Source organism: Taudactylus pleione, unplaced genomic scaffold, assembly GCF_031769625.1.
Source record: "Taudactylus pleione unplaced genomic scaffold, aTauple2 ptg000366l, whole genome shotgun sequence".
Classification (NCBI taxonomy): Eukaryota; Metazoa; Chordata; class Amphibia; order Anura; family Myobatrachidae; genus Taudactylus; species Taudactylus pleione.
This window is the reverse complement of record NW_028284767.1, coordinates 5,019,827-5,157,065: the sequence shown is the minus strand read 5'-3', so window position 1 is coordinate 5,157,065 and position 137,239 is coordinate 5,019,827. Positions and strand designations below refer to the sequence as shown.

The window sequence follows — 137,239 nt, the reverse complement described above, 5'->3', positions numbered from 1 at the left end:
GAAAAATCAAAAATGGGGAGCGACAAGAGAGCGCTGCCAACTCCGAGACTCTGCGAGCAGAAGAAATAGCAAGAACAAAAACAACACCATTGACCAAAAGAATGCCAAACTCTGTAATAGATATGAGCAGAAGCAGGCTTCTGTGCTGTAAGCATCATTTGAATTACAGAACTGGAAAATCCCTTCACTTTTAGGATGGAAGATTCAAGAGCTACGCCGTCAAAGCCAAGACAGGGCAAGTCCAGATATCGGCAGGGACCCTGCTTTAGCAGATCTTGTCACCAAGGAAGAGGATATGGACTGTCTACTGACAGATTCTGTATGTCGGTGAACCAATGACATCTGGGCCAAGCCGGAGCCACCAGAATTACTGTTCCGCCTTCCTGCTTGAATTTCTTGAGAACTCTTGGGAGCAGGGAAATTGGAGGAAAGAGATACGCCAACTTGAAGTCCCATCTTACAGATAGTGCGTCCACGAAGGCTGCTGATGGGTCTCTGGACCTGGCCCTGTACCTCGGGACCTTGTGGTTGTGGCGTGACATCATGAGATCTATCTCTGGTAGACCCCATTTGTTTACCAGGAGCTGAAACACTCCTGGATGGAGAGACCACTCTCAGACATGTATGTCCACTTAGGAACTCTTCCAAATTGAGTACCTCCGGAATGAATATTGCCGAGATGGCCAGAAGATGACATTCTGCCCAAATGAGAACCTTTGTCACTTCCTTCATGGCCACATAACTTCTTGTGCTACCCTGATGATTGAGGTAGGCCACTGTAGTGGCGTTGTCGGACTGGATCTGGACAAGCCTGCCCTGGAGCAGGTCCTGTGTCCTAACAAGTGCTTTGTATACTGCTCACAGTACCAGAATGTTTATTGGCAGATGACTTCCTTGATTTGTCCATTTCCCTTGGAAGATGTGATGACCTGTCACTGCCCTCCATCCACGAAGACTGGCGTCCGTGGTGAGAAGCACCCAATTTGGAACCCAGAACGGTCGCCCTTTGTTGAGATGCTCCTTTTTTAGCCATCACAGATGGGGGTGACAAACCTCTGGAGTGAGAAAGATCATCTGGGACCGTATTAAATTATGCTATCTGTTTCACATGGAGAGAATCAACCTTTGCATACCCCACCATGTCGAAGGTCGATACCATTGATACCAGCACCTGTATTGCTGACAGAATGGTTACTCTTCGATTGCTTAGAAGCATGTGTATCCTCTTTGATAAGGTCCCAATCTTGTCCTCTGGCAGAAATACCCTTTGTGCCTGAGAATTTAGAAATGCTCCCAGATGTACAATCTGCAGTGTTTGAGAAAGTGATGATTTCTTCCAATTGATGATCCAGTCTGTGCCTTACCTCTTCCCTGAGGACGGAAGGACTGAAAAGAATCCTGCCTAGCTATACTATTTGACTTAGATGGCAGGCCTGCTGACTTTGAAGCTACCAGAGTAGAAATTATGTTATCCAACTCTGCTCCAAAAAGTACTTTTCCATGAAAGTAGATGGATGATCCTCCTCCCCAGAATTAGATCCTGGAGAAGAATCCTGTGCATCATCAGACTCCTCTGATGATGCGTCTGAATCCATATGTTGGGCAGACTGAGATAAAGACAACTAGCATTTAGTCACTACTGGTCTGTTATCAACATTAGATGGTACCACACTCTGACTAGAATGGCCATCAACATCCCTTATTGCGGAATGCATATGAGGTGAAAACATATATGGACACCCCATCCAAGAGACATTGATGGAGTAGCCAAACGATCCACTACCTGCATCATAAGCTGGAACAAAGAGGTAACCCAAGATGGCTCTTGTCCAACAACAGGTAAACCGGACTGGTAAGGTGGTACTTTCTAACAGTCAACACACAAACCCTCCTTTATGTCCTGTGGGGACACACAAGCCTTACATGATTTACATGAATTCAACCAGCACAGGTGGCTCCACCTCCTATTTCCCTTTATTTTATGACATGTTTAAAGTGAAGGCACAATCGCAAAGTTATGTGACAGCCTTCACAATTAATGTGAAGTACTTCAGAAAAAAAATAAGTGTTAGTTATAATTGACAGATAGAAATAAGAACAGTAACAGTCAGCAGCTAGCAAACAGTCACATACAATGCACATGTAATATAATTACAATTGTCTCTAAATCAGCTGCAACAACGCAAAGGAATGGTAAAACATAGAGCACCATATACCTTAACCATGGGAGAGGGGAGTGACCCAGACCCTCCTGAGACCAAATTTAATTCTCCTTCTTAGAGGCCCAGTTGTCTGATTATGAAAAAACTGCAAACTCTGTAGGATCTGGTCCTTTTTATACAGCTTCCAGTTGCTGTCCCCACTTGCAGGCTTCCAAAGTGCCGGGTGGTAGGCTGTTTCTTGCCGGGTGGTGCACCCGCAAAAAACAGCCTGGGGAGAACACTGGTGTGGAGTTTGAATTGGGTTCTGAAGGGGAAGGGAAGATGCATTGAGGACAGATTGGAGTGGTGGATGTCAGGGAGGCCAAATAAGAGGAGGTTACAGTGTTCAAGTAGGGAGATGACCAGTGAGTGGATGAGGGTCTTAGTTGCATCCAGCATGAGAAAGGGTCTGATCCTGGAAATATATCTGATGGAAACGGCACTGAATGTGTTGGGAGGAGTCCAGAACAATGGCAATACAGCACACTTGTGGTCTGGAGAAGATGGTGGTGTTATCAACAGATAATTAAATTGTGGAAGGTGAGGTAATTCGGGAGGGTGGGAAGATTATCGGCTCAGTCTTAGAAGTGTAAGTGGTGGTGCATCTAAGTGGAAATAGCAGAGACTGTTGGAGATATGAGTGAGAATAGAAGGGGAAAAGTCAGGGGCAGAGAGGTAGATCTGAGTGTCATCAGCATAGAGATTATATTGGAAGCCAAAAGAGTTGACGATTTCAGAGAGGATGTATAAAGGGAGAATTGGAGAGGACAAAGAACTGGAGTGAGGGATAAGTTAAATGAGAGAAAATGGTCAGAGAGAGGGAATGTGGAATTGGTGAAATCGGAGACATTACAACTGTGAGTGAAGACCAGATCGAGTGACCACACATATGGGAGGAGGTCCTTTGAAAGACACCCAAGTGATGAAGTGAGGTTAAGGAGTTTAGAGGCAGAGGGGGCATCAATAAGGATATTGATGTCACCTAAGAGATGGGAGGGTAGCCAGTAAAGTTGTTGTGGAATTTGGAGCTAGGGCCAGGGGGACGATAGATGACAGCTACACCAAGGTGAACAGGTTGGAAGAGGCGAATAGCATGAACCTCAAATGTAGAGAATGACTGGGATGGTTCTGAGGGTATGAGTTCATAGGAGCAACTAGAGGATAGTATGTCTCCAACTCCACCATTATGGTGTTCCCCTGGGTGGGGAGTAAGAGAGAACTTGAAGCCTCCAGAGGAGAGTGAAGTGGAAGCAGTAGTGTCTGAGGGGGAATTCAGAGAGGTTGGATCACTAGACAACTCCAAAACGTAGGTGAAGTGTCTCCCACTTATCCACAGTTGCACCAGCAGAGCATTTTAAAACATGTAAGGAGAATGTGATTCCAGACCTCAGAGTCCAAACTCAGGTCTGATTCCCTATTTAAGTGGGCGGTGACTTTTGAAGGAGTAAGTTTGAGAGCAGAATATCGTACCAGTAAACTATGGGCCTGATTCTAAATTCTACGATTTGTCGATGTTGGATGCAGTTGAGCGATTTTGTTTTCTTTTTGCTACTGCGCATGTGCACAGAGTCGCAGTTGCGATTGAGACTCACGGTTTCAGAAATGCCTTGAAAATGTATTAGAGGTGATGGGGAGTTGGCCAAGCAGATGCAAGGAAATGGGTTTTCTTATATGAGAGTTGCTGAAGTGAAAACAAAATATAAAGAACAAAAAGACTGTGCTTTCTGGTTCAGTGTCTTGCAGTAAACTTAATTAGAATTAAACAATTATCTCATATAATATTAGAGAAAATCTACACACAATATTATTGCTGCTGTTCAGGGGTCAGAGGATACCTTAGGACAGAAACTGAGCACATGAATAATGGTAGGAAACAGCGCAATAAAATATTGTATGTATATTAAACCACTGCACATAGTATTAATAAGAATACGAATTTATTCACATTGTATAAACCAAAGCATCAAATATAGCATTCATTAAAATTCTATATGAATAAAAATCTGGTAAAAGAAACAAGAAAAAGAAAAATGTGGGTATACGATGGAATCCTGGCACCAACAACAAGGGAAATAATGAAAGTCACTGGTTGAGAAATCTGACCTGACCTGCAGGTAGGTGTTTGGAGGTGAATTACCTTGTCCAAAGGCGTGTGTCCATACCATTCGACAGAGGACCCAGTACCATCGAGCCCTACCTTCTATAGACACAGTAATACAGGAAGTACCCCAATTGGGACTGCACAGGCTGCAGGAATTTACCACCACGGGAATCCCCCAGTGCACGGGTATTACAGCCTTAGCTGCACTATTAAGGTACATCAATAGTGATTTTTTTTGTACACAGATAATCATGAGTTATGTAAGTTTAAGAGCCAGAATTTTGTTCCATCCGTTACGTCTGAACCCAGTATCTTACGTGCCACCGAAACCACCTCATCTCAAAACACCTTCAGAACAGGGCAGGACCACCATATGTGGAGGGGGTCCGCCCCACATCTCCAGCAACAAACTGGCACACCAGCGTACATTTTGGGCGAGATGAATGGGCATCTGTACCATCTGGAAACCACCTTAAGATGAGTCTCAAGGATAAGGATATTGGTGGAACTACTCCAAGATTTCTCAAATATAGACTTCCATTGGCGGAGGCTGATATCCGTGCCAAGATCCCTCTCCCAGTTTTTAGTAAACTTTGGTAATGAAGTAAAAATATTCTCAATGAAAATTTTTTATATTATTGATAGTATATGGGAGGAAGAGGTCTGAGACACCACCAATGACTCAAAAGGTGTCAAGTCCCGGATCCCTGTTGAACAGAAATCTTTTGTCATAAGAAAATGTTTAATCTGGAGATAGCGCCAAATCTCATTGTTTGAGAGAGACCACTTAGCCCGGATGTCAGAAAACGGCAATACACCAGAGGAGTCGTATTTTGGCGTTGCTGTCCATTACTGGTCGAATAGCCGACGGAGACGTTCGGGTGATATTCAGGCTTCTTCATTTTTATTGCTTGCGGTGGTATCTGACCGCTGATTGTGGTACGCATATTCATTGAACCAGTTTTATGTCCGCTGTCTGCAATAAAATCTGTTTTACAATTTCATGCACTATGTGGCGCCCCTTCTTTCTTGCTCTCAATTCCAGATAAACCAATACCCGCTTGGACCGGGTTTTAACGTGGGGAAGACGCCGGCCTGTGTGGTGCCTGTGGCCTGTGCTATATCTGTCGGCTGTGACACAGATTTACTTTGTTTCCAAAAGTCCATTTATTTATTGGATTCTAAACAACTTTTCACAGTATTATATGTGTTTATGCATTGATTGATTGATTTGCGCACTGAATTTACTGTATTTGTTTAATAAATATATATATATATATATATATATATATATATATATATATATAACAGGATGTAGATTGGCACTCCAAATAACCAGGGTGCCTTCACAGGAATAAAGTAGAAAAATGCAAATGGTGCGGCACTCGTAGCATTGTATAATGATAGACAGGACGCAGAGATGATAGATCTATCGAGGTAAATTTACTAAAATGGGAGTTCTGTTTAAGAAGTGATGTTGCCCATAACAACCAATCAGATTACAGGTATTATCTTCTAGAAGGTGCTAGATAAATGAGAAGTAGAATCTGATTGGTTGCTATGTGCAACATCACTTCTTAAATAGAACTCCCTTCTTAGTAAATTTACCCCATCATCTCCGCGTCCTCTCTATCATTATACATGCTACGAGTGCCGCACCATTTGCATTTTTATATATATTACTGTGTAATTGAATGCTCAGTGTGGGCTGGAAATAGTGCACCATAGTAAAGACTCTACTTCTCTTTTGTTTCTTTGATTAATGTAAATATTTGAGTATGTGGTAGCGCCTCAGTTTCAGGACTTATTGGAATATAATAACTCCTGTGAAATATTTCAGATACTGTAGTATTATCTATAATAAGAATTTCTGCTATTGACTGAGTCAGCATCACACATAAATATTATGAGCCGATAAATATTGATGCTACTGCATTCATATCACTGGTGCGGGATCATACGTAACTCTTGCATGACTTCGTGTGACACATTCCCCAGAAAAAGTGGCCTAAGCAGCCATAGGCCTTAACAACATCAGAACAGAGGAGCTGACCTTATCGTGGTGATGACTGAGGGGGAGATCCCAACTGCTCAGGACATAAAAGCAGCCGGTAATAGATATAAACAAATATGAGATAAATATAAGGCCTATATGATAAAATAAAAGAAAACTGAAATTATGAAATTCGGCCACAAGAGGGAGCTGTAACCTCAGAAATAAGTGATCAGGGCAGGTGAAGCTGAGTCCCAGGCAAACAGGCAGCACAATGGGGATCTAGTTAAAGTCCTGATGGGACCTTGGTCAAAGTTAACTATGACCTGCACATTAAAAATAATATGATATATAAGGATCAGTAGGTGTAGGGAAGGCTTATGATGAGTCCGCCCAAAATAGAATTAAATATAAAGGGGAGTGGGGGGCAGGGAGAGGAATATAGATGGCGCTGGTAAGGGCTTCACAAAAGGGTGCTGTCTGACCCCAGTGATTCACCACACCCTTGGCTGCAAGGATCGTCTCCCGGTCCCAGGAAAATAGAACAGGGGATCTGTGTGGAAGATCAGCTGGTGTCAGCCAGCCAGCCAGCCTCGGTATTCATCAGCAGGAGAAGGAGCCAGCAGGCCTGTAACCGGGTCAGCCCCACTGCCCGTTCATATTTCTCTCCTCCTAATGTGTTCCAAGAAAACTCCCACACCTTTACACCACCACTAGCATGAACCCTTATGAACCCTTAACACAAGGCAGGATGGTTAGCACAGATATATATTGTTTGTGCAAAAAATCTAACCCCATTGTCTACATGTGACTGCACAATTTGAGATTTGTAAAACCAGGAAACTTTTTTCCAATCTTCAACTGTCCTATTTTGCTGAGCCTAAAAATTGTGGTCTTCAGCTACTGTGGACCATCCTCTTCAACTTACTATGCATTCAGAGATATTCTTCTGCACACCCCTGTTATAAAGCATGGTTATCTGAGTTACTTTCTGTCAGCTTGAACGAGTCTAGTCATTTACCTCTGACCACTATAATTAAAATGCATTTTTTGGCAACAGAACTGATGCTTACTGGATATTTTTTTCCAGCATTATATGTGAACTGTAGACACGGTCAAAGACTTCCCATATCCAAAATGTAAGATATGCAGTTTTAAGGACAACTCACTTTAGAATAATGATAGAAAATAAATACAAATAGTCAAATAATGCAAATCTACAAGTGTTTTGTAGATATGATTGATATGATCCAATATGATTGTAATTTAATATATGTGATGAACACATGCGTGGGATCAAAAATGGAAATATTACTCACAGTCTTCCTGCCAGACATAGAGTATACATCCACCTCTAGTATGAAGGGTCGAGAGGTGTCCGGCTGTTTGAGGATGGTAGCCAAAGTGAAGGCTTTTTTTGAAGGCCTGAACAGCTTCTGGCAGCCATTGTCTGTGATTAATACCTTTCCTGGTGAGGTGCTTTTTTGGGGTTTTCACCATGTAGCAGCTCTTAATGAACTTCCAGAAGTAGCTTGAAAACCCCAGGAATCGTTGCGTGGCTCAGAGGTCAGTAGGCAGTGGCCACTGCTTGATAAAGAGAATAATAAAAAGCGCTGCTGATTGGAGACCCTTTAGCTTAATAATAATAAATACAATTTAATGTCACATACAAATGGCCATATATAAGCACACAAAAATACAAGACAAGTTACATAAACGACAGTATATAAAATTGTTTTCTAAAATATCAGGTTAATATGTGAGCATATAATTATAGAGCAACCACAAGATATAGCAGGCCACCAACACCTCCACATATGTTGCTGTATTGTGGAAGTGAATAATATACATATAAATAATACACATAAAACAGCTCCACAGACCACTGGGCATTCCTCTGGCTTATGTCCCAGAAAAATAACACTTCAAGGTTCCAAGTGTATTTTAATCTATACCCTTTTATTGGGTCAAGGACCAATTGTATATCAGTACTTTTTGTCCTTGATGGTTGAGAGAGACTTGATCATAGATATGTGTAAATACACGGTCTCATATAGTTGAAAAATTTCTCTTGGAGAGATAGGGATCTTCCCATCACCTTTAATGGGATATAGGGCCTGATTCAGACCCGGACGCTATGCTGCACTCGCTCGCATGCGTATGCATCACAATGCGTGTGCGCGAACCGTCATTGCGATGGGAAAGTGCTCGCCCGTAGCCCGCAGTCGGGCCGCTATTTTGAGTGACAGATAGTGCCGTTTGTGGGTTTTAACAGGGAAAGGTGCTTGTAAATGGGGGAGTGGATGTGCGAATGCAGGCGTGCCCGACCATCAGAACGGCGTTTAATGGGCGTCCATAATTAGCAAAGTAGCGTCATTACACAAGTGACTGGGTTGTATTTTAGCCTGAACTGCTCGCAATGTTGTGGTGGGAAAAGACTACCACGAGCACTGCGAGCAGCTCCGATGGCTCTCGATGTTCCCGATTAATCCTATAACTGCCGGAGATGACGTGTGTTGTGAGTGGCAAAGGGTGCGAGCAAACAGGTGCGAGCGCATAGTGCGGCCGCTCGCTATTGCTTAGTGGGTGGCTTTACGAGACGCAGTCCGAGCACATGATTTAAATAACCATCCCCTTTTAGCCAGCGAGCGGACGCAAATAGCGTCCGGGTCTGAATCAGGCTCATAGTGTCCAGCCAGGTAAGCGTAATATCAGCTATCATTCGTCTGCTTTGTATGCAGAAATAATTGGCAAAAGTCTTATTATTGCCCAGATAACGATATTCACTGAGAGTTGTTTTTAGTTGTTTTAAGATTACTAACAGTAAAGCTGATCCAACAGAACGCCCTGTATTGATAGCCTGTAGTTTTGTAGGATCCATCTCCAGACCCGTGCCCAAAACAATGTACCCAAGGATATGTAATGATGCCTGCTTGAACCGACACTTATAAATGGTTGGCCTATAGTCGTTTCAGCACCTGTTTTACTTGTAGACCGTGAGACAAAAAGAGAAGATTAAAATGTAGTCAAGGTAAACTATGACCCATGAGTACAGGAGATCTTGTAATATCTCATTCATCACTGGAAGACTGCCAGGCCATTGCAGAGCTCTAAGTGCATCAGCAAGTATTCAAAGTGCCAGTTCCTTGTGTTAAAAGCGGTCTTCCACTCATCTCCCTGTCGAATCCTTAGTAGTTTGTAGGCCCCCCTTAGGTCCTGCTTGATGAAGACAGTGGTCCCTTTCAGGGAATAACTCAGAAAGGAATGGGATGGGGTACACATTTTTAATGTTTATGACATTGAGACCCCTATAGGCAATGCAAGGACAGAATGCTCCATCCTTTTTGGCTACGAAGAAGAACCCAGCTTTGGTGATTTGGACTTTCAAATAAAACCTTTCACCAGGTTCTTCTGAATGTAGTCTGACATCACCTGAGTCTCTGGCAATGAGACTGGGAAAACCCAGTAGCATCATTGGGGTTGGTGACACCCTGCGCCCTGTCACCTCTCCTGTTGTCCTCTGCCAGCAAAGCCATGCACCTTAAGTGGCCCGCACACCCCCAGTGAAAGTACTTGGAAAAACCGCCCTCGGCTGAGAATCAGGTCAATCCCACAATTGCCCACCCAGTGCTATCGGCTCTGCTCTCTGATTATCAAAGACGTCCAAAAATTCTGAGTAGAGTGAGGTAGGGTCATGGTGACCTCAGATTGGCATAGTGTCATGGGGTTTCTCTTGACCACCTTGGTAAGGCATCATAGTTAATACTTTGTCCCCATGCTTTGATCTCCGATGAGAACCAGTCCAGCGTGGGTGAGTGCAGACGTAGCCTAAGTAGCCCTAAAATGAAAGGGTGGTTGGCTTGTGGGAGGACCAAAAAGGAGATTGGAGTAAGTGGCTCCTGTTTGCATGTGAGTAGTAACAGTACCCTGTGTGATCGAGATATGTGGGATCTTATCCACATTCATGGAGATCAGAAAGAATGGGTGGGGTAGTTTGTAAAGTTGGAGACCCCTATCTTTGGCAAATTCCACAGAAATTAAGTTGCAGGCTGCTGTCCTGACTAGGCATGGCCTTTTCCCAACTTCTTGGGGCATTATCCCAGCAGGTGATCTGGGGCGACGGCACAGAACAAACATAGTTTGTGCTTAAGGCGGCACTCTTGCTCCTGTTGGGTAAGACGTGCTCTACCCAGCTGGGTTTCTCGTATTGGTCACAATGTGGTTGGTACCGGGGTGTCCGTATGAGTGACAGGTACTGGTTGCCCTTTTGGTCAGTAAGATGTCACACTTGATTCAAGTGACAATTATGTGATCTAGTGACCGTGGAAGGTCTCTGGATGCTAGGGCATCATTGATATTGTCTGCCAATCCCTTCCAGAAGATGGCTAGAAGGACTTCATTGTTCCATTTAAGCTCAGAGGACAGAGTTTGGAATTGGATGATGTACTCTCCCAAAGTGGAGATACCTTGGGAGAGCCAAAGGATCAGGTCAGGACCAGGCCACTGAAATTGGGAGTTGGAGAAATCCCCAGTGGGCCTCACAGATTTGTAGCTATGCCCTCTAATGCGGGAGGGTGGGGCCTATGGAAATGGCCGCTATAGTATGGCGGGGCTGCAGTGCAACTGGTTACCGGATAGTCATCAAGGCTGCTTTGACTGACGCGGCAGCAGCTGCCAGTGACAGGTTGGTTAATGGGGTCAGCAACTACTGGGGCACTGCATTTCTGAGTAATAAATCCCATGACACTCAGAGGGGTCAGAGGAGCATGTGCTGAGCTCTGATTTGAGGAGCCCATCACATGCTCCTCTGACCCATAGAGATCAGCAGCAGTGCAGCTTCATAGGAGTGACTCATTGTGAGGCTGTGTCTTCTCTTCTGCCAGCTGACTAAGGTGAGGTGGCTGTGACTTCTTGTGAGTACACTGTGGTTTAGTGTAGGGGGCACTAAAATTTTACGTAATGTCAGGTTTCTGCAGTGTGGTATAATGTAGGGGTACTGCAGTGTGTCAGGAAAATTACATCTGGGGGAGGTTGTCAGGAGAATGCCATCTGGGGGAGGTAGGAGGGAGGGACATGATAATATACCAGGGGTGGGCAATAAGTGGCCCCCCAGCTGTTGTAGAACTAAACATCCCAGCATGCACTGCCACAGTTTTGCTATTTGGCCATACTAAAACTGATGTAAGTCATTCTGGGATTTGTAGTTCAACAACAGCTGGAGTACCGCTAATTGCCCACCCCTGTAATAGACCCAACCAATCATGAAACCGTGCAACTTCCCTGAGTGGTCACTAACATAGCGGGAAATGATTAGGTTTTAAAAAGAACAAGCACTGTACTTCTGGGGGAGCTTGAGAACTGGACTCTGACTAGGCATTATGGTGCCATCTGTGGAAAGGACTCGTGGCATGGGGCGCTGTGTGTGATGGAATGAGGAATCACATACACAGGGACACTGAACTGCCATCTGCAGGATGATGTCAGTCACCGACTTTGGCTAAGGGGTGATACTATGCCCATGTACTTTGTGGAATACATCACCAGTCCAATGTGGACTTATACATTGGAAACTCATGTGTGGAAGTATTTGTGCTCCTGTATGGACTAATTCGCTGTCACTGCTGTGTGGAATCAGTGACAGTTTCTCCTTTGTGGACTAATTCACTATCACCGCTGAGTAGAACTTCTATTGTGTCCAGCATGAACTTATACATCGGGAACTCTTGTGTTAAAGTATTCATGCTCCTGTGTGGACTAATCTGCAATCACTCCTGTGATAAAGTGGCCATACACGGTGAGATTCAAAAGTTGGTCAGATCAGTTGTACGATTTCCCTTGAAAATTCTTCCCTTCAGATACAGGACAATTTGTATTTAAAATGCAACTATTTCATATAAGACCATACGATTTGATCAATCACATCACATAATGTGTGGCAATTCCTACACGATCAGTTGAGATCTCTCTGCAAAACAATCTGACCTGTGACCCAACTAGACGACGACGGGGACGCGCATCGGGGTCGCAGAAGACTCAAAATACAACTATTTTCAAATGATTGGTCTGTCCAACCTGTAGAAACTGCCCAAATCGTGTGATCAATCGTCCTGTCTATGGCCAGCAATAGCTTTCCTGTGTGGAACTATTAGTCTATTTGGAATTGTTGCAGAACTATGGGCCTGATTCATTAAGGCTCACAACTGCAAGAGTGTACTCAGTTGACCGATTGTTGCATAACGCGCATGTGTATGCATCGCAGTACACATGCGCAAAGGCACCGATGCAATGTCACTGTGATCACACAGACCACGTAGAACCATTGCAGAGTGATTGACAGGCAGTGAGTGTTTGCAACAGTTTTAGCATGGTCAAAAAGCAAATCTGCGGCAGGGCCTGTTGGGATGTGTAGTTCTACAACACCTGGGGGTTGCTTACTGCCCACCCCTACTCTGCAGGGACTGACTCTGTCTGCAGATTGTTACTTCACTACATTTACATCCTGTTCCTATGTATTACTGATTTTTCTGTGCTGTGAAAAATAAACCATTACTTCAGTTTAATTGGCTCTGTGACTGGATGATTAAAAGAACCCTGAATCTTCACATAGGGGCACTACAGTGTAGCATATTGTAGGGGCAGTACACTGTGGCATAATGTAGGGGCAACCAAGCTTACTCAGCACTTACTGTGTGGCATAATGTAGGGACATTACAGTGTGGCATAAGGTAGTACAGTGTAGCATAATGTAGGGGCACTACAGTGTGGTATGTGTGGGCACTACAGTGTAGTATAATGTAGGGGCAGTACAGTGTGGCATAATGTGAGAAAGAAGTGATGAGGGTGATATCGGTGGGGGTGGGAGTGTCAGCTGTTCTTCATTTATTATGTGTGCAGGTTTCATTCTCAGTGCCGATTTATACTACTTATCCTGTAACTTACCTGCCATAGAATTATGAACAAACCACTAGCCGAGGAATATAAAAACGTTTTCTGTGACCTTTAAGGAGTGTGCTCACGCAGGGCATACACAGTGCAATTACAATGGCTGTGACTAGCAGTTGAACATTGAGCTCCCTTTGAATGCTAAAGCAATTTTATGTAATGGAAACATTTCCAAATATATATAATAAAAAGTGAGGTGGGGTAGGGAATATATATATGTAGAATGGGTGGAGGAGAGAAATATCACACAAAAGCAATAGAAAAATATACAGTATGGGTTTGTGGAGCAGAGAATATGGCACATTAAAACAGTTGAGAGGGGATACCGGTTATCTCTCCTGCCCAGGTCATTAAAATATATAGTTGTGGCTCTGCTGGTCCGGCCGGCGTGGACATCAGGCAGACGGGAGGAGGCAGAACCAGAAGAATAAGCCTGAGGCAAAATAAGAGGTGTAAGGAAGGAAAAAGCTGCATCAAGGTTAGATCTGACCAATATGTTAGTACCTGTGTAGTGGTCTCATTTACCCCCAACTGGCCATCATTTCAAGGCTTACTGGTTGGTTCATCACTACCTCCCTGATCCCTCCATACTCACCACTACATATCTGTACCACCCTCCTTACCAAACACAGACGCCTCCATACTCACCACTACCCTGGCCGCTCCTTACCAAACACTATCTCTGCACTACCTCCCTGACCCCTACATACTCCCCTCTACCCATCTGACCCTTCCATATCAAACACAACCTCTCTACAGTCTGTCCTTTCCCCCTGGCCCCGTCATACCAAGCCATGCACTGCCTCCATGACCTCTCTATGCACTCCACATCCTCCCTTGACAACATAACTGACTGCCATGCACAGTAGTAGATTATTGACTTCTCCAACTATATATCTCCAACTATATATTTTGCCATACCACAACCAGGCTTACTCAGCACTCACCATTATATTCCAAACTGTACTTTAATTCCAGGGAATGTTAGTTCCAAAGTACTTCAATGATTTGTCAAGCTGACCAACCACGTCACTGTCTTCCCATTCTGGTCAGCCCCTCCACTGACTCTCAAAAATATGAGCATTTGGCTCCAGGTATCACATACATTTTAAATACACATTATGCTCTTTCAATCGATTTATATATATATATATATATATACACACAAGCTGCAGTACCCGGCTTTACTTGTGTGGAAGGTGGAAGTCGTGATCTGTCTTTTCTTTGGCAGCTGGCTCCCTCCCTCAGTGGGCTGCACTCTGGAGATCTCTGCCACTTGGACACCAGCTCCCTTGTACTGAGCCACTCCTCCTGCATAGGAACCACCTTTAGGGAGTTGTACTGAGCCGGGCCCTTTTCAATGACTGCCATCCAGTATTTTCGTCACTGAGGACAGTGCTGCAGCCTCCCCAGATGATAGGGAGCTCCACTGATCCACACATAATGGGTCCCTGAAGAGCAGGTACACTAGCACTTTTGTAATGGTTCTCCTTAGGTGGCAGTTGCCCTCTTTACTGCAGGCTCTGGACTGCTCACAGCAAAAGCTCCTCTTCGGCGCATAGTGCTGAAAATAATTTAGACTTGCCCAGAACAGTGCAGGGGATCCCTCCTCATGAAGCCCCGCCCATAGCCAACTGACTGGTGAAATCCGCATCACAATCAATTCAGTGGTTGTTCAGTTTAAATATATTTATTAGTTTACAGCATCTGAACTTGAGATTTATAGTATTCTATTTTTAGTATATATAAGGGTCATAGATTATAATAATACTTTTTACCAGTCTATTTGACCACATCCCCTCCAGTAACTGGCTACACCCCTTTGTGGGCCTCTATTATTGCATTGTGGGCCCTTCATGCGCCAATCCACCACTGTGAAGTATGGGGGATGCCGCAGATGCCACTCTTCTCAGTTCGTCAAAGATCCTCTGGAAGGCATTGACAAATGCTGAGAAGAGAAATGTCTTGCTCTCAGTTATGAGAAGTCCACACTAGGGCCTGGCCAGATAGTAGCGAGATGATAAATGCTGCCCTGGTCCTCTCAGAAAAAAAATAATGGGGGAATACTCTGAAGTGAATCAATATCTGATTAAAGAATCGGAATACCCTTCATATACCTTAGGGTTGGAGATCCGTAGGTGTCCTGGGCAATGGAGGTGTACAGCTGACAGATGGAACTGTTACATTTACAAAGGGTATAAGAAGGAGTTGGTGGGATTCACGTCCTGCAGACACAGTATTATCTGCGTTTGGTTGTTCACTTGGTTGTCCACCCTTCCAGTGAGATCTTGCAGGAGATCCATTGCAGATTGGCACAAGTAAATACACTGGCACAGAGTCTAAAGGGTAAATTTACTAAGATTCAAGATGGTCCCGATCTTCAAAGTGATTTATCTCGCTGGTACTCGGCAAAATTTGGGTGATTTAATCTCTTTTTCTTTTTACCAAATTTACCAACAGGCGAATTGAGGCTAAACGAGTTTGCCGATGGTGAAGCAGAACGAGATATCTCTCCCGAGTAACTCGTTTTGCAGGTGATTACTCACCCGAGATTGCAGTGTTTTCTCTCTGCAAATCTCTCCCGAGCTAGCAGCCAGCACATATCACTGAGATATGTGCTTGCTGCTTGTGTGTTAAGACTTGTAAAAAATAGATAAATGTTTTTTTTTTAAAATGATGTGAGGTCCCCCCTTCAAAACACTAACCAGCCTCGGGCTTGCCAGCCTGTCCTGGTTCTTAGTTTACAGGGAAAAAAATGTGTTGGGTTCCACTGTAAATTACGAACCAGCAACAGGCAGCAGGGACAGAGCTGATTTTAAATATACAGAGAAAAAAAATTATGTGAGGTTCCCCCGTATATTTAAAACCAGCCCTGGACCCTTTCTAACGGGGGTTTGATGCCACAGCCAGGGGTGCCCTTTCACCGGGCCCCCCAGCCGCAGCATCAGCCCTGGCCGGTAGTCAGCCCAGGGATCCCTCGGGAGTTGGGGCCCCCCAATAAAGGGGTCACCCTTTCCAGGGCACCCCTGGCTTAGGCTGATAGCCCAGGGCTATCCCCACCACCCCTGGGTGGTGGGTGGTGGGTTGATAGTGTTAGGTGTAGTGTAAAATTTAGATTTTTCAGCATTGTCTTTACAGTGGAACTACAGGTCCCAGCAAGCCTCCCCTGCATGCTGGTACTTGGAGAACCACAAGTACCAGCATGCGGGGCATTAAGGGCCCACTGGTACCTGTAAAGAAATGGTTAATAAAACACACAACACACCGTGAAAATAAAGCTTTATTGCAGACATTAGCGCAGTGTAACAATATGCAGAAGCATGTTGTTTCACTGTATCCGGGCCACGTATTGGATTTCTGTGGAGAACATCGAGGGACATAAAGGTGAGTATTGGATCTTTTTTTACGGGTAATTCGATGGGATACTTTACGATGACAAGGGGACATGAACATCTGGAAACAGGTGAGTATGTGTAAGTGTGTTTATGGATGCAATAAAGCTTTATTTTCACGGTGTGTTGTGTTTATTAACCATTTCTTTACAGGGGAACTACAGGTACCAGTGGGCCCTTAATGCCCCGCATGCTGGTACTTGTGGTTCTCCAAGTACCAGCATGTGGGGGAGGCTTGCTGGGACCTGTAGTTCCACTGTAAAGACAATGATGAAAAATCAAATTTTTACACTACACCTATCAGCCTAGGCCAGGGGTGCCCTGGAGAGGGTGAACCCTTTATTGGGGGGTCCCCAACTCCCCAGGGATCTCTGGCCTGGGCTGACTAACGGTCAGGGCTGATGCTGCGGCTGGGGGGCCTGGTGAAAGGGCACCCCTGGCTGTGGCATCAGTCCCCCGTTAGAATGGGTCCAGGGCTGGTTTTAAATATACGGGGGACCTCACGTTAATTTTTTTCTCCTTATATTGAAAACCAGCTCTGCCCTGCTGCCTGTTGCTGGTTTGTAATTTACAGTGGAACCCTACACATTTTTTCTCTGTAAATTAAGAACTAGGACAGGCTGGCAAGCCCGAGGCTGGTTAGTCTTTTGGAGGGGGGGGACCTCACGTAATTATTTTTTTAAATTAACCCTATTTTAACCATTTACAGAAAAAACATACACAAATCATAATGATTTGTGTATGTTTCTGACCATCTTGCAGCTCAGGGGGTTAAGCATTTGAAAAGTGATTTTGACAGAGATTTTGCTCCTATCTCACCCGAGCTTGTCATCCCGACTTTTGGTAAATTTGAGAGATGTATGTTTTAGGTGAAAAGTACTTCTGATTTGGCCTGATGGTGATTTGATTTGAGATTGCTATCTCACCCGAGTTTTAAGAGGGAGATGAGAGAAATCTCTCTCTAACTCACCCGACTTTATCTTTGTTAAATTGCAAGCAGGAAAAAAAACAATAAATCACCCGAGATGGTCATCTCGACCTATCTCGATTCTTAGTAAATTTACCCCTAAGACCTCTACCAGACTTCAACAGGGATCCCTGCAAGAGGTTATGGGCTTTACTCAGTGAGGTCCCTGGTTACGGCCCAGTGTAGTTGGATCCCACTGTGAAAACAACAGAGTACTTAGCTGGAATGAGGACCCTGCCTGGAAACACAGCCAATGGAAATTTGGGTATGGATGTGCTGTTGTTGAGGAGACCAAACACTGGAGTTGAAACAACACTGGTAGCACACTATTCTGGAAAGTATAGTTCTGAAGCAGGAACATCTGTGAAGACTCAACTTATACTCAGACACTGTAGAAATGCACTGAGCAGGTGTTACAAGTCGCAGACACGACTTGTCTTCCGCTAGCATTTCACCTCCTGACGCTGTTGTTCCAGCGCCGTCGGTTGCTATGTGATCTAGATGTCACAGGATGTTACATGTTCCCCACAACACGGTGTGATTGGTCCCTTCGCCTATTTGAGCATGCTGCACTTTTGCCGCCTCACCGACTATAGCATTCCTGTAGGTTCTCTCGGCTCTGCTGCATGGTCAGCATTCTTTATCTCCTTGTGGCATTGTGTGTCTGGTTCTTCAGCTGAATTGCCTTGCCATTGGCTCCCAAGCCTCTCCATCGGCTTCCCAGCCGCACCAGCAGCCTCTGTACTGCCATCCGCTCCCAAGCCTCTTCATCGGCTTCCCAGTTGCCTCCGTGCTGCCACCAGCTCTCAAGCCTCTCCATTGGCTTCGCAGCCACACCAGCAACTTCCGTGTTGCCTCCGGCTCTCCAGTCTATGCATCGGCTCTCAAAGCCACACCATTGCAACACCAACTGTTACCAGCTCTTGACGCATCTTCGACTCCTAAGACGTATCATTGGCTTTCAAAGCCACACCATCACAACAACTGTTACCGGCTTCTGCCACACCATCGGCTCCTAGGCCGCATCATCATCTCTCAAAGCCGCACCATTGCAATACCAATTACTGCCAGTGGCTCTTGCCGCACCTTTGACTCCTAAGCCACATCATCGACTCCCAAAGCCGCACCATCACAACACTAGCTTCTGTACTGGCTCCTGCCGGACCATCAGCTCCTAAGCCGCATCATCGGCTTTTAAGTCGCACCATTGCTATACCAACATCTGCCACTGGCTTCTGCCGAACCATCGGTTACTAAGCCACATCATCGGCTCTCAAAACCGCACCACTTGTACACAATTTCTGCTGCCGGCTCTTGTCGCATCATCGGCTCCTAAGCCGCATCATCGTACACAGACTTTTGCTCCCGGCTCTTGCCGCACCATTGGCTCTCCAAGCTGCACCACTTACACACAAACTTCTGCTCCCAGCTCTCAGCTGCACCACCGACTCCCAAGTCGCTTCATCGGCTCCCAAGCTGAAACACTGACTGTACCTAATCCTGCTGTTCCTCTCACCATCGGATCCCATAGTACATTCGTGTGAACCACTACTACCCTGAGTATTAAGACCAGGCAGCCAACTAAGTATCAGTGATCGTTTATAGATCTAAGGGAACAACAGGCAGCTGTTAGTGGCAGAAGACCTTGCTAGCCTGGGATCTAGAGGGTTCATACTGAGCGGGCTTTGGGATTCATAACACTATAGTCGGTCCAAAAATATTGGAGAGCAGTCATGGAACAGGCGTAGAATCCTGCCCAGGTGCTTGATGCACAAATCCAAGTCCTCACTCAGAAGATGCAAGAACTCTCCCTGCGCATTGAAAAGGGCCAGTCTCCTGCTGTTTTGGTTCCTCCCAGGTAGCCAAAAATGTACTTGCAGGATCGATTTTCTGGGGATCGCCGACAGTTCCTTAACTTCCGTGAAAGCAAGCCATACTATCCTGCATCCTCAGGGACAGAATCGCAATGAGTGGGACTGGTAATTTCCCTTCTTTAAGGGATCTACAAACTTGGGCGTTTGGGTTGTCCTCAACCCATGCCGCGCTGCAGTCCGTTAATGCCTTTTTTATGACCATGGGCTCATTGTATGTTGACCTTGATAGATCTGCCTTGACCGAGTCAAAATTGCGTTCCCTTAAGAGGGGGCAGAATGCAGTGGAAGACTACTCTGACGAATTCCACAGATGGGCTACTGACTCTGGTTGGAATGATCTGACCTTATGCTTGGACTCTCTGAGGCCATCAAGGACATTCTCGTTCAACATCCCCCTGCTGAGTCCTTGGACGACCTCATGCAGAAGGCCATCAGGATTGACCGACGTCTCCGGGAACGTAGATGGTAACAAAATCTTCCCACAAGGTAGCCCCGCTCTCCCACTTGGGCTCCAGCCTCTGATCCGGAGGAGCAAAAGCAAATTGGTGCATCTCAGTTATCACCCGAAGAGAGACGCAGGAGACGTATCCTAGGCCTTTGTATGTATTTGGAGACAAGGGACATACAGTGAGTAATTGTCTGATCTGGCCAGTAAAAGGCATGGTCTAAATGTGCAGGGGGAATTGCATTTAGGCCTGGCTCTTATTTCCTCCAAGATTTCGGTATCAGTCCTTGTGGCCATCCAACTCACTAACTTCACTCTGACCACTTCGGCATTCCTGGATAACGGGACGGCAGGCAATTTTAAGAATCTTCTTTTCTTCCACTCGTTGGGAGTTCTCACCATTCCTTTAGATCAGGAAGTCCCTATTTGTGGATTAAATGGAGGATTGATTTCTGGTGGGCACATTAAATTCAAAACACCTCCTCTCCCTATGACAGTTGGAGTTCTACATTCGGAAGCTATTTCTTTTTATCTTCTTCAGTGTCCTTTAACCCCAGTTGTTCTCGGTCTCCCTTGGCTCAGGGATCATAATCCCATTATTGATTGGTCTTCCGTGAAAAAAATGGATGGAGTCCTACCTGTCAAACTCATTGTTGGGCTATTCCTTTTCGGTCAGTTCAACCTATGGTTGCCGAAGCTCCTCCGGCCATCCCAGTCCAATACTGAGATTTTGCCGATGTCTTCTCCAAGCAGCTGGCATATGTTCTTCCTCCGCATCAGTCATACGACTGTGCTATTAACTTAGTGCCAGGAGCCAAACTACCTAAAGGCCAATTGTATTCTCTTTCCGTTCCAGAGGACAAGGTGATGAGAGATTGCATCAAGGATGCATTGACAAAGGGTTTTATCTATCCCTCTATGTCAGCGGTGGGGGCTGGCTTCTTCTTTGTGGAAAAGAAGGACGGGTCCCTCTGTCTGTGTATTGATTATAGAGGTCTGAACAACATCACCATCAAGAACTCCTATGCGCTACCTCTCATCTCGGTACTCTTTGACCAGCTGTGCCAGGCCAACATCTTTTCAAAGATTGACCTACGAGGAGCATACAACATCATCTGAATTAGGCCTATCCAATGCTCTGACGGTCTTCCAGGATCTCATCAGCGACGTCCTTTGGGAATTCCTGGGAAAATTTGTTGTCCTATATCTGGGCAACATACTCATCTTTTCCCAGTTGCTGGACCAACATCATCAGCATGTACTCCTAGTTCTACAGAAATTACGAGAGAATCACCTCTACACTAAGCTTGAGAAATGTGATTTTGATGTCACCCAGATTTATTTCCTAGGCTATCTCATCTCTTCCCAGGCATTCTTCATGGATCCGAGTAAAGTTGAAGCTATACTGCAGTGGGTACCAGCTGACTTCCCGCAAAGCAGTCCAGCACTTCCTCTGCTTTTCTAACTATTACCGCAGGTTTATTAGATCTTTCTCCACCATCATTGCATCCATTGTTGAATTGACCAAAAAAGGAGCAGACACCTCTAATTGGTCAGATAAGCCTTCTGGTCTTCTATTTGTTCCAGAAAAATTCAGGAGATCAGTCTTACTGTATTTTCACGCTCGCCAAGCTTTTGGTCATCCGGACATCAGTAAGGTCTTAGAGTTTCTCTCCCGCTCAGTCTGATGGCCTTTCTTGACCAAAGATTTGCGCAAGTTTGTCCTGGCCTGTGAGATCTGTGCCCAAAATAAGACACCTCAGACAGCTCCTTCAGGTCTGTTACTTCCTCTCTCCATACCTAGGAAACCCTGGACTCACATCGCCATGGATTTTTCTCATTGATCTTCCAGTATCTGCTCAATGTTCTGAGATCTGGACTGTGGTGGACCATTTTAGCGAAATGGCACACTTCATATCTTTTCCTAAGCTACCCTCTGCCAAAGAACTCTCCAGCCTGTTCCTCCAACATATCTTTTGCCTGCATGGCTTACCGATGGATATTGTGTCGGATCAAGTATCGCAATTTGTGGAACAGTTCTGGAGAGCCTGCTGTGCTTCCTTCGGCATTGACCTCAGCCTTTCTTCAGGGTACCGTCCACAATCTTATTGGCAAACTGAGCATGTCAACCAGTGTCTGGAGCAATATTTACACTGTTACGTCTCCAAGTATCATAACGTCTGGGTGTCCCATCTGCCTCTTGCTGAGTTTGCTTTTAACAACTCATGCATCTTCAGTGCATGGGCCAACACCCCAGAGCAAATTCTTTTGACTCCAGTTCACCAGTTTCGCCTTCTGTCTCTCGGCTCCGTCATATTTGGAGCAAGGTTCATAAAAGCCTTCGGAAGGTCTCTCTCCACTGCAAAAAGTCTGCTGACAAACATCGGAGGTCGTGTATGTTTAAGAAGGGCGATTTGGTTTGGCTCTCCACAAACAACATTAAGCTTTGCCAGCCTACTCAGAAGTTGGGTCCAAGGTTCATTGGCCCATTTTGCATAATTTCTCATGTGAATCCTATAGCTTTCAAGCTTCAATTACCCAAGTCTTTCCATATCAACAACACCTTCCACTGTTCCTTGATCAAACTGGTCTTCAGTTCAGTCAAGTTGTCCACGGTCAATGCGAATTTGTGGTTGAAAAGATCGTGGACTCTAACATTTCCAGGGGTCGTTTGCATTTCTTGGTCCACTGGAAGGGCTATGGTCTGGAGAAGCGCTCCTGGGTTCCTGAAGGTGCTCTAGATGCTCCCAGACTGAGACTTTTATTCTGGGATTTTGCTGATAAACTGGGTTCTGGGAGTTCTTCAACCCTGCGTCAAGAGGAGGGTACTGTTACAAGTCATGCTCACGACTTGTCTCCCGCTAGAATTGTACCTCCTACTGATGCTGTTGTTCCAGCGCTGTCGGTTGCTAGGTGATCTAGATGCCATAGGATGTCACATGTTCCCCACAACACGGTGTGATTGGTCCCTTCGCCTATTTGTGCATGCTGGCCTTTTGCCACCTCGCCACCTACAGCGTTCCTGTAGGTTCTCTCGGCTCTGCTGCATGGTCAGCATACTGTATATCTTCTTGGTATCGTATGCTGGTTCTCCAACTGAATTGCCTTGCCACCAGCTTCCAAGCCTCTCCGTCGGCTTCCCAGCTGCGCCAGCAGCCTCCATGCTGCCATCAGCTCCCAAGCCTCTTTGTTGGCTTCCCAGCTGCAACAGCAGCCTCCGTGCTGCCATCAGCTCCCAAGCCTCTTTATCAGCTTCCCAGCTGCACCAGCAGCCTCCATGCTGCCACCAGCTCTCAAGCCTCACCATTGGCTTTCCAGCCGCACCAGCAACTTCCATGTTGCCTCTGGCTCTCCAGAATCTGCATAGGCTCTCAAAGCCGCACCATTGCAACAACAACTGTTACTGGTTTCTGCCGCATCATCAGCTCCTAGGCCACATAATCAGCTCTCAAAGCCGCACCATCGCAACACCAATTACTGCCACTGGCTCTTGCCGCACCTTTGGCTCCTAAGCTGCATCATCAGCTCCCAAAGCCGACCATCACAACACCAACTTCTGTACTTGCTTCTGTTGTACCATTGGCTCCTAAGCCACATCATCGGCTGCCAAAGCCGCACCATCACAACACCAACTTCTGTACTGGCTTCTGTCATACCATCGGCTCCTAAGCTGTGTCATCAGCTTTTAGCCGCATCATTGTTACACCAACTTCTACCACCGGCTTCTGATGCACTATTGGCTCCTAGGCCACAGCATCGGCTCTCAAAGCCACACCATCGCAACACCAACTACTGCCACTGGCTCTTGCCACACCTTCAGCTCCTAAGCTGCATCATCGAATCCCAAAGCTGCACCATCACAACACCAACTTCTGTATTGGCTCCTGCCACACCATCGGCTCCAAAGCCGCATCATCGGCTCTTAAGCTGCACCATTGCTACACCCAACTTCTGCCACCAGCTTCTGCTGCACCATCAGTTCCTAAGCCGCATCATCGGCAATCATAGCCACACCAGTTGTACACAATTTATGCTATCGGCTCTTGACACATCATCGGCTCCTAAGCAGCATTATTGGTTCTCAAAGCCGCACCACTTGTACACAAACTTCTGTTCCCAGGTCTTGCCGCACCATCGGCTCCTAAGCCACATCATTGTCTCTCCGAGCCACACCACTTGCACACAAACTTCTGCTCCCGGCTCTCAGGCACATCACTGACTCCCAAGTCGCTTCATCGGCTCACAAGCCACATCATCGGCTCCCAAGCCGAAACACCAATTGTACCTATTTTTGATGTTCCTCTCACCATTGAATCCCATAGTACATTCATGTGAACCACTACTAACCCGAGTATTAAGGCCAGACGGCCACCTAAGTACCGGTGATAGTTTATAGATCTAAGGGAACGGGTGTCTGTTAGTGGCGGAAGACTTCACTAGCCTGGGTTCTAAGGGGTTCACATGGAGCGGGCTTTAGGATTTATAACAGCAGGTTTATATAGTGGCTGGCTGATGGGAAATTCCCTGCTTGAGTCATCAGGAGGTGATGACTGGCAGTTATTGATGACACTTGAGAGAGGTGTTATGTCATATGAAGCTGTACCCAGCCTGGTTCTGTTAATGTTGGAGACAGGCCAGTGATGTCTAAGATTACTGGTACAGACACAAAATATCATCATAAGACTTTAATGTAGGTTTTTGTTGACATGTAGTTAAATGATTAAATGCTATGTGCTGTCTCTTTAACTATGTGTTATCGACTGTGCATGATTCATCACCTACAATGACATCACATGTCACATGTTTGAGTCACCAGACTTAAAGATCAGGCTAATTAAGACTGCAGATGCAAGACTTGTTTATTTGGCTCTATAAAAGGGTCTGCATGTGTCCAAGCCTGGCACTGTGTTATTGGAGGCGACTCAGCAGTGTGCAGCAGCTGGCGACTTGCAAGCTGCAAGGAATTTTGGGACTTGTAGTTTCACCCAAGCACGTGGAGCGGCGAAACCCCTCTCAGACCCAGGCGGTATGCTTACTGGTGGCTGGCTATACTATCACGGGATTGCCGCAATCCTTAGCATCGCGGCTCATCCTAGTCAGTCTTCCCTTCCCCTCTGTGTGGACCTTCCACTGGCATTTGTGGAAATAGCTTTGTATAACATTTGTTTTTCAATTTTTTGCCATGTTGCTTCATGTTGGTATTCTATAATGTATTATTATTATTATTACTGGTAATAGCATTCTGAACAGTGAAGGGCAGCACACACAAGTGTTGCAGTGCCTGCTCTGACAGTGAGGGCGTCATCTTCAGGATCCCAAAGAGATTTCTACTGGGAGAAGCAGAGGTTACCAGAGGTATAAACCATAATACATATCTGATCGGGAAAATAATCTTCTGATACGCTATTTACTAATATCCATCCGATACACATATTATCAGCTTTATTATATCCCAAGGTAACAATAATTACTACACTATTAGGCACTTGCTCTCCCCCCACTTGTTACAGATTTCTTCGACGTTCTACCAGTCGGCATATTGATTAGCTGAGCTGCCACCCACGGATGGAAGTGTGGAGCGTGACTGAATTGACGTGTATATATGAATTGACTGTTTTTCCAGGTTACCTGTGAGTGACTACAGCCACCAATTTATCATTTGGGAGTGGCGCCCATACTCATACAAGTACTTTTTGTTTTACATCAGCATAACAGTGTGGGCTACTTTAAGAATACACACAAAATTATACAATACATTTACATTACCAACAGATAAGCACAATAACAATAATACTCTAACCGCCAACTAATGCATCATTCTCCAACTACCCTATAGCCCTCACAATAGCTTGCTATTGCCTTTGTATGCATCATTTCCTTCATAAAATGTGTAATGTTTTTCATCAGGACATCTCCTGTGCCCCACAGTACTCTGTAAATGAGCTATAAGCATGTCTATGGTCATTGGTTACAAAGGGGACCTTTCTCATTATATTGCATTTAACTAGACATTCACAGTTGATGAAATCTAAATGTGACATATTGTATTAGTAAATAGGTCTATTGTATAAATGACCTCTAAGTTTGTGGCTCAATGTAGAGCAAAAAAATAACCACAGCCCTAATTACCATAGATATTCTTTGAAAAAGCTTCTGTAAACCCAAGATTTACAGATTTAAATACATAGAATATGCATACTAGCATTGTATTATCATATTATGTAGGCATAAACAAAGCCTGTTAAGATCCATTTATCTTCGGACTAAGGGCCTGATTCAGAGCTGAACGCTCTGACTAGAGCGCTCGCTCTGAATCAGGGCCCTCCTACCTTTTTTTGGAGCGTCCTCATGGATGCTCACATAGCTGTGGGTTACCACCCACAGCTATAGCGAGCGTCCATGATGATGGTCGCGATGGTCTTGACCATCGCGACAATCGGGCTTGCGACGGAGACCCTGCGGTAGGGTCTTGCTGCCGCAAGCCCTGGAGTGATTTTGGCTCTATCAGAGACAAAATCACTCCCACTGACATCACTAGTGATGTCAGTGGGGCCGGCTTGAGATGGTAGGCGTTCCCATGGGAACGCCTCCATCTGGCAGGCACGCCCCCGGCACGCCAACCAAAGGGGGCGTGCTGTCAATCAACATCGACAGCACGCCCCCTTTGATGCGAGACCCGGAGTGATGGTGAGCCCGTCGCTCACTGGGTCTCGCGCATGCGCACAACGGAGCTCCCTCCATCGTGCGCATGCGCAGTGGGGAACATCGACCCGCTTGCGAGCGTCCTGCCGCTCGCGAGCGGGTCTGAATGACCCCTAACTGGTTTTAAACTGATTCACAATAAATCGTAATAAAAAATACACAGCTACAGTAAATTACTTACTTGATTAGCTCACATGTTTGAACCTAATTAATCTCCATATTTTAATTAGAAAATTACCTATGGCTACAATAGCCATTAAACATTAATCGATTCCTACTACTGTAAATCTCCTTATCAGAAGATGTGAATTATTATTATATAGTTGTAAGAATGATTAAAATGTAAGCTTCCATAAATCATTACAAGCAATCAAGGGAGAGTTTAATTATTTGTGTGTTGCTAATAATTACACTTATCTGCCTTTGCTTCCTTGTCTCCTGTAACTGTGACTAATTGTTTCATTATTTATTTATTATTATTTATTTATTAACAGTTTCTTATATAGCGCAGCAAATTCCGTTGCGCTTTACAATTTGAATCAAGATTAACATTATACTGGGTTGTAAAAGACATACATACATACATACATGACATACATAAGGGTAAGAGGGCCCTGCTCACAAGCTTACAATCTATAGGGAAATAGGTGTTGATACACAAGGAGAGGTGCTATTGCAAATTGGTCCCACCTAACCTTTTATAGCTCCCTATCTAACTCTCTTCTTATAGTAAACACCTATCACATCTTCTCTTTCTTCAGTTGAACATCCTCCTAACCCTAGGCCAACTTTCCAGTGTGATTGGATTATACAGCACACCAAGAATATCTGCAATTGGGCTGGACCAATTTGCAATAGCACCTCTCCTTGTGTATCAACACCTATTTCCCTATAGATTGTAAGCTTGTGAGCAGGGCCCTCTTACCCTTATGTATGTCATGTATGTATGTATGTCTTTTACAACCCAGTATAATGTTAATCTTGATTCAAATTGTAAAGCGCAACGGAATTTGATAAATAAATAATAATAAATAAATAATGAAACAATTAGTCACAGTTACAGGAGACAAGGAAGCAAAGGCAGATAAGTGTAATTATTAGCAACACACAAATAATTAAACTCTCCCTTGATTGCTTGTAATGATTTATGGAAGCTTACATTTTAATCATTCTTACAACTATATAATAATAATTCACATCTTCTGATAACTGTAAACATTTATTCACCCCGGGCTTCCCGTAGCTCCATCCCCAACACTGCAAAAGCTTGTAAGTCTGCCCAGCGGAACCTGCTGTCAAGGTCTCAGCTGGGTCCTTCTGCCTCCCACATTCTTCCCTGCGGCACCGGGCGGTGTCCGCAGGGTCCTAAAGCCTGGTAGTAGCCTTAGCTGCCGGGTATCATACATATCTTAATCATATATTAAGTTTAATTCTAAAGCTAGCTACACACGTTTGCGATCATTCTTTCGATGCAATGATTCAATCGACTTCACTGTAGGGATGTGCAGGCTCGGATAGGTTCGAGTTTGCACGTGGAGTTCGGATTTTTCCCTCCAAAAAAACGGAACTCAGAACGAGGCAAAACGTCATCTTACATGGACGAACATCATCATTCCTGGTCTTTTGTCCAGGAATGATGATGTTCGTCCATGTAAGATGACGTTTTGCCTCGTTCTGAGTTCCGTTTTTTTGGAGGGAAAAATCCGAACTCCACGTGCAAACTCGAACCTATCCGAGCCTGCACATCCCTACTTCACTGCCAATTGGAGGTGCCGGTACGTGCGTACACACTTTTACAATCATACTTGCGACCTTCGATCCCCGACTGCCAAAATACTGCAAGAAAATTAGAGTACCACCCACAGAGGCGGCGCTGCTGCTGGTGTAGAACTGCAAAGACAGTCAGAAGAACGGTTGAAGGTATGTCTGACCAGTATTCTTCCAACAAAACATGATTGAAGGTGTGTACACACTCTTGCAATATAGCATGAATGGGTCAAAATAGAAAAAAAGGCCAGACTATTGTATAGTTGTGTATCTAGCTTTATGTGATAGCTGTTGCCATGTTTATAATTCTGAATGATTAAGGACTTGCATAAAATTGGGGTCCCTTGACTGCGGGCTCAAATAACTACTTTTGCATAATTTGGGCCTGTGACTTAGCAGTAAAGAGGGTTGCGTCAGTGGAAATGCCATGCCCCCATTTTCATAATGTTCGGGGCTTGCCCAGTGCTTCGGAAGCTGCTTGACAGCACCCAGCCTCTTCCAGAGCTACACATTGTGAGTGAATGCGCGCATCAGAGCAGTGGTGTCAGAGTGTCCCCCCAACCCCTCCCCCGCCTGCGGGACACTGTGGACCGCCGATGGGACAATGTGTTCAAAAAGTAGGACTGTTAAGAGGTGTGAAAATATATAATATATATATATATATATAATACTGAAATAGGACGGCACTCGGAGGCTTTTATACAAACTGCCAAACTTCAGTGATTTATTGTCGTCATCATCAACGTTTTTGGGGTACGGATCCCCTTCATCAGGATATAAACAAGTGCAACACACAAAGCAAAACAACTTAACTACAGTCAGCTTACCTCCAGCTTCCGGTGTATGCACTTCGGATCCGGTCCCACCGTAAATGACACCACACCACCTCAGCGAGTAGTCATGGCAGTAGTCATGGTTTCTAAAGATTTATGATGTATTATTTAAGTTTGTTTATTATTATCGGCTGTTAAGGTCATGGTTATGATGGATTATATTGTCACTATGACAATAAGTATCGCTGTTTGTTTATTCACAGCATTGCCATGACTACTCGCTGAGGTGGTGTGGTGTCATTTCTGGAGGGTCCGGAGCTTTCGGTCCCGGAAGTGCATACACAGGAAGCCAGTTCGACGTGGTCATGGTGCACGCATGGGGAATGTTGGAGGTAAGCCTATTTAAGTTGCTTTGCTTTGTGTGTTGCACTTGTATATATCCTGATGAAAGGGATCCGTACCCCGAAACGTTGATGATGACTACAATAAATCACTGAAGTTTGCCAGCTTGGGTAAAAGTCTCTGAGTGCCGCCCTATTTTAGTATTCTGTATGTGGAGGTGATCATTTATTCCAAAGGAAGGCTCTGAAGCAAGATAGTCCCCTGAGTGCCGGGTTCATTGGTCTCTCTCTCTATCTCTATACAGTAATGTGCAAAAGTTTCAGGCAGGTGTGGAAAAAATGCTGTAAAGTAAGAATGCTTTCAAAAATAGAAGTGTTAATAGTTTATTTTTATCAATTAACAAAATTCAAAGTGAATGAATGGAAGAGAAATCTAAATCAAATCAATATTTGGTGTGACCACCCTTTGCCTTCAAAATAGCATAAATTCTTCTAGGTACACTTGCACACAGATTTTGAAGGAAATCAGCAGGGAGGTTGTTCCAAACATCTTGGAAAACTGACCACAGATCATCTGTGGATGTGCGCTTGCTCACATCCTTCTGTCTCTTCAAGTAATCCTAGACAGACTCGATGTTGGGATCAGGGCTTTGTGGGGGCCATATCTCACTGCCAGGCAGGGCCGGTTCTGCCATTACGCATGGTACGCAGCTGAGTAGGGCGCCACATAGTGGAGGGCGCCTCAGCTGCGACCATGCAGGCCGCGGGCAGACTGTGTCTCTGTGACACAGCTGCACCGCGCGTGTAGCGCTGACCAGACGGAGTTCGGTCAGCGCTACACAGTGACAAACACACAGCCGCCGGCGCCAGCAGCTGTGTGTTTGTTTTGATTAGCAACCAATGAGAGTCAGTCAGACTCTCATTGGCTACTGCGCCCACTGCCGGAGCCGGGCTGGAGCTTTCCGGCTCCCGCAGTGGGTAATGGGAGAGACGTCATGACGTCTCCCCCATAATGCAGAGCGGCCTGGCCCGGGAGGACGGACTGAGGAGCGGATGGTGGCGGCCGGAGCGGGGATTCACGTAAGTGTTCTTATTTTTATTACATGTGTGTCTACTCATGAGGGGGGTTTACTACTGGGGCACTGCATGGGGGGGAACCTCCACTGGGGGCACAACAAGGGGGGGACTACTACTAGGGGGTGGCTACTACTTGGGCACTGCATAGGTGGGGAACCTCCACTGGGGGCACAACAAGGGGGGGATTACTACTGGGGCACTACAAGGGTGGGGACTACCACTGGGGGCACTGCATCGAGTGACCAGTACTGGGGGGACTATATAAAGGGCAATACTGGGGCACTGCATATGGGGGGGAACCTCCACTGGGGGCACAACAAGGGGGTGGCTACTACTGGGGCACTGCATAGGGGGGGAGCCTCCACTGGGGGCACAAAAAGGGGGGGTGAACTACTAGGGGCACTACAAGGGGGGACTACCACTGTGGGCACTGCATCGAGGGACCACTACTGGGGGCACTATATAAAGGGCAATACTGGGGGTACTGCATAGGAGGGGAACTACAACTGGAGCCACTGTTTATACGGCACTGCATGAGGAGTACCACTATTGGGGGCACTATATAAGAGGCACTGCATAGGGGTACCACTACTGGGGGCACTGCATAGGGGGGAGTACTACAGGGGGCACTGCATAGGGGTACCACTACTGGGGGCACTGCATAGGGGGACTACTACTGGGGGCACTATATAAGGGGCTTACTACTGGGGGCACAAGGGGGACCACTACTGGGGGCACTGTAAAAGGGGCACTGCATAGGGGGGCGTCAAAAAATATACTCGATTACCAAAAAATTTGGGCTAGGGCTGGCCCGGCTGCCAGGACTCCTTGTTCTTCTTTACACTGAAGATAGTTCTTCATGACATTAGCTGTACGTTTGGGGTTGTTGTCCTGCTGCAGAATACATTTGTAGCCAATCAGACACCTCCCTGATGGTAATGCATGATGGATAAGTACCTGCCTGTATTTCTCAGCATTGAGGACACAATTAATCCTGACCAAATCCTTAACTCCAAATCGCGAACATGACATAGTTGTCACTTACTCATTTATTCAAGACTTAAAGCCGCTGGGAGGTAGTGAGGAGGCGGAGGAGGGATCTGCTCGGATCCCTCTTCGTATCACCGGAACTCCTTTCCATAGAAAGGAGCGTGGCTACGAAAGCAAGCGCCGTCTGAAGATGGCGCTTGTTCTCGGCAGCAAACTTTCAGTTTTTGGAGTTTGCTGAATAGCAAGGGGGTCCTATCGGACCCCTGACGGTGAATGGCCCGGTAACTTAAATATGTGGAAACTAGCGTTTCCGCATGGTTAACGGGGCATTTATCGTTTGATGAATAGGCCCCTTATTCTCATCTATCTATCTATCTATCTATCTATCTATCTATCTATCTATCTATCTATCTATCTATCTGTCTGTCTGTCTGTCTGTCTGTCTGTCTGTCTGTTTAACACAGTAAAGCTTTTTTTTTCAATTGTATAAAACAATTTTTTTTTTAAATGTCCTCAAAATTGTAGATTTTTTTCTAGCAGCTTGTGTAAACAATAGCTATTTACATTTGAGTCAGTATAATTTTATTAACAAATTTGCATATTTAAATAGCAGTTGTTTACATAATTTGCTGATAATTGAAAAAAAAAAAATCACAATTTTGGAAAAAATTATTTGTCAGTTAATTGGTTAAACATAACCGCTGCCCTAATTAATATTAATATGATGTACTGCAACAACACACTCTGCCCAATGTTGTGCAAATACACAAATTTGCACAATGCCCAGTTCTTTCTTCATCAAAGCTTGCAGCAATTATTAGCTGTGATTTGTGTTATCTGCCTGTTTTTTGTAACAACACTTTTCTTTTGTACATTACATGATGCACAGCTGTGCAGTTTTTGCTTAATAGAGCCCTAAGGAGTTTTGCATAGGTGTGCCCACGATAACAGGAACAGGTTAAACAAAGAACATGAAAACTGATCCCTTTCACCTCCTCCTATTGCCTTCCTAAACCAGTCAGACTTGTTCCTTACTTTTCACAATTCATTTGGCTTGTAGTCTTGCATGCGCATTCTTACAGCTGTGGATATAGTATGACAGCAGCAATGGCTTCTAATGCCTTAGAACGCTGCAGACTTGCCCTCATTTTCGCTGTTTTGATGGACCTGATTGGAGTGGTTTCTCTGCTGGTTGGGATCTTTGCAGAACTGCAGCTTAATGGCCAGGATTTTGGTGATCTGCTGATCTACACTGGAGCGATCCTGGTCTTTCTGAGTTTGATTGGATGGATTTTCTGGTACACAGGTAACATTGAAATATCGTTGGAGGAGTTACAGCAGGACTACATGGCTAAGGATGGGACCCTTGCTCGGTTAGCACGTAAGATCTCCCGTCACCTCTCCCACCATGAGGTGAGCCATGGAAACAGGAGATGGAAGGGCGAGTCGCAATCAGGATCAGGCAAGCCGGACACACTGCAGCTGTCAAGAACAAAAGTGCCCAAAAAAGACTTATTAACAGGAGCAGCTCATCCATAACCTGTAAGTTGAGCTTCTTATTAAGATGTAAAAACTAAGGGCCTGATTCAGCATGGATCGCAATTGCAAAGCTGCACATTTGCTTTGCAACTGCGATCCTTGCTATTATGCAAATGCAGCAGGAGGTGTATGACACCCCCTGCTGCATTTGCGATCCCAGCACTGTGACGGAGGTCGCAGGCAGAAATCACCATCGCAACCATCGATGGTGGACGGCCCCAGGCCTCTGTCCAGCTGAGTAAGCCTCAGCTTACTCAGGCTGGCTGGCTTGCGAGCCTAGGACACTGCAATGCACATCCTGGGCTGGCCACTCCCGGAGAACTGGGCGGACACGCCCTTGCTTCCGGGAACGCCGGCCGACCACGCTCCCAAGCCGCCCCTTAAATTCTTCTGCCTGTAAATCAGGCAGAGGAATTCAAGGGTCTGTGTGCGACTACGCAGGACCCATCCTGCGCACGCGCAGATTCCTGACAGATTCCGACACTGCTGAATCAGGCCCTAAGTCTTTGAAGATAAAAAAAAATAAAAACATAACAATGTAAATGGACGGAGATTTCCATCCATTATCGTTAATGCATACTTGCTTAATTTTGAAAAAGCATTTCAGTGAGATTTTGAAAGCAACACCTATGAGAGCGGAGGTAAAGTGGGCGTGTACTGCTACATCTGAGAGGCGTGCCTTAAAATGGACTTTCATCCAAATGTAAAAGCAGTTAGTTAGATCTACTTGTTGATGAAAACACACTAGGGGCTCTATTTACTACAATCCGCATATTGAATGCAGATTGTAGTGTGATATTAACTACTGAATTCGCATTGCGAATTCAGGCAATTTCACAGGGATTTACTACAAATCCCTTACAGGGACAGAGCCTGCAAAAAAGCTCTGTCCCTGCGAATCCCCTCTGCACAATAGTCACGGTATTTTTGGAAAAAATACCGTTACAAAGTGCCGTCTCTGCTACCCTCTCGGTGCTAAACCCCGCCCCCGCGATCGCGGACCCCCCCGCGACCCCCCCCTCCCTTAAGTACACTAACCTGCATGATCCGGGCCTCCGGTGATGTCCTCCATGTCCTCCGTTCAGGTGATATCCCATACTGCACTGGGACCCGATCACCTGATGACCGGGCCGCAGTGCACTATGGGAGACCAGCTGACCGGAGGGAGGACATCACCCGGAGCCCCGATCACCGGTCCCTGGAGTCAGTTAATATTTTTTTTACTATTTTTTTTTTTTACAATAACCAGCTTGCGGTCTGTTTAGACCACACAGCTGATTACTGGGACCGACTCCCGGCTCTGCTCTCCCCGTTAGAGCTGAGCAGGAGTCCGGTAACCGGGGGAGACCCTGGATAACGCCACCTCCAGGTGGCTTTATTATCACAGGGCTTTCCCCGGTATTTTTTTACAATTTATTTGTTGTAACTTTGGTCGGATCACATTTCCCATTACAATTATGGGAAATGCGATCTGCTTACTAAAAATAAGTGATACTTAGGGCATACATGCCTACCCTCCCGGTTTTCACGGGAGGCTCCCGATTTTTCGGGTAATCCCCCGCACCCCCGGAAGGGTAGGCATTTCTCCCGCATTCTGCCCACTTCCTAGTGAAGTGGGCAGAATGAGGAGAATACCCGCGGCGATCGCGGGTCTCCGTGAAGGGGGCGGGGCTTAAGATGTGATTCTGCATGAATCACAGCATTTGGCCCTGCCCCCTGTGTAAATTTTACCCAATTGCGGCAGTTTTGCCGCGGGGGGCGGGGCTTATTGACATAAATCATTAGGCCCCGCCCCCATCGGCCCCCTGCTGCTTCTCTAACCCGGGCTTCTCCCGAGAAGAGATTTTTAAAAGTAGGTAAGTATGACTTAGGGGTTGGAGTAGAATTTTACCAATTCTACTCCAATTGCCTTTAATAACTATAGGTGATACTAAAATAATGTGAAAAGGATGTGAAAATACCCTTTTTCACTTTATTTTAGTCAAAATATTGTTAATAAATAGAGCCCCAATACTTTTTACTTCATGGAGATTGCTAGAGTCTTCAGGGAGACAGGGAGATTGCTACTATTTCAGGGAGTCTCCCTGACAATCAGGGAGAGTTGGCAAGTATGCGTTAATGTCAGCAGCGTAATTATTTCACTGGTATACTCTGCTGTGATGGTGGCATCCTAACGCTGCCGGCGATGGGTTACTGACAAATGCGCGACTTCCATCTGCAGATGTGCATAGTGCTTCGACCCATTGGGGACTTAGCAATCCTAGAAAGCTTGGATGAAGCTGGGAAGGCTTTGCAGGGTCACCATTGCAGGTTCTGTGGCTGGTTGAGTTCAAACCTGCATTTCACCTAGTTTTAACCAGCCGCGGAACCTGCATAACTCAAATGTGTTCCTGAACAAAGGGATATTACAACAACCTTATCTATAGATGGTGTAAGGGTTTATTCAGAAACATTGGTAAGCTAACTTTATTTCTGTTTGCTAAATATAGGGTTGCAGTCATAACCCCTTTGGCACTTGTTTCTGATGCAAAAAAGGGTTATCACTAGGGGAGAGCGGGTTCGGATTTCTGAAATCCGACCCCCCCCCCCCCGATCCGAGTCAGGCTCGACTTTTCCCGCCTGACTCTGATCTGAAATCGAGGCACAACGTCATCATCCCGCCTTCCGGGTCTCGCAGGATTTGGATTCTATATAAGGTACCCGCGTCGGCGCCATTTTCTCACTCGGCTGTGGACAGTGAAGAGAGAGGGTGGGAGTTAGGGCTGGCTGGGCTGTGTAGTGTAGTATAGTGTAGTGCAGTGTAGTGTTGTGCTGCGCTGTGCTGCTGTTGTCCATAGGGGCTGTGTCCACTCCTCCAAAGTCCATAGGGGCTGGCTATGTTGTGCTGTGCTGCTGTTGTCCATAGGGGCTGTGTCCACTCCTCCAAAGTCCATAGGGGCTGGCTGTGTTGTGCTGTGCTGCTATTGTCCATAGGGGCTGTGTCCACTCCTCCAAAGTCCATAGGGGCTGGCTGGACTGTGTTGTGCAGTCAGTTGTCCATAGGGGCTGTGTCCACTCCAAAGTCCTGTGCAGTGTCCCAGTCTTAAAGGGGTGCTGTAGTGTTGTCCAGGGGGTGCTCTGTCCATCAGGGGTGCTCCCCCCAAGTGCAAAAAAAATATATATTTTTTCTGTGTTTGTGAATCGTGTGCGCAGTAGCCGCACGTGCATCAACAAAGTAGCGCCAAGCGTGCGCCTGTGTCATAAGTAAAGAGCAGGCTGGCTTGACCATTAAAGGGTGCTGTAACCCCCAAAGAGCACTCCAAACCAAATAAAAAAATATTCCCTGTGTTTGTGAATTGTGTGCACTGTGGCTGCACGTGCATCAACAAAGGAGCAGCGCCAAGCGTGCGCCTGTGTCCCATAAGTAAAGGGCCGGCTGGCTTGTCCATTAAAGGGTGCTGTAACCCACAAATTGCACTCCAAAAATTTTTTATATTTTTGTGTTTGTGAATTGTGTGCGCAGTAGCCGCACGTGCATCAACAAAGTAGCGCCAAGCGTGCGCCTGTGTCATAAATAAAGGGCCGGCTGGCTTGACCGTTAAAGGGTTCTGTAACCCCCAAAGAGCACTCCAAACCAAATAAAAAAATATTTTCTGTGTTTGTGAATTGTGTGCACTGTGGCTGCACGTGCATCAACAAAGGAGCAGCGCCAAGTGTGCGCCTGTGTCCCATAAGTAAAGGGCCAGCTGGCTCATTTCTTAAAGGGTGGTGTAACCCACAAAGTGCACTAGTCTCCAACAAAAATAAAAAAATATTTTCTGTGTTTGTGTGCGCCTTAGCCGCACGTATATATCAATATAACATAAATGGAGGACCAAACTTTCTCCGATAAAAATAAAATAGGGAAAGATCAAGAACCACTTCCTCCTAGTGCTGTTGCTGCTGCTGGGAGTTGTTCATCATCCCAGAGAGGAAGTAGGAACACCAATACTTTTACTAAACAATTGACCCTCCAACAGTCCTTAGCGAGGAGGATGAAGTACGACAGCAGTCATCCTGACTGCTATGTTGGTGTTAGACGTGTGTCCGGTATCCACCATTAGTGCAGTGGGATTTAGACAATTGATGGAGGTAGTGTGTCCAAATCCCGTCTAGATTCCACTTCACTAGGCAGGTGATACCGAGACTGTACAGAAACGTCAGAAAAAGTGTCCTCAGTGTCCTGAAAAATGCGGTTGTACCCAATGTCCACTTAACCACGGACATGTGGACAAGTGGAACAGGGCAGACTAAGGACTATATGACTGTGACAGCCAACTGAGTTAATGAATCACCTTACGCAGCAACAACAGCAGCGTCACCAGTAGCAGCATCTGAGAAACGCCAGCTCATTCCAAGGCAGGCTACGCTGTGTATCACCAGTATCAGTAAGAGGCACACCGCCGACAACTTCTTAGAGAAACTGAGGGAAATCATCGCCCAGTGGCTTACCCCACTTAGACTCTCCTGGGGATTTGTGATATCTGACAACGCCACCAATATTGTGCGGGCATTACATCTGGGCAAATTCCAGCACGTCCCATGTTTTGCTCACACAATAAACTTGGTGGTGCAGAATTTTCTGAAAATCGACAGGGGCGTGCAGGAGATGCTTTGGGTGGCCCGAAAAATTTCTGGCCACTTTTGCCATTCAGCGACTGCGTGCGCCTGTGTCATAAGTAAAGGGCCGGCTGGCTTGTCCGTTAAAGGGGGCTGTAACCCCCAAAGTGCACTCCAAACAAAATAATTTTTTTTTTTCTGTCTTTGTGAAATGTGTGGGCTGTAGCCGCACCTGCATCCTCAAAGCAGCAGCGACAAGCGTGCATCTGTCTGTTAAAGGGTGGTGTAACCCTCAAAGTGCGCTCCACAAACAATAAAAAAATCTTTTTCTTCTGTATTTGTGAATTGTGTGCACTGTAGCTGCACGTGCCTCAACAAAGGAGCAGCGCCAAGCGTGCGCCTGTGTCCCATAAGTCTGTTAAAGGGTGGTGTAACCCCCAAAGTGCTCCAAAAAATAAAAAACAATTTTTTTCTGTGTTTGTGACTTGTGTGTGATGTAGCCGCACGTGCATCAACACAGTAGCAGCGCCAAGCGTGCCCCTGTGTCATAAGTCAAGGGCCGGTTTGGACATCTGGTCCGGACTGAAGGACGTGCCAACAATTTCTGACAAGTCTACTGTCACTGCATATGATACTGTCCTCAAAGCAGCAGCGACAAGCGTGCGTCTGTCTGTTAAAGGGTGGTGTTACCCCCAAAGTGCGCTCCAACAAAATAAAATAATCTTCTTTTTTTCTGTCTTTGTGTGTGAAATGTATGCGCAGTAGCCACACCTGCATCCTCAAAGCAGCAAAGGAGGATTACATCGGTGACAGCATCCAAGTAGGCATGTCAGACAGTCCGTACCTGTACTGGCAGGAAAAAGAGGCAATTTGGAGGCCCCTGTACAAACTGGCTCTATTTTACCTGAGTTGCCCCCCCTCCAGTGTGTACTCCGAAAGAGTGTTTAGTGCAGCCGGGAACCTTGTCAGCGAAAAGCGTAGGAGGTTGCTTCCACAAAATGTGGAGAAGATGATGTTCATAAAAATGATTTATCAACTCTTCCAGGGAGACCAGCCTCCAGAGCGTACAGAGGGACCTGTGGTTGTGGATTCCAGCGGGGATGAATTAATACTCTGTGAGGATGAGGATGTACACAACACTGAAGAGGGTGAGGAATCGGTGGATGAGGACGACATCTTGCCTCCGTAGAGCCAGTTTGTGCAGGGACAGATTAATTGCCAGCTTGTTTTGTGGAGGCCCAAACGAACCAATCATTTCAGCCAAAGTCGTGTGGCAGACCCTGGCGCTGAAATGATTGGTTTGTTAAAGTGTGCATGTCCTGTTTATACAACATTATGGTGGGTGGGAGGTCCAAAGGACAATTCCATCTTGCACCTCTTTTTTTCTTTGCATTATGTACTGTTTGGGGCCTAGTTTTTCAAACTGCCATCCTCTGCCACTGCAGTGTCACTCCTAGATGGACCACGTGTTTGTGCTGCCCACTCGTGTCGCTTAGCATAGTCATCCAGCTACCTCGGTGCAACCTTTTGGACATAAAAACACTATTGTGAGGTGTGAGGTGTTCAGAATAGACTGGAAATGAGTGGAAATTAATGTTATTGAGGTTAATAATAGCATAGGAGCAGAAAAACCCACAAATTCTGTGATTTTAGCTGTTTTTATTCTTTTAAAAAAAAAAATACAGATCCAAAACACAAAACCCAGAACCCAAAACACGTAAGGGTGGTTTTGGCAAAACCAATTCAGATCCAAAACATGAAGAAAGATCCAGATCCAAAACCAAAACACGAAAAGTGGCCGGTGCACACCCTTAGTTATCACTTGTTCCAATATAAGGCTCATAATCAGTATATACAGCATCAGCACAGTATAGTGCATTAAATGGGCCCACACTTCTTTCTAAGTGAACATTGCCAATGTATGAACGCCTCACATATGATTTATACCCTAACTTATCATACTTGTTAAAGTATTATATAACTGTGTATATGCATGTACAGTATATATATATATATATATATATATACACAGTGCTTAAAGTGGTCCTAGAGAGGTGGTGGAACTCACCGCCCCCTCTGCATTTTTTTTAAAGGTAAAGGACAGCGCGCGCCGGCAGTGTGCTCTGACAAAGGGGCATGGTATTTAAAAGGGGCGGTCACACAATAATATTCCCAATTCAAATTACGCCATACAGTAGCACAATCTTGATTTATCTGATTCACATTACACCACATAGTAGTGTCCCTTATTCATGTATGATACACAGGAGTGCCCCTTTTACACAATGCCCACATTTGTGCCCCTTATACACAATGCCCACAGTAGTAGTGCCCCTAATACACATAATGCCCACAGTAGCAGTGCCCCTTACACATAATGCCCACAGCAGTAGTGCCCCTTACACATAATGTCCACAGCAGTAGTGCCCCTTATGCAATGCCCTTTGTAGCAGTTTCCATTATTCAGTGCCCACAGTAGTGGTATTGCCCCTTATGCAGTTCCCCCAGTAATGGTAGTGCCCCCAGTAGTGGTGCCCTTTATGCTGTTCCCCCAGTAGTGGTAATGCCCCTTATGCAGTGCCCACAGTGGTAATGACTCTTATGCAGTGCCCCCAGTAGTGGTTGTGCCCCTTATCCAGTGCCCCCAGTAGTGGTAGTGCCCTTAATGCAGTGCCCCCAGTAGTGGTGCCCCTTATGCAGTGCCCACAGTGATAATGCCCCTTATGCAGTGCCCCCTGTAGTGGTAGTGCCCCTTATTCAGTTCCCCCAGTAGTGGTGCTCCTTATGCAGTGCCCCCAGGAGTGGTTCCCCCAGAAGTAATGCCCCTTGTAGTAGTGCCAATAGTAATGCCCCCTGTAGTAATGCCCCAAATAGTAATACCCCCAAGTAAATGCCCCTAAGTAAATGCCTCCAGTAGTAGTGCCCCAGAGTAAATGTCCCCAGCAGTAGTGGCCCAGAAGTTATGCCCCCAATATAGAAGCCGCTTAAACACAAAAAAAACAATACTTACCTTAAGCCACGTTCCTGCGTCCGTCCATCCGCTACTTGAAACTATGAGTGGGACATCATGACGTCTCTCCCATAGTGCACTGCGGGAGCCCGAAGCCGGAGCTCAGGTGTGACAGACTCTCATTTGCTGCTGCGTCGTCCGCGGAGGGAGCCGGCTGGAGGTCACTAATGAGCTCTGTGTGCCGGCTCCCTCCCGCAGCATGTGATGGGAGAGACGTCATACGTCATGACGTCTCTCCCATCCAGGAGAAGAGCGGGCGGGACTCAGAGCGGACAGTGGCAGTCGCGTCAGGAGCGGGGATCAGGTAAGTTGAATTTTTGTTCTTTGTGTGTGTGTTTGTGTGTGTAAGCCTGGCACTACAGGGGGGGGCACTGAAATAGGGGGTGGCCGCTACTGGGGGCACCTTATGGGTGGGTGCCCACTACTGGGGGGCACTGTATAGGAGTGGCCACTACTGGGGGCAATTTATGGGGGTGGCCACTACTGGGGGCAATTTATGGGGGTGGCCACTACTGGGAGCACTGTATAGGGGTGGCCACTACTGGGGGCAATTTAGGGGGTGGGTGGCCACTACTGAGGGCACTGTATAGGGGTGGCCAATACTGGGGGCAATTTAGGGGGGTAGCCATTACTGGGGGTACTGTATAGGGGGGACTACTACTGGGGGCACTGTATAGGGGGGGACTACTACTTGGGTCTATTACTGGGGGGCACTGTTTAGAGGGGGCTACTGTTGAGGGCACTGTATAGGGAGGGCTACTACTGGGGGCAATGCAGCATAGGGGGGATTACTACTGGGGGATTACTATTGGGGGCACTGCATAGGGGGGGTGGTGTCAGTCCATTACATTGCCAGGGGCGCTTGGATCACTAGATACACCCCTGGTGGCAGACACCAATGCACTGGAGGAGAAAAGCAGCGGCCTTGCAAGCCTTACTTTCGTCGCTACTAGTTACACTGCTGGGCACAGCAAGGGCCGGAGGAGGTGGAGAGATCAGAAAGGATTTCTCTTCACACTCTGGACTACTTCCAATAGAAAGGAATGTTGCTCAGTGGGCAAATGCCATCTGAAGATGGATTCAGTTCCCGCAGTCAAGCTACTTGAGGAATTGACAGCGACCACATGGACTGCAATGGTTAATGGGTCTGTTATGTAAAACATGCGGGGAAAAAACCTTTCCGCTTATATAATGGCCCCATTTACCTTGATGAATAAGCCCCCAGGAAAGATGTTATGCTCAAAAGTGATGGCTTAGAAATGACAGAATAAACTTTGCCACTTCATGATTATCTGCCATTAGAAATAACAGTTATGTATAGATGAAATTGCATTGATGTCAACAGATTCAGATGCCAATTTGTCATTTTTTATTTGTGGGATATCCCCCTGAAAACACCAGTATTCAAGGGATACCCGCAAATCAATAAGTATCCCCTGCATATATGTGCAGAGGACCACAGCGGATATCAGAAATATCTGCTGTAGTCTCCCGTTTGTGCTCACAAAAGCTGCCCCGATGGGCAGTAGTGTGCATGGCGCCTGAGGGATCGGCTCCTTGTCCCTGCAGGTGTATTTTAATACATTCATTCAGGCAAAACCTAATTGCTTATATTAATAAATATGCCCCTCTGTGTTCCAGTTGATATGGTAGCTTCCGCACAGATTGATGCATGCAAACACATATTACAATTAATCAAATCTATGGATTTATAAAGCATCTTTATGTGCACACATGCATCTATTGTCTGAATAGTTTATTCCATTAAGCATGTCCACTTCACAGTTTTTGAAAACAATCATGTAAAATAAATTTGCACCTAGTTTTGCAGCTGCTATTTATCACTGTATTTGTTTAAAGCACTATGTAGTAGAGATGTCCGCGGACCCTCGTGTTTTGGTTTTGGTTCTAAATGAACCATCATGTTTTGGTTTTAATTTTGCTTCTGGCAAAACCACCCTCAAGCTCGGATTCTGGGCCTGATTCAGAGCCGGATGCTCTGACCAGAGCGCTCGCTCTGAATCAGTGCCCTCCTCCCTAAAAATGGAGCGGCCTCTTGGACGCTCGCATAGCTATAGCTATACAGCTATAGCGAGCGTCCATGATGATGATGACCATCGCGACCATCGGGCTTGCGACGGAGACCCTGCGGTAGGGTCTCGCTGCCGCAAGCCCTGGAGTGATTTTGGCTCTACCAGAGCCAAAATCACTCCCACTGACATCACTAGTGATGTCAGTGGGGCCGGACCCAGACGGTAGACGTTCCCATGGGAACGCCTCTGTCTGGCAGCCACGCCCCCGGCATGCCCACCACATACTTGCCTACCCTCGCGATTTGGTCGGGAGCCTCCCGAAAATCGGGTGCCGCTCCCGACCTCCCGGGAAGGCAGGCAATTCTCCCGGCTGCCGCTAACCCCTCCTATCCCCCCCTCTATAACCCCTGTAACCCCCGCAGCGGGGGGCGACCGGTGACGCGATTCACGTCATTTTGGCCCCGCCCCCTGCTGCACAATGCCTATTTTATCGGCATTGCGTAGCGGGGCCAAAATGACGCGAGCACGTGACTCCGCCCCCGCCACGCCCACAAGTGACATCACCCACCCGGCCACTCGCCCTTGTCTCGGCCACGCCCACCCCGTCCTGCCGATCTGGCTGCTCCCTCCCGGAAGGAGCAGCCAGAATGTCGGCAGGTATGGCCCACCAAAGGGGGCGTGCTGTCACTCACCATCGACAGCACGCCCCCTTTGGTGCGAGACCCCGAGCGACGTACTCCTCGTCGCTCGCTGGGTTTCGCACATGCGCACGACGGAGCTCCCTCCGTCGTGTGCATGCGCATTTGCCCAACATCGAGCCGCTTGCGAGCGTCCTTCGCTCGCGAGCGGGTCTGAATGACCCCCTCTGTTTTGGATTCCTTAATAATCAATGGAAATTTATTAAAAATCAATAAAAATTTGATAAAGCAGCTAACATCATGTCATTTTGGACATGCTTAGATGCAATCCAAAGCCCGAGCTCGGTTTTTAAAATCCGCGTTCCGAACAGACTGCGGAACTGTTCCGAGATTCGGTTCGTCTCGAACCCCGAAGTGATTCCTAACTAGGAGCGTTCATGTGTGTTTATATTTCAGGAATATGGAAGCACACATCTCTACTACGTAGTACGCTGGCACAAGTGAATGGTGAAAAAGAAGTGAACCTACCGCTGTTAATTTCCACAGGAAAGTAACTGGAAATGTGCTAAATATATCCGCACATCCTATATTAATTATAAAGATGAGGGCCTGATTCAGAGCCAGACGCTATTTGCGGACGGTCGTTCCAAAAAAGAAGCCGGCTATTTAAATTGAGCACTCGCTCTTTGCGGTTTGTTGATGCCTCTATGTCTGAGCGAGCGCAACGAAAAATGCGCTCGCTATTTTGTAAAGACGCCCCTTTGCCGTTCGCATCACATGTCATCTCTGGTATTTATTAGATTAATCGGGTACATCGAAAGGCATCTGAACTGCTCGCAGTGCTTGTGGTAGGTTTTTCTTACCGCTATCACTGCGAGCAGTTCAGGGTAAAAGACAACCAAGTGACGTGGTCGATGACGCTCCTTTACTAATTATGCACTCCCATTAAATGCCCTTTTGACCGTTAGGCACGCCTGCGTTCGGATCTCCACTCCTCCGTTTTCAAGCACCTTCCCCTGTTACCACCCACAAACGGTACATTCTGTCACTCAAATTAGCAGCCCCTCGCTGTTTTGCGAGCGCACGATTTCCGACCGCAATGACTGGTTTGCGCATGCGCATTACGACCCATACGCATGCGCAGTTGTGCGAACATCGCTCAGAGCGAACGAGTGGCCGCTTACGAGCGGCTCTGAATCAGGCCCACGATATGCAGGACCTCTGAGGTCCTGGCTATTTTAAGACTTTTTGATGTGTTGGAAAAAAGTTTGTGTGTGCTCCCACAAAGATAGGAATGTCCTTGTAAATGTTACTTCTTTATCTCAGAGAGAAATAATCCTATCCCACAGGATAAAGGGGTAAATTTACTAAAGGTCGATTTGGCATTTTGAGTGATTTGAGGTGCGATTTTCATTCGATTTGTATTCGATTTTGCTTTTGGGTATGTACTAAAGGCCATATCGAATGTAAAATCAAACTTCAAATCAAATTTTTAGTCAAATCGACCTCAAATCGACCATCGGAAAAACATTGGTACTTTTACATAGCCCAACACACAAAACCCTTATTTACTATCATTCGATTTGAAATCGACCTCAAAATCGGACTTCAAATCGAAGTTCAAATCACCAATAGAATAGATTATGCTTTCGATTTGAGCATGAGCAGGTCGGATTGACACAGATACAATGCAGACATCAGTTAAAAAAAGTAATTAAACAGTTAAAAGTTTAAATAAATTGACGTGAGGTCTCCCCCCAAATCAGAACCAGCCCCAGACTGTTCAAACCCAGGTCTGGTTGACTAAGTACAGGGAAAAAATTACGTAGGGTCTCCCTGTACTCAGTACAACCAGCACTGGGCTGGTTCTGGATTTACAGGGAAAAATTTGCGTAGGGTCTCCCTGTAAATCACAGAACCAGCCCTGGACCCTTTCTAATGGGGGACTGATGCCACAGCCAGGGGGGCCCTATCACCGGGCCCCCCAGCTGCAGCATCAGCCCTGACTGCTAGTCAGCCCAGGCCAGGGATCGGGTCTCCCTCTCCAGGGCACCCCTAGCCTAAGCTGATAGCCTGGGTCTATCTCCGTCACCCCTGGGCTGTGGGTGGCGGATTGATTGTGTGAGTGTTGTGTAAAAATAAAAGTATAAAAACATTGTCTTTTCAGTAGAACTGCAGGTCCCAGCAAGCCATACATGCCTACCCTCCCGGTTTTCGCGGGAGGCTCCCGATTTTTCGGGTAACCCCCCGCACCCCCGGAAGGGTAGGCATTTCTCCTGCATTCTGCCCACTTCCTAGTGAAGTGGGCAGAATGAGAATACCCGCGGCGATCGCGGGTCTCCGTGAAGGGAGCGGGGCTTAAGAGGTGATTCTGCATGAATCACAGCCCCCTATGTAAATTTTACCCAATTGCGGCAGTTTTGTCACGAGGGGGCGGGGCTTAATGAAGCAAAAGGTTAGGCCCCGCCCCCATCGGCCCCCTGCTGCTTCTCTTACCCGGGCTTCTCCCGGGAAGAGATTATAAAAGGTAGGTAAGTATGCAGCAAGCCTCCCCCGCATGCTGGTACTTGGAGAACCACAAGTACCAGTATGCGGGGCATTAAGAGCCCACTGTGACCTGTAGTTCACCTGTAAAAGAAATGTTTAAAGAAAAACACACACACCTTACACAGTATAAGTTTAATACATACATACTAGGGGTGTGCACCGGCCACTTTTCGTGTTTTGTGTTTTGGTTTTGGATCTGGATCTTTCTTCGTGTTTTGGATCTGGATTGGTTTTGCCAAAACCACCCTTCCGTGTTTTGGGTTCTGGGTTTTGTGTTTTGGATCTGTATTTTTTTGAAAAAAAGCATAAAAACAGCTAAAATCACAGAATTTGTAGGTTTTTCTGCTCCTATGCTATTATTAACCTCAATAACCTTAATTTCCACTCATTTCCAGTCTATTCTGAACACCTCACACCTCACAATAGTGTTTTTATGTCCAAAAGGTTGCACCGAGGTAGCTGGATGACTATGCTAAGCGACACGAGTGGGCGGCACAAACACGTGACCCATCTAGGAGTGACACTGCAGTGGCAGGCAGGATGGCAGTTAGAAAAACTAGGCCCCAAACTGTACATAATGCAAAGAAAAAAAGAGGTGCAAGATGGAATTGTCCTTGGGCCCTCCCACCCACCCTTATGTTGTATAAACAGGACATGCACACTTTAACAAATCAATCATTTCAGCGCCAGGGTCTGCCACACAACTGTGGCTGAAATGATTGGTTCGTTTGGGCCCCCACAAAACAAGCTGGCAATTAATGTGTCCCTGCACAAACTGGCTCTACGGAGGCAAGATGTCATCCTCATCCTCCTCATCCACCGATTCCTCACCCTCTTCAGTGTGTACATCCTCATCCTCACAAAGTATTAACTCGTCCCCACTTGAATCCACCACCACAGGTCCCTCTGTACCTTCTGGAGGCTGGTCTCCCTGGAAGAGCTGATAATTCATTTTGATGAACATCATCTTCTCCACATTCTGTGGAAGCAACCTCCTACGCCTTTCGCTGACAAGGTTCCCGGCTGCACTAAACACTCTTTCGGAGTACACACTGGAGGGGGGGCAACTCAGGTAAAATAGAGCCAGTTTGTACAGGGGCCTCCAAATTGCCTCTTTTTCCTGCCAGTACAGGTATGGACTGTCTGACATGCCTACTTGGATGCTGTCACCGATGTAATCCTCCACCATTCTGTCAATGGTGACAGTATCATATGCAGTGACAGTAGACATGTCAGAAATTGTTGCCAGGTCCTTCAGTCCGGACCAGATGTCCAAACTTGGTCCTGCCTGCCCTGCATCACCGCCAGCGGGTTGCTTAGGATACCTAAGTTTTTTCCTGGCAGCCCCAGTTGCGGGAGAAAATGAAGAAGGAGCCGTTGACGTGTCACGTTCCGCTTCAGCTGACAGTGTGTTCACCAGCAGGTCTTTGCACCTCTGCAGGCTTGTGTCGGCCGGAAAGAGAGACACCACATAGGCTTTAAACCTAGGATCGAGCACGGTGGCCAAAATGTAGTGGTCTGATTTCAACAGATTGACCACCCTGGAATCCTGGCAAAGCGAATGAAGGGCTTCATCCACAAGTCCCACATGCCGAGCGGAATCGCTCCGTCTTAGCTCCTCCTTCACTTTCTCCAGCTGCTTCTGCAAAAGCCTGATGAGGGGAATGACCTGACTCAAGCTGGCAGTGTCTGAACTGACTTCACGTGTGGCAAGTTCGAATGGCTGAAGAACCTTGCACAACACGGAAATCATTCTCCACTGCGCTTGAGTCAGGTGCATACCCCCTCCTTTGCCTATGTCATAGGTGGATGTATAGGCTTGTATGGCCTTTTGCTGCTCCTCCATCCTCTGAAGCATATAGAGGGTTGAGTTCCACCGCGTCACAACCTCTTGCTTCAGGTGATGGCGGGGCAGGTTCAAGAGTGTTTGCTGGCGCTCCAGTCTTCGGCACGCAGTCGCTGAATGGCGAAAGTGGCCAGAAATTTTTCGGGCCACCCAAAGCGTCTCCTGCACGCCCCTGTCGCTTTTCAGAAAATTCTGCACCACCAAGTTTATTGTGTGAGCAAAACATGGGACGTGCTGGAATTTGCCCAGATGTAATGCCCGCACAATATTGGTGGCGTTGTCAGATATCACAAATCCCCAGGAGAGTCTAAGTGGGGTAAGCCACTGGGCGATGATTTCCCTCAGTTTCTCTAAGAGGTTGTCGGCGGTGTGCCTCTTACTGAAACCGGTGATACACAGCGTAGCCTGCCTTGTAACGAGCTGGCGTTTCTGAGATGCTGCTACTGGTGACGCTGCTGCTGTTGCTGCGTAAGGTGATACATCTACCCAGTGGGCTGTCACAGTCATATAGTCCTTAGTCTGCCCTGTTCCACTTGTCCACATGTCCGTGGTTAAGTGGACATTGTGTACAACGGCATTTTTCAGGACACTGAGGACACTTTTTCTGACGTTTCTGTACAGTCTCGGTATCGCCTGCCTAGTGAAGTGGAATCTAGACGGGATTTGGAACCGGGGACACACTACCTCCATCAATTGTCTAAATCCCACTGCACTAATGGCGGATACCGGACGCACGTCTAACACCAACATAGCAGTCAAGGCCTCAGTTATACGTTTTGCTTCAGGATGACTGCTGTCGTACTTCATCCTCCTCGCTAAGGACTGTTGGAGGGTCAATTGTTTAGTAAAAGTAGTGGTGTTCCTACTTCCTCTCTGGGATGATGAACGACTCCCAGCAGCAGCAGCAACAGCAGCAGCGGCAGCAGTAGGCGTAGCAATGCAGGATCCTCCGGAGGAATCCCGGATAGGAGAGTCAGTCATGCCAGTGATATGGCCTGCAGGACTACTTCCGATCCTGACTAAGGAGGAAATTGACGAGGAGGGAGTTGACGGTGTGGTTTGCAGGCGCTTGGATACAACAGGACAACGGGATTTAGGTGTCCCTGGACTGCTTACGGTCTGAGCCAAAGTTTCTGAACTTGACAGTAACTTTTTATGAACGCGCTGCAGGTGCCGTATAAGGGAGGATGTTCCTAGGTGGTTGACGTCCCTACCCCTACTTATTTCACCTTTACATATGGTACATATGGCAAGACAGTTGTTGTCCGGATTTGGATAGAAATATTGCCAGACCAAAGAGGTGGAATGTTTGGTCTTCTGCCCAGGCATGACCGTGATGGGCTTTTTCATCCCACGGACAACAACTGTCTCCCCCGGAGCCTGATTTAAACAAACCACATCACCATCAGAATCCTCCTCGCCAACTTCCTCCTCAGCGCCAGCTACACCAGTATCCTCATCCTGTTGTACTTCAACAGTGACATCTTCAATTTGCATATCAGCAAGTGGACTGTGGGTGCTCCTTTCAGCACTTGCAGGGGGCGTGCAAATGGTGGAAAGAGCCACCTCTTCCCGTCCAGTGCTGGGAAGGTCAGGCATCGCAACCACCACCACACTTGGACTCTCTTTGGGGATTTGTGATATCTTCTTAGAAAGCACAGTTCTTCGCTGTGCTTTTGCCAGCTTAACTCTTTTGATTTTTTTAGTGGGAGGAGTGCTTCCATCGTCATGTGAAGCTGAACCACTAGTCATGAACATACTAGGGATCGACCTTAGCCGTTCCTTGCCACTCCGTGTCGTAAATGGCATATTGGCAAGTTTACGTTTCTCTTCAGCTGATTTAAATGTCTTTTTCAAGGTCATTTTCCTGAACTTTGCCATTTGGGATTGTATGTGCCCTCTACTATGACATTGGGCATCGGCCTTGGCAGACGACGTTGATGGCATGTTATCGTCTATGTCATGACTAGTGGCAGCAGCTTCAGCACTAGGAGGAAGTGGTTCTTGATCTTTCTCTATTTTATTTTTATCGGAGAAAGTTTGGTCCTCCATTTATGTTATATCGATTTGATATATACGTGCGGCTAAACACAGAAAATAAATTTTTTTTTGGTTCGGACTGGAGTGTACTTTGTGGGTTACAGCACCCTTTAACGGTCAAGCCAGCCGGCCCTTTACTTATGACACAGGCGCACTCTTGGCACTACTTTGTTGATGCACGTGCGGCTACTGCGCACACAATTCACAAACACAGAAAATAATTTTTTTTTGGTTTGGACTGGAGTGTACTTTGGGGGTTACAGCACCCTTTAACGGTCAAGCCAGCCGGCCCTTTACTTATGACACAGGCGCACGCTTGGCACTACTTTGTTGATGCACGTGCGGCTACTGCGCACACAATTCACAAACACAGAAAATAATTTTTTTTTGGTTTGGACTGGAGTGTACTTTCGGGGGTTACAGCACCCTTTAACGGTCAAGCCAGCCGGCCCTTTACTTATGACACAGGCGCACGCTTGGCACTACTTTGTTGATGCACGTGCGGCTACTGCGCACACAATTCACAAACACAGAAAATAATTTTTTTTTAGGTTTGGACTGGAGTGTACTTTCGGGGGTTACAGCACCCTTAACGGTCAAGCCAGCCGGCCCTTTACTTATGACACAGGCGCACGCTTGGCACTACTTTGTTGATGCACGTGCGGCTACTGCGCACACAATTCACAAACACAGAAAATAATTTTTTTTTTGGTTTGGACTGGAGTGTACTTTCAGGGGTTACAGCACCCTTAACGGTCAAGCCAGCCGGCCCTTTACTTATGACACAGGCGCACGCTTGGCACTACTTTGTTGATGCACGTGCGGCTACTGCGCACACAATTCACAAACACAGAAAATAATTTTTTTTTGGTTTGGACTGGAGTGTACTTTCAGGGGTTACAGCACCCTTTAACGGTCAAGCCAGCCGGCCCTTTACTTATGACACAGGCGCACGCTTGGCACTACTTTGTTGATGCACGTGCGGCTACTGCGCACACAATTCACAAACACAGAAAATAATTTTTTTTTGGTTTGGACTGGAGTGTACTTTCGGGGGTTACAGCACCCTTTAACGGTCAAGCCAGCCGGCCCTTTACTTATGACACAGGGGCACTCTTGGCACTACTTTGTTGATGCACGTGCGGCTACTGCGCACACAATTCACAAACACAGAAAATAATTTTTTTTTAGGTTTGGACTGGAGTGTACTTTCGGGGGTTACAGCACCCTTAACGGTCAAGCCAGCCGGCCCTTTACTTATGACACAGGCGCACGCTTGGCACTACTTTGTTGATGCACGTGCGGCTACTGCGCACACAATTCACAAACACAGAAAATAATTTTTTTTTTGGTTTGGACTGGAGTGTACTTTCGGGGGTTACAGCACCCTTAACGGTCAAGCCAGCCGGCCCTTTACTTATGACACAGGCGCACGCTTGGCACTACTTTGTTGATGCACGTGCGGCTACTGCGCACACAATTCACAAACACAGAAAATATATTATTTTTTTAGCACTTGGGGGGAGCACCCCTGATGGACAGAGCACCCCCTGGACAACACTACAGCACCCCTTTAGGACTGGGACACTGCACAGGACTTTGGAACTGACTGCACAACACAGTCCAGCCAGCCCCTATGGACTTTGAAGTAGTGGACACAGCCCCTATTAACAACAGCAGCACAGCACAACACAGCCAGCCCCTATGGACTTTGAAGTAGTGGACAACAGCAGCACTACACTACACTACACTACACAGCACTAACTCCCACCCTCCCTCTTCACTGTCCACAGCCGAGTGAGAAAATGGCGCCGACGCGGGTACCTTATATAGGATCCAAAACCCGCGAGACTCGGAAGGCGGGATGATGACGTTTTGCCTCGATGTCAGATCCGAGTCAGGCGGGAAAAGTCGAGCCTGACTCGGATCGGACTCGGATCGGGGGGGCTCGGGGGGGTTCGGATTTCAGAAATCCGAACCCGCTCACCCCTAATACATACACACTCACACATACTCACCTATATTACCTCGAGTGGTCCCCTTGTCCAGTAGGCATCCATGGGTTAAAATAACAAAACGAGAGCACGACCATCGCACTAAGGAATAATCATTCTAACTAGAATGATTATTTCTTCCCAAATGAAGCGTACAGACTCAGCTTCCTCCTTTGAAGCCGCGTCTGTGTGTTCATGGGCTGAGAGAGGTCAGTCCCCGCCTCTCAGCCAATGAACGGCTCGTCCATTGAACTAAAGTTTATCCTGCGGCTCCCACCATTGAGTTCAATGGAGGAGCCGTTCATTGGCTGAGAGGCGGGGCCTGACCTCTCTCAGCCCATGAACACACAGACGCGGCTTCAAAGGAGGAAGCCGCGCCTGTGCGCTTCATTCGGGAAGGAATAATCACTCTGGTTAGAATGATTATTCCTTAGTACGATGGTCGGGTTTCTCGTTTTGTTATTTTAACCCATGGATGCCTACTGGACAAGGGGACCACTCAAGGTAATATAGGTGAGTATTGTGTGAGTGTGTATGCATGTATGTATTAAACTTATACTGTGTAAGGTGTGTGTGTTTCATTAAACATTTCTTTACAGGTGAACTACAGGTCCCAGTGGGCCCTTAATGCCCTGCATGCTGGTACTTGTGGGAGACTTGCTGGGACCTGCAGTTCTACTTGAAAGACAATGTTTTTATACTTCTATTTTTACACAACACTAACACAATCAACCCGCCACCCACCGCCCAGGGGCGGCGGGGATAGTCCTGGGCTATCAGCTTAGGCTAGGGGTGCCCTGGAGAGGGAGACCCCTTTTTTTGGAGGGGTCTCCAACTCCCCAGGGATCCCTGGCCTGAACTGACTAGCGGTCAGGGCTGATGCTGCGGCTGGGGGGCCCGGTGATAGGGCTCCCCTGGCTGTGGCATCAGTCCCTCATTAGAAAGGGTCCATGGCTGGTTCTGTGATTTACAGGGAGACCCTACGCAAATTTTTTCCTGTAAATCCAGAACCAGCTCTGCTTCCCATAGCCCAGTGTTGGTTGTACTGAGTACAGGGAGACCCTACGTAATTTTTTCCCTGTACTTAGTCAACCAGACCTGGGTTTGAACTGTCCGGGGCTGGTTCTGTTTTGGGGGGGGGCCCTCACTTTTTTTTTTTTGTAATTTTAACTCTTTAGTCACTTTTTCCAGTCAGATACATGCAGGCATCTCACTGATGTCTGCATGTATCTGTGTGAGAACGAACTGCTCATGCTGAAAGTGAAATCATGAAGCAGTTCTATGGTGTCGGGGATTTGCAGTTCGTTTTGAAGTGTGATTTGCCATTCGTTTTGTACATGAACAGCAAATCACTGTTCAAAACCGACTCAAATCGAATTTGTTTTGCAAAACGCAAAAAACTAATCGAATAATAGTAAATGCAGTGAAAAAACGATTTTCATTGCATTCGATTTGAGAAGAGCTAAATCACTTCTCAAATCGACCTGCAAATCGACCTTTAGTAAATTTATCCCCAAATCTCCTTTATTCAGGGCAGTACAAAAACATGATGCAACTAATCAGCACTTATCCATTTTCTTCATCAGCAACTGTGCAGTTTTACACTATTGCTGTTCAAACATGAGGACCCTCAAGTTGGGTACACACTTGGCCAACCCGCCGACCTATCTAACGATTGGTAAGTGTATACACATTACACACTTACAAATCATTCTGGTGATGTGTCTGTGCAGTTAGCTCTGACATCACAAATGGGCGGGCATTTTTCATTTACTCGCCCAGTTGAGCTGTCACTCACCGCCGGGTCCCTGCAGCATGTGTACAGGTGAGCAGCTGGTCACCCATATACACCAGCAGATGAAACGATATATCTGCAAGATATATATCTTCATCTGCTGTGCTGCACAGCAGATTGGATATGTCTGTGACCTATGTCATTCGCAGACATATCCCCTGTACACACCAGCAGATGCACCATAGATATATCGCCCCTTCTCTGGAACGGGCAATATATCTATCAGTGTGTACCCTACTATATTGTTTGTAGCTAGTGATATTTTATAGTAAACTGTACATACTGCAATTAAACAACCATGTTACTTATGATTTAAATCATAAAAAGATTTGTGGCCTTAAGCTGGGTACACACTGTGCCGACAGATCTGCTGATGGGTGGATCCGCCGACACAGCAGCCGATCAAGTAAGCTATACAGACTTACTGATCGGCCACTTCACTGTGTTTCCTGACATCACAATCACAACGTCGTTCACAGACATATCGGGTTACCCGTACCATCGCGCCCGCAATATATCGGTCGTCCATTTGAACGGCCGATATATCGTCCAGTGTGTACTCAGCTTTACATACTTAGCAAATTTGCAGACCTGGCATCCAGGAGATCTGAGGAGGTCCAAGTGGGAGGGGTGCAAGCATGGCACCAGCAACTACTCCTGCCTCTATTTCCTGAGGGGTCTCCCGGTCTGAAATGTGTGCATGCGCACAAATCAACAAGCAGGCCTCTAAGGATTGCATCCGCTGCAAACCCTGGAAGCCAGATAGAGCTAGCTGCCATTATAGCAACGGAGTGGTTCCCTTTGGAAGTGCTCTTTCTGCTATCGCAGTCCGGACTGGTAGTCCCAGGGAGAGAAAACACCTCCCCTGGGACAGCCTGTCCATTATGTGGTCATCCGGGATTGCCTCTAGTGGGAAGCCACTGCCACTGCCAAGCTGTCACTGGGATGGCGGATTTTACTGGGGCGGCACCATTAAATAAATGTATCATCACTACACGCCCCCTCATTATATAATGCTGCAAGTCGCTGGAATTTGTGTGTGTGGGGGAGGGGAAGGGCAGTGTAGTGGTGGCACCTTTTATAGTGAATTGCATTATCGCAACCCCCAACCTTCTCTCCAGAGAAGTGGCTGGAAGTGAGAGGGAAGAAGGACTTAGGTGGCTTTGTGCTCCCTAAACTGTTTATTTTTTTTCTTAATACTATATAAACTCTCTGTAAATCAGGTACAGTTAAAGCTTTCAGCATTAAAGTTTACATCATATTTACCTACTTTTTAAACGTACTCCCCTGAGAAGATGACCAGGTGCGTGGGGTACAATTTTGCAGTGGAGGACAGGACCCAGGGCCGAAGCAAGGTTTCTTGGCACCCTAGACATAGCTTCAGCCTAACGCCCCCCACCTCTTCACTCGGAAAACTACACAAGCCCTTATACAGTGCCACCAGTAGTGCCCCTTATACAGTGCCCCCAGTAGTGGTCCCCCCTATACAGTGCCCCCAGTAGTGGTCACCCTATGCCGTGCCCCCAGTAGTGGTCCTTCTATGCTGGGCCCCAGTAATGGTCCCCCTTTGCAGTGCCCCTTATACAGTGCTCCCAGTAGTGCCCCGAATACAGTGCCGTCAGTAGTGACCCTTATTCAGTGCCCCCTGTAGTGGTCTCCCTATGCTGTGCTCCCAGTAGTTGTCCCCCTATGCAGTGCCCCCAATAGTGCCCCTTATACAGTGCCCTCAGTAGTGCCCCTTATACAGTACCCTCAGTAGTGCCCCTTATTCAGTGCCCCCAGTAGTGATGCCACTATGCTGTGCCCCCAGTAGTGGTCCCTCTATGCAGTGCCTCTTATACAGTGCCCCCAGTAGTGGTCCCCCCTATGCAGTGCCCCCAGTAGTGGTCACCCTATGATATGCCCCTTATACAATGCCCCCAGTAGTGGTCCCCCTATGCAGTGCCCCCAGTAGTGGTCCCCCTATTGCAGTGCCCCCAGTAGTGGTCCCCCTATGCAGTGCCCACAGTAGTGGTCCCCCTATGCAGTGCCCACAGTAGTGGTCCCCATATGCAGTGCCCCCAGTAGTGGTCCCCCTATTGCAGTGCCCTCAGTAGTGGTCCCCCTATTGCAGTGCCCCCAGTAGTGGTCCCCCTATTGCAGTGCCCCCAGTAGTGGTCGCCCTATGCAGTGCCCCCAGTAGTGGTCCCCGTATGCAGTGCCCCTTATACAGTGCCCTCAGTCGTGCCCCTTATACAGTGCCCTCAGTAGTGCCCCTTATTCAGGGCCCCCAGTAGTGGTCCCCCCCATGCTGTGCCCCCAGTAGTGGTCCCTCTATGCAGTGCCCCTTATACAGTGCTCCCAGTAGTGCCCCTTATACAGTGCCCCCAGTAGTGGTCCCCCCTATGCAGTGCACCCAGCAGTGGTCACCCTATGCTGTGCCCCTTATACAGTGCCCAAAGTGGTAATTTAGAGGTGGGGATATGGAGATTGAATCTCCCCCCGCCCCTATGGGCCCCTGCTTCCATATCACCCCATTGTACTTCTGACCCCCCTCACACTTCTCCCTGCCTGCTGCCCTCTCTCACACCCTGCCCTTACTGATTCCCTCTCTCTTTCACCCCCTACAATAGCTAGCCTAACTCTGTCAGCCCCTCTCTCTATTCCCTCTCTCACACCCTCTAATTCTCTCTTACCTGCGCTGCTGGAGTGGAGCCACCGGGATCCTCGGGTCTTCACTGCAGTTTATCTGGCGCCGCTGCGAACCAATGAGAAGCTGCCATTTGGCAGCTTCTCATTGGCGCTGCTGCGAGCCAATGAGAAGCTGCCATTTGGCAGCTTCTCATTGGCTGGCGGCTGCGAGCCCTGCGATTGGCTGGCGGCCGCGAGTCCCGCGATTGGCTGGCGGCTGCGAGCCTCGTGATTGGCTGGCAGCCGCGGCCGCCCAGTACATGGTGCTTACAGTGCAGCCGGGACCAAGTACTTCATCCCGGCTACATGTCAGCACCTCCACTGCCCCGATTGAGATGTGTCCCCTGCGGGACACATCTTAACACATTGCCGCCGCTGTTCCAGCGCTGGGATCCCATACTGGATCCCAGCGCTGGTGCATTCTCTTCTACATCTAAAATGAAGTGGGGCCGGGAAGTGGCGGTATGTCATACCGCCGTATACCGCCCCACTTCGACCACTGGTACCCACAGTAGTGATCCTCCTATGCAGTGCCCCCAGTAGTGGTCCCCCTATGCAGTGCCCCTAGTAGTATCCCTTATCCAGTGCCCTCAGTCGTACCCCTTATACAGTGCCCTCAGTAGTCCCCCTTATTCAGTGCCCCCAGTAGTGGTCCCCTATGAAGTGCCCCCAGTAGTGCCCCTTATACAGTGCCCTCAGTAGTGCCCACCTATGCAGAGTCCATTATACAGTGCCCCCCAGTGGTGGTCACACCTATGCAGTGCCCCATACACATAAAACAGACACACAGATAGACATTATACTTAACTGAATCCCCGCTCCTGCGCCCGCCGCCGAACGCTCCTCTGTCCTCCTGCTCTGCACTATGGGAGAGATGTCATGACGTCTCTCCCTTCACCCACTGCGGGAGCCAGAAGGCGGAGCTCATGAGTGAGCTCCAGCCCAGCTCCAGCAGTGGGCGCAGCAGCCAATGATAGTCTGTCTGACTTTCATCGGCTGCTAAAACAAACACACAGGGCTCTATTTACTACAATCCGCATATTGAATGCGGATTGTAGTGTGATATTACCGAGTGAATTCGCATTGCGAATTCAAGCAATATCACAGGGATTTACTATAAATCCCTGGCAGGGACAGAGCTTGCGATAAAGCTCTGTCCCTGCGGATCCCATCCGCACTCTAGTCGCGGTATTTTCGGAAAAAATACAGCGACTAAGAGCCCGCGCATGCGCCAACCCACCGTCGCTGCTACCCCCCACCAACGCTAAGCCCCGCCCCCGGTGCTAAGCCCCGCCCCCCACGATCACGGACCCCGGTGACCCCCCCTCCCCCCCCCCTCCCTTCATTACACTTACCTGCATCCTCCTGGCCTCCGGTGATCTTCTCCGGGCTTCCCGATCAGGTGATCTCCCATATTGCACTGGGGCCCGATCACCTGATGACCGGGCCCCAGTGCACTGTGGGAGACCAGCTGACCGGAGAGGAGCCATCACCGGAGGCCCGATCACCGGTCCCTGGATTCAGGTAAGTAAAAAAAAAATGTTTCATTTTTTTTTTTCTTTTTTTTACAGCAATCAGCTTGCGGTCTATTTAGACCACACAGCTGATTACTGGTACCGGCTCCCGCCTCTGCTCTCCCCGTTAGAGCAGAGTGGGAGCCCGGTAACCGGGGGAGACCCTGGATAACGCCACCTCCAGGTGGCGTTATTATCACAGGGCTTCCCCCTGTATTTTTTTACAATTTATTTTTAGTAACTATGGTCGGATCACATTTCCCATTACAATTATGGGAAATGCGATCTGCTTTACTAAAAATAAGTGATAATTAGGGGTTGGAGTAGAATTTTACTAATTCTACTCCAATTGCCCTATAGTAACTACAGGTGAAACTAAAATAATGTGAAAAGGGTGCGAAAACACCCTTTTTCACTTTACTTTAGTAAAAATAATGTTAATAAATAGAGCCCAGTGTGTGTTTGTTACTGTGTAGCGCGGACCACTCTACACTTAATAAAACAAGCGGCGGCCACTGGAGGGCAGCTGCCTAAGGTAGTGCCGGCCCTGACGGGGCCTCAATTACATAATTTAACACAAATGATGTCATGAAGCCATTGGACTCCAGGATAGTTCGGGATAGCTCTTCAAAATTCAGGAGGCAAGTATGGTTTACCTGTCACCTACATAAACAGATGTTAAGGGGGCCTTGAGACACGCCCCATTTTCAGAGATGCAGGGCTGCTCCCAAGCTCTCCCCGCAGTGTGAATAGATGCCAGGCGAATGCTCACGGCACCTATTCACTTGTTGGTGATTGCTTCAGGGAGCTGCCATACCTTTCCCTGGGGCCGCTGCTGGCCTGTCTGACATTGATTACTTCAAACTGACTGGTCCCTCCGGAGGGACCAGTCAACCTATCACTGGGCTCAGAGTGGGCTGCATCAGCCCTCCTCTTCCTGCTCATCGGATGACTCATTGCCTGAGGCTGTGCGTGCCTCCTCTGCATCCCCTCCTCATCACACTGACTGGCCTAGGCAGCTCCCTGCTCTTTACACAGGAGGACAAGGTAGGAGGAAGAAACAATTTACTTGTACAGCCACATGAAGGATGGTGTAATTGCTGGAGCTCATGGGGCTGAAACACTGAAAACACCCATGTGTTAAGATCATACATGCCTACTCTCCCGGGAATCGCGGGAGGCTCCCGATTTTTCGGGTAACCCCCCGCGATCCCGGTAGAGTAGGCATATCTCCCGCATCCCACCCACTTCCTAGTGAAGTGGGCAGGATGGGGAGATTTTACCTGAAATTATCGGGTCCGTCGGGAAGGGTCAGGGCTAAATTAGGCAAATCATGTCATTTAGCCCCGCCCCCTCCTCACGGACCCGCAAATCACGGGGGTTTTCTGTAAAGGGGGCGAGGCCTAATGCCGTCTATCGTCTGGCCCCGCCCCCCGAAGAGGAGAGCAGCAGGTCCCCTCCTGCTGCTCCCGGAAAGCTGCCCAGCAATGTAGGTAAGTATTGTTAAGATGCATACACACGTAAAGATTTTCTGTCCAACCATCCAACTAGTTGATTGGTTGGAATGAAAACCTGGTAAGGTATGAAAGCAAATGACAATCAGCAATTTGCTCCAAACGCCGGAAAATGGACAAAAACTGTTGTTTGAACAAATTGTTTAGATCAAACATTTAACAAACTTGTCTGACGACCATTTTCATCTGTTTTCTGGCATTTAGGAGCAAATTGCTGATCCTCAGTTACTCCCATATGTTACCAGACTTTCATTCCAACTAGGGGTGTGCACCGGCCACTTTTCGTGTTTTGTTTTGGTTTTGGATCTGGGTCTTTCTTCGTGTTTTGGATCTGGATTGGTTTTGCCAAAACCACCCTTCCGTGTTTTGGGTTCTGGGTTTGGTGTTTTGGATGTGTATTTTTATTTTTAAAAAGCATAAAAACAGCTAAAATCACAGAATTTGTGGGTTTTTCTGCTCCTATGCTATTATTAACCTCAATAACCTTAATTTCTACTCATTTCCAGTCTATTCTGAACACCTCACACTTCACAATAGTGTTTTTATGTCCAAAAGGTTGCACCGAGGTAGCTGGATGACTATGCTAAGCGACACGAGTGGGCGGCACAAACACGTGGCCCATCTAGGAGTGACACTGCAGTGGCAGACAGGATGGCAGTTTGAAAAACTAGGCCCCAAACAGTACATAATGCAAAGAAAAAAAAGAGGTGCAAGATGGAATTGTCCTTGGGCCCTCCCACCCACCCTTATGTTGTATAAACAGGACATGCACACTTTAACAAACCAATCATTTCAGCGCCAGGGTCTGCCACACGACTGTGGATGAAATGATTGGTTAGTTTGGGCCCCACAAAACAAGCTGGCAATTAATCTGTCCCTGCACAAACTGGCTCTACAGAGGCAAGATGTCGTCCTCATCCTCCTCATCCACTGATTCCTCAGCCTCTTCAGTGATGTGTACATCACTAATTCGTCCCCGCTGGAATCCACCACCACAGGTCCCTCTGTACGTTCTGGAGGCTGGTCTCCCTGGAAGAGTTGATAATTCATTTTTATGAACATAATCTTCTCCACATTTTGTGGAAGCAACCTCCTACGCCTTTCGCTGACAAGGTTCCCGGCTGCACTAAACACTCTTTCTGAGTACACACTGGAGGGGGGGCAACTCAGGAAAAATAGAGCCAGTTTGTACAGGGGCCGCCAAATTGCCTCTTTTTCCTGCCAGTACATGCCTACTTGGATGCTGTCACCGATGTAATCCTCCACCATTCTGTCAATGGTGACAGTATCATATGCAGTGACAGTAGACTTGTCAGAAATTGTTGGCACGTCCTTCAGTCCGGACCAGATGTCCAAAACCGGATATTGACTTATGACACAGGCGCACGCTTGGTGCTGCTGCTGTGTTGATGCACGTGCGGCTACTGCACATACATTTCACACACAAACACAGAAAAAAAGGAATTGTTTATTTTTTGTGGAGTGCACTTTGGGGTTACACCACCCTTTAACAGACTTATGGGACACAGGCGCACGCTTGGCGCTGCTCCTTTGTGAATTGTGTGCACTGTATGTGCATCAACAAACACAGAAGAAAATGTTTTATTTTTGTTGGCGTGCACTTTGGGGGTTACACCACTCTTTAAAAGACAGACGCACGCTTGTCGCTGCTGCTTTGAGGATGCAGGTGCGGCTACAGCCCACACAATTCACAAAGACAGAAAAAAAAAGAATTTTTTATTTTTTGTGGAGCGCACTTTGAGGGTTACACCACCCTTTAACACACAGACGCAAGCTTGTCGCTGCTGCTTTGAGGATGCAGGTGCGGCTGCTACGCATACATTTCACACACAAACACAGAAAAAAAATAATTTTTTATTTTTTTTGGAGTGCACTTTGGGGGTTACAGCACCCTTTAACGGACAAGCCATCCAGCCCTTTACTTATGACACAGTAGCACGCTTGGCGCTGCTCCTTTGTTGATGCACATGCAGCCACAGTGCACACAATTCACAAACACAGAAAATAATTCCTCCACCATTCTGTCAGTGGTGACAGTATCATATGCAGTGACAGTAGACATGTCAGAAATTGACATTGTTGGCACGTCCTTCAGTCCGGACCAGATGTCCAAAACCGGATCTTGACTTATGACACAGGCGCACGCTTGGAGCTGCTGCTGTGTTGATGCACGTGCTACTGTGCATACATTTCGCACACAAACACAGAAAAAAAAGAATTGTTTATTTTTTGTGGAGTGCACTTTGGGGGTTACACCATCCTTTAACAGACTTATGGGACACAGGCGCACGCTTGGCGCTGCTCCTTTGTTGATGCACGTGCAGCCACAGTGCACACAATTCACAAACACAGAAAAAATGTTTTTATTTTGTTTGGAGTGCACTTTGGGGGTTACACCACCCTTTAACGGACGAGCCAGCTGGCCCTTTACTTATGGGACACAGGAGCACGTTGGCGCTGCTCCTTTGTTGATGCACATGCAGCGACAGTGCACACAATTCACAAACACAGAAAATATTTTTTTATTTTGTTTTAAGTGCACTTTGGGGGTTACAGCACCCTTTAACGGTCAAGGCAGCTGGCCCTTTACTTATGACACAGGCGCACGCTTGGCGTTACTTTGTTGATGCACGTATGGCTACTGCGCACACAATTCACAAACATAAAAAAAAAATGTATTTTTTTTTTGGAGTGCACTTTGGGGGAGCACCCCTGGTGCACAGATCACCCCCTGGACAACACTACAGCACCCCTCTAGGATTGCAGCCTTTATGGGACACTGCACAACACAGTCCAGCCAACCCCTATAGACTTTGGAGTGGACACAGCCCCTATGGACAACTGACTGCACAACACAGCCCAGCCAGCCCTAGCTCCCACCCTCCCTCTTCACTGTCCACAGCCGGAGTGAGAAATGGCGCCGACGCGGGGACCTTTTATAGAATCCAAAACCCGCGAGATCCGGAAGGCGGGATGATGACGTTTTGCTTCGATTTCAGTTCCGAGTCAGGCGGAAAAAGTCGAGCCTTACTCGGACACGACTCGGATCGGGGTGTTCGGGGGGGTTCGGATTTCAGAAATCCGGACCCGCTCATCCCTAATGCCAACCAATCAACTAGTTGGATGGTTGGACAGAAAATCTTTACATGTGTACCCTGCTTTACAGCTATGCCTTACAGAACTATTAGAAATAAATTAAATATTTAAAAAATGTTAATAAAATTTAAACATGTACAGTATATGTAAAAGTTTCCATACCATGACTTGGTTTGTCTGACTTTACATTCAAATATTATGTGCAGTGTGATGTACTATTCTCAGCCATTGCCTGTAACATATGGGTAAAAAACTGTGCTCAGTGGGCCTGATTCAGCAGAGGACGCAATGCCGATATTTACGTAGAACGAACATTTGTTTACTATTGTGCATACGCACACGCTCCACTGCGAATGCACAGCAATTGCAATGTGATTATGTTTGCATCCATCCAAGTGAATGACACGTCAGCATTTGGGGAGATAACGGGTTGAAAAATGCAATAGTGCTGGACCGTTTGAACGCCGTTTCATGGGTGTGCATAAATTAGCCATTGCGATCGTCTTCATAGCGAGATCTCTTAAGTGTCGGGAGAGCTGCAGTGTTTACGGCTGGCTGTTCAGACTTGACTGACATGCTGCGTGACTGATTGATGTGCGATGATGGTACCAATGTTTACGCTGTTGCACATCGTACGGATATGAGAAGGCAGCAGTGGGCGTCCCTATGCTCATCTAAGCTTTGGAAGGCATTAGCATATTTTAGTAACTGTGATCCGTCAGAGATTGCAGCTGCGATTGCATTTCCGTTCTCTGCTGAATCGAGCCCAGTATTCTTCAATGAGACAACTGACTTTCCCTACCAAGGTCTCACATTTCTTTTAAATATCATTAGTTCTGATAAGTGAAAGTTTTCTGCATGGGATGTGGATTGAAAGATCTACAGTATAAAGGTAGACAATGTCTAGATAGACACCAGATGTTAGACAGGCAATAGGTCGACAGGAACAAAAAGTTGACAGGAACAAAAGGTCGGCACACTAAAGGTCGAAATGTAAGAAGGTTGACAGGTACAAATGGTCGACAGGGTCAAAAGGTCGCCATGAAAATGGTCGACACGTGATTGTTTTTTTTCTAACTCTAAACTTCACCCTAACCCTCTCTCCTGGTGCAGGCTTGCCTACCCTCCCGATTTGGCCGGGAGCCTCCCGATTTTCGGGTGCCGTTCCCGGCCCCCCGGAAAGGCAGGCAAGCCTCCCGGAAGCCTGCGATCCTCCCGACCTACCCCCAGAAAAAACTAGAAACCCACGTAGCAGGGGGGGCGGCGACGCAATTCACGCTGAATCGCGTCATCGTGGCCCCGCCCCCTGCTTCACAATGCCGAAAATAACGGCATGGTGAAGAGGGGGCGGAGCCACGATGACGCGATCGTGCAGCCCCGCCCCCGGCTCCACCCTTAATGTGGCATCACTGACCGTCCCCGCCCCGGCTCCGCCTCAGTATGACGTCACTGGCTGGCCCTGCCCCCCGCTGTTAGCCGACAATCAGCTCCCTCCTGGAAGGCTGGAGCTGATTGTCGGCAAGTATGTCCTGGTGCCTAACCCTAACTATCGGGATACACTCAGAAAGCCCTCTCAGGTTTACCGCATCCATTATCTGGTACTGTATATAAGACAATAAAAATCCAATCCCTTCCTCGGGTTTATATTCCGAATGACCTAAGTGAAGCATTGAAGCATTCTTTTGCTGGCTATCTGTAAGGCTGGGTGCACGCCATGCAATCCATTGCACAATATATCGTTCCAACACGGAATGGAACAATTTATTGCGCAGATCGCAAAGTCTATACACCTGATCGACCATGCCCATGGATCGTTCATTGCTTTGTTCCATCAGGGGCTTATTTGCCAATGCTATGCTAGCTTTTAACTTTTATTATATACGTGTGATACATCCTAAGTAACCAATTTTGCTTTCACACTATCTGTGCCCCGTATTCCTTGATGTCTTTGATATTATAGATGCTGCCCTTGAGGAAGGGTCAAGAGAGGAGCTCTGTCCAATAACGTGGTTATTGGACATTATGCTGGACTATGATTATATTCAGTAGCTTTAGACCAGAGGTTCCCAAGTGTGGTCCTCATGGCACCCCAAACCAACAGATCAGGTTTTAGAGATATCTATTTAGATAATTTATCTAAATCTTATAAGAAAATGATACATACATTTACTGTACACGATATAGTACGTTGCTGCATGTTTGGTGTGATGTTCACCATAAAGTCACACCAACTAACTACTAACATATCATTGCCCAGCAGAATGTTTATTAATGGTTTTTTTTTTGGTAATTGCTATTTTCTATTTCTTGCACCTCTAAATGTTTAGAATGAGTGAGATGAGCAGATAGGAGGGACTGACATTATGTAAATATGTATCTCCCTTTTGTAGTCATGTTATAAAGCAAGCACCACTATAGCATAATATACAGAATTATGGCCCTGATTGTGAGTCAGGCGCAGTGGCGATGTTGGAGGCATTGGAGTGATGTTTTTCCTCTGCGCATAAATCCCGAGAGTGTTCGTACCGTGTCACAGTACAGATTCAGACACATGCTCTACGTGTTTTAGATATGTGTTGGGAGTCCGTGGGCAGCTACAGGTGGTTGGGTAATCAGATGTAGCATAGTATGGTGTGTTATTGGAGTGACATGGGAGCGTTGCTGAAAGTAGTTGCACACAGAGACACCGAATCGCTGAAATTGGTGGCCATACTCAGATGGATGATCTGTACCTAGCATACAGTAGGTGCACATTCAGACGTATGGATGTACACCAGGGAAGGGCATTGAAGCAGCACTAGCATGAAGTCGCAGGCACCAGTGCAGCAAAAGATGCAAGGGTGGGCACGACTCAGAACTCAGAATCAGGCCCTATCAGGAAGGAGTATCCCACCCCCCTCTACAGACCTCACCCCCTCACCAAACCCCAATGTCCCGGGCTAGTTTTCCATCTCAGTCCGTCCCTGCTCCACTTTATCACTCTTCAAGGTTTAGTACATCTTCCCCTTAATATGTAGAATCAAGTGTGCCTTCCACATAGTTTTGCACGTGCAGATCCATCAGAAAGCGCAGCTCCGCATGAACTGGGTGCACCTCTGGATCAGGCCCTTAATGAAATTATCTATTTGGATTTACACTCAGTTGACAGAAACCTGACAATGAGGAGTGTAGCCACAGTGATTTTCTTCTGGGGCTCCTCGATTTCTATGAACAAGACCCAGCTTACTTGGCTGGCAAAACGTTTTGCAGCTTTATGTTGATCTGTGTGGTAACACCCCTTTAGGTTGTATGTGCAGCAACAGCTAGATAAGTAATTACACACAAGAGGTCAGTAAAGAGGGCAACAGGTGTGGGGCCAGTACAGTGGCTGGCAACATGTTATCACTGGCTCTCCTCACTCTTACAGGACTGGCCTTTATTAGTTTAGGTCGGAATTAGCCTTTAATGCTTGCTACACATTCCCTGAATATCTCATTCAGATGCAGTGGACCTTTTCATTGTATTGTTCCTCACACCCAGTCACTGGGAGATTATGTTACAGTGTAATACAAAGAACTTCCAGATCCCATTATTCAAAACGTAACTTCCCCTCTTTCAACATATTAACATATTACAGCACCTAAGTAAAGGATTAGAACACTGTACTTCATGTACTTTAACCATCAAGATAATCTCACTCACAGTCCAATAATTCTAGGGCCGTTATTGTACTTTTTTTGAGCTGCAAGTATTACACTTTTTGTCTTATTTTGCACCTAACAAAGTGGGATATTTTTGGCCACCCGTTAATGCCCACTTAAATACTATACACCGTTACTTTTGGTGAGACCACAGATAGCCCAGTTGCCCTTATAGAAATGCAGGTTTTGTTTGTGCATTACTTAATGGACCTTTAATAATCATAATATAAATGATAAAAATAGAAATGTAGATAGAGGAAATATAGCGCAAATAAAGAGGGAGGTGCTGCTAGAAAAATGTACTGGAGTATACACCCAAAATACTCAATGAACATATATTTAACAGAAGTAGTACATAAAATCCAAAAAGCGCTCCCCACTCAACATGTATACCAAATAGAACACCACTGTGTTTTCACACAAACAAAGGGAACAATATGGAAATATCTTAAGGAAAATCGATCAAGCACCTCAATAGAGAAGCTTAAAAGTGGATATCCTGAATTTTGGAATTTCAAATATACCATTATTATTGGTGATTATTGTTCCCTTTGTTTGTGTGAAAACACAGTGGTGTTCTATTTGGTATACATGTTGAGTGGGGAGCGCTTTTTGGATAAATGCTAAAAATAACAGAGCCAAGGATGTTATAAGCTTAAATGACTGGTTGAATACAACAGAGTATCTGTATCCCCATCATCTATGTATTTTCTATTTCATAGATCGAGCACAACGGGAATTATGCAAATTTAAATGCAAATCAGCCATGAATGTCCTGCAGTGCGCCTGCTGCCTGGTTGGTGCCAGTCACTGCCTACTGTGTGCACTCACCATACTACTGGGTGCAATAAATAATCATTTCCACAACAGTCTCTGGATGAGGAAGCGTAATACATAAACATGTAGAAAAAAACAAACAAATATATTCAGTGCTCACCTAGAGGCCCATGTATCAATAATCACATACTGAATGCGATCTGGGTGTGATTATACCGCCCGGCTGTATTAAAGAGTAACCACAGGGACAGCGGCTCTGAAAGTAGCCCGCCCCTACAATGTGCTGGGAGTGAAGTGACCACGTCAATAGTCTCCTCACTCCTGTGCCGGGACGCCTAAACATGCACGGTCTTGTAAGGATTGTAGGGATTGTAAGCTCTATTGCAGGGGTTCCCAACCACGGTCCTCAAGGCACTCTAACAGTCCAGGTTTTAAGGATAGCCATAGTTGAGCACAGGTGACTTAATTAGTACCTTAGTTATTTTGATTTAGTTATTTTAGTTAGTTATTTTGATTTAACCATCTGTGCTTAAGCCTGGATATCACTAAAACCAGGATTGTAGGGATTGTAAACTCTATTGCAGGGGTTCCCAACCACGGTCCTCAAGGCACTCTAACAGTCCAGGTTTTAAGGATAGCCATAGTTGAGCACATGTGACTTAATTAGTACCTTAGTTATTTTGATTTAGTTATTTTAGTTAGTTATTTTGATTTAACCATCTGTGCTTAAGCCTGGATATCACTAAAACCAGGATTGTAGGGATTGTAAGCTCTATTGCAGGGGTTCCCAACCACGGTCCTCAAGGCACTCTAACAGTCCAGGTTTTAAGGATAGCCATAGTTGAGCACAGGTGACTTAGGCCCTCATTCAGAGCCGTACGCTCTGAGCAGAGCGCACGCTCTGAATGAGGGCCGCCCTCCATAATTATGGAGCGTCCTCCTGGACGCTCGTATAGCTGTGGGTCACCACCCACAGCCTATACGAGCGTGCAGTTTGATGGCCGCGATGGTCTTGACCAACCACGGTCCTCAAGGCACTCTAACAGTCCAGGTTTTAAGGATAGCTATAGTTGAGCACAGGTGACTTAATTAGTACCTTAGTTATTCTGATTTAACCATCTGTGCTTAAGCCTGAATTTCACTAAAACCAGGACTGTTAGTGTGCCTTGAGGACGGAGGTTGGGAATCACTGCTTTATTGGGACAGGGACTGATGGCAAATATTCTCTGTAAAGTGCTTCGGGAATATGTATGCACCGTATCAATAACTGGTAATAAATAAATATGACACAGATGTAACTTGGAACTGTTTGTTGTCTTTTGATATATTTAAAAAACTGTATGGAGGCATTTCATGTCTCATTAACAAAAGTATCACTTCTGATAAGTTGTTCTTTTTGCGGAGTCAGCTTTTCAGAGAAGTGATACTTTTCCCGCTACACCTGCAGTGTACCTATGGATTTCCCCACAGCTGGTGCCCCCCCCATCCTTTCCCCGATGTCCGCTCTGTCTCCCCATGTCCTCTCTCCCTCCCCTGTTGTTGTCTCCCCTCCCCCGCATTCTTTCCCTGGCACAGTGACTGCTCTGTCCCATCCCCCCTGTCCTCTCTCCTCCCACTGCCGCTGTCTCCTGTGCACCGCATACATTCCCAGGAATAGTGTCCGCTCTGTGCCCCCCCCCGTGCTGCCGCATCCTCTCCCCTTCTGCCGCCATTGTATCCTCCCCCCCCCTCTCCCCCCCTGCTCCCTCTCACCTGTCGATGAATCGAGTAGAAGCAGTGTGCACACAGGTCTGCGGTGTCCCGGACCTCTCAGCGCCCGGGGCTCTGCAGTGCAGACACAGCAGGGAGGAGTCTGAATAGATCCCTCTGCTGGCTGTAGTGGCTGCTATGTAAATCTTCACAGGCTGCCGTGAAAACGACAGCCAGTGAAGATTTTTGGGGGCTGTTCACCATCTTAGGATGTCGTACAGTAACACCACCAAGTTCCTAAAAAAAATTTTTTTTTTTCAGAACGTGATGAATAGTGCTGACACTTAATTTATACAAAAGTAGGGGTGAGCGGGTTCGGATTTCTGAAATCCGAACCCCCCCGAGCCCCCCCGATCCGAGTCCGATCCGAGTCAGGCTCGACTTTTCCCGCCTGACTCGGATCTGACATCGAGGCAAAACGTCATCATCCCGCCTTCCGAGTCTCGCGGGTTTTGGATCCTATATAAGGTACCCGCGTCGGCGCCATTTTCTCACTCGGCTGTGGACAGTGAAGAGGGAGGGTGGGAGTTAGTGCTGTGTAGTGTAGTGTAGTGTAGTGCTGCTGTTGTCCACTACTTCAAAGTCCATAGGGGCTGGCTGTGTTGTGCTGTGCTGCTGTTGTTAATAGGGGCTGTGTCCACTACTTCAAAGTCCATAGGGGCTGGCTGGACTGTGTTGTGCAGTCAGTTCCAAAGTCCTGTGCAGTGTCCCAGTCCTAAAGGGGTGCTGTAGTGTTGTCCAGGGGGTGCTCTGTCCATCAGGGGTGCTCCCCCCAAGTGCTAAAAAAATAATATATTTTCTGTGTTTGTGAATTGTGTGCGCAGTAGCCGCACGTGCATCAACAAAGTAGTGCCAAGCGTGCGCCTGTGTCATAAGTAAAGGGCCGGCTGGCTTGACCGTTAAGGGTGCTGTAACCCCCGAAAGTACACTCCAGTCCAAACCAAAAAAAAAATTATTTTCTGTGTTTGTGAATTGTGTGCGCAGTAGCCGCACGTGCATCAACAAAGTAGTGCCAAGCGTGCGCCTGTGTCATAAGTAAAGGGCCGGCTGGCTTGACCGTTAAGGGTGCTGTAACCCCCGAAAGTACACTCCAGTCCAAACCTAAAAAAAAATTATTTTCTGTGTTTGTGAATTGTGTGCGCAGTAGCCGCACGTGCATCAACAAAGTAGTGCCAAGCGTGCGCCTGTGTCATAAGTAAAGGGCCGGCTGGCTTGACCGTTAAAGGGTGCTGTAACCCCCGAAAGTACACTCCAGTCCAAACCAAAAAAAAATTATTTTCTGTGTTTGTGAATTGTGTGCGCAGTAGCCGCACGTGCATCAACAAAGTAGTGCCAAGCGTGCGCCTGTATCATAAGTAAAGGGCCGGCTGGCTTGACCGTTAAAGGGTGCTGTAACCCCTGAAAGTACACTCCAGTCCAAACCAAAAAAAAATTATTTTCTGTGTTTGTGAATTGTGTGCGCAGTAGCCGCACGTGCATCAACAAAGTAGTGTCAAGCGTTCGCCTGTGTCATAAGTAAAGGGCCGGCTGGCTTGACCGTTAAGGGTGCTGTAACCCCCGAAAGTACACTCCAGTCCAAACCAAAAAAAAAATTATTTTCTGTGTTTGTGAATTGTGTGCGCAGTAGCCGCACGTGCATCAACAAAGTAGTGCCAAGCGTGCGCCTGTGTCATAAGTAAAGGGCCGGCTGGCTTGACCGTTAAGGGTGCTGTAACCCCCGAAAGTACACTCCAGTCCAAACCTAAAAAAAAATTATTTTCTGTGTTTGTGAATTGTGTGCGCAGTAGCCGCACGTGCATCAACAAAGTAGTGCCAAGAGTGCGCCTGTGTCATAAGTAAAGGGCCGGCTGGCTTGACCGTTAAAGGGTGCTGTAACCCCCGAAAGTACACTCCAGTCCAAACCAAAAAAAAATTATTTTCTGTGTTTGTGAATTGTGTGCGCAGTAGCCGCACGTGCATCAACAAAGTAGTGCCAAGCGTGCGCCTGTGTCATAAGTAAAGGGCCGGCTGGCTTGACCGTTAAAGGGTGCTGTAACCCCCAAAGTACACTCCAGTCCAAACCAAAAAAAAATTATTTTCTGTGTTTGTGAATTGTGTGCGCAGTAGCCGCACGTGCATCAACAAAGTAGTGCCAAGAGTGCGCCTGTGTCATAAGTAAAGGGCCGGCTGGCTTGACCGTTAAAGGGTGCTGTAACCCACAAAGTACACTCCAGTCCGAACCAAAAAAAAATTTATTTTCTGTGTTTAGCCGCACGTATATATCAAATCGATATAACATAAATGGAGGACCAAACTTTCTCCGATAAAAATAAAATAGAGAAAGATCAAGAACCACTTCCTCCTAGTGCTGAAGCTGCTGCCACTAGTCATGACATAGACGATAACATGCCATCAACGTCGTCTGCCAAGGCCGATGCCCAATGTCATAGTAGAGGGCACATACAATCCCAAATGGCAAAGTTCAGGAAAATGACCTTGAAAAAGACATTTAAATCAGCTGAAGAGAAACGTAAACTTGCCAATATGCCATTTACGACACGGAGTGGCAAGGAACGGCTAAGGTCGATCCCTAGTATGTTCATGACTAGTGGTTCAGCTTCACATGACGATGGAAGCACTCCTCCCACTAAAAAAATCAAAAGAGTTAAGCTGGCAAAAGCACAGCGAAGAACTGTGCTTTCTAAGAAGATATCACAAATCCCCAAAGAGAGTCCAAGTGTGGTGGTGGTTGCGATGCCTGACCTTCCCAGCACTGGACGGGAAGAGGTGGCTCTTTCCACCATTTGCACGCCCCCTGCAAGTGCTGAAAGGAGCACCCACAGTCCACTTGCTGATATGCAAATTGAAGATGTCACTGTTGAAGTACAACAGGATGAGGATACTGGTGTAGCTGGCGCTGAGGAGGAAGTTGGCGAGGAGGATTCTGATGGTGATGTGGTTTGTTTAAATCAGGCTCCGGGGGAGACAGTTGTTGTCCGTGGGATGAAAAAGCCCATCACGGTCATGCCTGGGCAGAAGACCAAACATTCCACCTCTTTGGTCTGGCAATATTTCTATCCAAATCCGGACAACAACTGTCTTGCCATATGTACCATATGTAAAGGTGAAATAAGTAGGGGTAGGGACGTCAACCACCTAGGAACATCCTCCCTTATACGGCACCTGCAGCGCGTTCATAAAAAGTTACTGTCAAGTTCAGAAACTTTGGCTCAGACCGTAAGCAGTCCAGGGACACCTAAATCCCGTTGTCCTGTTGTATCCAAGCGCCTGCAAACCACACCGTCAACTCCCTCCTCGTCAATTTCCTCCTTAGTCAGGATCGGAAGTAGTCCTGCAGGCCATATCACTGGCATGACTGACTCTCCTATCCGGGATTCCTCCGGAGGATCCTGCATTGCTACGCCTACTGCTGCCGCTGCTGCTGTTGCTGCTGCTGCTGGGAGTCGTTCATCATCCCAGAGAGGAAGTAGGAACACCACTACTTTTACTAAACAATTGACCCTCCAACAGTCCTTAGCGAGGAGGATGAAGTACGACAGCAGTCATCCTGAAGCAAAACGTATAACTGAGGCCTTGACTGCTATGTTGGTGTTAGACGTGCGTCCGGTATCCGCCATTAGTGCAGTGGGATTTAGACAATTGATGGAGGTAGTGTGTCCCCGGTTCCAAATCCCGTCTAGATTCCACTTCACTAGGCAGGCGATACCGAGACTGTACAGAAACGTCAGAAAAAGTGTCCTCAGTGTCCTGAAAAATGCCGTTGTACACAATGTCCACTTAACCACGGACATGTGGACAAGTGGAACAGGGCAGACTAAGGACTATATGACTGTGACAGCCCACTGGGTAGATGTATCACCTTACGCAGCAACAGCAGCAGCGTCACCAGTAGCAGCATCTCAGAAACGCCAGCTCGTTACAAGGCAGGCTACGCTGTGTATCACCGGTTTCAGTAAGAGGCACACCGCCGACAACCTCTTAGAGAAACTGAGGGAAATCATCGCCCAGTGGCTTACCCCACTTAGACTCTCCTGGGGATTTGTGATATCTGACAACGCCACCAATATTGTGCGGGCATTACATCTGGGCAAATTCCAGCACGTCCCATGTTTTGCTCACACAATAAACTTGGTGGTGCAGAATTTTCTGAAAAGCGACAGGGGCGTGCAGGAGACGCTTTGGGTGGCCCGAAAAATTTCTGGCCACTTTCGCCATTCAGCGACTGCGTGCCGAAGACTGGAGCGCCAGCAAACACTCTTGAACCTGCCCCGCCATCACCTGAAGCAAGAGGTTGTGACGCGGTGGAACTCAACCCTCTATATGCTTCAGAGGATGGAGGAGCAGCAAAAGGCCATACAAGCCTATACATCCACCTATGACATAGGCAAAGGAGGGGGTATGCACCTGACTCAAGCGCAGTGGAGAATGATTTCCGTGTTGTGCAAGGTTCTTCAGCCCTTCGAACTTGCCACACGTGAAGTCAGTTCAGACACTGCCAGCTTGAGTCAGGTCATTCCCCTCATCAGGCTTTTGCAGAAGCAGCTGGAGAAAGTGAAGGAGGAGCTAAGACGGAGCGATTCCGCTCGGCATGTGGGACTTGTGGATGAAGCCCTTCATTCGCTTTGCCAGGATTCCAGGGTGGTCAATCTGTTGAAATCAGACCACTACATTTTGGCCACCGTGCTCGATCCTAGGTTTAAAGCCTATGTGGTGTCTCTCTTTCCGGCCGACACAAGCCTGCAGAGGTGCAAAGACCTGCTGGTGAACACACTGTCAGCTGAAGCGGAACGTGACACATCAACGGCTCCTTCTTCATTTTCTCCCGCAACTGGGGCTGCCAGGAAAAAACTTAGGTATCCTAAGCAACCCGCTGGCGGTGATGCAGGGCAGGCAGGACCAAGTTTGGACATCTGGTCCGGACTGAAGGACCTGGCAACAATTTCTGACATGTCTACTGTCACTGCATATGATACTGTCACCATTGACAGAATGGTGGAGGATTACATCGGTGACAGCATCCAAGTAGGCATGTCAGACAGTCCATACCTGTACTGGCAGGAAAAAGAGGCAATTTGGAGGCCCCTGTACAAACTGGCTCTATTTTACCTGAGTTGCCCCCCCTCCAGTGTGTACTCCGAAAGAGTGTTTAGTGCAGCCGGGAACCTTGTCAGCGAAAGGCGTAGGAGGTTGCTTCCACAGAATGTGGAGAAGATGATGTTCATCAAAATGAATTATCAGCTCTTCCAGGGAGACCAGCCTCCAGAAGGTACAGAGGGACCTGTGGTGGTGGATTCAAGTGGGGACGAGTTAATACTTTGTGAGGATGAGGATGTACACACTGAAGAGGGTGAGGAATCGGTGGATGAGGAGGATGAGGATGACATCTTGCCTCCGTAGAGCCAGTTTGTGCAGGGACACATTAATTGCCAGCTTGTTTTGTGGGGGCCCAAACGAACCAATCATTTCAGCCACAGTTGTGTGGCAGACCCTGGCGCTGAAATGATTGATTTGTTAAAGTGTGCATGTCCTGTTTATACAACATAAGGGTGGGTGGGAGGGCCCAAGGACAATTCCATCTTGCACCTCTTTTTTTCTTTGCATTATGTACAGTTTGGGGCCTAGTTTTTCTAACTGCCATCCTGCCTGCCACTGCAGTGTCACTCCTAGATGGGTCACGTGTTTGTGCCGCCCACTCGTGTCGCTTAGCATAGTCATCCAGCTACCTCGGTGCAACCTTTTGGACATAAAAACACTATTGTGAGGTGTGAGGTGTTCAGAATAGACTGGAAATGAGTGGAAATTAAGGTTATTGAGGTTAATAATAGCATAGGAGCAGAAAAATCAACACATTCTGTGATTTTAGCTGTTTTTATGCTTTTTTTCAAAAAAATACAGATCCAAAACACAAAACCCAGAACCCAAAACACGGAAGGGTGGTTTTGGCAAAACCAATCCAGATCCAAAACACGAAGAAAGATCCAGATCCAAAACCAAAACACAAAACACGAAAAGTGGCCGGTGCACACCCCTATACAAAAGTAGTGAAAATGTTAATTTTAAAGTTGCCATGATCCTGATCCATGATCATGCGTACAGCAGCTACTGTGTGAAAATATGCTAATGCTGTAGCCGCCTGGAAATGTATTGAGACGCCCACCGGTGGCTTTACACATCCAAGCAAGTGTGTAGACACACATAGAGGTGGTCGCAGACAGGGGCAGATTGGGAATTTAAAGTGGCCCTGAAAAATTCTCCTAAAGTGACCGTGTACCCAAAAAGGTGTGTGGTCTTGTGCTTGTAAGCCATTTTCCCTCAGTTCCGCTATGGGAGCTTGTGGGCATGTCCTCAGTACCTCTCCCCAGTGAATAAATGGAGCGAGCATGTGAATGAGGGGTCTATTTACTAAGCTGTGTTAGGAGACAGAGTGAAAAGTGATAAGGTGCCAGCCAATCCGCTCCTAACTGCCATCTCACAGGCTGTGTTTGAAAAGTGACAGTTGGGAGCTGATTGGCTGGCACCTTATCACTTTTCACTCTGTCTCCTAACACTGCTTAGTAAATAGACCCCTGAGTATTTTATTACCTATATGATTTATCTGGGGAACTTCTGGACAGGCAGCGTCTTGAGTCGGTAGTCACTACTCATGCAGGAGATCACATGGCCTGGAAGCCGACTGTTTGTGTAGGAATAAAACCAATGTCATCAACATGTAGTGGCTATAAAGTCAATGTTCAATAAAGGAAGAAAGGGGTACCATGAGATGCTGGAGGACTAGAAGGCGAGTATGAGGGGAGTGCTATTCCTGGTACAGGTCGCTACAGCACATTTTGCCAGTACAGAATGGTAAAAAACGGAACTGCATGGCCAAAATGGCACATTTGGAGGGTACTTTTTTTTGCAATATTTCCAAAATAAAAATTCTGGACACATTTGGATCCCGCCGGTGCAGTAAACCTGTGCCGCACTCTATTACAGGACGTATAATACACCTTAGTTTACACCAGCCAAAACATCTGGCAGACCACACACAGACTGGAGCAGGGTGTAGAACATAAATGCTGTAATGATATACTACAGGTGGAGGAAATGTTTGGCAAACCAGCTGCATTGGTACTACCAGGGGCGGATTGGGAATTTAATGTGGCCCTGGAAAACAATCTTGAAAGTGGCCCCATATGCACGCGGAAGGCGCGCACCTGAAAAAATGGGTGTGGCCTTGGAGCTATGGGTGTTGCCGCGTGTGAAATGCTATGTCCGCAAGCTACTCCCCTAGTTTTCATCTTGCTGGAGGCATGCCCACTGCTCTGGGAGCTGATGGATATGCCCCCAGCTCCTCTTTCCAGTGAATAAGCACAGCATGTGAATAAGTGTTTTCATACCTATATGATTTCTCTGCAACAAGGAACTGCTGAAGAAATTGATCCTCCCTGGACAGGCTGTGTCTTGGCAGTTGTCGGTTTTCACTATTCATGCAGGAGATCACATGGTCCGGAAGCCGCCTGTAAGCGTAGGAATAAAGCCAATTTCATCAACATGCAACAGAGGTTCCCGCCAGCAACATCTCCCTGTATCTTCCCCCTGTCACTCTCCAATACCATCCACCTGGGTCTCTCCAATACTTCCCACTGTCCAGCTCTAGCTCCTCTTTGCCTCTATTGCCATCTCCTTTTTGCCCCATCTTCTCTGTGCCCACAGCACAACCCTCTTCCCTCACAGCACTCCTCACAGTCCCCTTCAGCACAGCCCCCTCATCACAGCCCCCTTATCACAGCCCTTCACACCACAGTTGTCCTCAACACAGTCGCCCACTTGACAGCCCCCTTCATAGCACTGCTCCTCACAACGCAGCCCTTCATAACACAGCCCTCCTCATCAAAGCCCCCCTCATCACAGTCGCCCTCATAGTGGCGTAAGTTCATCCCAGACGCCCGGAGGCAAGTTATAATTTGGTGCCCCTCCTCACAGCCGCTGAAACTGTAACATAGCATTTCATAACCAGATACACCTGCAGTTGCACCCAGAATATAGGTATGCCATGGACAGGGCCGCAACTAGGGGGGGGCTAGAGGTGCACGTGCACCGGGTGCCGGAATGCAGGGGGTGAAAAACAGATGACTCACGGTGGCTTGGGGGCTGCAGAGTTAGAAAACGGCCATCCAAAAATGGCTGCCGCCAAGGAGGAGACAGACACTAGAGGTCCTACTGGACTTCTAGTGTCTGTAAGGCCAGCGTAAGAGCCGGGAGAAGATGCTGAAAGCTACATCTTCTCCCTTTAAACCCCATGGCAACGAGCATAAACCCCACGGCAACGAGCATGTAAACCCTGGCAACGAGCATGTAACCCCTGGCAATGAGCATAAACCCCATAGCAATGAGCATGAATCCCCCTGACAACAAGCATGAAACCCCCTGGCAACGAGCATGGAACCCCCTGGCAACGAGCAGGTAATTTTAAAGTAATTAGAAGCCTTACTGTGGGGCATAAAATGGTGTCGGGCAAATATGTAAGTGGCACTTTGGTAATAGGCATTACAGTGTGTGGCATAATGTGTAATGGGCATTATGGTGTGTGGAATAATGTAAGTCACTATAGCAGGGACGTTTGACTAGTGCACTGCCTTATGGAGGAGCAAGGACAAAATCCAGGTACAGGAAGGGAGGGGGTGCAAAATTGCTACCTTGCACCGGGTGACAGATATCCTAGTTTCGGCCCTGTCATGGAGGAGTGAGACAGAGAGTTGTGTGTGAGGGTGGCGCCTCACCCACAGAAACTGCTGAGGAGGAGCAACATCAATGAATAGGGACAGGATATAGATATACAGAGGCAGCAGGTGAAGGTCTGATACAGAGCTCTCCACTAGTGTATAGTGGCTTCTCAGGTGCTGGGAAGAGGTGCCATGTATTGGGCAGCCGTGACGGTACACTCCGGGGACATAGTTAAAGCCCTAACTGCGGTGAATATATGGTAAGCAATGGAGGAGGTGCCCCTTCAGTGCTGGAGCCCGGCGGCAGGTGCCTCCATTGTCTCCCAAAGTTCTGCCCCTGCTCATAGTACAGACCTCCACAGCTCAGCCCCCTCATCACAGCCCTTCACATCAGTCCTCCTCAGCACAGCATCTCACGGCAAAATCGTCTGCATAGCACAGACCCTCTTACAGCACAGTCCCCCTCATATAACAGCCCCTCAGAGCACAACCCCTCACAGCATAGTCCTCAGCAGGCCCTTAGCACAAAATAACACAGCTCCATAGACGGCTTCAGTATGATTTACCGCATGGCTGGCGTTCAAATCCCGACAGCGGCATCCCGGCAGCAGTGAAAATCCAGATTGTCGAAAGGTATGTATTGACTAACCTATTCTACCCCCTAATCCTAACCCTCCCTTAGGGGTGCCTAACCCTAACCACCCCCAAAGTACCTAACCCTAATCCCACCTCTAAGTGCCTAAACCTAATCCCCCCCTTCCCCGCCGCCTAACCCTAACCTCCGCCCGGGGGTGCCTAAACCTAACCTCCCGGGGGGGTGCCTAACCCTAAGTCTCCCCCAGAAACCCTAAACCCGCGGCTGTCCGTGACCGGCTTACCTTCGATTGGCAAGCCGGGTGACGGGCTCCCAGCGTAGGGAAAATGACAGGCATCGGGATTTCGACACCTGTCATTTAACCCTTGCTGGGATTAGACAGTCGGGAAGCCGACGGTCAGGATTCCATCCATCGGCTTCCCGACTGCTTCCCCCACAGACAGATCATCTCTCCCTAGTTCGGCAGAACCCCCCTCCCACAACAGACAGATCATATCTATTCTCTAAGTACAGAATACCCCACCCCCTTCAGGTCATCATGATACCTATTTGCAGACCAAGGCCCCCATTTATTAATGATCGCAATTACAATGCAATCTGGGCATGACATTACCGTCCATGATAACATTGCAAAATGTGATCATAGCACCGGCATGTACCATCCGGAACATTCAGGGACAGGGGCTCCGAAAGGAACCCATCACTGCCATGTGCTCGGAGAGCTACAGGGGCTGCTGCGCATGCGCAGTCCCGCTGACTGCATATGCACTGCTGCCATTGCCGGGGGAGTGTTCCGGAGGAACCCTCCGCCGGCTAATTATGCACGGTGCAGCCCATAGGCTACAGCGGCTGAAGCCATCTTCTGGTGGCGTCAGCTGCGGGGGCCAATATCCGAATGTTGGTAAATTTGGCAACATGGGGGAAGCGGCTGCCAGAAGGAATGGGGGAAACTAAATATTTGCAGCTACCCCCGAAAACAAGTGTTTTCAGGGATATAGTTGCAAATATAGAATGATAAATGGGCCTCGAGCGACTGATAAAATGTAGACACATGATTCACACATTGCAATAATGACAGCTCTCTCCCCCCACACACATACAGCACTCCAGCCACACAGATCCCCCCCCGCACACACATACAGCACTCCAGCCACACAGATCCCCCCCACACACACACATACAGCACTCCAGCCACACAGTTCCCCCCCCCACACATACAGCACTTCAGCCACACAGATACCCCCCACACACATACAGCACTCCAGCCACACAGATACCCCCCCCACACACACATACAGCACTCCAGCCACACAGTTCCCCCCCCACAAACATACAGCACTCCAGCCACACAGATACCCCCCCCACACACACATACAGCACTCCAGCCACACAGTTCCCCCCCCACAAACATACAGCACTCCAGCCACACAGATACCCCCCCCACACACACATACAGCACTCCAGCCACACAGATCCCCCCCACACACATACAACACTCCAGCCACACAGATCCCCCCCTCACACAGATCTCGACCCCCCCCACACAGACACTCTCTCCCCGCTCACTCAGACCCCCCAGACAGCTCTTTACTCCCCTCCCTCAGGACCCCCTCACACACACACAGCGCTTAACTATACATAGATCTCCCCCCTTACACAGATCTCGACCCCCCCCTCACACAGACACTCTCTCCCTGCTCACTCAGACCCCCCCAGACAGCTCTTTACTCCCCTCCTTCAGCTCCCCCCCTCACACACAGCGCTTAACCATACATAGAATCCCCCCACTAACACAGATCAACTACCCTCTGTACACAGATGTCCCCTCCAGACCTCACCATAGATGTCACCCAGCCGCGGGGTGAGGGGGTGGGGGGGGGGGCGGCAATCATCTGCTGAGCTGGCTGCAACACATTGAAGAGATCAGTGCTTCCATAATGGGGGCGTGATATGGGCGTGGCTGCAGCATCGAGTACGGCTCTGCCCATACCAAGCCCCCTGTCTGAACGCACTGATCTCTTCAATGTGTCTCAGCAGGTAATCCCCACCGAGCCCCCATCCCCCACAACTGACACCGGACAGGCTGCCTATACTGTATGTGCAGGGCTGGCAAATTTGTGGTCAGCAATAAGCACTGAGCACATCCCTTTGGCAGTTGCCACTGCTGTCAGTCGCCCGCGGACCCGCACCACTTCCTCACCCCTCGTCCCTCGATGACGCAGACGGCAAGCTGGGTGGGTGGAGCTTTAATAGGCTGGCCTCTCTTCTCGCAAGAGAGGCTCAGCCGCAGTCAGGCACACTGGCAGCCGGGCTGCCTGTGTAAAAAACAGATTGTACAGGGGCCGGGTATAGCGGACCCACAACCAATCGGCCCACTGGGATTCTTCCTGCAAAAAGTAATGGCCAATCCGCCCCTGGGTACTACACATGCCATGCAACAGTTTTGCTGCTAGAACAACCTAAATCTGTGGAAAGATTAGGATGTGCAATTTCACAACAGCTGAGTGCCACACATGGGTTAGGTATGGGTGCCGGTGCTCGGGATCCCGGCCATCAGAATCCCGGCGCAGGGATCCCGACAGGGTTAGGATACCAACTTGTCGGTCAGTATCCTAACCCTCCCCCTCTCTCTACCCCTAATCTTTCCTTCCCGATGCCTAAACCTAACCTCCCCCTCCCTGCAGCCTAAACTTAACCCTCCACCTAACCCCAGTACTTACCATCAGGATGCCAGTGCCAGGTTTCTGACAGTTGTTGGGATTCTGGCATCCCGACTGTCGGGGACTGACCGCATCCCTACACATCGCTTTCCCCTGATTTAGAATTCTCAGCTTAGGCAACATGTGTCTCTCCATCTGCAATGGAACTACAAGTCCAGCCATGCCCTCGAAAGAGCTTTTGAAAGTGTGCTGGGACTTGTAGTTCCACAACAGGGAAGTTAGACATGTGACTTACCTCATTCACCTTCTCATCCTGCTCAGACTCCTCATCCTCTGTAAGCAGAATCCTCCTCTTCTTCCACCATGTGCTGGTCCTGGGGCAGTGCACACCTCTCAATGCTGGATGACATGTTGCTGCCGCTGCTGCTGACTCCTGTCCCTGCCTCCTCCCGGCCAGCCTGCATTAGGGATGGCCATCGACCATCAATGTTTTCAAAACATTGATGGTGGCTGGCCAACGTTAACTAGTTCTGCCATCGATGGCAAACCAATGGTTCTCTGCCATCGATGGATGACTGGGAGCCAATGTTTTTTTTTCTTTCTCTTTACAGGACGGAGCTTAGCCCCGTCCCCGGTGGCCGCTAAACTCCGCCCCCATTTGGATTGGTCCATGGCCCGGCATTCCCCAGCAATGGTGGCAATTGAGGGGGTGCAAAAGATCGATGGTTTGAGTACCATCAATGGTTACCACTGATGGGCCCATTGATGGTAACCATCGATGGCCATCCCTAGTGTGCATATAGAGAGAGTGAAACTGAATGTAAACTGTAAGCTCCCCAGACTGTACCATCAGTAACCAGATGAAGGGGGAAGGGCGGGGGGCATTCTCACACTGGGCTGCTTTGTCTCTGTGTCTAAGCACACTGATTTATAACTCAAAACTAGTGATAAATATCACTTTTTATGATAAATGGTGCTCCAGCCAATCAGCTCCCAACTGTCATTTTTCTAACAGTTGACAGTTGGGAGCTGATTGGCTGAGCACCATTTATCAGAAAAAGTGATATTTATCACTAGTTTTGAGTTATAAACTCGTTGATAAATGAGGCCCTGAGTCTGGCTGATGTCTCATCAGTGATCACTATAAGGAGAGCGCTCTCACACAAGGGTACACAGTGGGTCGGTTATGGCTTGGACTCCTCATTAAGGCAGACCCCCTTCCCCTGTAGTGGAGAGGGTCAGTCCTCTGAGCCAGTGTACTCAGAGATGCTTCTGCTTCTTCCGGCTTCAGTGACAGCTGCGGCTGCCCTCCACCCCATGATACCAGTACATTGCGCAAAGTCAGACCCAATTCCAGGGCCTATAGCAACCCTATCTGCTCCACTGGAAATCTTCCAGGTAAATATTATGGCCAATCCGCCCCTGGTCGTAGATCCTTTGATAATTGACCGTCTGAGAAACCCTAAGGTCATGCAGAATGGCCACGAGAACTTAGACGCTGGTGCCATATATTCTGTGTACGGGATCGCAGTAGTATGCTGAAACGCGCCTGCATTTTTGCCGCCACTCCCCATAACCGCCCCCAATCTGTCCATGAATGTCAATCACTTTGCAAAGAGATCCTTACTGCAAGCGGCATTGCTAAGGCATCTTGGCGCGTGCACAGTGCGCCCATGCCGCATTGCAGTCAGATGGTAATCGCTCAACTGCATAAATATCAGCACTGCGTCCACATCTGAATCAGACCAAGTAAAATGAATAACAGTAATATCTTATTATTTGTCAATAACTGTAACTATTCCATTGTTTTTTTTAGATTCCAAAGTTCTTCCAATCAATTTTATCTGTAAGGCAATTAAATGTCACTAATTACTGGGAAACATTCAGCTCTGAAAGATCTGCAGTGGAAACATAAAAGAATGGATGTATTCCTCAGAATGGCAGCCTACACTCCTCCTTCTAACAAATTATATTTGTGTTTATACTTTATACTCAGCTTGGCTACCATCATCTTTTAAGACTGAACAAGCTTTTGACAGTTTACATAACAAATGGACAAAATAAAATGGATTAGAATTAGATCATGCTCATTTTGCTAAGGAGATCTATTATTCAAGATTACAGTTTCTGAGATAATCAAGTCTAAAATCATTTGGAATGGATGCAGTTTAGTTCTCTGGCTACAGCTTATCTTTGAACTGGATTGTTTTGGGAGAATTAGCTTGTTTACTTTTGGAGAAAAAGGAGAATGGATCACACAGGACGAGAATCAATGAAACAATGGAGCGATATTGGATATTGCCAGGAATAGCTAATACTCTTCGAAAACCATATAAACTGTTGTGGCAAATACAGAGAACTGAATATCAAGTTATTTCCAGACTTGATCAGGTGGAGATATATCATTCAGAAATACAACTTGTTTGTGACGTTTTAACTGATTATTTTATACATTCCCTTATGGAAGAATTGTAGACTGAGTAAAGATGTGCAGCTTGGTTCTCCAGAAATCTGAATCCACCCGAATTTCATGAATCCGGACTGATCCAAGTTACAATTCTGATCTCCAGAACAGATCCGAGTCGTGGTTCTGATCTTTCCGTGGTTAATGTGTGTGTGAGGGTGGTGGTTTTATTGAGTGCTGACAGGGTAAATGTATGTGTAGGTTCAATGAGTGCTGGCAGTGTGAGGTGTGTGTGTGGGGGGGGTCAATGAGTGCTGGCAGTGTGAGGTGTGTGTGTGGGGGTGGTGGTTTTATTGAGTGCTGACAGGGTAAATGTATGTGTAGGTTCAATGAGTGCTGGCAGTGTGAGGTGTGTGGGTGGGGGGGTCAATGAGTGCTGGCAGTGTGAGGTGTGTGTGGTGGGTCAATGAGTGCTGGCAGTGTGAGGTGTGTGTGTGGCGGGTCAATGAGTGCTGGCAATGTGAGGTGTGTGTGTGTGTTTATCGGTGGTGGTTTTATTGAGTGCTGACAGGGTAAATGTATGTGTAGGTTCAATGAGTGCTGGCAGTGTGAGGTGTGTGTGTGTGTGGGGGTTCAATGAGTGCTGGCAGTGTGAGGTGTGTGTGTGTGTGGGGGGTCAATGAGTGCTGGCAGTGTGAGGTGTGTGTGTGTGGGGGGTCAATGAGTGCTGGCAGTGTGAGGTGTGTGTGTGTGGGGGGTCAATGAGTGCTGGCAGTGTGAGGTGTGTGTGTGTGGGGGGTCAATGAGTGCTGGCAGTGTGAGGTGTGTGTGTGAGGGTGGTGGTTTTATTGAGTGCTGACAGGGTAAATGTATGTGTAGGTTAAATGAGTGCTGTCAGTGTGAGGTGTGTGTGTAGTGGGGGGGTCAATGAGTGCTGGCAGTGTGAGGTGTGTGTGTGGGGGGGTTAATGGGTGCTGACATGTAATGGGGCACAGATGTGTGGCATAAATATACAGTATATTGGGGCATCGATGTGTTTTATTGAAAGCCAATAAAGATTTCAATTCTGTATTAATAACGCGATTATGTTGCATAAAGTAATAATTAGAGCAATGCATGCTGTGTGTTCTGAGCCCTCCCAATGGTCACAGCAGGGTGCAGTTGAAGAAATGTGCCCCACTTGACATGGCAGGGAAGATGGTGAGTGGGGCACAGCCTGGCATTGCAGGGAGATGAGGGGAGCATAATGGTGCACCTCCTGGCCTTCCTAGGAAGGGGGTACAGCTGGTACAGATGGATGTATATTATGGCAGTGTGTGGTATCAGGACAGCCCAGCGACACTCTCCTCCTGCTCAGCCCCAGACTCCATGATCACATCTCCACTGGAAAGGTTGCAGCGGCCCCTGCGCCAGCAAGCTGAGGTTACTGCCATCCTGCTCCTCCCAAGGGAAACCAGCCTTCGCTCGCCTCCCCCTCCCCCGGCACACACCCTGCTACACCCGTCAGATGCTGCCACCTTTATCAGGGGCGTGCTCTGTGAATTCCAAGTGCTGTCCTCTCATGCTGTCCAGATTCCCTACGGGGCAGTGAGGAATCCAGGGGTTTTAATTACCTTTCCGAGGCAGCGGGAGACTCTACATTGAATCAGGAGTCTCACGCAGGATTCAGAAGGTTTGGAAAGTATGCTTTTGCTATAAAAGAAACCTATCGGTCACCTGTGCTCAAGCAGGGCAATCCTTAAAACATGGATTTTCTGGGGCGCAGTATTTACATCCTGCTTTTACATCACAACTGCTAACACATGACAACGCTAATCAATGCGAACTACCCGCTAAATAGAAAATGAAGAATAAATGAAAAACAGCATTAAGAAACATAATTTTGAATGAACACAGCCAGGTTATTTCACAAATGATCAGCCGACACACAAACGTAGCCAACCACTTTGAAAAAAATGCAAACTTTTTGTGCAATACAACAATATGTAAAATACACTGCCTGCAACCTATTCTCAGCAACAACTGCCAAAACCATAAATGTAAAAATATTTATAAACACCCTATCGGCAATTGACACTAGTATATTAATTTATGCATATATAAACACTTCCAAACATGAATTAATAATAATAATAATAATAATAATAATAATAATGACACGGAGACAGATGTGGCGTTTAAACTGGTCGTCCTTTTTATTAATTATCAATCAATTAATAACTTAAACTATGGTGGTGACCGAAAGAAACAGCAGCCATCAGAGGTCAGTGATTACCAAATCAGATGACTAGAAAAACTTGCAGGGCCAATTGCCCACTCAGCAAGTCCATAGGTAAAATGAGACTCTCCCATACCTTCCAATGCACGATTTGCCAACTAAGGCTGCTGACTCCAGCAGGGACAATCAGCCAAAAGGTATATCAATGGGGAGTGATCTATTAATCCGCTCACTGACCTCCTGGCTGCAGCTCTTTCCCACCTTTGCGAGACACCGACCAGGAGCCAAGGCCGCCACCATAAACTCAAACTAAACAACCTGTAACCCTAAAAAACACGCTCCTAAAATTGACAAACCCCAACTCCTTAAGATGGACCCCAACCTGTAAATAGGAACACTACCACTGCACCAGCAAGATCAACCCCATGTATAAAGAGAGTGGAAACTCACACCAACCTACTGAGCCATCTGAACAGTAACCAAGTAAAGTGAGACCCCAAACTAGCAGGGCCAATTACCCTTCACCACAGTAAGTAACTAGGGTCCCACAAACACACTGGTAAGGGCAATTGCCCTTTTAAACAGCAAATAGTAGGTTCTAAGCCCCCTCAATACACCATCTAACACCAACCAGACAGCCGGTGCTGCTGACCCCAAGAGGGTGAAATCAGCCTACCCGACTCCTCTATCTAAGTGAAACAAAAGTCCCTACCCATGGAGGGAAAGGAGGGGGGAAAAGGGGAAAGGGGGGTGGGTATAACTTGGCCTAAGGTAAAAACCTGCCAGTAGTACCACAGCCAATCAGTCTCCATGGTTCAGGGCAAAATCCCTCGAGACCTCCACCGATAACGGTGACAAGCAGGACGTTCCCAAGTTAATAATTTAGAAAAATGCCAATGTGATCAAGAAATTCAGACAGTGACTAGAATAGTGTAAACTAACAGCGGACCTATGGTGCATCAACACCGCTATCACCGATGACGGAGACCCGCGAGAGAACAAAGTGTAGTCGCCCACCCTGTGAAACAAGGGGAGGGGACATAAACTTTAGGCAAAGCCCAAACGACAGCGCACTGCAATGTAATACAGCACTGAAAGATCCAACCGAACAAAAACCGTGACCAGGGAACCATCAGTATCAACCATGTGTGCTCAACCGGTAAAAAACACCAGCCCGGAACCACACCACTGGGCAATAGCGTAAGTCAACATCGGGAAATGAACAGCCCACTGATCATGACCCAGTCAGTTATGCCCTGGAATGCAGCAACCCGCACCATTACCTGCAGACCCTAGAAAAGGTGTGAAGATTCTCTCGAAACCTGTAACAAAACCCGCCAACGCAACGCTGGAAGACCCAATGAAAATGCAAGATCATGAACAGGGATCCCTCAATGCATCAACCATGCACTCTCAACTGGATATCAGCCCACCAAGAGGCCCAGGTCAGCATCACCCGGCCATCCCGGAGTTAGCACAGCGATGCAGGGAAACCCAACAACCACAACCCAGTCGTTCAGTCCTCAAGCGTAGCAACCAATAGAAACCTCAAGTGACGATTTGTTAACACTCAATGGCCCCAGTACAATAATACGAAATCAATATAGGCCCTCGTCCTGCCAGCAGCAAAAACCCAGCCTGGAACACGACCCGAGCTGAGTGTGTAACCAATCTCAGCGACTACAGCCCCTGGTGAAAATGTGATGAAACTGCGCAAACTGCTCCCATGGCAACAGCAAGCGCAAACGCAGCAGTGAAAGAGAAAATGGATCAAAGTAATATCCACTAGTAGACTACACCACAATGAAAAACAGTGGTGTGGCTGTCATAGTAAACAGCACACTGCCACTGTCTGCACCCCAGCACCAGGAAGTGATGGAACGCAATCTAACAGCATATAACGTCACTCCAATGACCCTCACTGAAGCTGGCAACCACTATAGCCCAACTCCAGGCATGGCAGGACACCAAATATAAAGGCATATGGCAAATAATAAGTGTCAGCCGTTAAACAGTAATTTAACAGAGTAGTATACTACAGTACTTGAGTGAAAAGTGGTATCCACACAAGAAGTGTGTCCATGTCAGCGCAACCGACTTTGTAAGCGCTATACATAGTGACTAACGCAGGGCACCACCGCAAGCTAACTGTAACGCAGGAGCTAACACCCCGTCCAGCCAATTTACAAAGCAATTACCTGAGGACCTCTGACATGGGCCCCAAAAGAGGCAGAAAAGATAATTCGATAGATTTAACACCAAACAGGACACTGCGATCCACATCTGAAAAAGAGGAACAGAAAAGAGACCCCCAGGAGAGGGAGTAGTGACAGAGGAGAAAAAGCAGTACAGGGAAACAACACCTAAAACACTGCTAACACATGCGCACACCACCCGCCAACCTACAACTGTGAACATAAAAGGAGACAGGGCGCCCACTATGGAAGGAAGCAGGCTGACAACGGAACCCAAATGCAGTAGCTACGTGTAACCATGGCCAACAGTGCAGCCCTGTATACAGCAACAACTGCACCTGCAGGGCCGGATTAAAGGGGGGGGGCCACAGGGGCGATTGTCCCTGGCCCCCCACACCTGAAGGGCCCTCACACCCAGCCATCGGGGTTAAAGTGAACCGGAGGAGACAGAACCAGTTCCGCATCCTCTGGACACCTAACCCCGGCGCCGCAGGGAGACATCATTGACCAGGCGCCCGCTGAGATTGTCACCAGCGGGCGCCCGGCTCCCTCCCCGCAGTGGCAGCCAGAGCCGGAGGCTAGAGCTCACGCGTGAGCTCTGGCTTCCGGCTCACGCAGTGCACTATGGGATAGACGTCATGACTCTCCCATAGTGCAGAGGAGCAGCCGGGCGGACCAGAAGGCAGCGGGAGCCGGGCTTAAGGTAAGTATGAGTTTTTTTTCTTTTTAGTGCAAGCGGCTTTTCCATTGAGGGCATTGCTCGGGGGGGGGGCATTACTACTGGGGGGCATTACTGGGGGGGCATTACTACTGAGGGCATTGCTCGGGGGGGCATTACTACAGTAGGCACTACTGGGGGGGGCATTACTTGGCATTACTGCAGGGGCATTACTCGGGAAGGTGCATTACTACAGCGGGAATTACTGGGGGTGCATTACTACTGGGGGGCACTACTACAGGGGGCATTACTGGGGGGGCATTACTACTGAGGGCATTGCTTGGGGAGGGCATTACTGCTGGGGGTCATTACTACAGGGGGCATTACTGGGGGGATTACTCGGCATTACTACAGGGGGCATTACTCGGGAAGGGGCATTACTACAGGGGGAATTACTATTGGGGGCACCATTTCTGGGGGCATTACTATTGGGGACTACTTGAAGGTAGGGCATTACTACTGGGGCACTAGTACAGAGGGAGCATTACTATTAGGGGCACTAATACAGGGGGATTTATACAGAGGTTACTACTACAGGGGGCATTACTACTGGTGCTACTACCACAGGGGGCATGACTACCGGTGGGCACAACTACAGGGGTATTACTACTGAGGGCATTTATACAGGGGGCATTACTATTGGGGACACTACTACTGGGGGCATAACTACTGGGGGCACTGCATAAGGGGCAACTCTCCTGGGGGCACTACTACTGGGTGCACTGCATAAAGGGCACCACTACTGTGGGCTCTGCATACAGGGCACTACCACAGTGGGCACTGACACTACTGGGGTCTCCATTGTGCATACCCTAAGTTCGTCACATTTAATAGGGGCCCCCAGATGTTTGTTGCCCAGGGGCCCCCACATACCTTAATCTGGCCCTGTGCACGTGACCCGCTATCTAACAGAAACAAGGGACACCTGTGTCACGCCCCGCCGCTCACCCCTGGAGCACCACTGTAACCACCAATGCCGCCGGCGCAGAGACTCCAGCAGAACGGGAAGGCCCCCAATCCCGCCAACCTGAGCCGCCAGAGGGCACCGGGAACAACAATGCCTCCTAGGGGGCCTGTGCATAATGGAATTCCCAAATGCAATAAAGGCCGCAAGGCCCACTGTCAACATACATACCAGTTGCCAGAGCAGAGGAGGGAATACACGTAAGCCCTTACAAGAACTGGATAAACAGGGACCCATCCCAGGTAACAAAATTCTCCCAATGATACCTAACAGCCGTGTCATATAATAATACCTGTAGACAATGATTGTGGACAGACACAGAGACAGGGCTGCCATCAGAAATTATGGGGCCCGGGACTGACAAAATAGACAGTGCCCCCACCGGGTAGCGCGGGGGGGGGGTTTAGGGCGTGGCAGAGGTGGCTGGAGCTACACCAGGGGTTAGTACACCAATGTGTTTAAAAATCCAGTAAAAAAAATGCTGTAAAGCAACGTTGCTTTCTGATTTTAAATTAAATATATTTATATATATATATATATCCCAGGGGCTGGCAGACTAGGAGTGGGACATAGAAGGCTGGCTGGACTAGTGGGGGAAGCAGGAAGCACAGTGTAGAGAAGGCTGGCGGGCTGGACAGGGATTGCTGGCAGGACTAGGAGGGAGACAGGGAAGGTTAGCTGGACTAAGGGGGAAAGCACTGGGCAGGGAAGAATGGCTGAAAATGGGGGGGGGACAGGGAAGGGACGGCTGGCTGGACTGGGGGGGAGCACAGGGCTAGTGTACCTGTAGAATGTCTTCAACTGGCTGCGCCAGCACAGCCAGCCAACCAGAATCAGCGCCGAGAGAGAGCAGAGAGAGTCTGAGTGGCTCTGGCAGCAGTGTTACATCGGTGACGGCATTTCAAATATGGCGCCTGCTGTGAGCCAATCACAGCTCGCAGACCATCAGCCAATCAGGAGCAGCCGCTTCTGATAGGCTGCCGTACCACGAGCTCTGGCCAGCTCGCGGCCCTGTATTTATAATTTCAATTATAGGTGGCTGACAGCGCAGCACCACTGCGTCCGGGCCCCCCTCTCCTTCAGTTTTCTCCGGGCCCGGGACTCGAGGCCCAGCGGTCCCCCCCGATGGCGGCCCTACACACAGACGACAGATTTAAACACCATGAGGCATAGGAAAAAGGCGCAAGCAGCCAGAAACCCACAATGTAGCATTATGCATAGAAAACCAGAGGGTGGCAATGAATGGAGGAAAGGAGTATAGAGGACAGGCATAGATGCATATAGCTGGTTAATGCAGATAGCCAGTTAATTATTTATTTACAGATATTTAAATAGCGCACACATATCGTTAGACAGATTACAGGGAAACAATGACATAATGGAGGGACTAAATACACAATGCCCGTAATTCTCGTAAAATTGACAGACCCAGCACACAGGTGACACTGATATGACTATGGGCCCCAGGGCAGGTGTGCCAGCAATGTGACCAGTGGAAGGGGACAGTGCAAAGTGACAAATTCCAGATCGACCTCTGACCATAGATTATAACACCACAATGCAAAAGAATTAATCTATCCCACCCAATCACATCCCAGAACAAGAAATGACAAAGGCCGTACGATGAGACAAAATAATAGGACAGCCATAAATTAAAGGAATGGGAAACTGGCGGCAGAAGCTCTAGGCTAATAGTTTAGTAAATAAAAGCTAGCCCAGGAAGGAAATTAACAAATGACAAAACCCCCAATTGGAAACAGGTAACAAGATACGCACACGGCATCACAAATACAAACTACATACTGCTAGGGACAGGATGGGGATAAAGACCATGACTACCACGGCGTGAGCCATAGAGCTAGCCAGACCAATGCGGTGCTAGGCAGTAAAGCTAACCATTACATGATAGATGCTGCAGAGAGAAATGCTGAGCAAATGTGCTTAGGAATTTAAATAAACATCACCGAGAAGGCAAAAAACCTGTATAAGCAAAATAACACAGCACGCACCAATGAAGCCCTGCACATCTACCAATCCACCGTATACAAACGCCCATAGAGAGACCACAAGCCAAAGAACATACAAACAAAAACACTGCACCGATACATAAAAACCGTACAGTATGACAAACACAGAATACAATGTGAGCATCAACGCAAATGAAACCACGCCCAAGCTATTAAATTACAGCTCAAGCCATAACATTAATCCATGACGCAAATACGGAAAGCGTAAAAACATAACTAGTGACCGACAGCACCATAGCCATGTGCTAATCCTACTGCAACCACAGACTAAAGCCCTACACTGAAATATGAAAATAGCTACACACTGTACAGACATATGAAACAGAAAAAGAAAAACCAGCGCTAGAACATTATAATGATACTGGATGGATGGTTTTAAATGTAAAAAAGTACCAAATGGAAAGTTATATAAGCTAAAATAAGCACTTAAAAGAATGCAATAGATGTAAACTAGGGGTGTGCACCGGCCACTTTTCGTGTTTTGGTTTTGGATCTGGATCTTTCTTCATGTTTTGGATCTGGATTGGTTTTGCCAAAACCACCCTTCCGTGTTTTGGGTGCTGGGTTTTGTGTTTTGAATCTGTATTTTTTTGGAAAAAAGCATAAAAACAGCTAAAATCACAGAATTTGTGGGTTTTTCTGTTCCTATGCTATCATTAACCTCAATAACTGTAATTTCCACTCATTTCCAGTCTATTCTGAACACCTCACACCTCACAATATTGTTTTTAGGCCAAAAGGTTGCACCGAGGTAGCTGGATGACTATGCTAAGCGACACAAGTGGGCGGCACAAACACGTGGCCCATCTAGGAGTGACACTGCAGTGGCAGACAGGATTCAAAGACTCAGCCTCTTTGTTTCTGGAAACCTCCAGCCCAGGTGTCAGGGAAGTGATCTGTGCTTTTCATTGTATACAGTAGGGATGTGCACCGGACACTTATCGTATTTTGTGTTTTGGTTTTAGATCTGGATCTTTCTTCGTGTTTTGGATCTGGATTGGTTTTGCCAAAACCACCCTTCCGTGTTTTGGGTTCTGGGTTTTGTGTTTTGGATCTGTATTTTTTTTAAAAAAAGCATAAAAACAGCTAAAATCACAGAATTTGTAGGTTTTTCTGCTCCTTTGCTATTATTAACCTCAATAACATTAATTTCCACACATTTCGAGTCTATTCTGAACACCTCACAATAGTGTTTTTATGTCCAAAAGGTTGCACCGAGGTAGCTGGATGACTATGCTAAGCGACATGAGCTGACGCAGGGTCCTTTTATACAGGGGCGTATCTACCCATTGGCCAGGATGGTGTCGCCAGGGGCGCCGGCCAAAGAGGGGGCGCCGTCCTGCAGTGCCACCAGCAGCCAATGGGTGGACTAACCCAGGGGCTTGAACTAGCCCCGCTAGTCCCCTGGGCCCCAAGTGTAGGGCAGACCGCAGTGAGAGCGGTCTGCCGTACACAGTGACAAACACACAGCCGCCAGCGGCGGCTGTCTGTTTGTTATAGCAGCCAGCCAATGAGAGTCAGACAGACTCTCATTGGTTGCTGTGTCGTCCACGATGGGAGTTGGCAGCAGTTCACTCATGAGCTCCGTCTTCCGGCTCCCTCCACAGCGTGTGATGGGAAAGACGTCATGACGCCTCTCCCATCCCATAGTGCAGAGAGAGAGTGGGCCCGGACGAGTGGACAGCAGTGGTTGTCGGCAATATCGGGATCAGGTAAGTTGCTTTTCTTTTCTGGCATAGCACAGGGGGGGTGGCCGCTACTGGGGGCAAGCTATGGGGGGGATGGATGCTACTGGGGGCACTGTATTGTGGGGGCCACTACTGGGGGCACATTGGGGGGGATGGCCGCTACTGGGGGCACTGTATAGGAGGGACTACTACTGGGCGGATTACTACTGGGGCAATGCATAAGTGGGACTACTACTGATGGCACTGTATAGGAGGACTACTACTGGGGGAACTGCATAGGGTGGACTACTACTGGGGGCACTGCATACGGGGGACTACTACTGGGGGCACTGCATAGGGGGGACTATTACTGGGGGCACTGCATAGGGTGGATTACTATTGGGGGCACTGCATAGGGTGGACTACTACTGGGGGTACTGCATAGAGGGGACTACTACTGGGGGCACTGCATAGAGGGAACTACTACTGGGGGCACTGCATAGGGGGGACTACTACTGGGGGCACTTCCTGAAATTATGGGGGAGGGGGCGCCAGTCCATTACCTTGCCAGGGGCGCTCAGATCCCTAGATACACCCCTGCTTTTATAGAATCCAAAACCCGCGAGAATCCAATAGCGGGATGATGACGTGTTACCTCGATTTCAGATCCGAACTAGGCGGGAAAACCCGAGCCGGACACGGTTCCCGGCTCGGATCGAGGAGGCTCGGGGGGGTTCGGATTTCAGAACTCCGAACCCGCTCATCCCTAGTTTAGAGAAACAAGTTGGTCTGTTGCACACTGGACTGGGTAGTACAAGGTAAATAAGTGGGTGGGGTGGGCTGCACTTATGGAGAAGGGTGTCTATCCTTCTAACAGTAATACATAATAGGGTAATAAATGCGCTCCACGAAACCCCTAAGTGTATATATGGAATGGAATACAGGGATATTAGATCTCAAAAATGTAGTATTTATTTCTGGATACCAGGTAAAAGGATAAAAAGATAATTGAATCAATGTCTCTGTGCACAGTCGTAGAAGTAAACATCCACTATGCAGAAGCAGATGTTATCCACCGTGATGTATTTAGTCACTTTAGGTGTTTGGTGTGCTTCCCAGTCTTAGTAGGGCTGGATATGCACAGGTTGTTGTGCAATCCCTCAGTGTAAACACCGAAGATGGATGGTGAATTTAGATCATCGCCATCCAAGCGCACGATCAACACCGTAGGCCGACCAAAAATTTGCACCGTAGACATCAGACGCCCCAATAAAAGTATTGAAGAACCCACAACTTTCAAACCACACCATGCACACTTGCAAACCGCAGACAGGACAACATAAAACAACAATAACGATGTTAGTGACAAACACAAGCATGCTAAACCAGGCTGGAGGTAAAAACAAAACCTACTAGGATCTTAGGAAAAATAAAAATCCCTCCAAACCCCTGAAAGCGAGTAGTCTATACGTATGTTTTTAATGTTTTTGTGCACTGAGAGCCGGATCCATGCTTTACAGATAAATAGTGGCATTAGGTCCTATGAATTATTCCATCTGTGTATTTTGAGTAAATTTATAGGTCTTAATTGTGAAATATGTAATAAATTATAATATTACTCAAACCAACAGCCGTTCACAAGCGCTCTTATTTTCTATATTAGTGAGGCAATGGAACCTGTTGCACCACAGGTGCAGCATCACCTGGTGAATGCGGCCGTGGCAAAAACACGTGAATTGCGTAAGCGCGCCCACCGCACACTTTGTACTAATGGTGGGGTGTAGGTGTAACCCAGCATTAAGCGACCCCCACTAGTGGCAAACGAAGGATTTCTAAAGGGGAGGGTCTCCCAATGCTTGATTTTACAGTGAATGTGACCAGACGCTGAAGAGAGAATAAGTAGCACTTATCCAGCTTTAATATGTGTCATGCAAAATATTTTGAGTGTCCATTATTTCCATCATATACAGGACCATTAATCACAATAAGCCACTAGATTCGGCAGTAGTGCCATCCTGCCTAAACTAAATGTACATATTTCGGACGTGGGCACCATTCCAGATCATTGAAGCAGTCTGGGGAAACAGCAGAAGGACCTAGCACTGCCCTGTACATAGCTGGACATAGTGGCTCTATAGCAGCTCATCTCTAAACGGAGCATGGTTTCTAGATCTCCTAGCTGGTGCACATGATATTTATTACTGGCTGATACATGTTAAAAGGAGGCGCTAATTATTTCATGTGTGACACTAATAAGAAGAACATGCAGCACCAAAAGCAGCTCTCAGCAGTGACCAGAGACCCTGCATCATAGCCTGCACTAGCATCGGGGAGAAGCGTAAGCACCGCTGATCCTGCCACCGTCATGTGGGAGGCCTCCAAGGAAGCGCCCGCAGCAGCTGCGCGGGTCACGTCCCTCAGGAGCATGCAGCGCGATAGAGCCCGTCGCCGCTACGCAAAACTGCTGGGGGCCAGGGCTGCTAACTCAGGGCCTGATTCAGACCCGGTCGCAAGTGGCCGATCGCTCGTCCGCCGTACGAGCGGAAATATTTAAATGCAAGCGCTCGCTCGTATGTTCGCTCGTAGCTAACCTTCCGCCCCATATTCTCCCAAGCTAGTGAACGTTCAAAATAGAGAGCGTCCGTCTCCTCTTTGGTTGCAGGGAGCGCTCGTACAAGTCAAGTCCGGAAGTGGCCCTGTCAGTTTTCGATTGCCTGCTATTTCATTCTGCAAACATACTTGAATCGATTAATGGCAATCACTATATTAATTACCTTAATTGTTATTCACATGTTTGCAATCCTGGTTTTTTTTTCAATGTCAATAAACTTTATTCTTGTTAGTGTGTGTCATTTCTTCCGCAGAATTACGTACGGTTTGACCAAGGGGATGGTTTTTCTAAATTAAAAGTTTGTTTGAATGCTACTAATCTTTTGCGTTTTTTTCATAGGCAGATTTTACTAGTTTCATTTTTATATTTAAATTAGCTTACGCATGTCACTGCATCAAGCCTATGATAACTCATATTTGTGAGGGTGTAGGTCACATGACTCATACAATAACCAATAGAATGGTTCCTGTTAATTTACAAAGTACATTAGCCAATCAAATTTTTTCTAGGACCTTTATTAAAACTGTATTGTGTAAAAAAAATCATTGCCATCATGAGAGCCAACGCTTTCTGTAGGCGCGAACTAATGATCCTCACTGAGGTGATGGACGAGCGCATTACAAACCATCCGCCCCCCCATCACCAATCTCCGCAAGCGGAGGGCCTACGCGGAGGTGCGTCGCCGCCTGCGTTCCCTCGGCTATCGCCGAAATATCGGACAGCTGGAACGCAGGTGGTCGGATCTGAGGTGCAGATCCCCACGCCTGCTGGACCTTTTGCGCCGCCAGATTGGGCAAAGTAAGTGTTTCTGTGTATGTTTATATATATATATATATTTTTTTTTTTTCTCATACCTGCGTGTGCATGTTTACAGTATAGCCCTGTTTGTTTATTTTGGACATACCTGCGTGTGCATGTTTTCAGTATAGCCCTGTTGTTTTTAAATAAAAATTTTTTCTCATACCTGCGTGTGCATGTTTACAGTATAGCCCTGTTGTTTTGTTTTGCAAAAAAAAAATAAAAAAATAGGAAATTTGTAATTAAAAATGTTTTTCTCCATCATTTAGGGGCAGAGCGGAGAGTCAGACGGCGCCGACGTGTGGCTCGTCCCCTATCCCCCACTCCCACCCAAACATCCCCTGCCCACTCTTCCCCAAATTCCCCCTCCACCCCAGACCTTGCCGTCCCTCAGTCCCCTCCCTCTCCTCACATTATCATCCCTCCAACTTCCCCTCCCCTCAAACCCCCCCTCTCTTTTCCTCACCCTCCACTTCCTCAAACATTACCCCACCTCCTTCCATGAGCCACTGGCCCACCTCAGATGAGGAGGAATTCGGGGCTCCAGGCCCAGTCAGCAGTGTGACCGGTATGTTTACATTTTAAACTATGGTTTTTTTAAATAATATTTTAATTTGGTTGATGTTGTCCTTTTGCCTGTGCAGTTCAAAATAGTAAAGTAGTTCAAATGTTTTTTATATATATCTTTGTGAAACAATGTCAAGGATGTTTTCCCCTTACACATATGACACATGTCCAAGCACTCACACTTGTGTCTTTCTTGTTTATGGTACCAACAAATGTTGTAGTTTTGCTTAGGTTTAATACATATGTTTTTTTTGTTATTTCTTCTTTTTGGGCCCTTATTTGTTTTAAATCTTTTTGTTTGCATTCCTTTTTTTTTGGACATGTTTTTGTAACTGATGTTTGTTTTTTGTATAGTCAGAATTTTTTGTGGGTTTTTAAAATCTAAATGAAGGTGTCATTTTAGTAAGCCGCACATTTTTTTTCCCCACAGAGGACCAGAGGCGTAACGAGGCAATTGCTGCCGGATTGCTTGATCTCTGGGGCCATGCCATTGCCATGCTGGTGGCATTGGACCACCTTTTGGCGATCCTGCGCCACTAAGTTTTTTCTTTACCAAAAATAAAAAAATAAAGTTTATTTTGAATTATTTAAGTCTCATTCCTTGTCTGTAAATCTTAGATTGTTGAACCTTACATAAGTCTACTATTTGTCCCTGTGTTTTTAAGTAATGTAAATTTGTTTGTAGAAAGGTCAAGTAAGTATGTAAGCTTTCACATTAAACACATAACAATACCAATAGGTTTGTAGAATTAACGTCAAAAAACGAATAATTATTTTTTGGGGTAATGTAAAAATTAAAGCTACCTGCTTAGGCCTAGAATTGAAAACATACTGATTCAGCATAATACCTTTGGTGTTTGTTTTTAGCAACAAAGCAGTGTACAAAAGTTTAGAAATTAAGAAATGACAGTATTAGGCATTAAGCAAGTTTGCATTTTTTTTAACAGGTTACACTTGGTTGTAATTTACGAAGGAAATGGTTGGTTAACGAAAACATTTTTTTTATTGCACACAAATAATAAACACCAAGTGAATTGACAAAATAAATTCACACATTGAAAACACACACAAAAGTCCAAACAACACCAAAATCCCCCCCAAAAAATAAAAAATCAGGAACTGTTTGAAGAAGTAGCATGCCAACACGAATCCACAAATGAGGAGAAGAAATCATTGTTCCCGAAGTCATATCCAACGTGTCCACATAAAGTCATTTGTGTTGATCAGGTAGTATGCATGGATTTTTATGGTCATTTTAGGGAATAAAACAAAAACAAAAAAAGTTAAAAGTGTACATTAAAATATTACATGTCTACATTGTGTCAATTACATTAATTTGTGGAAATAATTACCTAAAAAATCTGCAACAATTTGATCGCGTATGGCCCCCCACATACTGCCCTCCGACCAACCTCGGGGGGGTCGTCCTCAGGCAAGGCATCCTCTGCCTGCATTGGGACACCACTCCTTATGGCGATGTTGTGAAATATCCCACACAGGACCACAATTTTCGAAACCATAGCCGGCAAATACATGAGGTCGCCACCAGAGCGGTGGAGGCATCTGAATCGGCCTTTTAAAAGGCCGATACAGCGCTCCATCACCTGCCTGGTGGCTGTAAGTGCAGAATTATACTGACTTTGTGGCCCTGGTGTGGGAACCAAATAAGGAGTGAGCAGACAGGGCATGCAAGGGTAACCACTGTCTCCTGTGAAAATATAAAAAACAACATCAGGACCATTGTGTACCAAGCTTTGCATTGGTTTCAACAGAAGGTGTCAACTTACCCAGAAGCCACACATCACCAGCTTGTAGGTTGTTTAATTTGTGCCAAATCCCTGATTGCCGGATGACGAAGGAATCATGTGCACTGCCTGGGAAATTGGCATTCAGGGACAGGATCTGGAGGGAGGCATCACATACCACCATTACATTCATCGAATGAAAGTGCTTGCGGTTCCTAAATATTGCCTCCAGCCTTGCTGGAGGCTGAAGTGGTATGTGAGTGCCATCTACAACCCCTATGATGTGTGGGAAGCCAGCAATTTGGTAAAATTTATCTTTCACCACATTAAGGGAACCCATATCCAATGGCATTATAATAAAATGATGGAGGTGTTTAAATAGTGCATCCATCACTGCCCTCAGGATCCTTGAAAAGGAGGATTGGGAGATTCCTGCGACTATTCCCACGGTGGTTTGAAAGGATCCTGAGGCACAAAAATGTAACACCGACATTAATTGCGTAAGTGGTGGTATTGCTGTAGGACTGTTCAAAAGATGAAGCGATAAAAGCGCATGTGTGATATCTATAAATTATATATAAAAAAGTAGTGTGGATATCTTCATAAATACACAATTTATTATACACAATAAACACTAAAAATTATATATATATATATATACATCTGTGTATGTAATATAAATGCACAATAAAGAATAAAATTGCTAATTAGCATATATGCAATAAAGCATGAATGTTCTTTCTCAGAGGTACATCTCCCACAACATTGGTTTTAGGAATATGATGATAACGTGTATAGTTCCATATATTTGCCGGTTTTACCACTCTTGTATTATAGATGAGATATGGGATGTGTCCAAGGTGGGTTACTAATATCCTGCAACCTGTGCAGTCCCTTTTTCCTTTGATCTCCAAAGTCACAGTTCGTAACAACGTTTGCCGTTCAAGATCACTCTCTATTAATGAGAGAGTGTCTATGATGATTTTTGGCGGCAGACGGTAGCGCCTTAACACCTCATCATCTGGCATTCCAAAAAGGGTGACACATGTTCTATATATCTGGGGCCTTGCACGCCTACGAGGCCTATGCCTGGGACGAAGTTGAGGTTGGTCGGGTTCTGGAGCCATGGCCAATATAATACGACCAACATCAACCTGAAATGTTAAGCCAGGTAGTTATTGTTTTAGACAAATGTGTTAAGAAAAATATACTTATCTTTTGAAAGAAAACCAAAGATTCTTACAGGCCTGGGTCGTGTCATGTGAAAATCCACCTACATTTCAAAAGTAGAAAATATTTTTAAGATTAATTTTATAAACTAGGAATTAAACCAAATATAGTTTTCTAAAATTTAGAGAAGGGAGCACACATTAGTTCGCAAAATAGTACGCTACATTTAGAGTTAAGACATGATTTTACACAGAACAAGCACACACTAGTTTGCAAAATAGTACGCTACATTTAGAGCTAAGACATGATTTTACACAGAACAAGCACACATTAGTTCGCAAAATAGTACGCTACATTTAGAGTTAAGACATGATTTTACACAGGACAAGCACACATTAGTTCGCAAAATAGTACGCTACATTTAGAGTTAAGACACGATTTTACACAGAACAAGCACACATTACTTAGCAAAACATATGCTAAGACCAACACATCTAATTTGTTAATTAATAAAACCAAAAGGTCACTTGGGTTCCAGCCAAAATAACTTTAAAAAAAAAAAAAAAAAAACAATATAAAAATTTATCCACAATTTATTAATAAATGTTTATGGGATTTATTGAAATACTTACTCAAAAATATAAATAAAAATAGCAAATAAAAATACGCAAAAATGCTAAACAAAGAAAGTAAAAGAAAACGCTCCTTCAAAAAATAAAATAAAAACTCCTTCACGTTCCACCAACCAAACAACAAAACACTCTACAACGAAATACCTCCAACAATCCAAAAATGCCACCTCGAATGGAGTCACACCAAGCCATAAATAGTTTACATTTTCCCGTTCAAATTAAGGACGGACAATAGGAGCGCACAATGAATGATGCGACCGAATAATGCTGACGCATGTATAAAAACGTCACTGAAGGCCCAAATTGGTCTGCTGCATTGAGAAAAAACACAATGAGTACAGAGCAGCAAAGTACTAGCCAAGAGGCGCCATGTAAGTATTTGCTTTTTTAAGGGAAAATGCTTATGTTTAACATTACATTTTGAAACATTTTACATTAACATTTTTTAATCCATTTAAAAAAAAGTGTGGAGGATGCCATGGAAGAGGCTGCTGGGCCTAGTAGGCAAACTAGGGCCAAAAAAAAAGGCAGCCACAATTCACAAGGAAGGAGATGGAGGTTTTGGTGCAAATGTGCAACGACAACCTGGCACAGGCACCAAGGAATATGGGTGCAACCCAGAGATGGAAACTGTGGGCCGACATGGCCAGTGCTGTCAATGGGGTGGGTGAGTTTGAACGTTCAACCCGGGAGGTCAAACGCCGGTACGCAAAAACTCCATTTGACTAAAAAGTGTTTACAGGTCCAAATACTGCAGTAATAATGCCAACTTTTTAACCAACAGATGGAGCGTTGGTTAAACACGTGACCGCCAGCCACACAGGGCACGGGGGGGGGGGGGGGGGGCAAGCAACAGGAGGACATTTAGGAAGGGAGAAGAACACGAAAATGAAAAGGTAGAAAGAAAGTAAATTGAAGGACAGCAGCATAGTCTGGGATATAAAGGAGGAAGGAGAGAATAGATTTAAGCTAAGAAAAAAAAAAAAACCAAGAAAAGACAGACAATGCACACTTTATACTAGGGATGAAATCCGAACCCCCATGAGCCCCCCCGATACAAGTCGGGAACCGAGTCCGGGTCGGGTTTTCCTGCCTGACGGAACTGAAATCGAGGCAAAACGTCATCATCCCGCTGTCGGATCTCGCGGGTTTTGGATTCTATAAAGGGTCCCCGCGTCAGCGCCATTTCTCACTCCGGCTGTAGACAGTGAAGAGGGAGGGTGGGAGTTAGGGCTGGCTGGGCTGTGTTGTGTTGTGCCGTACTGCTGTTGTCCATAGGGGCTGTGTCCACTCCTCAAAGTCCTTAGGGGCTGGCTGGGATGTGTTGTGCTGCTGTTGTCCATAGAGGCTGGCTGGGCTGTGTTGTGCTGTCAGTTGTCCATAGGGGCTGTGTCCAGTCCAAAAGTCTATAGGGGCTGGCTCGGCTGTGTTGTGCTGCTGTTGTCCATAGGGGCTGGCTGGACTGTGTTGTGCTGCTGTTGTCCATAGAGGCTGGCTGGGCTGTGGTGTGCTGTCAGTTATCCATAGGGGCTGGCTGGGCTGTGTTGTGCTGTCAGTTATCCATAGGGGCTGTGTCCACTCCAAAAGTCTATAGGGGCTGGCTGGGCTGTGTTGTGCAGTGTCCCATAAAGGCTGTAGTCCTAAAGGGGTGCTGTAGTGTTGTCCAGGGGTGATCTGTCCATCAGGGGTGCTCCCCCAAAGTGCAAAAAAAACATTTATTTCTGTGTTTGTGAATTGTGTGCACTGCAGCTGCATGTGCATCAACAAAGGAGCAGCGCCAAGCGTGTGCCTGTGTCATAAGTAAAGGGCCGGCTAGCTCAAAGGGTGGTGTAACTCCCAAAGTGCACTCCAAAAAAAATAAAAAAATCTTCTTTTCTGTGTTTGTGTGCGCCTTAGCCACACGTATATATCACTATAACATAAATGGAGGACAAAACTTTGTCCAATAAAAATAAAATAGGGAAAGATCAAGAACCACTTCCTCCTAGTGCTGAAGCTGCTGCCACTAGTCATGACATAGACGATAAAATGCCATCAACGTCGTCTGCCAAGGTCGATGCCCAATGTCATAGTAGAGGGCATATAAAATCCCAAATGACAATGACCTTAAAAAAAACATTTAAATCATCTGGGGAGAAACGTAAACTTGCCAATATGCCATTTACGACACGGAGTGGCAAGGAACGGCTAAGGTCTTTCCCTATGTTCATGACTAGTGGTTCAGCTTCACATGACGATGGAAGCCCTCCTCCCAGTGCCAGATTAAGGGCCTGATTCAGAGCCGGACGCTATTTGCGCTTGCTCGTCAAGAAAATAGGGGTGGCTATTCAAATGAACCGTTCGTTGTTTGCGGTCTGTTCACGCCTCTAGGTCTGAATGAGCGTAAAAAACTTGCGGTCGTTTTTTGGGAAACTACGCCCCCTGGCCGCTCGCATCCTACGTCATGTCTGCTATTTATTACATTAATCGAGTACATCGAACAGGGTATGAGTTGCTCGCTATTCCTGTGGTTGGTTTTTGCTACCACAATTTTGCGAGCAGTTCTGGCAAAAAAAAAACCCGTGACGTTGTCAATGACGCTGAAGTTTTAATTATGCACACCCATAAAACGCCCGTTTTGACCTTTAAGCACGCCAGCGATCGGATCTCCACTCCCCGTTTTCAAGCACCTTCCCCTGTTACCACCCACATACGCCTCATTCTGTCACTCAAAATAGCAGGCATTCGCTATTTTGCGAGCACACGATTTTCGGCCGCACTGAGTGGTTCGCGCATGCGTATTACGATCCGTACGCATGCGCAGTTGGGCAAACATCGCTCGGAGCGAACGAGCAGCCACTTGCGTCCGGCTCTGAATCAGTGCCTAAGGTCCTCATGGGCCTGGAGCTGAAATTTATGAAGGTCCTATTGTGTTCTGCCGTAAGGGGTGTGCCTACTGCTATGGCGGTGCGACCAGTGATGTGGGGGTGTGACCACTGATGTGGGGGTGTGGCCTGTGCCATGGGGAGTGGCTAGCATTACGGAGGTTATAGCTACCCACCTACATTCAACCATCTCAATCTCCCACCCCTATTTGCAGACACCAAGTGTTCTATATAAAAAAAACCCACAAACTATGGTTTATTAATAAAATGTAACAATTTTTATTAATAAAGTTCTTTAATAGAAACATACTGTACCTGAAAATCATAAAGTGGTTTATGCCATCTGGGGATGATGTTAACCAATGGGGGGGTTAGCGTTAGAGTTAGGCAGTAGAAGGAGGGTTAATTGCCTCACACACAAAGCGATATAGTGGCCGATCCAACAGTTTTGAACAATATTGCCGCTATATCATTCCGCGTGTGGGCATATCGTCCACTGCTCACTCCCGTGGGGTTGTCCGTCGCAGATCTTTCTGCTTGTTCGATTGATATGGGGAATCGACGAACAATCCCATGCAGCACTATGCGTGTGAGAGAGGGAGGTGCCAGCATATCGGGCGGTCGGCCATCGCATCGCAAGGTGCATATCGCACCGTCTATGGGGCCCTTTAGGTTTAGGAACCAGGGAGGGAGGGTTAGGGAGTCGGGGAGGGTTAGGATACTAACTGATAGGTGTCAGTACCCTAACCCTGTCGGGATGCAGGCATCGGGATTTTGACCGCCGTGATCCCGAGCGTCGGTATCCCGTACCCAACCCTTTCAATTTATAATATATACACATATATTATATACAGTAGATACTTATTTATAAACATATATACATTATATATAGCTATGCATACATATATAGATATACATATAAATTATATATATATAGATACATATACACACATACATATACTACATATATGCACACACAGAATATATATATATATATATATATACAGTATATAAGTTTATTATATACAGACATACACACACACAGTATATATACTGTGTGTATGTATGTATATAATAAACATATATACTGTGTGTATTAGGGGTGTGCACCGGCCACTTTTCGTGTTTTGTGTTTTGGTTTTGGATCTGGATCTTTCTTCGTGTTTTGGATCTGGATTGGTTTTGCCAAAACCACCCTTCCGTGTTTTGGGTTCTGGGTTTTGTGTTTTGGATCTGTATTTTTTTTAAAAAAAAGCATAAAAACAGCTAAAATCACAGAATTTGTAGGTTTTTCTGGCCCTATGCTATTATTAACTTCAATAACCTTAATTTCCACTCATTTCCAGTCTATTCTGAACACCTCACACCTCACAATAGTGTTTTTATGTCCAAAAGGTTGCACCGAGGTAGCTGGATGACTATGCTAAGCGACACGAGTGGGCGGCACAAACACGTGACCCATCTAGGCGTGATACTGCAGTGGCAGACAGGATGGCAGTTTGAAAAACTAGGCCCCAAACTGTACATAGTGCAAAGAAAAAAAAGAGGTGCAAGATGGAATTGTCCTTGGGCCCTCCCACCCACCCTTATGTTGTATAAACAGGACATGCACACTTTAACAAACCAATCATTTCAGCGCCAGGGTCTGCCACACAACTGTGGCTGAAATGATTGGTTCGTTTGGGCCCCCACAAAACAAGCTGGCAATTAATGTGTCCCTGCACAAACTGGCTCTACGGAGGCAAGATGTCATCCTCATCCTCCTCATCCACCGATTCCTCACCCTCTTCAGTGTGTACATCCTCATCCTCACAAAGTATTAACTCGTCCCCACTTGAATCCACCACCACAGGTCCCTCTGTACGTTCTGGAGGCTGGTCTCCCTGGAAGAGCTGATAATTCATTTTGATGAACATCATCTTCTCCACATTCTGTGGAAGCAACCTCCTACGCCTTTCGCTGACAAGGTTCCCGGCTGCACTAAACACTCTTTCGGAGTACACACTAGAGGGGGGGCAACTCAGGTAAAATAGAGCCAGTTTGTACAGGGGCCTCCAAATTGCCTCTTTTTCCTGCCAGTACAGGTATGGACTGTCTGACATGCCTACTTGGATGCTGTCACCGATGTAATCCTCCACCATTCTGTCAATGGTGACAGTATCATATGCAGTGACAGTAGACATGTCAGAAATTGTTGCCAGGTCCTTCAGTCCGGACCAGATGTCCAAACTTGGTCCTGCCTGCCCTGCATCACCACCAGCGGGTTGCTTAGGATACCTAAGTTTTTTCCTGGCAGCCCCAGTTGCGGGAGAAAATGAAGAAGGAGCTGTTGACGTGTCACGTTCCGCTTCAGCTGACAGTGTGTTCACCAGCAGGTCTTTGCACCTCTGCAGGCTTGTGTCGGCCGGAAAGAGAGACACCACATAGGCTTTAAACCTAGGATCGAGCACGGTGGCCAAAATGTAGTGGTCTGATTTCAACAGATTGACCACCCTGGAATCCTGGCAAAGCAAATGAAGGGCTTCATCCACAAGTCCCACATGCCGAGCGGAATCGCTCCGTCTTAGCTCCTCCTTCACTTTCTCCAGCTGCTTCTGCAAAAGCCTGATGAGGGGAATGACCTGACTCAAGCTGGCAGTGTCTGAACTGACTTCACGTGTGGCAAGTTCGAAGGGCTGGAGAACCTTGCACAACACGGAAATCATTCTCCACTGCGCTTGAGTCAGGTGCATACCCCCTCCTTTGCCTATGTCATAGGTGGATGTATAGGCTTGAATGGCCTTTTGCTGCTCCTCCATCCTCTGAAGCATATAGAGGGTTGAGTTCCACCGCGTCACAACCTCTTGCTTCAGGTGATGGCGGGGCAGGTTCAAGAGTGTTTGCTGGCGCTCCAGTCTTCGGCACGCAGTCGCTGAATGGCGAAAGTGGCCTGAAATTTTTCGGGCCACCCAAAGCGTCTCCTGCACGCCCCTGTCGCTTTTCAGAAAATTCTGCACCACCAAGTTTATTGTGTGAGCAAAACATGGGACGTGCTGGAATTTGCCCAGATGTAATGCCCGCACAATATTGGTGGCATTGTCAGATATCACAAATCCCCAGGAGAGTCTAAGTGGGGTAAGCCACTGGGCGATGATTTCCCTCAGTTTCTCTAAGAGGTTGTCGGCGGTGTGCCTCTTACTGAAACGGGTGATACACAGCGTAGCCTGCCTTGGAACGAGCTGGCGTTTCTGAGATGCTGGGAATGGTGACGCTGCTGCTGTTGCTGCGTAAGGTGATACATCTACCCAGTGGGCTGTCACAGTCATATAGTCCTTAGTCTGCCCTGTTCCACTTGTTCACATGTCCGTGGTTAAGTGGACATTGGGTACAACGGCATTTTTCAGGATACTGAGGACACTTTTTCTGACGTTTCTGTACAGTCTCGGTATCGCCTGCCTAGTGAAGTGGAATCTAGACGGGATTTGGAACCGGGGACACACTACCTCCAGCTATTGTCTAAATCCCACTGCACTAATGGCGGATACCGGACGCACGTCTAACACCAACATAGCAGTCAAGGCCTCAGTTATACGTTTTGCTTCAGGATGACTGCTGTCGTACTTCATCCTCCTCGCTAAGGACTGTTGGAGGGTCAATTGTTTAGTAAAAGTAGTGGTGTTCCTACTTCCTCTCTGGGATGATGAACGACTCCCAGCAGCAGCAACAGCAGCAGCGGCAGCAGGAGGCGTAGCAATGCAGGATCCTCCGGAGGAATCCGGGATAGGAGAGTCAGTCATGCCAGTGACATGGCCTGCAGGACTACTTCCGATCCTGACTAAGGAGGAAATTGACGAGGAGGGAGTTGACGGTGTGGTTTGCAGGCGCTTGGATACAACAGGACAACGGGATTTAGGTGTCCCTGGACTGCTTACGGTCTTAGCCAAAGTTTGTGAACTTGACAGTAACTTATTATGAACGCGCTGCAGGTGCCGTATAAGGGAGGATGTTCCTAGGTGGTTAACGTCCCTACCCCTACTTATTCCACCTTTACATAAGGTACATATGGCAAGACAGTTGTTGTCCGGATTTGGATAGAAATATTGCTAGACCAAAGAGGTGGAATGTTTGGTCTTCTGCCCAGGCATGACCGTGATGGGCTTTTTCATCCCACGGACAACAACTGTCTCCCCCGGAGCCTGATTTAAACAAACCACATCACCATCAGAATCCTCCTCGCCAACTTCCTCCTCAGTGCCAGCTACACCAGTATCCTCATCCTGTTGTACTTCAACAGTGACATCTTCAATTTGCATATCAGCAAGTGGACTGTGGGTGCTCCTTTCAGCACTTGCAGGGGGCGTGCAAATGGTGGAAAGAGCCACCTCTTCCCGTCCAGTGCTGGGAAGGTCAGGCATCGCAACCACCACCACACTTGGACTCTCCTTGGGGAATTGTGATATCTTCTTAGAAAGCACAGTTCTTCGCTGTGCTTTTGCCAGCTTAACTCTTTTGATTTTTTTAGTGGGAGGAGGGCTTCCATCGTCATGTGAAGCTGAACCACTAGTCATGAACATACTTGGGATCGACCTTAGCCGTTCCTTGCCACTCAGTGTCGTAAATGGCATATTGGCAAGTTTACGTTTCTCTTCAGCTGATTTAAATGTTTTTTTCAAGGTCATTTTCCTGAACTTTGTCATTTGGGATTGTATGTGCCCTCTATTATGACATTGGGCATCGACCTTGGCAGACGACGTTGATGGCATGTTATCGTCTATGTCATGACTAGTGGCAGCAGCTTCAGCACTAGGAGGAAGTGGTTCTTGATCTTTCTCTATTTTATTTTTATCGGAGAAAGTTTGGTCCTCCATTTATGTTATATCGATTTGATATATACGTGCGGCTAAACACAGAAAATATTTTTTTATTTTTGCTGGAGAGTAGTACACTTTGTGGGTTACACCAGCCTTTAAGAAATGAGCCAGCTGGCTCTTTACTTATGGGACACAGGCGCACGCTTGGCGCTGCTCCTTTGTTGATGCACGTGCGGCTACTGCGCACACAATTCACAAACACAGAAAATATATATTTTTTTGGTTTGGAGTGTACTTTGGGGGTTACAGCACCCTTTAACGGTCAAGCCAGCCGGCCCTTTACTTATGACACAGGCGCACGCTTGGCACTACTTTGTTGATGCACGTGCGGCTACTGCGCACACAATTCACCAACACAGAAAATAATTTTTTTTTTGGTTTGGAGGACTGGAGTGTACTTTGGGGGTTACAGCACCCTTTAATGGTCAAGCCAGCCAGCCCTTTACTTATGACACAGGTGCACGCTTGGCACTACTTTGTTGATGCACGTGCGGCTACTGCGCACACAATTCACAAACACAGAAAATAATTTTTTTTTTGGTTTGGAGGACTGGAGTGTACTTTGGGGGTTACAGCACCCTTTAACGGTCAAGCCAGCCGGCCCTTTACTTATGACACAGGCGCACGCTTGGCACTACCTTGTTGATGCACGTGCGGCTACTGCGCACACAATTCACAAACACAGAAAATAATTTTTTTTTTGGTTTGGACTGGAGTGTACTTTGGGGGTTACAGCACCCTTTAACGATCAAGCCAGCCGGCCCTTTACTTATGACACAGGCGCACGCTTGGCACTACTTTGTTGATGCACGTGCGGCTACTGCGCACACAATTCACAAACACAGAAAATAAATTTTTTTTTGGTTTGGACTGGAGTGTACTTTGGGGGTTACAGCACCCTTTAACGGTCAAGCCAGCCGGCCCTTTACTTATGACACAGGCGCACGCTTGGCACTACTTTGTTGATGCACGTGCGGCTACTGCGCACACAATTCACAAACACAGAAAATAATTTTTTTTTTGGTTTGGACTGGAGTGTACTTTGGGGGTTACAGCACCCTTTAATGGTCAAGCCAGCCGGCCCTTTACTTATGACACAGGCGCACGCTTGGCACTACTTTGTTGATGCACGTGTGGCTACTGCGCACACAATTCACAAACACAGAAAAGATATTATTTTTTTAGCACTTGGGGGGAGCACCCCTGATGGACAGAGCACCCCCTGGACAACACTACAGCACCCCTTTAGGACTGGGACACTGCACAGGACTTTGGAGTGGACACAGCCCCTATGGAGAACTGACTGCACAACACAGTCCAGCCAGCCCCTATGGACTTTGAAGTAGTGGACACAGCCCCTATTAACAACAGCAGCACAGCACAACACAGCCAGCCCCTATGGACCTTGAAGTAGTGGACAACAACAGCACTACACTACACTACACAGCCCAGCCAGCCCTAACTCCCACCCTCCCTCTTCACTGTCCACAGCTGAGTGAGAAAATGGCGCAGACGCGGGTACCTTATATAGGATCCAAAACCCGCGAGACTCGGAAGGCGGGATGATGATGTTTTGCCTCGATTTCAGATCCGAGTCAGGCGGGAAAAGTCGAGCCTGACTCGGATCGGACTCGGATCGGGGGGGTTCGGATTTCAGAAATCCGAACCCGCTCACCCCTAGTATGTATATATATATATATATATATTCTGTGTGTGCATATATGTAGTATATGTGTATATATATATATATATATACATACACACACATAAATATATATATATATATATATGTGTGTGGGAATGGGTATGAAATACCGCCGGCCACATGGTTCAATTCCCGTCAGCGGCAGCCCGACAGGAGCAGAGTGCGACGCAGCGGAAGCCCGACAGTGCTGGAAATCCCGATCGTGGATAGGTAAGTATCCACTAACCTAACCTAACCCCCCTAACCCTAACCCTCCTTAGGGGTGCCTAACCCTAACTTCCCCCCAATGACATAGGCAAAGGAGGGGGTATGCACCTGACTCAAGTGCAGTGGAGAATGATTTCCGTGTTGTGCAAGGTTCTCCAGCCCTTCGAACTTGCCACACGTGAAGTCAGTTCAGACACTGCCAGCGTGAGTCAGGTCATTCCCCTCATCAGGCTTTTGCAGAAGCAGCTGGAGAAAGTGAAGGAGGAGCTAAGACGGAGCAATTCCGTTCGGCATGTGGGACTTGTGGATGAAGCCCTTCATTCGCTTTGCCAGGATTCGAGGGTGGTCAATCTGTTGAAATCAGACCACTACATTTTGGCCACGTGCTCAATCCTGGGTTTAAAGCCTATGTGGTGTCTCTCTTTCCAGCCAACACAAGCCTGCAGAGGTGCAAAGACCTGCTGGTGAAAACACTGTCAGCTGAAGCGGAACGTGACATGTCAACAGCTCCTTCTTCATTTTCTCCCGCAACTGGGGCTGCCAGGAAACAACTTAGGTATCCTAAGCAACCCGCTGGTGGTGATGCAGGGCAGGCAGGACCAAGTTTGGACATATGGTCTGGACTGAAGGAATTGGCAACAATTTCTGACATGTCTAATGTCACTGCATATGATACTGTCACCATTGACAGAATCCAAGTAGGCATGTCAGACCCTTGTACAAACTGGCTCTATTTTACCTGAGTTTCCCCCCCTCCAGTGTGTACTCCGAAAGAGTGTTTAGTGCAGCCGGGAACCTTGTCAGCAAAAGGTGTAGGAGGTTGCTTCCACAAAATGTGGTGAAGATGATGTTTATAAAAATTAATTATCAACTCTTCCAGGGAGACCAGCCTCCAGAACGTACAGAGGGACCTGTGGTGGTGCATTCCAGCGGGGATGAATTAATACTCTGTGAGGATGAGGATGTACACAACACTAAAGAGGGTGAGGAATTGGTGGATGAGGAGGATGAGGACGACATCTTGCCTCCGAAGAGCCAGTTTGTGCAGGGACAGATTACTTGCCAGCTTGTTTTGTGGGGGCCCAAACAAACCAATCATTTCAGCCACAGTCATGTGGCAGACCCTGGCGCTGAAATGATTGGTTTGTTAAAGTGTGCATGTCCTGTTTATACAACATAAGGGTGGGTGGGAGGGCCCAAGGACAATTCCATCTTGCACCTCTTTTTTTCTTTGCATTATGTACTGTTTGGGGCCTAGTTTTTCAAACTGCCATCCTGTCTGCCACTGCAGTGTAACTCCTAGATGGGCCACGTGTTTGTGCCGCCCACTCGTGTCGCTTAGCATAGTCATCCAGCTACCTCGGTGCAACCTTTTGGATTAAAAACAATATTGTGAGGTGTTCAGAATAGATTGGAAATGAGTGGAAATTAATGTTATTGAGGTTAATAATAGCAAAGTAGCAGAAAAACCCACAAATTCTATGCTTTTTAAAAAAAAAATACAGATCCAAAACACAAAACCCAGAACCCAAAACACGGAAGGGTGGTTTTGGCAAAACCAATCCAGATCCAAAACACAAAGAAAGATCCAGATTCAAAACCAAAATACGATAAGTGGCCGGTGCACACCCCTACTTTATACAATGAAAAGCACAGATCACTTCCCTGACACCTGGGCTGGAGGTTTCCAGAAACAAAGAGGCTGAGTCTTTGAATAACAAACCTAATATACCAGCAAGGCCCAAGCCCCAAAGAACCCTATATTCTAAGACTAATGATTGACACCAACATCAAAGTCCTTGAAGGTATACTGCTACCATAACCACGGGGTTTAACCTGGCTCAGTCAGATTGCACCTGCCTTACGCTGTCCTTCTTTACTTCCTGCTTCTGTCCCCAGCGCCTGTACTGTGCATGTGCCAACGCTTGCAGATCCTTCTCTGGAACAAATCATAGTCTACAGTAGCTACCAGGGCAAATCTCCTGGCAAATTTATCATTATTAAATTCATCATTGAAGCAGCTCCCCAAACTATGGTGATTGCGTTTGTGACCGAAACAGGGAACCACAGCAGATATCTCCCCTGTAAATACAATAAGGTGATATGTAATCTTTGCAGATACCCCCATCCCACTTGGGAAAAAAAATCCAAGATGGAATACGCCCTATAAATACTAGTTTTACAGAAACTTGAATAGCAGCACACAGTGCCAGACAGTGGCCAGAAAGATAATAAGGTGAATAAAATTACACAGATTGGGATATTCCCCCCCAAACCCCACCTTGCCAATGTTTTCTTCACCGCACTTGTTAAAATGCAATCATTTCCATTTTTAAGTATGAATGCTTACTGTCCATAGAATGCCTACAGATAGACTATAGTGATGATTGTATGAATATATACAGAATTAGAGGGATCTTATTCTGCAGTTGGTCATTCATGACAAATATGGACATTTGCAGGGATTTAAAAAGTTAGAGGAAAATCCTTGGAACCTTAAACTATATATAGTAATTAGGGACAGATGATAATCACGCATTTTAAATGAATCTACATGGAATAATATTATTCACAACTTTACAGTTAATTGACCACCAAATTATGTATTATTATCATTTATTGGTTGTAAGCAGCATCTGTACTGTACTTTGTTTGCTTTAAGCTAGATTTAAACATTTATTTTAGATGCAGTGGAATTTTTTTAGCCCTCTTTTCTGGTACTTTATCAGGCTCTTTCAGGAGCTGAAGCAAAAATGTAAGTAAGTCATCTCTCTTCTTTGTTTCCACTTCCTTCTTCCTGTTTCTTATATTCTGTATTCGCCTACAAAATAAGAATTTAAATATGTCTAACCATTCTAAAATATAGTAACGTCTTGCTGTTCTAGACAGTACTACTTTTCTGAACAGAAAGGGCATTTGACCTGAAGCATAGTAACTATGTATTGTTACAATGATAGAGCATCTATTAGATAACAGCCTTAAATGTCTGTGCAGTGAGAGCTGGAGGGATGACCTAACCCCTCCAGCTCTCACTGGCTGCCTAGAGCCCAGACATAGCCCTCACCCCTTGTTGGAGGAGAAGATCCTGCACTGTCTGGTTGCCACTCCTCTAGTTGTGGCTGCATGATTGAAGACCTTCCTGCATGTCCCCTGACTGTTTTGCTATGTCATACTCCTCTTTGTATGTGTAATTTCTCATCACTTGCCAACACCTTCTGCACTCCTGCCACCTTGCCGATGTGACAGGGATGGACAAGACATTGCCTGCTGCTGCAGGTCACCTGGAGCAAAGACTCTGAGCACTGGTGACGGTAGGTAGCGCAGTCCACACTGGGCCTGGCGCCAGGAATTTTTGCAGCCTGATCTCTTGATGTTGCAATGCTGAAGGGGAGGGGTTAAGCAGACAGCCAGTATTTCAGACTGAGAGGTTGGGAACTGGCTGGACAGACACTGGAATGAGGCTGGAGAGAACTTTGAGGGATAGGGCTGGAGAGACACAGGGGGATGAGGCTATATGGTAGCCACCAAAGCTAGGGACATGGTGAATGATAATTTTGGACCTGCAAAATACTAGAATGATTTACACACTGTATATTTTAATAAAAAATATGGCTATAGTGTGTACCCTCTAACAAGTTTGTCATGGGAAGTTGTTCCATCTGTAAACCACTCTACATTTCCAACTCATAATTGAAATCATGACATGTACTAAGATCTGAAGATCCAAACCAATACCAATTACTAGAATTCAGCGCAGTCCAAAATTCAAATAGGGGAGCCACACCAATTGCATTTTCCAAATGCTGCCAAACATCGCCGCCTGGGAGTCACTGGCAGTTGGGGTGGCTCCCCTATTTGAATTATGGACTCTGCTGCAGCTCCACCTCTGGAGCCGCCACTGCTAGAATTACTTAATTACAAGGCTACCAATGTAAAACAGTCACCAACTCTGCTTGCAAAATAGATATGCAAGCATTGCAACCTAAGGAACCCTTAGAGGCCTCACTTCCGCTGATTCCAGAAGCTGGGACACATAGTAGCCATTTGGTGTGTTATTGCAATAGCTATGCCCTTAGTGTGTGGAGCTGTTCACCAGGGCCAGATTAAGGGGGAGGCGATAGGGGCGGTCATCCCGGGCCCCCACACACAGAGGGGCCCCCACACAGGGGTGACGTGACCCTGCCGAGAACAGGTGTCCAGCTGGACACCTGTTCCCACCTCAGCAGCTGCGGCTATTCTACCTACTGCAGCAGCACAGTCAGTGCTGCTGCATTAGCTTTCATCTAGGGGGTTAAGGGACTGGCTCCACACACAAGCGGATGCAGGGGGGGTTCTGAGTACCTAGAAACCCCCGCGACACACCAATTCCTCCCTACAGTGACTGGCTGCATTGGGGCGGAGCTAATTTGACAAGCCCTGCCCCCACACACCCGCGAAGCGTGGCATTACATCACGGGGGCGGGGCCTAATGAATCGAGGTGCCCGGCCCCTGTTGCAACCAGGACTGGTCCTATAGCAGCTGCTGCATCAAGTGAAAGTTTGTTTGTGTACTGTTTCAGTGTGTGTGTGTATGCATGTGTATGTATGTAATTCTGTGGGTATATGTGTCATGGGGTATATGTGTTATTTGTACACTGTGTATATGTTAGTGTGTAAGTATAATGTGTATATATATATATATATATATATATTTATATACACATTAACAATATATATAAGTTAGTTGGGGCCCCCATAAGCCTTAATCCGGCCCTGCTGCTCACAATTACATTTTAAAACAAAAATTGTTACTTATCTGCAGCCGACTTTGACATTGTACATATACTGCATTTCCCTATAATTGCTTTTCTGGAGATTAGATTGTCAGGCTGTTGATCCGGGACTCTATTGGGCATATTTATCAATATTATTTTTACAAAAATATTTTGAAAACACCCGTTTTCACATAATTTTAGTATCTTTTAAATGTATTAAAGAGATCTTGGAGCAGTTTTCATAAAAACTACTCCAAGTCCCTTAAATTTGCATTCCTTTAGTAAGCAGATCACATTTCCCATACTTGTAATGAAAAATGTGATCTGTTTCAGATTTTCTAAAACAAATTGTGAAAAAATACTGGAAGGGAGCCCTGCAATAATAGCGCTGTCTGGAGATGGCAGGGTCCCCCCTCCCCGCCCTCTATTTCACCTACTCCAGCTCAGCCTTCGCTGCCTGCGGACAGGGAAAGCAGAGCCCGGAGTAGGCTTATGTGATCAGCCTGTGTGTCTGATTGACCATATGCTGATCACAAAGAAAAAAAATTAGAATAAACAAAAAAAATAATCACATTTACCTGCACATGGGGCTGGTGATTGGTGAGCTCCTCCGTGACTCTGGACAAATGATCGTTGGGCTCCTGCTCCATGACCCCAGTTAGCTGATCTGTGCTGTAAACTTTGATGCTGGTTCACAGCACAAAACAGCTGACCAGAGTCACAGAGGAGATCAACGATCACCATGCAGGTAAGTGTAGCTAGGGGGGATTCACAGGGAGGGAAGGTATCACTGGAGAATTGCATGGGGGTGGGTAATGGGGGGGTAGCCATCGGAGCATGCGTAGCTGTGTGCCGCCAATGATGGTGACACTCAGGACGGCTAGAAGAATTCACACAGAACCCCAAAAGGTTTCAATCATTTCAGAACTCTTTAAGAAGTTCTTTCATCCGGAATACATATTCGGAATCGTAACAGAAGGTGTCTGTGTGTGTGCATGTCTGTGTGTGTGTGTGTGGTGGGGATTATGGAATCTAATGTTAGTAGTCATGCTAGCTGCCAATAGACCACTAATATGAGTGACATAACGCAGAGATGCATGGGAAGGCTGGATCAGCAGCTCAATTTGATGCCGGCGCTCGGGATCCTGGTGGTCAGAAACCCGATGCCGGCATGCCAACATGGTTAGGATACCGACACCTCTCGGTCGGTATCCTAACCCTCCCCCCCTCCCGAACCCCTAACGCTAATCCTCCATCCCCGGTGACTAAACCTAACCTCCCCCTAGTGCCTAAACCTAACCTCCCCCTCCCCACATCCTAAACCTTACACTCCCCCCTTAGTGCCTAACCCTCCCCCTAGTGCCTAAACCTAACCCTCCCCCTACTCTCACTACTTACCTTCAGTATGCCAGCGATTGGGATGACAAGTGTTGAGATTCCGGCACTGGTATTCTAAGCGCCGGCATTCCATGTGCCGTGATATTTACTGGATCCCTTTGAAAACACCATTCACACTGACGGCCAGGTATATAGTAATCAGGTGTCCTGAACCCAATCTAAATGTGGCATGGCCTGTAGGAGGGTGTCAAACACAGCCTGGTTTCAACACAACAGTCAACCACCTCCATCTTCTATGCCTGTGGTTCTCAGAGTTAGGGGGGTATATTTTTCAAAGTTCGATTTTGCATTTGATTTTATGTTCGATTTAGCTCACCTGAAATCGAATCAAATCGAGTGTAGAGATCACTGTCAAAATCCCACATTTACAAAAATTCGAATTCGATGTGGTTCAACTTTTACTAGTGATTTGTTTTTCGATTTTGGATACCAATCAAACACCAAATCGAACACAAAATCGAACTTAAAGTCCCCAAAATAATAGACCTGCTTCATGCTGGCAATTTTAGCATGAGCAGGCACCAGTTACACAGAAACATGCACAGATCTGTGAGATAAAAAGATAAAAACTATAACAAGTGTAAAATAAAAAAAAACAATGTGGGACCCCCCTAAATGCACAACCAGCACTGGGCTTTTCTGAGCTGGTCCTGTTTGTGAAAATGTGGAGGAGAAAAGACATAGGGTTCCCCATATTTTCTACAACCAGCACCAGGCTCAGTGAATCAGTCCTGGTTTTGGAAACACGGTGGACAAAATGAGTAGGGGTCCCCCATATTTTCCAAAACCAGCACCAGACTCTTTGTAGCAGGGGTATAATGCCACAGCCGGGGTACCCTTTCATCGGGTCCCCCAGCCAAAGCATTATACCTGACCACTAGTCAGCCCAGGCAGGGGATCCCTGTGGAGGTGGTTCTCCAAGTACCAGCATGCAAGGAAGGCTTGCTGGAACCTCTAGTTCTCCTGTAAAAGACAATGTTATACACAATCAACCTGGCACCCACCGCCCAGGGGTGTTGGAGATAGCCCTGGGCTATCAGCCCAGGCCTTGGGGTGCCCTGAAGAGGGGGAACCCCTTCATTACAGGGTCCACACCTCCCCAGGGATCCCCAGCCTGGGCTGACTAGTGGTCAGGTGTAATGCTTTGGCTGAGGGACCTGGTGAAAAGGCTGTGGCATTACACCCCCACTAGAAAGAGTCTGGTGCTGGTTGTGGCTAATATGGGGGACCCCTACCCATTTTATCCCCCGAATTTCCACAACCAGGACTGGCTCACAGAGCCCAGAGCTGGTTGTGCAAAATATCGGGGACCCATACATCTTAATTTCCCCACATTTTCACAACCAGAACCAGATCAGAAAAGCCCGGGTTCTGGTTGTGCTTTTAGGGTAGAACCCCATGTAATTTTCTTAAAAATTTTTAACACTTTTCCATGTTTTTACATACAGAAACATGCATGGATCTCACTGATCTTTGCATGCATCTGTGTAATTCATACTTGCTCATGCTAAAATTGTCAGTATGAAGCAGGTCTGTTATTTTGGGGATTTTATGTTCGATTTGGTGTTCGATTTCAAATCGAATATTAGTAAATCAGGGATTGCTATGTTGGTCTATGTAAAAGTACCGATGTTTACACAATATTTGATTTTGAAAGGGATTCGGTTTTATATTCGATTTCACATTTGAGTTTGACTTTAGTAAATCTCTGATGCCCAAAGTCGAATGCAAAATCACCCAAACACAAAATCGACCAAAATCGAACTTTGATAAATATACCCCTTAATCTGCAAGTACCATCAATAGGTCATGTAATCTTGGTTTCTTTAATCATGCACAGGTGAGTTGATCTATTTTGCTGGGTCAGTAATTATCCCTCCTGATTCCACAGACAGAAACCCATTTGCCATTTATAACCATAGCTTCTTATGCTGGCCATACACAGTGCGATTTGTAATCGTATCTGATGTCGCATATGATTTCCCTTGAAAACTCTTCCCTTCAGATTGTGGGCCTGATTCTGACCCGCTCACGAGCGGGTCGATGGTGCCCAAGTGCGCATGCACACGACGGAGGCGGCTCTGTCGTGTGCATGCGCGAGACCCGAATAACGACGGCCAAGCCGTCGTTAAGGGTCTCGCACCAAAGGGGGCGTGCTGTCGATGGTGATTGACAGCACGCCCCCTTTGGTGGGCGTGCCGGGGGCGTGGCTGCCCAGACGGAGGCGTTCCCATGGGAACGCCTACCGTCTGGGTCCGGCCCCACTGACATCACTAGTGATGTCAGTGGGAGTGCTTTTGGCTCTGATAGAGCCAAAAGCACTCCTGGGCTTGCGACAGCGAGACCCTACCGCAGGGTCTCGTCGCAAGCCCGATGGTCGCGATGGTCTTGACCATCGTGACCATAATTTTGACCGCTCGCTATAGCTGTGGGTGGTCACCCACAGCTATGCGAGCGGCCAGGAGGCCGCTCCAAAAAGGAGCAGGGACGGCCCTGTTTCAGAGCGAGCGCTCTGTCAGAGCGTCCGGCTCTGAATCAGGGCCTCTGTACGATTTGTGTTTAAAATGCAACGATTCCACATAAGACCATACGATTTGATCTATCGTACACGATTTGAAATGGTGGCGGGGAGTGGCCAGAGACATCACAGATCCTACATCGGCTTGCAGATGAAAAAAAGTACATAAGATGTGTGTCACATCGTACATGATCGGTTGAGATCTCTCTTCAAAACCATCAGATCTGCGAACCAACTAGAGGACGGTGAGACGTGCATCAGGGTCGCAGAACACACAAAATTCACCTATTTTCATACGATTGGTCTGTACAACCTGTTGAAACTGTCCATATTGGGTAAAAAATCGTACCATGTATGGGCACCATTAGGCTTCAAGAACTGATTAATTAATGACTGAATGACTATGGACGCTTTAGCTGCTCACACTTACCTAATCACGCAGAATGATATAAGCAGGACAACTGCTCCACAGGCTGCTGCCACATACAGGATATGTTGACGTTGTTTGGATTCTGTTTAAGAAAATCAAAGGATTCAAAATAAGCAGTAAACAATTAAGACACATTAGTCATTCTTGATTGAAACTTGAGCCTATGAAATGGATTCAGGTACATAGAAATATCCTGCGCTCCTAATCTAGCTTTGCTAATACCCTTTTTACACCAGAGCTAAAACCCGAGTTATTGCAGGGTTAACCCGGGTAGCTCCTTGGTGTAAAAGGGGACAGGGTTGGATTCCTGGGTCGAGTGACCCGGCAATCCAACCCAGGTAATGCTGCCCATCCGCTAGGCAATTAAACCTAGCGATGGAGCGATAACGACGGTCGTTATCGCTCCATCGCTTGGTAATCACCTGCAAATCGGGCAGTAAAATGTTAAAAGCGACCAGCGATGTGTGCGCCCGCTGGTCGTTTTTAACATCAATCATCGCCCGAACATGACGGTCAACCTGACGAACGCCGTCAGGTTGCCATGTTCGGGGATGATTGATCTGCATACACTGAACGTCTGTATGTCCAGTGTATGCACTTCACCCCGCGGAAGACGACGGCGTCGTAATTGTGCCGTCGTCCCCGCATCGTGTAGTGGATAAGCAGCTTAATTTGCAGGGTTTAACACGGGAATGACCTGTGAAACCCTGCAGTGTAAACGGCGCGATTCGGATGACCTGGAGCGCGCCCATGCCGGCTGATTCACCGGCTTCAGTGGCGCTTGGAGATGATGTCATCTCCAAGCGTCCACTCCCACGCTGGAATAGCCGGGTCACTGCAGACCTGGCTCCAGTGTGAACGGCGCAGACTCGGGAATATCTTGGGTCGGCGCCGGCTAAATTCTGGGTCTGATCCGGTTTGGAACCCTGGGCCTGATTCACACCCGCTCGCTAGATGCGTTCACACGCAGCCGTCAGCTGCCAAAGTATGCAATTCCCACGATCACACGGCAAGACATTAGCACGCCCAACATTGTCTTGGTGTGCGATCGCGGTGTGTATTTAGACGCCCACTTTCCCTTAGTAATACACATCATCTCCAGAAAGTGTATACAACAATCGCTACCCATACACAACACTTGTGGCTGACCATACCCTATCGCAAGCACTGCGAGTGCTTCAGTGTGTATTTCAGCCATGCCACGTGTATAATAATGTCGCTGCATCTTAATTATGCACGCCTCTAAAACGGTATTAAGATGCACAGACACGCCTGCATTTGCATCACCACAACCTGTTTCCATCGATCAACCCCCGTCACCACCCACAAACGACTCGTCCTGTCACTCATTCTAGCGAGGCGTCTATGCACAAGGGGCGATCGCTTTGCGCATGGACTGGTTTGCACACATGGGCACTGCGTCTTATGCGCATGCGCAGATTGTGAACATCGGCAGGCTGTGTGCGAACGCATCCTAGCGAGCGGGTCTGAATCGGCCCCCTGTTCCAACCTCTGGGTCAGACCCGGAATTTAGGTATGAAAGTGGTATAACTTATAGAATGACTGCTAAATGCTTATAAAGTACATTGGGCCTGATTCAGACCCACTCGCGAGCGGCTGTCCGCTCGCAAGTGGGTCGATGTTCTGGACGGAGCATGCGCACGACGGAGGGAGCTCCGTCGTGCGCATGCGCCAGACGCGACGAGCGAAGGAAAGTCCTTCGCTCATTGTGTCTGATCAAAGGGGGCGTGCTGTCGATGTTGATTGACAGCACGCCCCCTTTGGTAGGCGTGCCTCCCTGACGGGGGCGTTCCCACGGGAACACCTCCCGTCAAAAGCCGGCCCACTGACATCACTAGTGATGTCAGTGGGAGTCATTTTGGCTCTGATAGAGCCAAAATCACTCCGGAGCTTGCGGTTGAAAACCTCAACCGCAGACTCCGGCTCGCAGTTTCGATGGTCGCGATGGTCACGACCATCGCGGCCATCAAAATGCACGCTCGTATAGCCTGTGGGTGGTGACCCACAGCTATACGAGCGTCCAGGAGGACGCTCCATTTTCATGGAGACCGGCCCTCATTCAGAGCGTGTGCTCTGCTCAGAGCGTACGGCTCTGAATGAGGGCCATTGTCCTCAGCTGCCGTTTGTCTTTTAACTAGGGGTGTGCACCGGCCACTCTTCGTGTTTTGTGTTTTGGTTTTGGATCTGGATCTTTCTTCGTGTTTTGGATCTGGATTGGTTTTGCCAAAACCACCCTTCCGTGTTTTGGGTTCTGGGTTTTGTGTTTTGGATCTGTATTTTTTTGAAAAAAAGCATAAAAACAGCTAAAATCACAGAATTTGTAGGTTTTTCTGCTCCTATGCTATTATTAACCTCAATAACCTTAATTTCCACTCATTTCCAGTCTATTCTGAACACCTCACACCTCACAATAGTGTTTTTATGTCCAAAAGGTTGCACCGAGGTAGCTGGATGACTATGCTAAGCGACACGAGTGGGCGGCACAAACACGTGACCCATCTAGGCGTGAAACTGCAGTGGCAGACAGGATGGCAGTTTGAAAAACTAGGCCCCAAACTGTACATAATGCAAAGAAAAAAAAGAGGTGCAAGATGGAATTGTCCTTGGGCCCTCCCACCCACCGTTATGTTGTATAAGCAGGACATGCACACTTTAACAAACCAATCATTTCAGCGCCAGGGTCTGCCACACAACTGTGGCTGAAATGATTGGTTCGTTTGGGCCCCCACAAAACAAGCTGGCAATTAATCTGTCCCTGCACAAACTGGCTCTACGGAGGCAAGATGTCATCCTCATACTCCTCATCCACCGATTCCTCACCCTCTTCAGTGTGTACATCCTCATCCTCACAGAGTATTAATTCGTCCCCACTGGAACCACAGGTCCCTCTGTACGTTCTGGAGGCTGGTCTCCCTGGAAGAGTTGATAATACATTTTATGAACATCATCTTCTCCACATTTTGTGGAAGCAACCTCCTAGGCTTTTCGCTGACAAGGTTCCCGGCTGCACTAAACACTCTTTCAGAGTACACACTGGAGGGGGGGCAACTCAGGTAAAATAGAGCCAGTTTGTACAGGGACCTCCAAATTGCTTCTTTTTCCTGCCAGTACAGGTACGGACTGTCTGACATGCCTACTTGGATGCTGTCACCGATGTAATCCTTTAACAGACAGACGCACGCTTGTCGCTGCTGCTTTGAGGATGCAAGTGCGGCTACAGCCCACACAATTCACAAAGACAGAAAAAAAAAGAACAATATTTTTATTGTTTGTGTAGCACACTTTGAGGGTGTCACCACCCTTTAACAGACAGACGCACGCTTGTCGCTGCTGCTTTGAGGATGCAAGTGCGGCTACAGCCCACACAATTCACAAAGACAGAAAAAAAAAAAAGAATATTTTTATTGTTTGTGGAGCGCACTTTGAGGGTTACACCACCCTTTAACAGACAGATGCACGCTTGTCGCTGCTGCTTTGAGGATGCAAGTGCGGCTACAGCCCACACAATTCACAAAGACAGAAAAAAGAAGAACAATATTTTTATTGTTTGTGTAGCACACTTTGAGGGTGTCACCACCCTTTAACAGACAGACGCACGCTTGTCGCTGCTGCTTTAAGGATGCAGGTGCGGCTACAGCCCACACATTTCACAAAGACCGAAAAAAAAAGAACAATATTTTTATTGTTTGTGTAGCACACTTTGAGGGTGTCACCACCCTTTAACAGACAGACGCACACTTGTCGCTGCTGCTTTGAGGACAGTATCATATGCAGTGACAGTAGACTTGTCAGAAATTGTTGGCACATCCTTCAGTCCGGACCAGATGTCCAAACCAGCCCTTGACTTATGACACAGGCGCACGCTTGGCGCTGCTACTATGTTGATGCACGTGCGGCTACATCGCACACAAGTCACAAACACATTAAAAAAATAGTTTTTTATTTTTTGGAGCACTTTGAGGGTTACACCACCCTTTAACAGACAGACGCACGCTTGTCGCTGCTGCTTGAGGATGCAAGTGCGGCTACAGCCCACACAATTCACAAAGACAGAAAAAAAAAGAACAATATTTTTATTGTTTGTGTAGCACACTTTGAGGGTGTCACCACCCTTTAACAGACAGACGCACGCTTGTCGCTGCTGCTTTGAGGATGCAAGTGCGGCTACAGCCCACACAATTCACAAAGACAGAAAAAAAAAGAACAATATTTTAATTGTTTGTGTAGCACACTTTGAGGGTGTCACCACCCTTTAACAGACAGACGCACGCTTGTCGCTGCTGCTTTGAGGATGCAGGTGGAATCTAGACGGGATTTGGAACCGGGGACACACTACCTCCATCAATTGTCTAAATCCCACTGCACTAATGGCGGATACCGGACGCACGTCTAACACCAACATAGCAGTCAAGGCCTCAGTTATACGTTTTGCTTCAGGATGACTGCTGTCGTACTTCATCCTCATCGCTAGGGACTGTTGGAGGGTCAATTATTTAGTAAAAGTAGTGATGTTCCTACTTCCTCTCTGGGATGATGAACAACTCCCAGCAGCAGCAATAGCTCTAGGAGGAAGTGGTTCTTGATCTTTCCCTATTTTATTTTTATCGGAGAAAGTTTGGTCCTCCATTTATGTTATATTGATATATACGTGCGGCTAAAGCGCACACAAACACAGAAAATATTTTTTTATTTTTGCTGGAGAGTAGTGCACTTTGTGGGTTACACCACCCTTTAAGAAATGAGCCAGCTGGCTCTTTACTTATGGGGCACAGGCGCACACTTGGCGCTGCTCCTTTGTTGATGCACGTGCAGCCACAGTGCACACAAGTCACAAACACAGAAAATATATATTTTTTTGGTTTGGAGTGTACTTTGGGGGTTAGAGCACCCTTTAACGGTCAAGCCAGCCGGCCCTTTACTTATGACACAGGCGCACGCTTGACACTACTTTGTTGATGCACGTGCGGCTACTGCGCACACAATTCACAAACACAGAAAATATTTTTTTTTTTGGTTTGGACTGGAGTGTACTTTGGGGGTTACAGCACCCTTTAACGGTCAAGCCAGCCGGCCCTTTACTTATGACACAGGCGCACGCTTGGCACTACTTTGTTGATGCACGTGCGGCTACTGCGCACACATTTCACAAACACAGAAAATAATTTTTTTTTTGGTTTGGACTGGAGTGTACTTTGGGGGTTACAGCACCCTTTAATGGTCAAGCCAGCCGGCCCTTTACTTATGACACAGGCGCACGCTTGGCACTACTTTGTTGATGCACGTGCGGCTACTGCGCACACAATTCACAATCACAGAAAATATATATTTTTTTGTTTGGACTGGAGTGTACTTTGGGGGTTACAGCACCCTTGAGCGGTCAAGCCAGCCGGCCCTTTACTTATGACACAGGCGCACGCTTGGCACTACTTTGTTGATGCACGTGCGGCTACTGCGCACACAATTCACAAACACAGAAAATAATATTTTTTTTGGTTTGGACTGGAGTGTACTTTGGGGGTTACAGCACCCTTTAATGGTCAAGCCAGCCGGCCCTTTACTTATGACACAGGCGCACGCTTGGCACTACTTTGTTGATGCACGTGCGGCTACTGCGCACACAATTCACAAACACAGAAAATAATTTTTTTTTTGGTTTGGACTGGAGTGTACTTTGGGGGTTACAGCACCCTTTAACGGTCAAGCCAGCCGGCCCTTTACTTATGACACAGGCGCACGCTTGGCACTACTTTGTTGATGCACGTGCGGCTACTGCGCACACAATTCACAAACACAGAAAATATTTTTTTTTTTGGTTTGGACTGGAGTGTACTTTGGGGGTTACAGCACCCTTTAACGGTCAAGCCAGCCGGCCCTTTACTTATGACACAGGCGCACGCTTGCCACTACTTTGTTGATGCACGTGCGGCTACTGCGCACACAATTCACAAACACAGAAAATATATATTTTTTTGGTTTGGACTGGAGTGTACTTTGGGGGTTACAGCACCCTTTAACGGTCAAGCCAGCCGGCCCTTTACTTATGACACAGGCGCACGCTTGGCACTACTTTGTTGATGCATGTGTGGCTACTGCGCACACAATTCACAAACACAGAAAAGATATTATTTTTTTAGCACTTGGGGGGAGCACCCCTGATGGACAGAGCACCCCCTGGACAACACTACAGCACCCCTTTAGGACTGGGACACTGCACAGGACTTTGGAGTGGACACAGCCCCTATGGAGAACTGACTGCACAACACAGTCCAGCCAGCCCCTATGGACTTTGAAGTAGTGGACACAGCCCCTATTAACAACAGCAGCACAGCACAACACAGCCAGCCCCTATGGACCTTGAAGTAGTGGACAAAAGCAGCACTACACTACACTACACAGCCCAGCCAGCCCTAACTCCCACCCTCCCTCTTCACTGTCCACAGCCGAGTGAGAAAATGGCGCAGACGCGGGTACCTTATATAGGATCCAAAACCCGCGAGACTCGGAAGGCGGGATGATGATGTTTTGCCTCGATTTCAGATCCGAGTCAGGCGGGAAAAGTCGAGCCTGACTCGGATCGGACTCGGATCGGGGGGGTTCGGATTTCAGAAATCCGAACCCGCTCACCCCTAGTGTGTATATATATATATATATATATATATATATTCTGTGTGTGTGCATATATGTAGTATATGTGTATATATATATATATATATACATACACACACATAAATATATATATATATGTGTGTGTGGGAATGGGTATGAAATACCGCCGGCCACATGGTTCAATTCCCGTCAGCGGCAGCCCGACAGGAGCAGAGTGCGATGCAGCGGAAGCCCGACAGTGCTGGAAATCCCGATCGTGGATAGGTAAGTATCCACTAACCTAACCTAACCCCCCTAACCCTCCTTAGGGGTGCCTAACCCTAACTTCCCCCCCAATGACATAGGCAAAGGAGGGGGTATGCACCTGACTCAAGTGCAAGGTTCTCCAGCCCTTCGAACTTGCCACACGTGAAGTCAGTTCAGACACTGCCAGCGTGAGTCAGGTCATTCCCCTCATCAGGCTTTTGCAGAAGCAGCTGGAGAAAGTGAAGGAGGAGCTAAGACGGAGCAATTCCGTTCGGCATGTGGGACTTGTGGATGAAGCCCTTCATTCGCTTTGCCAGGATTCGAGGGTGGTCAATCTGTTGAAATCAGACCACTACATTTTGGCCACGTGCTCAATCCTGGGTTTAAAGCCTATGTGGTGTCTCTCTTTGCAGCCAACACAAGCTGCAGAGGTGCAAAGACCTGCTGGTGAAAACACTGTCAGCTGAAGCGGAACGTGACATGTCAACAGCTCCTTCTTCATTTTCTCCCGCAACTGGGGCTGCCAGGAAACAACTTAGGTATCCTAAGCAACCCGCTGGTGGTGATGCAGGGCAGGCAGGACCAAGTTTGGACATATGGTCTGGACTGAAGGAATTGGCAACAATTTCTGACATGTCTAATGTCACTGCATATGATACTGTCACCATTGACAGAATCCAAGTAGGCATGTCAGACCCTTGTACAAACTGGCTCTATTTTACCTGAGTTTCCCCCCCTCCAGTGTGTACTCCGAAAGAGTGTTTAGTGCAGCCGGGAACCTTGTCAGCAAAAGGTGTAGGAGGTTGCTTCCACAAAATGTGGTGAAGATGATGTTTATAAAAATTAATTATCAACTCTTCCAGGGAGACCAGCCTCCAGAACGTACAGAGGGACCTGTGGTGGTGCATTCCAGCGGAGATCGAATTAATACTCTGTGAGGATGAGGATGTACACAACACTAAAGAGGGTGAGGAATTGGTGGATGAGGAGGATGAGGACGACATCTTGCCTCCGAAGAGCCAGTTTGTGCAGGGACAGATTACTTGCCAGCTTGTTTTGTGGGGGCCCAAACAAACCAATCATTTCAGCCACAGTCATGTGGCAGACCCTGGCGCTGAAATGATTGGTTTGTTAAAGTGTGCATGTCCTGTTTATACAACATAAGGGTGGGTGGGAGGGCCCAAGGACAATTCCATCTTGCACCTCTTTTTTTCTTTGCATTATGTACTGTTTGGGGCCTAGTTTTTCAAACTGCCATCCTGTCTGCCACTGCAGTGTAACTCCTAGATGGGCCACGTGTTTGTGCCGCCCACTCGTGTCGCTTAGCATAGTCATCCAGCTACCTCGGTGCAACCTTTTGGATTAAAAACAATATTGTGAGGTGTTCAGAATAGATTGGAAATGAGTGGAAATTAATGTTATTGAGGTTAATAATAGCAAAGTAGCAGAAAAACCCACAAATTCTATGCTTTTTAAAAAAAAAATACAGATCCAAAACACAAAACCCAGAACCCAAAACACGGAAGGGTGGTTTTGGCAAAACCAATCCAGATCCAAAACACAAAGAAAGATCCAGATTCAAAACCAAAATACAATAAGTGGCCGGTGCACACCCCTACTTTATACAATGAAAAGCACAGATCACTTCCCTGACACCTGGGCTGGAGGTTTCCAGAAACAAAGAGGCTGAGTCTTTGAATAACAAACCTAATATACCAGCAAGGCCCAAGCCCCAAAGAACCCTATATTCTAAGACTAATGATTGACACCAACATCAAAGTCCTTGAAGGTATACTGCTACCATAACCACAGGGTTTAACCTGGCTCAGTCAGATTGCACCTGCCTTACGCTGTCCTTCTTTACTTCCTGCTTCTGTCCCCAGCGCCTGTACTGTGCATGTGCCAACGCTTGCAGATCCTTCTCTGGAACAAATCATAGTCTACAGTAGCTACCAGGGCAAATCTCCTGGCAAATTTATCATTATTAAATTCATCATTGAAGCAGCTCCCCAAACTATGGTGATTGCGTTTGTGACCGAAACAGGGAACCACAGCAGATATCTCCCCTGTAAATACAATAAGGTGATATGTAATCTTTGCAGATACCCCCATCCCACTTGGGAAAAAAAATCCAAGATGGAATACGCCCTATAAATACTAGTTTTACAGAAACTTGAATAGCAGCACACAGTGCCAGACAGTGGCCAGAAAGATAATAAGGTGAATAAAATTACACAGATTGGGATATTCCCCCCCAAACCCCACCTTGCCAATGTTTTCTTCACCGCACTTGTTAAAATGCAATCATTTCCATTTTTAAGTATGAATGCTTACTGTCCATAGAATGCCTACAGATAGACTATAGTGATGATTGTATGAATATATACAGAATTAGAGGGATCTTATTCTGCAGTTGGTCATTCATGACAAATATGGACATTTGCAGGGATTTAAAAAGTTAGAGGAAAATCCTTGGAACCTTAAACTATATATAGTAATTAGGGACAGATGATAATCACGCATTTTAAATGAATCTACATGGAATAATATTATTCACAACTTTACAGTTAATTGACCACCAAATTATGTATTATTATCATTTATTGGTTGTAAGCAGCATCTGTACTGTACTTTGTTTGCTTTAAGCTAGATTTAAACATTTATTTTAGATGCAGTGGAATTTTTTTAGCCCTCTTTTCTGGTACTTTATCAGGCTCTTTCAGGAGCTGAAGCAAAAATGTAAGTAAGTCATCTCTCTTCTTTGTTTCCACTTCCTTCTTCCTGTTTCTTATATTCTGTATTCGCCTACAAAATAAGAATTTAAATATGTCTAACCATTCTAAAATATAGTAACGTCTTGCTGTTCTAGACAGTATTACTTTTCTGAACAGAAAGGGCATTTGACCTGAAGCATAGTAACTATGTATTGTTACAATGATAGAGCATCTATTAGATAACAGCCTTAAGTGTCTGTGCAGTGAGAGCTGGAGGGATGACCTAACCCCTCCAGCTCTCACTGGCTGCCTAGAGCCCAGACATAGCCCTCACCCCTTGTTGGAGGAGAAGATCCTGCACTGTCTGGTTGCCACTCCTCTAGTTGTGGCTGCATGATTGAAGACCTTCCTGCATGTCCCCTGACTGTTTTGCTATGTCATACTCCTCTTTGTATGTGTAATTTCTCATCACTTGCCAACACCTTCTGCACTCCTGCCACCTTGCCGATGTGACAGGGATGGACAAGACATTGCCTGCTGCTGCAGGTCACCTGGAGCAAAGACTCTGAGCACTGGTGACGGTAGGTAGCGCAGTCCACACTGGGCCTGGCGCCAGGAATTTTTGCAGCCTGATCTCTTGATGTTGCAATGCTGAAGGGGAGGGGTTAAGCAGACAGCCAGTATTTCAGACTGAGAGGTTGGGAACTGGCTGGACAGACACTGGAATGAGGCTGGAGAGAACTTTGAGGGATAGGGCTGGAGAGACACAGGGGGATGAGGCTATATGGTAGCCACCAAAGCTAGGGACATGGTGAATGATAATTTTGGACCTGCAAAATACTAGAATGATTTACACACTGTATATTTTAATAAAAAATATGGCTATAGTGTGTACCCTCTAACAAGTTTGTCATGGGAAGTTGTTCCATCTGTAAACCACTCTACATTTCCAACTCATAATTGAAATCATGACATGTACTAAGATCTGAAGATCCAAACCAATACCAATTACTAGAATTCAGCGCAGTCCAAAATTCAAATAGGGGAGCCACACCAATTGCATTTTCCAAATGCTGCCAAACATCGCCGCCTGGGAGTCACTGGCAGTTGGGGTGGCTCCCCTATTTGAATTATGGACTCTGCTGCAGCTCCACCTCTGGAGCCGCCACTGCTAGAATTACTTAATTACAAGGCTACCAATGTAAAACAGTCACCAACTCTGCTTGCAAAATAGATATGCAAGCATTGCAACCTAAGGAACCCTTAGAGGCCTCACTTCCGCTGATTCCAGAAGCTGGGACACATAGTAGCCATTTGGTGTGTTATTGCAATAGCTATGCCCTTAGTGTGTGGAGCTGTTCACCAGGGCCAGATTAAGGGGGAGGCGATAGGGGCGGTCATCCCGGGCCCCCACACACAGAGGGGCCCCCACACAGGGGTGACGTGACCCTGCCGAGAACAGGTGTCCAGCTGGACACCTGTTCCCACCTCAGCAGCTGCGGCTATTCTACCTACTGCAGCAGCACAGTCAGTGCTGCTGCATTAGCTTTCATCTAGGGGGTTAAGGGACTGGCTCCACACACAAGCGGATGCAGGGGGGGTTCTGAGTACCTAGAAACCCCCGCGACACACCAATTCCTCCCTACAGTGACTGGCTGCATTGGGGCGGAGCTAATTTGACAAGCCCTGCCCCCACACACCCGCGAAGCGTGGCATTACATCACGGGGGCGGGGCCTAATGAATCGAGGTGCCCGGCCCCTGTTGCAACCAGGACTGGTCCTATAGCAGCTGCTGCATCAAGTGAAAGTTTGTTTGTGTATTGTTTCAGTGTGTGTGTGTATGCATGTGTATGTATGTAATTCTGTGGGTATATGTGTCATGGGGTATATGTGTTATTTGTACACTGTGTATGTGTTAGTGTGTAAGTATAATGTGTATATATATATATATATATTTATATACACATTAACAATATATATAAGTTAGTTGGGCCCCCATAAGCCTTAATCCGGCCCTGCTGCTCACAATTACATTTTAAAACAAAAAATTGTTACTTATCTGCAGCCGACTTTGACATTGTACATATACTGCATTTCCCTATAATTGCTTTTCTGGAGATTAGATTGTCAGGCTGTTGATCCGGGACTCTATTGGGCATATTTATCAATATTATTTTTACAAAAATTTTTTGAAAACACCCGTTTTCACATAATTTTAGTATCTTTTAAATGTATTAAAGAGATCTTGGAGCAGTTTTCATAAAAACTACTCCAAGTCCCTTAAATTTGCATTCCTTTAGTAAGCAGATCACATTTCCCATACTTGTAATGAAAAATGTGATCTGTTTCAGATTTTCTAAAACAAATTGTGAAAAAATACTGGAAGGGAGCCCTGCAATAATAGCGCTGTCTGGAGATGGCAGGGTCCCCCCTCCCCGCCCTCTATTTCACCTACTCCAGCTCAGCCTTCGCTGCCTGCGGACAGGGAAAGCAGAGCCCGGAGTAGGCTTATGTGATCAGCCTGTGTGTCTGATTGACCATATGCTGATCACAAAGAAAAAAAATTAGAATATACAAAAAAAATAATCACATTTACCTGCACCAGGGGCTGGTGATTGGTGAGCTCCTCCGTGACTCTGGACAAATGATCGTTGGGCTCCTGCTCCATGACCCCAGTTAGCTGATCTGTGCTGTAAACTTTGATGCTGGTTCACAGCACAAAACAGCTGACCAGAGTCACAGAGGAGATCAACGATCACCATGCAGGTAAGTGTAGCTAGGGGGGATTCACAGGGAGGGAAGGTATCACTGGAGAATTGCATGGGGGTGGGTAATGGGGGGGTAGCCATCGGAGCATGCGTAGCTGTGTGCCGCCAATGATGGTGACACTCAGGACGGCTAGAAGAATTCACACAGAACCCCAAAAGGTTTCAATCATTTCAGAACTCTTTAAGAAGTTCTTTCATCCGGAATACATATTCGGAATCGTAACAGAAGGTGTCTGTGTGTGTGCATGTCTGTGTGTGTGTGTGTGGTGGGGATTATGGAATCTAATGTTAGTAGTCATGCTAGCTGCCAATAGACCACTAATATGAGTGACATAACGCAGAGATGCATGGGAAGGCTGGATCAGCAGCTCAATTTGATGCCGGCGCTCGGGATCCTGGCGGTCAGAAACCCGATGCCGGCATGCCAACATGGTTAGGATACCGACACCTCTCGGTCGGTATCCTAACCCTCCCCCCCTCCCGAACCCCTAACGCTAATCCTCCATCCCCGGTGACTAAACCTAACCTCCCCCTAGTGCCTAAACCTAACCTCCCCCTCCCCACATCCTAAACCTTACACTCCCCCCTTAGTGCCTAACCCTCCCCCTAGTGCCTAAACCTAACCCTCCCCCTACTCTCACTACTTACCTTCAGTATGCCAGCGATTGGGATGACAAGTGTTGAGATTCCGGCACTGGTATTCTAAGCGCCGGCATTCCATGTGCCGTGATATTTACTGGATCCCTTTGAAAACACCATTCACACTGACGGCCAGGTATATAGTAATCAGGTGTCCTGAACCCAATCTAAATGTGGCATGGCCTGTAGGAGGGTGTCAAACACAGCCTGGTTTCAACACAACAGTCAACCACCTCCATCTTCTATGCCTGTGGTTCTCAGAGTTAGGGGGGTATATTTTTCAAAGTTCGATTTTGCATTTGATTTTATGTTCGATTTAGCTCACCTGAAATCGAATCAAATCGAGTGTAGAGATCACTGTCAAAATCCCACATTTACAAAAATTCGAATTCGATGTGGTTCAACTTTTACTAGTGATTTGTTTTTCGATTTTGGATACCAATCAAACACCAAATCGAACACAAAATCGAACTTAAAGTCCCCAAAATAATAGACCTGCTTCATGCTGGCAATTTTAGCATGAGCAGGCACCAGTTACACAGAAACATGCACAGATCTGTGAGATAAAAAGATAAAAACTATAACAAGTGTAAAATAAAAAAAAACAATGTGGGACCCCCCTAAATGCACAACCAGCACTGGGCTTTTCTGAGCTGGTCCTGTTTGTGAAAATGTGGAGGAGAAAAGACATAGGATTCCCCATATTTTCTACAACCAGCACCAGGCTCAGTGAATCAGTCCTGGTTTTGGAAACACGGTGGACAAAATGAGTAGGGGTCCCCCATATTTTCCAAAACCAGCACCAGACTCTTTGTAGCAGGGGTATAATGCCACAGCCGGGGTACCCTTTCATCAGGTCCCCCAGCCAAAGCATTATACCTGACCACTAGTCAGCCCAGGCAGGGGATCCCTGTGGAGGTGGTTCTCCAAGTACCAGCATGCAAGGAAGGCTTGCTGGAACCTCTAGTTCTCCTGTAAAAGACAATGTTATACACAATCAACCTGGCACCCACCGCCCAGGGGTGTTGGAGATAGCCCTGGGCTATCAGCCCAGGCCTTGGGGTGCCCTGAAGAGGGGGAACCCCTTCATTACAGGGTCCACACCTCCCCAGGGATCCCCAGCCTGGGCTGACTAGTGGTCAGGTGTAATGCTTTGGCTGAGGGACCTGGTGAAAAGGCTGTGGCATTACACCCCCACTAGAAAGAGTCTGGTGCTGGTTGTGGCTAATATGGGGGACCCCTACCCATTTTATCCCCCGAATTTCCACAACCAGGACTGGCTCACAGAGCCCAGAGCTGGTTGTGCAAAATATCGGGGACCCCTACATCTTAATTTCCCCACATTTTCACAACCAGAACCAGATCAGAAAAGCCCGGGTTCTGGTTGTGCTTTTAGGGTAGAACCCCATGTAATTTTCTTAAAAAATGTTAACACTTTTCCATGTTTTTACATACAGAAACATGCATGGATCTCACTGATCTTTGCATGCATCTGTGTAATTCATACTTGCTCATGCTAAAATTGTCAGTATGAAGCAGGTCTGTTATTTTGGGGATTTTATGTTCGATTTGGTGTTCGATTTCAAATCGAATATTAGTAAATCAGGGATTGCTATGTTGGTCTATGTAAAAGTACCGATGTTTACACAATATTTGATTTTGAAGGGGATTCGGTTTTATATTCGATTTCACATTTGAGTTTGACTTTAGTAAATCTCTGATGCCCAAAGTCGAATGCAAAATCACCCAAACACAAAATCGACCAAAATCGAACTTTGATAAATATACCCCTTAATCTGCAAGTACCATCAATAGGTCATGTAATCTTGGTTTCTTTAATCATGCACAGGTGAGTTGATCTATTTTGCTGGGTCAGTAATTATCCCTCCTGATTCCACAGACAGAAACCCATTTGCCATTTATAACCATAGCTTCTTATGCTGGCCATACACAGTGCGATTTGTAATCGTATCTGATGTCGCATATGATTTCCCTTGAAAACTCTTCCCTTCAGATTGTGGGCCTGATTCTGACCCGCTCACGAGCGGGTCGATGGTGCCCAAGTGCGCATGCACACGACGGAGGCGGCTCTGTCGTGTGCATGCGCGAGACCCGAATAACGACGGCCAAGCCGTCGTTAAGGGTCTCGCACCAAAGGGGGCGTGCTGTCGATGGTGATTGACAGCACGCCCCCTTTGGTGGGCGTGCCGGGGGCGTGGCTGCCCAGACGGAGGCGTTCCCATGGGAACGCCTACCGTCTGGGTCCGGCCCCACTGACATCACTAGTGATGTCAGTGGGAGTGCTTTTGGCTCTGATAGAGCCAAAAGCACTCCTGGGCTTGCGACAGCGAGACCCTACCGCAGGGTCTCGTCGCAAGCCCGATGGTCGCGATGGTCTTGACCATCGTGACCATAATTTTGACCGCTCGCTATAGCTGTGGGTGGTCACCCACAGCTATGCGAGCGGCCAGGAGGCCGCTCCAAAAAGGAGCAGGGACGGCCCTGTTTCAGAGCGAGCGCTCTGTCAGAGCGTCCGGCTCTGAATCAGGGCCTCTGTACGATTTGTGTTTAAAATGCAACGATTCCACATAAGACCATACGATTTGATCTATCGTACACGATTTGAAATGGTGGCGGGGAGTGGCCAGAGACATCACAGATCCTACATCGGCTTGCAGATGAAAAAAAGTACATAAGATGTGTGTCACATCGTACATGATCGGTTGAGATCTCTCTTCAAAACCATCAGATCTGCGAACCAACTAGAGGACGGTGAGACGTGCATCAGGGTCGCAGAACACACAAAATTCACCTATTTTCATACGATTGGTCTGTACAACCTGTTGAAACTGTCCATATTGGGTAAAAAATCGTACCATGTATGGGCACCATTAGGCTTCAAGAACTGATTAATTAATGACTGAATGACTATGGACGCTTTAGCTGCTCACACTTACCTAATCACGCAGAATGATATAAGCAGGACAACTGCTCCACAGGCTGCTGCCACATACAGGATATGTTGACGTTGTTTGGATTCTGTTTAAGAAAATCAAAGGATTCAAAATAAGCAGTAAACAATTAAGACACATTAGTCATTCTTGATTGAAACTTGAGCCTATGAAATGGATTCAGGTACATAGAAATATCCTGCGCTCCTAATCTAGCTTTGCTAATACCCTTTTTACACCAGAGCTAAAACCCGAGTTATTGCAGGGTTAACCCGGGTAGCTCCTTGGTGTAAAAGGGGACAGGGTTGGATTCCTGGGTCGAGTGACCCGGCAATCCAACCCAGGTAATGCTGCCCATCCGCTAGGCAATTAAACCTAGCGATGGAGCGATAACGACGGTCGTTATCGCTCCATCGCTTGGTAATCACCTGCAAATCGGGCAGTAAAATGTTAAAAGCGACCAGCGATGTGTGCGCCCGCTGGTCGTTTTTAACATCAATCATCGCCCGAACATGACGGTCAACCTGACGAACGCCGTCAGGTTGCCATGTTCGGGGATGATTGATCTGCATACACTGAACGTCTGTATGTCCAGTGTATGCACTTCACCCCGCGGAAGACGACGGCGTCGTAATTGTGCCGTCGTCCCCGCATCGTGTAGTGGATAAGCAGCTTAATTTGCAGGGTTTAACACGGGAATGACCTGTGAAACCCTGCAGTGTAAACGGCGCGATTCGGATGACCTGGAGCGCGCCCATGCCGGCTGATTCACCGGCTTCAGTGGCGCTTGGAGATGATGTCATCTCCAAGCGTCCACTCCCACGCTGGAATAGCCGGGTCACTGCAGACCTGGCTCCAGTGTGAACGGCGCAGACTCGGGAATATCTTGGGTCGGCGCCGGCTAAATTCTGGGTCTGATCCGGTTTGGAACCCTGGGCCTGATTCACACCCGCTCGCTAGATGCGTTCACACGCAGCCGTCAGCTGCCAAAGTATGCAATTCCCACGATCACACGGCAAGACATTAGCACGCCCAACATTGTCTTGGTGTGCGATCGCGGTGTGTATTTAGACGCCCACTTTCCCTTAGTAATACACATCATCTCCAGAAAGTGTATACAACAATCGCTACCCATACACAACACTTGTGGCTGACCATACCCTATCGCAAGCACTGCGAGTGCTTCAGTGTGTATTTCAGCCATGCCACGTGTATAATAATGTCGCTGCATCTTAATTATGCACGCCTCTAAAACGGTATTAAGATGCACAGACACGCCTGCATTTGCATCACCACAACCTGTTTCCATCGATCAACCCCCGTCACCACCCACAAACGACTCGTCCTGTCACTCATTCTAGCGAGGCGTCTATGCACAAGGGGCGATCGCTTTGCGCATGGACTGGTTTGCACACATGGGCACTGCGTCTTATGCGCATGCGCAGATTGTGAACATCGGCAGGCTGTGTGCGAACGCATCCTAGCGAGCGGGTCTGAATCGGCCCCCTGTTCCAACCTCTGGGTCAGACCCGGAATTTAGGTATGAAAGTGGTATAACTTATAGAATGACTGCTAAATGCTTATAAAGTACATTGGGCCTGATTCAGACCCACTCGCGAGCGGCTGTCCGCTCGCAAGTGGGTCGATGTTCTGGACGGAGCATGCGCACGACGGAGGGAGCTCCGTCGTGCGCATGCGCCAGACGCGACGAGCGAAGGAAAGTCCTTCGCTCATTGTGTCTGATCAAAGGGGGCGTGCTGTCGATGTTGATTGACAGCACGCCCCCTTTGGTAGGCGTGCCTCCCTGACGGGGGCGTTCCCACGGGAACACCTCCCGTCAAAAGCCGGCCCACTGACATCACTAGTGATGTCAGTGGGAGTCATTTTGGCTCTGATAGAGCCAAAATCACTCCGGAGCTTGCGGTTGAAAACCTCAACCGCAGACTCCGGCTCGCAGTTTCGATGGTCGCGATGGTCACGACCATCGCGGCCATCAAAATGCACGCTCGTATAGCCTGTGGGTGGTGACCCACAGCTATACGAGCGTCCAGGAGGACGCTCCATTTTCATGGAGACCGGCCCTCATTCAGAGCGTGTGCTCTGCTCAGAGCGTACGGCTCTGAATGAGGGCCATTGTCCTCAGCTGCCGTTTGTCTTTTAACTAGGGGTGTGCACCGGCCACTCTTTGTGTTTTGTGTTTTGGTTTTGGATCTGGATCTTTCTTCGTGTTTTGGATCTGGATTGGTTTTGCCAAAACCACCCTTCCGTGTTTTGGGTTCTGGGTTT

General features: G+C 47.1%; 1 protein-coding gene across 1 annotated transcript; it reads left to right on the top strand.

The window, feature by feature from the left end:
* Positions 1–32,624: 32,624 nt before the first annotated feature.
* Positions 32,625–84,012, top strand: TMEM238 (transmembrane protein 238). The gene is made up of 2 exons (XM_088444480.1): positions 32,625–33,107; positions 82,383–84,012. Exon 1 carries the CDS (start codon positions 32,661–32,663, stop codon positions 33,102–33,104), a length of 444 nt encoding a protein of 147 aa, XP_088300606.1. The 5' UTR covers positions 32,625–32,660; the 3' UTR covers positions 33,105–33,107; positions 82,383–84,012.
* The last annotated feature ends 53,227 nt before the right edge of the window (positions 84,013–137,239 follow it).

What these genes read in the sequence shown, in the direction of transcription:
- TMEM238 (XM_088444480.1), top strand. Translation starts at nt 32,661, where the DNA reads ATGACAGCAGCAATGGCTTCTAATGCCTTAGAACGCTGCAGACTTGCC.